At 38.0% G+C, this 144,179-nt stretch overlaps 1 protein-coding gene and 1 long non-coding RNA gene across 3 annotated transcripts; one reads left to right on the top strand and one right to left on the bottom strand.

The window, feature by feature from the left end:
* Positions 1-4,761: 4,761 nt before the first annotated feature.
* On the bottom strand, positions 4,762-91,446 carry LOC120870042 (CD2 associated protein). Of its 2 annotated transcripts, none has more exons than XM_040249504.1 (18): positions 90,978-91,446; positions 63,287-63,447; positions 46,382-46,535; positions 40,018-40,118; positions 38,673-38,793; positions 35,563-35,750; positions 32,708-32,786; positions 32,218-32,312; positions 31,721-31,825; positions 30,307-30,343; positions 29,150-29,212; positions 23,394-23,565; positions 22,862-23,004; positions 16,001-16,113; positions 15,214-15,315; positions 13,988-14,157; positions 12,222-12,285; positions 4,762-7,725 (listed from the first exon to the last, which is right to left on the bottom strand). In XM_040249504.1, the coding sequence occupies exons 1-18, from the start codon at positions 90,979-90,981 to the stop codon at positions 7,684-7,686; spliced, it is 1,914 nt and encodes a 637-aa protein (XP_040105438.1). In that variant the 5' UTR covers positions 90,982-91,446; the 3' UTR covers positions 4,762-7,683. The 2 variants fall into 2 exon arrangements, with proteins under 2 accessions (XP_040105438.1, XP_040105437.1); XM_040249503.1 differs by having other exon boundaries at positions 35,563-35,753.
* On the top strand, positions 91,285-91,970 carry LOC120870043. The gene is made up of 2 exons (XR_005722707.1): positions 91,285-91,631; positions 91,761-91,970. It is a non-coding gene; the product is annotated as an uncharacterized LOC120870043 (long non-coding RNA).
* Positions 91,971-144,179: the final 52,209 nt, after the last annotated feature.

A 144,179-nucleotide genomic window follows, 5' to 3' on the forward strand; every position in this document is an offset into this window, starting at 1 on the left:
TGAGATCACTAAAAATGGACTTTGTAAATTATTTTCTCTCTCTTACTGATAGGAAAATTTGATAGAGAAATATAAAAGGTTACAAAGAATGTTCTTTACACATTATGTAGAGCGAGCATATAATCAAGAGCACAGGCTTCGAAATTAGCTTGCCCAGTTTTAGCTCTATCCTTCTATGCCTTGGCCGAGTTGCATAACCTCTCTGAGCCTGTTTCCTCAGATGTAAAAGTGTAACAGAAAACAACAACCTCATATGTGAAAGTGCAACAGAAGAGGTGGCAAGAATACACAGAAGAGCTATATAAAAAAGATCTTAATGACCCGGATAACCATGATGGTGTGATATTCACCTACAGCCAGACATCCTGGAGTGCAAAGTCAACTGGGCCTTAGGAAGCATCACAGTGAACAAGGCTAGTGGAGGTGATGGAATTCCAGTTGAGCTATTTAAAATCCTAAAAGATGATGCTGTTAAAAGTGCCACACTCAATATGCCAGCAAATTTGGACAACTCAGCAGTGGCCACAGGACTGGAAAAGGTCACTTTTCATTCCAATCCCAAAGAAGGGCAATGCCAAAGAATGCTCAAACTACTGCACAATTGCACTCATCTCACACGCTAGCAAAGTAATCATCAAAACCCCTCAAGCCAGGCTTCAACAGTATGTGAACTGAGAACTTCCAAATGTACAAGCTGGATTTAGAAAAAGCAGAGGAACTAGAGATTAAACTGCCAACATCCTCTGGATCATAGAAAAAGCAAGAGAATTCCAGAAAAAACATTTTCTTCATTGGCTATGCTAAAGCCTTTGACCATGTGGATCACAACAAACTGGGTAAATTCTTAAAGAAATGGGAATACCAGACCACCTTACTTGCCTCCTGAGAAACCTGTATGCAGGTCAAGAAGCAACAGGTAGAAGCAGACATGAACAACAGACTGGTTCCAAATTGGGAAAGTATTTCAAGGCTGTATATTGTCACCCTGTTTATTTAACTTACATGCAGAGTACATCATGCGAAATGCTGGGCTGGATGAAGAAGCATAAGCTGGAACCAAGATTGCCAGAAGTATCAAATAACCTCAGATATGCAGATGACACTACCCTAATGGCAGAAAGCAAAGGGGAACTAAAGAGCCTCTTGATGAAAGTGAAAGAGGAGAGTGAAAAAGCTGGCTTAAAACTCAGCATTCAAAAAACTAAGATCATGGCATTTGATCCCATCACTTCACAGCAAATAAAGGGGAAGAAGTGGAAGCAGTGACAGACTTTATTTTCTTGGACTCCAAAATCACTGCAGATGGTGACTGCAGCCATGAAATTAAAAGACGTTGGCTCCTTGGAAGAAAAGCTTTGACAAACCTAGACAGCATATTAAAAAGCAGAGACATTATTTTGCTGACAAAGGTTCATATAGTTGAAGCTACGATTTTTCCATATCACATCCAGTTATGTATGGATGTGAGAGTTGGACCATGAAGAGGGCTAAGTGCTGAATTGATGCTTTTGAACTGTGGTGTTGGAGAAGACTCTTGAGAGTCCCTTGTAGTGCAAGATCAAGCCAGTCAATCCTAAAGGAAATCAACCCTGGATATTCATTGGAAGCACTAATTCTGAAGCTGAAGCTCCAATACTTTGGCCACCTGATGCAAAGAGCTGACTCATTGAAAAAGACCCTGATGCTGAAAGAGTGAAGGCAGAAGGGGACGAGAGAATGAGATGGTTGGATGGAATCACTGGACTCAATGGACACGAGTATGAGCAAACTCCAGGGGATACCTGGTGTGTTGTAGTCCATGGGGTTGCAGAGTCAGAAACTCCTCTAGCTCTAACCTTTGAACTCTGTTGCCTGTGCTTAATCATGTTGGCTTTGCACCTTTTCTAAGAGAATATTGCCTATAGCCTGAATATACAGGATAGCCTATTCTCAAGGCTCTGACCTTTACACTTTTCCATTAAAAATTGTAGAACAGAGAATAACACTTGTCTCAGAGGTTTATAGGCTGATTGCTCACCTTTGAATCGTCCTGTTATTAGCCGATTAGCACAGAGAAGAGCAGCAGGAGATAACTGTACTTTTATACGTTTTCTAAAACACTCCATGAGCAAACCTGCTGTCTTTTCTGGGAGCCCCTAGGTTTCCTGCCTTCGGTTAGTGGGGCTCACAGTGGTTGGCTTCTTTTTCAGTTTCACAGCCACTGCCATTTGGCCATAGAGGATTCGCATCTAAGACCATCTGATGGACATGTCCTTATTTTGTTCCAAATCTCAAAGCACTTGGGAGGTATTTTTACTATAAAATTGTTGTGGTTGTTTCTTTATTTGGGAAGGATGTTTTTACCTTAAGTCTCTTTCAATCTATTAAGTCAATTTTTCATTCTTTTATTGTTTTTGGTCGGTTTCAAAAAAGAGGATAAGAGTGAAAAATGTTTATTCGATATCAGACTATGTTTGCATCCTGTTAACATTTAGTAATATTTCTAAAAATACACATGAAATATTAACAAGTGATTTCCCTTATTAAAGAACTAAGTTACTCAATGCACTTAAAATAGTTTTACTTTTCCTAGCATTATTCACACAATTTTCTAGGAATTGACATATAGCTATTAAAAACCACTTATAAACTGATATGAAAGAATACCACCCAATAGCTGCAAAATGAAAAACCATACCTGTGATTAAAAAAAAAAATTATTGGCTCTATACAATATTGATACTTATTTCTAAATTTATTTTCCTTTTATGTAAGCATATTCACAATAAAGTTGTAAGTGGTAAAAATAAAGGCTATAATTGTTAGTGTTCAGAAAAAAAATTTCACACTCCAGCACCACCTAGTCTCTTAAACCTTAATTGGCAAATAAAGCCAAATAGACCCATTTGAGTTAAGCTGCTGCCAGCTTTTACTTCCTAAAATGGGGCTAAATTTGAAAACTTTTCCTTCAACCATCTGCACGGGTGTTAGACAATGCCTAATGTCCTTTCAAACATTGTAACTCTATAATCCAAAATTTTACCATCATTTGCACCTGCAGGGCTTAATTTAGTCCATGTTTATAAAGCCCAACAAAAAGCACAAATTATCAAACTAAAAATTTTAAAATGACTTGCTACCAATATTTTCTATATTGCTTCATAGTAGTGTCTTAATCCTTTTCTGATTCAGATCTTTCGGATTTCCACCAAGTCTGGAGTCACAGACGTGCTCAGCAAGAGTAAATGGGCCTTCATGTCTTCTGGACAGTAGTGCCCCCTTATCTGTGGCTTTGCTCTGTGCAGTTTTAGTTACCTGCAGTCAACTGCAGTCCAAAAACCATGACAATTTCCAGAAAGAATTCATAACCTTTAAAGTGCATGTTGTTCGGAATAGCATGACAAATCCTGCACCATCCTGGTCTGGACTAGTCACTTAGGAGACACAGGGATGCAGTGCTTACATTAACCAACTCTCTGCTTTATTTAATAACGTCCCCAGAGCGTAAGAGTAGCGATGCTGGCAATTTAGAAATGACAAACAGTGCTTCCTTTAAGTGAAACAATGACAGCTCTTGAGAACAAGGGGAAAAAAAAAATCATCTGCTGATGCTGCTAAGATCTATGGCAAAAAAGAATCTTCTATCCACAAAACTGTGAAGAAAGCAAGTTCCTGATAGTTTTGCTGTCCCACTTCAAGCTGCAAGTTAGGCCCAGCCACGATGCGTGGTAAGTTCTTAGTTAAGATGAAAAAGGCATTGCATTTGTAAAGTATCTTGAGAGAGAAACCATATTCATGTGACTTTCATTAGAGTATATTGTTATAATTGTTCCATTATTAGTTCTTAATCTCTTAACTGTGCCTCATTTATAAACTAAACTTTATCACAGGTGCATATGTATAGGAGAAAACATAGTATAATGTAAGGTTCAATAGAACGTACCTGCTATGGATAAGGACACACGACTATATTTTCTCTTATTTACCAGGACATCCAGTTGTGAGTTCAGAAACCCAAAAAGTTTATGTTCAAGTTTATACTTAAGCAACCAAGCTATGGGTGGGTAGTTGGGGCTTGGGAAAACTGTAGTCAGTTTTAAAATCCTTCTGTATTCTATTCTCATATCTTTATACTCTACTTTGCTCTTTCAAATCAGCTTTTTCCAGATGACAGAAAAATGTAACTGTGGAGATCTTCCATACTGAGACTAGCTCTTTGTTTCAAATGTTTAAAATCTCAATCTCTGAGTCAATAAAAGACTTCAATTTGGGCAAAGCACTCTCAGCTCCATTTTGAACAGAAGACAAATGAAGGAGTATTTCCTCCAAAGAAAGGGATGCTGCATTCAAAAACAAGGGAAGAGGATGTACTGTGCCTTTTTCATCTGCCTAATCCATATCATCTCCATCACTGCAAGATGTTTTTGAGAAGAGGAAATTAACCTCTCCCATTTTTAAAAACCTACCCCATGGCAAACACTCCATAAGGTACTTCATATAAATCATTTCAAATTCTCCCAGTACTATAAGGTAGGAATTATCTCACAGTTCCAACTGAAATAAAAGACTCACAAAGGTTCAGGAAACATCATACAAGTCTAGAACTTTTAATGCCTTTATATCTGCCTGTTTGCACTGTTGTATTTGGATTGCAAAGAGTTGGACACGACTGAGCAACTAAAACTGTTTTATTTGGAAAACTCAAAGTAATATAAAATAATCTTCGTCATACTCTGCAATAAGCATAAGCTGAAGTTAATGAAAAAATAATAACGACCGACACAACTGGCAACACTATTCTTTATTTTCTTTTTGAAGGAGAAGCATGCTTTTTACAGCACCTGTAAACAAGTCAGTGAAGTCTACTGTTCTGAGTTTCCCCATAAATATATATTATTATTTTTTTGGAATGTTAGAATACCACAACACCAACTGCATTACATAATAGATACTGAAGGCAAGTTAGGCTATAACAAGGGTAAAATTTTATGGCTAAAAATATTCATAGCAGCAACTTTTAAAAAGATGATTTTATTAAATCAAGTCATTGCACTTGGTCATCTTATTGCTACAGCAATACAAGGCCATTAAATTTTAACACTTCTCATTGCTGATTTGAACTGATTGTCTCATTCTATTCATACATTTCAAGTTTAAATGCAAGCATAAAATGTTTACCAATACATCTAGAGAGCACTTGGGTTGTTGTTGTTTTTTGTGATCACAGTAAGAAGCATAAAAAGAGAATCCTCTGTTACACCAGGCCCATTCTCTCTTCCTATCTTCAGACTTAGATTTTGTAGAGAGGTAATAGCTTTATAGAATGACCGAAGCCTAGTGGTCACATACATACACACTGTACATCTAATATTAAAATATAATTCCAAAAATTAGTAATATAACGTATTTCAAAGAACAGCAACCTGAACAACACATTCACTAACAATTTGGCAATGACAGATGCCAAGCAGTTCACCTCTACTCTGTCATTTATACTCACTCATTATTTTTAAAAAAGAGAAAAAGATTTATCCCCAAGTAAAAGCTATTACTATTACACAGCATCTTGTGATATGAACTTTACAGGAATTAATAAAATTCCTATATCAAGAGCAAATACTGGTGAATTGCTAGATTAAAGTAATCGTTTTTCCCTTTGAATTTGTTGGGTTTTCTTTACTATTTGGTCAAGGGCAGGAAAACAGATATGCTACTTTATTATTTTTCAATTCTAACTGAGGCAAACACTTTAAATGTCTTTCTGCACTCATGACCATCTTGATCTTATGCACTGGTGAGAAAATGATCAACAAAAACTTTAAGAACAGCCTCAAATCCTCTGGAAACTTCCCCTACCCTATTATTAGGGTGGGCAGGAGTCCCTTCATAAGACTTTATAGTCATCAAGCTGAAGGATGATTTCCAGAATACACTGTTTTTATTTCTACCTAAGGACTTTCATATTAAAAGAAAATTAGATGCAATTTATCTAAGAAGAAAGAAATCATTCATTTGACAAGTCATTTAAAAACATTAGATGAGGAATAAACAATTTTGTTCAGTAGTGGCCTCATCAGAAGAGCCCAAGGACTTTAAAAAGTTAAAATGTATTCACTCAGTACACAATCAGATTTCCCCCAAAGACGAAAGTTGTGGATCTAACATCAAGTAATTATGTATTGGAGTTTCTATTTCACTCTTCTTTTATTGGAGACAACATAACAAAATTTCATTAACACAAGATTTCAGTACTGTAAGACTAAAACTTACAGGAAAAATATTGGTTTGGGGGTTTAAACAATACCAAATAGAAGCATGATAGATGGTACTTAAAATCTGAAAGTCATTTGCTATAATAAAGCTTAAAGTCTAATCTTTTTGCAAAAAAAAAATCAAATTTTTACTTTTAATATAAACTCACATTATGTTGAGACACATTATCTGTAGATAACATTTTAAAATGCTCAAATGTTCATAAGTGACTGAAGAATCTGCTCTTCATCCATTTTGTGAAAATGCATTTTGAAAATGGACAACTATATTTGGTTTTAAATAAGCTTTATGATCTACTAGATACTCTTTTTAAAGTTGGTACCTAAATGATAGCCCAAAACATCTCCACCAGTTAGTTTAGTCTAGCAGGTAAATTACACAATGTAAAACCTGAGTATATACATAATGATAGCGCGTCAAAGTATGAAAATGCACACTGAAGTTCTAAAGTTTTGTTTTCTACATTTCCATTATTAAAAATCAGAAGCAGGGGCACGAAGAATTAAATCACAAGAACATGAAATGAGTTAATATTTGAGCCCGTAAAATAAGCAGAGAAGTACAGCAATAAGGCTGGTGTTTGCATATTATATGTGCTGTTGTTTGTAGGCACAAGTTAAGGGTTAAATTGACATTTTTAGTTCCTTAGACCTCATGTAAGCTTAAAATATAGCTCACATTTTCCCCAATATATTTAACAATCTGATACATTTTAACTAAATTCCTTTTATGAATCCTATAGTGCAAGCAATATAAAATGTTCCCAAAGTTGAAGAAGTTATTTTGATTATTTCATTAGTTATTACTATATGCATGGGTGAGTAATCTGGTTCGTAGCTAGGAAACTCCTATTTCATCACCCAGAGTACAAACAGCACTGCAAACAAACAGGCACAACAGTGTAATCCTGGGTTAAGAAGCTAAACATAAAAAATATATATATACAAAGTTTATATCCCTTATGTTTTATGGGAAAAGTAGTGGCTAGATTTACTATAAAGCTAAACTGTCCCTCTCAAATGATATATTTTACAGATTATTTGAAAAGATACCACCATATTTATAGTATAGATCTCTTTAAAAATAATACTACTATTTTGATTAAAAAAAAAAAAACTATTGTGAACTTTCTTTCCTTATTATACAGATTCAGTAGTATTTTAAAGCAAACTAAACAAAAAAAGTTTGCAATCCCAGCACATAAGAAATAAGGCCTCTTTTTTTTTTCCGTATTGGCAAAACAAAATATATAAAAAAAATTCACCCTCCCGCTTACAACTTTTCTATAGATATAATATACTATATTCATATAGTATATGAGTTCATATACTCATATTCTTTATCACAACATCAACATTTGTTATCTCAGTTGAAGTTCATAGTGTTGCTTCTGAATCCCTGGAACATTGAGAACACTGGGTGCCCGTCACCTCAGGAAGACAGGAATGCTTTTTTCAGCTTCTCTATTTCCACCTAAAATACAAGACATAAATTGAGCAACAGATAAAAATCTTTACTTTAGTAAGGTGTGTTTATTTTCATCCTAAGTCGAGAAGATCTGATCATAATTTCAAGCCTCCAGATTTTGGTTTCCAATCTAAAATCCAATTTCCAATGGTGTGATAAATACTTAGAAGGTTCAACAGAAGAAAATGTCACAATGCAAGTTCCTTAGTGGTAGGTAACAACAACAAAAAAAGTACCTACAGCTGCTTTTATAGAGAACAATGTTAAGTAATGTATTTGAAGATCTGTAAGAAAATCTTTAGCCCTGTAAAGAACAGAGCATCCTTGAAACCAAATTAAGAAATATACTCGTACCTGTAATTACACAAAGTGGGCAGTACAGAATTTTTTTTTCTCCAAAAAGCAGGACCAGTTTAGTTCTATGTTTTTCACTTACTGCTTAGATAATATTGGTAAATCACTTAACCTCACTTGGTCTCAACTTACTCAACTGTAAACAAGTATGTTCTAGATTAAGTTGCCTTTGAAGCTCAGGAATATAAATATTTCCACCATTAGGTAGAAGACATTCTTCACTTAACAGAAATTCATGACTTAAGACACTGAAAAGAAAGTTAGAAAAATTCACAAAATTTTCACAGTAACTCTAGAATTGTTTTTAATTTTGACATAATACAAATAACTAAGTTGAGGCTAAAAGAGATTCAATACCACACTTGTGATTCCATGTAGAACTTGTACTGGTAAAGTCTAAGGCTTTAAAAGCCACAGCTTTTGTACTCTCTTCCCAATTATATCCCCTTCATGGATCACAGCCTTGTTGTGGAGAAGGGACTTGTGTAACTCAATGAAGCTATGAGCCATGCCATGCAGGGCCACCTAGGACAGACAGGTCACAGTGGAGATATTTTGATCATCTTTGACCATTCACTGCATGCAGAAACATTTAGGGCTGACCTTCTCCTTACAGCATCATCCTTCTCTCCCATCATCCCTTTCCCCAATAAGGCATAAAAATAATGCATGTTATGGCTAACTTCTGACAAACAGTTCATTACCAAACAGTGAGCATTTTGCAACTGTCAGAATGTATAATTTCAATAAGCTCACCATCTCCTAAGGGATCCTAACCTTTCAAGAACGGTTTGTTTATTCCAGGATATTTCCTGGTATTATTCTTTGATTAAGACGATTATTAGCTAAACATGTTAGCAGCACTGGATTGAGACAAAATAGCCTCAGTCTTCGGCTAGAGTTTCTCTTTTAGCATGTTTAGGTTCATTGTTCATCACTAGATTTTTGTATAACTCCACAGTATAATTTAATACTGTCTGATGTTAATGTTAGCACTTCCCTGGTAGCTCAGTGGTAAAGAATCTGCCTGTCTATCTATGCAGGAGATGTGGGTTCAATCTTTGGGTCTGGAAGATCCCCTGGAGAAGGAAATGGCAACCCACTCCAGTATTCTTGCCTGGGAAATCCCACTAACAGAGGAGCCTGGCGGGCTACAGTCCATGGGGCCACAAAAGAATCGGACATAACTTAGCAACTGAACAACAACAAATGTTAATCCTATAGTAATTCAAAGTATTACTTTTAATTTGGAGGAAAACATAGTTTTCCTTTAAAACTATGATCCTAAAACTCTATTGCCTTTATTAAAGTACACTTTTGCAAATACAAGGGTCAAATTTTTCCCATTTAAAAAAATTTATAACACGGGTCAGTAAGAAGCTAAGTAACAGCTGATTTTGCTGGGAAACAAAAATTAGATGAAATTCTTCAAAATAAGAAACAAATAATTCATTTGACTTTTCATAATTTTTATGACAAATTAAGTCATATGTACAAATTTAGCATTATTAGTTCCTCTTGCTAACATTAATACCTTATTTCCATATATGAATATTGTTATGTATAAAAATATAAGGAACAACATTCAAGAAACATTAAAAAAAATTTTTTTCAATGTCTACCATGCTTTACACTGGGAATTTAACATACATTTAGAAGATATTATGTATCTCCTACCATTTATTAGTGTGACAAAAATTTGTCAGCAATCTAATATGTATACAGCACTGTACTAAGAGCTATGGGCAAAGATGAAACAGAAAAAGATCCCATCTTCAACAGTACAGAAGTGGGCAAAATAAGTATACAACATAAATAGCGATAAGATAGAAAATTATTACTTATTCATCTCCTATAAAACCAAACAACATGAGTTTAAAGTAAGAAAAACCGCTTTTAATCAGAGGACTGGTGGCCAACTCAATGAATGTCATTGTTTGGGCAGGGCCTTGAGAATTCTACAGAACTTGGGCATGAGAAGATGAGACAAAAGGGACACCCATGAAAATACAGTAGGAGCAAAAATTCAGACCAGGGACTTTCCTGGCAGTCCAGTGGTTAAGACTCTGCATTTCCACTGCACAGAAGCGAGGGTTCAATCCCTGGTCAGGGAACTAAGATCCCACACACTGCACAGCACAGCCAACAATGATAAATAATAATAATCCAGGCAAATCAACTGTAAGGGACAATTGGGGATAAGAAGCAAGTGAGCAAAGAAAGATAAACTAGGACTGGGACATAAAAGACTTCATATACCAAGTCAATAGGCTTGAACTTCATTCAGCAAGTAATAGTTCTCAAAAACACTGAGTGAAGAAAGACGAGATAAGAACGAGAGAAACAAACTAAACAGAAGGTAAGAGCATGAGAAATGGACAGAAATGGTGGGAATAACGGAGAGGTTTCGGGAGTAAAGCCAAGAGACCTGAAAAGTGAGTGGGATTAGAAAAGACAGAAGTCCCACGTCTGCATGACTAGAAGGGCAACAAACTTTCAACACAAACAGAAAATCAGAATCTGAATAGACGGTATCATGGGTAACAGGGGACACGCTAAGTGGAACATTCAGGAAGACTACTAGCTGGAAACACAAGAGAGAAACTGGGAAAAAAGAACTAGACTTCAGTGGAAGATGCAACACAGCTGATCGCCATACTCCTGGGCACAGGTGAGCACCATGGATACAGAGAGGAGGGCTGAGGATAGCCCTGCAGGAGCGCCTCACTTAGATTAGGAGGGACGAGAAGTCAGACAGAAGAACGCAGGGTCACAGAACCCAGAACACACTTTGAAAAGTAGAAACCCGAAGTGCTGGAGAAACTGAAGAGACACAGGAGCTGCCTTCAGAAACCCAACATGCAAAGAGTTAAGGACTGAATTAAAAGCGAAGAATCACTGACTACAAATATATGCTTTTCTTGTGCTTTTGCTGGTTTTGCAACAAATGAATCACGAATGAAAAGAGAAAACTACAGATCAAGAGGGCAGCAAGACCTAAAGGGGGGCTTTTTATTTTTAGAATAAAGAGGAAAATTGAGTATTTTCAGGCAAAGAAAGGAGAGTACCAATAAAGGGTACATGTCAGATAAAAAGAGCAAAATTGGAGTTTTGATAATCTGCCAAATACCTTCACATATAGTATCTCAGCAAGTAAAGCTAAACTAGGTAAGTGACTTCCTCATTCAAGCTGTGTAACTTAATACCTAAGAGCAAAGGTTCTGAAGTCTGGCTGCTTCTGTTAAAAAATGTTAGCTCCACTGCTGACTTAATCATTCTAAACCCTAGTTTCCTCACTCTTAAAATAGGAACAATGATGCTTACAAGTTGTTATGTGTCCAATGAGACAATGTTCAGGAAGTGCTAAGTCTGACATATCCGCAGTTCTGAACTGAAAGTCACAAGGCTACGTCAGAAGAGGAGCTCAATTTTTTTTTAACAAGTTCCATGGTTGCGGTTCCATAGTGAGAACAAAAAGAAACAGGCTAAATAAGAAGTTAAGGTAAAATAGGGAGGAGTATGCAAGACTTAAATACAAAATGGGAAGAGCCTCTTCAGAAAAGGAGGAAACACTGAGATATGCAGATAAACACTCAAACACAAAAAAAATACAAATGAAGACAGAAGTCAGTGAGGATGGAAAAAAGGGAAGATAAATAAGTGAAACTGTCAGTCATCAGCAGAGTGAAGATGATGACATTAGCTATAAAGTAAAATTAATTCAGTGAGGAAGCAAAGTCAGCAAATCTAAAACCATTTCATTGCCATTACCGCTACCCCTGCCCCCAAGCAAAAAAAGGAAAAAAAAAGTATAACTGTGAAGAAAACTACAGGTCAAGGGAGAAACAGAGTGCAAAAGATCTAGAACTAGACACTTTTAAGAGACAAGAATGTCTGCTTCATTCAAGAGTGCATCCCGTGTGCCTCATGCCTACAAGAGTGAATGCTCAAAAACACTGGCTGAATGAATGAATGGAATGTGGCAGGGAGTCAGCAAGAGATTAATTAAATGGTGACCCATGGTAGGGAGTGTCCAACCAAAGCAGGATAGCATAATTTGTGGTGGAACCAATTGCCCAGTTGGGTTGGAAAAAACATGTCTATAGTTTATGCTGACTACAATCTCAATGCTGGAAGAAATGAATTACCTCTAGATTACTTCTCATTTCCTTCTCTTCTTCCAAATCTTTTCGTAGTTTATCCAGTTCTTTCCTAAAAACAAAGTTATTTATTGCTGTTAAGTCTTTCAATTAATAAATGTATTTGACTAAGGCGAACAAATCTGTTGGCTGATATCCCAGAACATAGGAAAAATTTTGCAAAGGAAACAACCATGTTGATTAGAATAACTTCAAATTCTCTAGCTGAAACAATTCAAAATGACAGTTAAAAATAAAGCAAAAGCAGGGCAAATCTGAGAGAAGGAAATTTTTCAGTGAATACAGGTAATTTTCCATATTCAGTTATCATCCATTTTGAGGCAGGACACACAGCTCAAATAAGGTGGTAAAATCAATGTGAAAATATGTCACGAGGCAAAACAAGTTATAGTTTTTAATATAATAAACCTGAACTTTACATATGTCTTTCTCCCTCTTTTTTAAACTTAAATATTAAACTCCAAAATCCAAACCAATAACAAAAAACTTTAGCCAGCAATTCCTCTCCCTATAACTCATGTTTTCATTTTTCTAGGCTTCTATCTTTTTATTTAGTCATTTTGCCTTCTATTTAATTTTCCAAGAGGAATTCAAGACTTTTAAAATAGTCTTTGGAAAGACTTCTAAAAGATCTGATATATATGCTTTAAAATATAGGTCATCAATATTTTTATTCATTCTACAGCTTATTTAAGAGCATCTATGGGCCATCGGTACATGCATTTCTTAGTTCTTAGCAGCACACATGGCATCAAAAATGTAAGATGTCCCAACCCATTCATTTTATAAGCGACCAACTCAACCCTAGCAAAAAGGGATCCAAGTCCTCTGAGAAGAAAACCAAATATACATGCAGACATATACCAGATCCAAAATAAGATGAACCTTATTTGCTAGTACTTTTAAGACTAACCCCTATGTTTGACATTTCTAGCCTCAAATTACATTTTTCAGGCTTATCTGTGCTATAACATGTATTACCAGCTCACTTCTTCTTCTGGCTGTAGTTGGGCACTCCACCGTATGGATGGACCGCACCCTGTTTCTTCATTCCTCAACTGATGGACATTTAGGTTGTTTGCACTTTGGGGCTATTATGAATTAACACTATATATGGTTTTTGTTTGAACATCTGTCTTCAATTCTCTTGGACAGCATTATACCTTGGAGAGGAATTGCTGGATCATACGGGAACATGACAGTTAACTTTCTAAGTAACTGTCAGGCTGTTTTCCGGAGTGGCTGTACCATTTTACATGCCCACTCGCAATGCATGAGGATTCCAATTTCTCACATCCTTGCAAACACTTGTTATCGCTCATAGTTTTTATTACAGCCATCTGAGTGGGCACGAAATAGTATCTCTCTATGATTTTGACTTGCGTGTGCTAATATGACCAATGGTGTTGATCATCTTTTCATGTGCCTACTGGCCATTTTTCTATAATCAAATTGCTGGAACCTAGTCTATAGTCGAGCTACTATTTCCTGTTTTCACTGGTTTGCCTTTTTCATAATCAGGCTAGGTTTTCTTATTCAAGCTTTCCAATTCCTAATCGGAATAATTAGAATAACTGAGTTTCTAATTATTCTGTTTTCTAATTCCAGCTTTTTGCCAAGAGGAGAGAGACACTATTAAAAAATTTCTTTGAAAACAAACTTGCTCATACTAGAAACGTCTTTACTTGATATAATTTGGAAGAACTCTTTACACGTGTGTTAAGTAGTACTCAAAGAATACAAAGGCTACTTACCCATGGTCCTTTTTCAGTGCTTCCACAACATACAGCAATTCAACAATCTGAGCTTTAAGTTCATCCAAGGAATTTTCTGCTTCTACCTTAGCTTTCATTTCTAATGGAGTTAGAAAAGTAGCTGTATTTGGTTTAGAGGTACTTGAAGGTGCTGGAAGGTGCACAGGTGGCTGAAAACATAATAAACAGAAAATTTTTATTTTATTTGTATTTATATTTAATAAGTTCAAAAGATATTTTTTACTATAAGGAGATAAATAACTGAAGTAATACTTCCAAGATAAATGATAAACCTGAAAATCAAAAAAAGCAGCTTGATGTTCACAACTGGAAAAAACCACTAAATGACCAAAGAATAAACCTGTAATTACTAAGGGTTTTTCTGAGAAATGTCAAAGGTTTCATTTAAGAAAAAAATCCATTAGATTTATCTTATGGTTGCCGAGTGGAGCATCTAGAAGCAAGAATATAAAAGCATTATTAAGGTACTACTTTGATCCTTCATATTAGTTACTGTTTAGAATATCCACAGAGCTCCAATGCAAAGCAACTATAAAGAATGCAGTAAGTCCAAAGAGGCATTAAAATGAATCCATGGCCTGATACCCTCTTCCTAGTTCACTTGGGTAACAGCAGGTATTGATAAAATTTCAACAGACTGCTGTCAGCTGAGAGAATCAGATTAAGTGTATCTGATATTCTGAATGGCAGTCAGATGCCCTGCAGTGAATCTGAGGAGCAGGAATAATCTTCTCAAACATAAGATGTGTGTCAGTTGTTGCAATACTATCTTAAATTAAATGGCAAGGGACTAGAAAAGGCCCTCAACACCATGTAACAGATGGAAGAATCCAAGTCATTCCCGTGTTCATTCAGTGCTTATTATGGTGTCAAGCTCACTATGATGTAAGGAGTAAAGAACTGTTGGCTTCTGCCGAATAGCGTGGGTTTTAATGGGGAATGAAACAAATGTATAGATCCATGCCTTAAAAATTATGAAACATGTAGCATTTGTGCTACTCATTTAAAATAATGTAACCCTCCTAAAAAGAGATCTGCAGAGAATAATGCAACTTCAATTTAACAGTAATCATTTTACTTTTAGTAGGCATTATTTCTTGGCTTAAGAAAGAATCCTTCCTGACAGACACTTTTAAACCCCATAATTCTGATGTTCACAAAGAACGCTACAAATTATACAAATCTTAGACCACAATGCACCTCACCTTTGGAGAGTAGCATGAATCCTTCTTGTGTTCAGATGGCTTTAGGTTGGCACTGTCATCTTCTTTTGGTAACTTCAAGGTTTTTTCTGGGCTTTGAGTTGGCTAAATGATTTTATTTTTTAAATCAAGAAACAGAAAACACCAAAGAAAGAAAAGGTAGTAAGCATCTGGCTAATAAAGTAAGCAACTTTTATCACTGTTTTCAGCAGCTACTGTTCCAGATATCCCGTTGTCGTTAATAGGATGTTACATAATTTCATGCTGAATAACATAGTTGCATAACGTAAGCATGGAAAAACATCTTGTCTATTAGCAACAAAAATTTTCTCTACTTACATTAACTTAAAAGCATAATAGTGCTTAAGAAGTAATATATGAATACTTAAAGTACTACCAGTATCCCAGGTGATGTACAGAAAGCATAAAAAGAAGTTATAGGGGGTGGGGAATGCTCTTGTTTTTTCCTGAAGTGAACATGTACCACTCAATTCTAATTACTGTTGTTGGACAAGTAGATTACACAGGTCCCCTGTCTCCTTTCGACACTGTGCTCTATGGTTATGGTCTTAGGACAACTCCATTTCTGATTCTGTAATATTCCATTCCACATTCTGCGGAAATGAACAGGTCTCTTTCCCCATCTCTCTTAAATACAACCCTTGGCCACTTACGTATAGCTGTCTTTCTGATTTTTTAAACTTCACTCGAACTATAAATCCCCCCTATCTTCAGAAGGACTCTGGATTTGCTAAATGGTCTGTGCTTCACAACAGTAAATGTAACTCACAGAATGTCCACCATTGAAGCGGCCAGGCAGTCTTCTTCCAGGCATCTTCGGTCTATTTGCAGTGAGATGTAGTAAGTTCTCTGAGGAAGCTATGTCATCAAAATTTACAAGATCTGGAGAATAAAAGTAAACATATCTATTAAGAGAGAAATGCACATTTTAAAAGGTAAAAAAGAATATCTGTATTTTCAACAAACTATAAAATTAGAAAGAGTACCACTAAGACTCACAAGTTGACCTGTGCTTTTCATATGCATTTGGAAAACAACACTCACCCTCAAGTTACTAACATCCTCTTTACCTGATACATTTTATATATCAACAATACAAAGTTCATGTCTTCAGTAGAGCCTTAGACCTCAACAAAGTTCTTACTGAAGGATATAGATCTGTATCATAAGCTGTGTGTGTTAGTCGCTCAGTCATGTCCGACTCTTTGCAACCCTGTGGACTGCAGCCTGGCAGACTCCTCAGCCCACAGAATTTTCCAGGCAAGAATACTGGAGTGGATTGCCATTTCCTCCTCCAGGGGATCTTCCTGACCCAGGGGCTGAATCCAGATCTCCTGCATTGCCAGCAGGTTCTTTACCGTCTGAGCCACCAGGGAAGCCAGTAGAATGAAAAAGCCAATCTTCCTAAGTTCTTACTTACAAAAAAAAAAAAACCTACTTCAACGCAGAATTACAACATATCAAAAAATTAACTCATGGAATGTGTATTAAAGTTCAAGTAATATCCTAATATTAAAATTTTTAAAACTCAGTTTTATCTGGAACCCTGCTGCTTTCCAACTACATTTCTTAAGGTAAAGATAAAGTATAATTTAATGTCTTTATACATGTATGTGCATAGTATACTGTAGCTGGGCCTTGACCTGTTTATACTTCACTGCACTTCTGTTCAGATGGCATCCATGTGTAGGAATCAGACTACAGTCATAAATCTAAGGCAGATTCAGATAGCAAGGGAAAATGCTACATACATCACCCATGTGCCTTCCCATCACCAAAGGCTGGTTGACCTTTCCATTCAGTATCTTGAGTTTAAGGACAAATCTAGGTTAATTTGCATCTCTGAAACAATGGTATATAGTACCTTCCCTTTTGCTAGACGGTCCAGAAAACCTTGCTGAAGGAGCTGATCTTTAATTTTGAAGCCCAGATATCTATAAGTGGTATAAGAACCCTAAGGTTAATTCCAGACACTTCCACTATTATGAAAATCTCCCTCTGGCCCAGATTCCAAACGAAGAATATTAATCGCAGCCAATATGCCATCACTCATTTCGGCAGCGAGGCATCTTTCACCTTGTCTTCCAAGTATGGAATCATTTTTCATGCTGCCATTGCCTGGAAGTTTAAAATGCTTCCTGTCAAATATTTACATGCACAAATTCAAAGAACTGTTATTTCTTAAAAGAAGTCCAAAGACAGTTATCATTATTGCCCTTAAAACTTAATCAATTTTCATATTCTAAATAATTTAGAGAATTTTTTTTTAAAGGGATGGAAGACACAAAGGTAAAACAGGAAGAAGGTTATTACTACTTGGCAATATGCATTCTGTAACAATTGTATTTGCTGACCTCTGTTAACTCTTCCATCTTCATGTTCTGGGGTTGCTTTATATGTTCTATCTTGGATCTAGTTACTAGGCTAATATATCACAACAGGCAATCTAATATGCTTGGTTTGATTTCTGTCTTGAATTGTTCGGTAAGTGTCCACAAATAATTATAATATACACCAAAGCATAATAAGAAACACAGCGGCTTTAATGGAAAATGCATTATATAATGTGAGAGATCTTGAGTTTAAATATATATCTAAATAATTACTACATAAATGAAGAAAACAGTATTTTAAAAGGTGTTAAAAATATGCTATAGTTTGAAAGGTTAGAAATTGCTTTTTACACTGATACATACATACTGACAACCTACAAAAAAAAATCTTGAAAAGCACAATCCAGTAATTTTTGCCTATGGAGATTATTTTCAAATGCATATTTAAGCAACATGCAAAAAGAAAAAGAAATAAAAACACAAGAAGAGATGAAGCTAAATGAAATTAAAAAGGTAAATGAAAGGAAGATTTACAAAATTATAGACCATGCTCATGTAAAATGCCTTCTGTATGTCCAGTTTTGGGCCACAACACCAAGACAAGTAATTTTACTATTCTAATACTCTCTCAGGTCCTCCATTTAAGTCACTGGGTTAGTAAAATGAAACCGTGCACATTTCTGACTCATGATATGTTTGAATGTTTCTAAGTTTGCCTAAGAGTGGTATCAGTGAATCTGTATTTTACTCATGGCATAAAAGGCATGACAGTCACTTAACTCTTGCCATCACACGGCCACTCTGCAGTCCGTGTACACTTCTACACACTGCCAAAGACATGGAATTTTTAAAAATCAAAATGAAATATAAAATTTGGGGAGAAAATAAACTGACTTTTATGGTTGTCAATTAAAAAAAAACTTTTATCAAAAGAATATTTTAAACTAACTAATCAAGAAAAAATTTCCAATATAAATTTCATTTTATTTTAAAATGGAAAACCAAAAGGGTTAGAATAGACAGACAAACATGTACACTTTAGTAAAATCACAAAGAAAACTCAATGTGCGCCACCTATTTATAGTGAATATATTATTTTGATTTCTTTTATAAATTGTCATCTTACCAAAATGGAGAAAGGTAGGATAATTTCCTGACACGTAAGAAGGGAAACATGGCAAACAGGCTAGGAAACAAAATCTGGAAAGAAAAGTCAAGGATAGGAATGTCTAGAAAAAAGACTAAACCAAAAAAATTATTTTACAAAGCAGGAAAAAGGAACAGTCGTAAATGAATAGAACCATTTCATATTTAGCAGATATTGCAGTTTATCTAAACTTACATTAAGATGTGTATTAGATTTTAGATTTATTCTTTTGTGTTTCATAAAGAAAAACTATGATTAGTATTAATTTCAACATACATTAAACTAGAAAGAAGCCTTTTTAAAAATTACTCACTTAACACCACGACAATTTCTAAAAGGATGCTTTAGTACTGAAACTAGAGGTCAGAGTAATAAAATCAACATATTAACAACTCATTGATATATTTGCAACTGAAATTAAACCACCTTATAGTCAAGTTTTAGTCCTCAGCAGATGATAGTAGTTACAATAAGACAGGCAATTTTAATTCTGGTATAATAGGAAAAAAAAAAGCCAAATATTACTTTTAAATATCTCACCATAAAAATACAACTCAATATAACACTTAAAATCTCCCACTGAAACAAAGGAAAATTCAATTGTGCCTTATGTGAAACTCTCTATAATGATATTATCAAGGAAATTATTATTAGAAAATAAAAAATTTTAATTACCGCCCTTATTTCCCAGGTAAATTCTACATTTTGGGGTACAGTGTTTTCTTTTGGCTTGAATCCTAGCTTAGATGCAAGTTCACTTTTTAAAGCATCTACCGCTCAACAGGCAGACATCATATTTGAAAAATCTCACCATAAGTTGAACAAATATTGAGAAATTAATTTAAACAAAATATATCAATTAGCAATTAGAAGTGAAGAGAAAGAACACCATTCTACTTAACAATGATGACTTTCAGATCAAATAATGTATATATTTCTAATATTTCTTTTAATGCAAGAAGAATTTATCACAGAAAGATAATCAAACAGGATAAAATACTATACTCTAAGAATACTTCATCAATTGTCCTTTCTCAATGAAATAGCTGTTTCCACTAAATTTTCTATCTGGAAGTTTAAAACTATTTATAAACCAATTTTACTTTCTGGAAAACTTACTATTTTAGAAATATTTAGACTATGTGAACTTTATAATTAACCTGTAGAAGCAGTAAGGTTATCCTAAACCAATTTTTGATGAAGTGTTGGAAAAAGAGAAGAAAAAAAAAAGAAAACATGCTTTGACAGCTCTGTAATATACAGTGCTATCTTTTCTCATATGAGAATATTTATGAAGAAACTTTTTAACAAACTGAAACAAATTAAGTATTCTAGGAATGTTTTTCTTATATGAATAAAAGTCAGACAATATTTATATACATGAATATATATGTTTATATATGGCTTTATATATAAGGAAATCAAATCAGAGAGTAGGGAAAGGAATTTACATCCTTAACAGACAAGAGTAGGTACAGCACAGATATAAGGGATCATTCAATTGTTAGATAAGTGAGAAAACTGAAGAAACATGTCAATTACCTACCAACTAATAATTTAAAACCCACATTTTTTAACAGCAAATTCTACTATATCATTTCACCTCAAATTATTATTTTACAAAATAACTAAATTCTAAGGAGACTTTCACGTATGTTTTATACTTTCTGGAACTTATGTTAAAGGGCTAGTTTCATGTCATTTAAAAAATAAAACCTTACACTGACCCATGTATGTAAACTAAATCATACCTCAATGCAAGGCCAAATTTGAGACTGTATCTGGTAACAAGCACAGTTCTGTTTTTTTTTTAAGGTGCCAACATCTCGAAGAAGAGGTAAAACAAGTACCAGGTTCATTTTATACTACAACTACTACGAACACAATATTCTAATTTAAAAAAAAGGAAAGAAGAAGCCTCTGATCTGAGGCTTGAAACACAAGCTACTTGCTGTCAGCAGCAATGCCTTTTATCTTAGCATCCTACTTGTGCGAATACACACCTGCTCAGCAAATATTTGCTACTTAATATGAACTCAATTTCCAAACTTTATATTTTCTGAACTTCACAGTGTGTAAAGTGCAATACACCAAAGGCAGTGTGATAGTGGAAGATACAGACTGCAGCTTGGAAGTTAACTGTTAGTTTTTTTGACCACGTATAGTCTTCAGTTCAGTTCAGCTCAGTCGTGTCCGACTCTTTGCAAACCCATGAATAGCAGCACGCCAGGCCTCCCTGTCCATCACCAACTTTATTCATTTCAACAAAAAAGCTAACTAGAAATCAGAATATTTCAAACTCTGTTCCACAAAGCCTCTAATTTTTAATGAAGAATAAATAATGGTTATTAGATATAAGACAAGAAATAGGACCAAGAAACAAAGGGAAAAAACAGAACTTTCCAATCACCAGTAGGCACATATGTCAAGGAAATAAAGCTTGCTAGTAACCATATATAGATAAGGCTTGGGGAAAAAAGTGAAAAATTTGTTTTAACTTACAAAAAAACTTTTTGGTAATTTCCAAGACTATGAGGAAACTAAATAGAGCAAATGTTAAAGAATGATACAAAGTAACAAAAAATACAGGCAGAAAAAAAAAAAAGAAGCTCTAAATATTACACTTTCAGCTACCAAAGAGACTTTTTGATCAAAATCCAGAACTTCTATGATAAAAGACTGCCGAAAACTGCAGAAATTCAAAAGATTATACCAATGGATTTTTTAATATCCAGAGTTTGTGTTTAATTTTTTCTTTAGTGTTGAAAACATATTTCTAGCTACATTAAAATCAAACAGAAAATAGTAAGAACTAATAGAATTATATTTTTTACTACTAACCTCAATTTTTAAAAAATTAAAGGATTTTTTAAAAAACATAAAGATGATTTTTGTTTTTATTTTACTACCAGTAAATAACAATTTTTTTTTTTTACCAAAAACATACTGAATATATTTCAGTGAATGTCTCTAAAATACAATCAACATCTCAATTTCCAGAAATTATTGATAAATATGAATTCATCCAGATCCGGCAAGATCTAAATATATGCTGAAAGATCTATAAAACATTCTAATTTAAAAAAACTATAGGAGGCTATGCTAAAGTCAGAGCTTTTGTACTCCCAAACTAAAGAGAAGGAAGGAAAATACAATCACCTTAAAAATAAGAAAGGAAGCACATTTTACAATACAGTGATAAAAAAAGTTTAGTGTAACTGGCCTTCAAGTTTAAATGTAAAGAAATGGTAACTTGAAGCTAAAAAATACATAAGACATTTTTTTTAAAAATTAAGGAAATACCAGAGAACTTTAAGGGGGTTTAAAGAGTTCTCTTCTGTTTATATGATCTTGAACATTTGCTGTAACTGAAACTTACTTTGTTTAGATGCAAAATAGAGGAAAATGCCATCTGCCTCTTAAAGTCAGTGTTATGAGAAAATGTGTTTAAAGTGTGAAAAAACTAAAGAACAAATGCCAACTGCTACAAAACAACCATTACCACAACGTGATGACTGTGTGATGCTTTTAACAGTAAGACCTTTATCTAGACTTTATCTAGACTTCTCTGATGCAAAAAGAAAAAGGAAAATGACCTCTCAGTATTTCATTTTATAACTGAGAAGTATAAAAGACCAGGAGACAAAGAGGATTAATAGGCTAAAAAATCAGTGTTAAAACTGAAGGAATAATATTTAGCTAAAGAAGTAAACCTTGCTATATATATAGGTAGAGAGAGAGTCATGAAAAGTCTGTTTTTCAGAACTGGAAACAATAGTATTTGGAGATTTTAGTGGGAAAAGAAAAATACTCTTCTTAAATATAATCTAGCATGGCACTGAAACTCTAGTTCATTTATATCTGCCCAGGTTAGGTGGTATGGTCATTCCACTATGAAGGGATAGAACAACAAACGGCTGAGCTTTTAATATCCATCTCAGTTCTCTGACCAGTGACAAAGCTTATGTGAACCAGAAATATTTTGTCCATTTATATTCTTTCAGTTTCACTTTCTATTTTGGCTTGAGAGATTTTAAACAAATTTTAATTAACTTTCACTATATCCATACACAGATCTTATAGTCAGTAGCTTCTAAACTGTATTTGCACTTTTATTTTTTATGCACCATCTTTCCACATGTTAACTTACCTGTTTCTTTAGAGCTTCTAACTGTAAGTGAATCTAGGTCTACTGATTTTGGTCTAAGTGGTAACTGTTCAGAATCTAGCTTTGGTTTTGATACTGGCTCAGCTTCAAATTTTGATGAGCTGGTAGAAACATCTCCATTAATCCTGAAGTGAGAAAAATCAAACACATGTAAAAATCATTTGTATCTGAAGCATGACCATGTTTTTAACATTGTGATTTAACAACACTATAGATGTCATAGTGTAACACTGATTTTTCTTTTTCGTCTATAAAATTATTTCCATTAACATAAACCTCTACCCTAAGACCTATCATAATAAAATAAGAAATGTAAATAAAACAGTTTAACATAAGTATATCTGCCTACAGTGAACATAAGATTAATAACATTTAATACAGATTACAATCTATACGAAAAAGATGAAAAGCAAGGACTTTAAAAATAACTTTTGGGATTAAAAAGACAATAGAGCCAAAATTATGTCAAAAGCAAGTAAATCAAGAAACTAATTTAAAGTTAGATAAAACCTACTTGGCTACAGGAGGAGGTGGAAGAACCGGTTTCTCAGGGCGCTTTGGGTACACTGCTCCAGATCTCAATAAATTACTGGCTTTGGTGGGTGGAACAGGCTTCTTGGGCGGGACTAGTGGAGCAGCTGGTTTAGAAGGTTTCTGTTCCAGCATTGATTTTTCATCCGATTTTTCTATTATTTAAAAATATTTAGAAAGTTACTAACAATCAGAACTATTTTTAAAGCTATGTTACACTAGAAAGGTGTGAAACACAAAGAGACACTATTTGTGTATATGTACACTGTTTCATCTGTTTTAAAGCTATAATTTAACTTTAAATTATTTATGAAGTGTTAGTCGTTCAGTCATGTAGGACTCTTTGCGACCCCATGGACTGCAGTCCTCCAGGCTCCTCTGTCCATGGGATTCTCCAGGCAAGAACACATGAGTAGGGAGCCACTCCCTTCCCTTCTCCAGGGGATCTTCCCAATTCAAGGATCAAACCTGGGTAGCCTGCACTGCAGGCAGATTCTTTACTGTCTGAGCCACTTTAAACTTAACTATCATTTTAAAAAACTCTACCCTGGTAGGAAGGGGGACCACTGATAATCTTCTGATTAACAAATAACACCTGCTTCTTACTGTCTTCCCACCATCCTTTGCTCTTAGGGTTGGTATTCTACTCCAATATAATCATGTATAATTTACTCTAAGCAGAAAACAACATTATCTGGACTTAAATCCAGTCCACTTTCTAAAACTGAAGTATAGGGAACTAAAAATGAGTAGAAACTCTAGTGCTATTTATTTATTTAAAAATAATCATGAAGACAAAAAATTTTTTTGAAAAACTGAGGCTAGATTGATTAGTTGCAGATAAAATGACAGGCTTATATTTATAATTATTATCATTATAATAGGAATTTTATTAGTACCATTTCACTTAATAATTTTATGAGATAGTTAAGAAAATATGCTGGGGAAAAAAATTAAGAACAGTATCATGTCATGTTAATAAAAATTTTGTCACCAAAAAGGAATAGTTAATACATAATGACATACTTGTAAGTTCCTGTTCCATATTTTATCAGTGGTCACTTGGAAATGCTTTAGAGAAAAACACAGTACTCTGCAAAAAGTAGGAAGTATATCCTTAATTGATTCCACTTCCCTAACATTTTAGAAAAGTTTAGGACCAAAAAAAAAAAACAAACAAAACTACCCATATTTATCTCACTGAAGTGACTCGAACTGGAACGTGATGTATTTTCAGAAGTCTAAGTACAAAGTTCAAGGAGCTATCATCACAGGAACACATCTGAGTAACCACCGCTCCAGCCAAGAACTAAGCCTCAGCCACATTAAGTTCCTTCTCTTCATGCCTCTTTCCAATCACCACCTCAGTGCTCCAATCCAAAGATGTCTTCTAACACGACAGATCACTTCTGAATATTTTAAGTTTACACCAATGAGATCATAATATGCTACTGTGTGAAACTCTATTGTATTCATTTGTTGCTATGCTATATATTCTTGCCTGAAGAATCCCATGGACAGAGGAGCCTGGCAGGATACAGTCTAAGGGGTCGCAGAGTCAGACACGACTGAGTGACTAACACACACACATGCTATACTGTATCCTGGCACCTGAATGTACTTCAATTTATTTATCCATTCAACTACTGATAGACATTTTGTGCTCTTTCCAACTGAGGGTCAATGTAAACGATGCTATGATAAACTTTGAGTCTTTTGGTGTACATATGGAACACACATTTCTCATGAGTATGTAATTAGAAATAAAAGTCCTGGGCAACAGGGTCAACTTTAGTTCTCAAGGGTAGACGTAACAACTTACATTCCCACCTACAATGTGTGAGTGTTTCGATAATCTGGATCCTCACTAACATTTAGTATTGCTGCTGCTGCTAAGTTTTTTGCAAAAAATTTCACTCATGTTGGTGAGAATCTTACTTTGGTTTAAATAAAATTACATTTCCTTGCTGAGTAATGAATTTGAGTAACTTTGTCCTACTCTGGTAAGAATGGAGCAGGCTACTGAAAGGTATGTCCAGGAAAGTCGTCCCCCAAAGCAGGAGAAAAGCATGTGCTCCTAAGTGTTGGGATCACTACTATCCTGAGGGACATGTATGATGAGCACAGCACCTCTGAGAAAACAGTGAGAATGATGCTGCAAAGCAGGTTTGAGACAACCCATGCGGAGGCTTGGACAGGGAGGATTTAAACTCCATTCTTATGATCTGGAAAAGCGCCCCATGAGATAATAGGGAGTCACCTAAGAGTCCAAGGTAAGAGGTGATCTGTTTCATGTTTTCTGGTAGCTCCACTTCTATACTCATCAGTAAGGCAGGGTTTTTCAGAGGACATGCTCTGTGAAACTGAGATCAAGAAAGAGCTAAAAGGAAGGAATGCATGCTGGAGGAACACACTGCATCTCCTGTCAGAAGGCTAAGGTTCCTCCAAGGGGACCTAGCTATGGTTTGAAAAAGCTCTCTCTGTTGACTCTGGAACAAGAAAGAGAGAGAAACTTATGTTTGTTTTTTTAAAGAAATAATGTAATCTATGTCTATAATGGGCTTCCCTGGTGGCTCAGAGGTTAAAGCGTCTGCCTGCAATGCGGGAGACCTGGTTTGATCCTGGGTGGGGAAGATTCCCTGGAGAAGGAAATGGCAACCCATGCCAGCATTCTTGCCTGGAGAATCCCATGTCTATAATAGTCAGACCCTCTGAATTGATACTGGCTCTCCCTGAATGCTAGTTAATAGGGAAAGCACTGACATTCTTCTTATTTCTTGCACCAGATTAAAGTCATGCCAGGTTAAGGAGAACATTTTCAAAATATTAAGAATTGTTTTCCTCGTTGTATTTGTCTTATTTCACTTATTTAAAAATTTCTTACATTTGTACACCTAAACTTTGAAATCAACACTTCACAGTAAGCTTTAAAATTTTTTCAATGAAGAGTTTTGGTGGTTTTGGTAACATTTACAGATAAGGGGGGGGAAGGTCTTTTTTATTCATTCACATAATTACCACTTCTGGCATTCTTCATTACTCTGTGTACATCCAAATGCCAACACAGGATCATTTTCCTTCTGCCAAAAAGAAACTCTTTAAACCGTCTCTGTGCGGTACATACAGGTCTACTGGCAAAGCATTCTCTCAGATTTTATCTCCAAGTTTTAATTTTGCCTCCACTGCCTGAAAAGTAATTTTGCTAGGTAGAGAATTCAAGGTTGACAGTTATTTTCTTTCAAGCCTTATGTTTCTCTTTATCACTGCTTTTCACAGAACTTATTATGATGTGCCTTAAGGTGATATCCTTTCTGTTTCTTCTGCTTGGAGTTCACTGAGCAGCCTGGATTTGTGGGCTTCAAGTTTCTTCCAAATCTAAAGATTTTTCAACCATTATTTCTTCACATATTTTTTTCCTGTCCCTTCTCTCTCATTTCCTCAGGGACTCCACTGACACATAAGCAAATCCATTTTCTTTCTGCTGCCTGAAAACTGCTTCTAGACAATAAGCTGGGGGTAACTTTAGGGTTTGCCTCATTGGTTTCAGTGATAACTTCTGTCAGTGGTAACAGCCCTATGTTACCTTTTGTCCAATGTCTGAAACCACTGTTAAATATATTTTACCCAGCTTCTTAGTTTTCTAACTCAAGAGGGCAAATTCAGTCCCTGTCACTTCCTCATGACAAGCATTTTGAAAAAATAAATGTAATAAAAATGTGTTACCTCCCATTTTGTTTATAAGATCAACTGATTGATTTCAGGAAATATAGAAAGTCACTACCTTATTTTAACAAAACCCTTACCTACTTGATAAAGGGGACTACAAAAGAAATAACAATGAAAATAATTTAGTAACAAACTTCTTACATGTGTATGTATGTGTATATGTGTGTATATATACTCTATGATGGTTCTATATTATCTTTGTACGGTTTTTCATGTAGGACAAATATTATAACCAAGTACCAAAATAAACTGATCCAAGATGTAGACCTAACAATAGCTATATCACAAGACTAGTCAAGAAATATCTTTGCATCTAAATTTTAAAATCTCAAATGTAAAAAAAGGAGAGTTGAGGATATAAAAACTTTCCATGGTGAGCCCAGTGAGAAAGAGATAAAGCTATGAAGGTGTATGACATTCAGAGTCAAGAGTGTGCTACATTTAGTGAATAAAGTAGAAGATAATACCAAAAACGTAATCTGGGATCATTTCCTAACAACACTAAATGCGGACCAGGACGTGGAGCAACAGGAACTCTCATCCATTGCTGGTGGGAATGCAAAATGGTGCAGACACTACGAAAGACAATTTAACAATTTCTCACAAAACTAAGCATGCTCTTACCATATGAACAAGCAATTACACCCCGTGGTATTTACCCAAGTGAATTGAAAACTTATGGACACACAAAAAGATTGCATAAGTTTTACAGCAGCATTATTCATAATTGCTAAAACCTGAAACCAACTTTAGTAGGTGAATGGATAAACTGTGGTACATCCAGACACTGGAATATTAATCAACACTGAAAAGAAATGAGCTATTAAGCCATGAAAGGACATCGATAAACCCTAAATGAATATTACAGAGTGAAGACAATGTGAAAAAGCTACGTAGTATATGAGCCCCCAGTTATATGACATTCTGAAAACCATAAAACTAGGGAGAAAATTAATGGATGGGCAGCTTCAGGGGTTGAGGGAAGGGAGGGATGAAAAGCACAGAACACAGAGGAATTTTAAACAGGTGAGACTATCCTATATGACAGCACAGTTATACATTTGTCCAAACTCTTAAGATGCACAATGCCAGAGGTGACCCCCCAGTGACGATTCTGTGTCAGTGGAGGTGCACTGATTGTAACAGGGGAACCAGTGTGGGGTGCACTGATGGAGGGGAAGGCCGTGCATGCCTAGGGCAGGGAGGATACAGGAACTCTGTGCTTTCTGCTCAATTCTGCTGTGATTCTGAAACTTCTAAATAAATTAAAAAAAAAAAAACTTTAAAAAATTAATCTGGTAACAATGTGAAATAGAAGCCAGACTAGGGACTGAAATAAGAGAAATCATTACGTTAAGAGAATACATTAACACTTTAAGCAAGACAAGAACAGGAAGTAGACTCAACACTGGCAGTAGATACAAAAGTATTCTGCAACAGTGACAAGTTTTTGCAAGTGTATATAACCTACTCTACTAGACACAACCACTGCAGATCTTGTGTACAAAAAGCAGGTATTAACGGTAACAAAACGTGATGTTTTCAAACAAAATACATATCTTGGAATACCTTTCCAAGTTTACATGATAAATATACACAGTGAAAATCAAACAATACATAATAAATCACTTCCATGTTTTAGGTAAGACCTCACTCTTATACCCAAGAAAAAAATTTTTTGATATATTTCAACTGGGACACTATGAAAATAATAAGAGTATAACTGTTTAATGTGTGGTTTTCTCACACATTATTAGAAATAACTGATTAAATGCTAAATCCTTACTGAAGTGATGGTATAACTTTCTCATGAATGTAAACTGGTATCAGTTTGAGTAAAATCTTAATTTCCTATTGATCTGGACAAACTCCCTCCCAGAAAACCCCAAGAATTTCATAATACATAATGAACACCTGTTAAAAATCAGTGTCAGTGACTCAATGTGGAGATACATTTTTCTCTACACTGATAAAGAATAATTATTTTTCTGATACTGGAAGAAATCACCTCACCTTTTTCCTCAGGCTTTGTAGGAAAATACTTCTTCTCGGTACCTACCAGCTCAGGCTTTGAAACTAAAAGGGGGAATAAAGTTAATACTTTAAAAAAAAGATAGTTTTAGAGCACAAAGATAATTATACTACTAAAAAGCAAAAGTTGAAAAAATAACATAAGATGAACATATGTTTAACAGAATGAACAATAAACTGCAATCACTCTGTATCTAACCCTGAACCTGCCACTATCACCTTGAGTTAAGGGACAGCACTGTGGACTGAGTTCCTACTCGTTCAAGTGAAGGAGTTCACATCCTCTGCAACACCACTGCTCAGGAGAACTTCCTGTAATGATGGAAATACTCTGTTTTTGTATGGTCCAATACTGACCACTGAGACCTGAAATGCTGCTACTGCAACTAATTAACTTTATTTAAATTTTAATTAATTTTCAAAGCCCAGTTTATGACTAGTAGCTAAAAACTCTCCAATGCCAGCTTCTACGAAAATTACCTTTAAGGTAATCCTTGCTCTGAGATAAGGTTAGTAAACACAAAGCTGAAACTATGGAGAAGGGAAGGACTTGTGTTACTCAAAAAAAAAAAAAAAAAAAGCAAATCTTTCAAGGAAAAAAAATTGGACTGCACATTTAAAAATCAGAAATTATGGGTTAGAACTTAAGAGAAATAGAGTCAGATTATAAAACATTAACTCTAGAAAACACTTCTAGGTACTCATCCTTTATGCAACTGTTTAAAAAGGAAAAACAAAAACTCTTCCAGTCTGCTTAAGCATTATCATACTCTTTGAAGAATATATAAATAAATCAGTACTTGTTTGTGACTCTGAAAAATGGATCACATCTGAAAACTTATCAGCTAGGTAAATATTTAAGATTTAAGCTTAGTCAATTTTCTTAACTCAAAATGTCATAAAATATCCAAATTATTTTCAAAATTCCAATTTTATACAGTTTATACTTTTAAAAAATACTGATAGATACTAATACACATGAACACTCAATTTTCATGTATTTTAAAAAAATTTTATATAGTGTCATAGCATTTAATTTTTGCTAACAAAAATAAATGATTTACAGAAGACCCAATTTCATCATTTTAGAACTTAAAACTATAAAAAACAGAAAACTGAATAATCTGTTTCTTACTTACTTGGACCCTTAGCAGGTGGTGGTGGTTTCTTTGGTTTCTATTAAAATAATAATTGTGAAAACAGTAAAACACTTACATATCAAATATTTATAGTTAAACTCTGATCATAAATAATCTAAGTTACATAAATACCTCTCCTTATCCCATCCCTGCTAGAAATTATAAAATGATAAGATCCAAACAACTCCACAAAAGATCACAGACAAAACATTTATCCTATTAGAACAAATGCCTCTTTGATAAAAATTAAAATATTTCAAAAATTATCACTGACTTAGATAAACTTAAAAAAGCTTAATGATGAGCAGAAACATTCTTCCCTATCTCCCCTATTTTAAGATTCCTATGCACCATTTTTACCTGTCTTTACCTGGCAGGGAAAGAAAGATACTTTATTTTAAAAGAAGAAGAATACCTAATAAATATACAGAGCTTTCACTTTGATTATTCAGGACTCTCAAAAAGAACATAAAGGCAAAGGTCTATTTTTTAATTTATTAAAATTCTCTTAGGTTTACAAGCATTCATTTATTTTTGCCTTAAAAAACTTGAAACACATTTCTAAGTTTGTGAATTTGGTTTTTCCAAATTAAAAATAACTGATAATCAATACTCCATGAACATCGAATAAAAGCCAAAAAAAAAAAAAAAGAGTTCATTAACAAGAGTATAAAGTGTGTAAAAATAAAGTACACCTGAAGCCTGTTGAATTAATAATGAATGAATTTAGCAAAGGAAGATCTCAGACAGTGTAAGCCTTCATACATTATCCTTTTGTAATTTACTTTAAATAAAAGATTTCAAAGGTTAGAGATTTCTGCACTGGCTTAAATATGGCAAACTGCCTTGCTGGGGTTTGCCAGCTCTCTGTGTAAATCTTTTCCTCTTGTTTAAAAATTCATTAATCCCTCCATAGGTGAAAAAAGGGGATCAAACTGTAGAAAAGCAAAACATCACTGACTCAGTCTCACTTTATTCACTGTGAGAAGTGAGATCGATACATTAAATCCTATGAGGAGGCTAAATAAAGCCTTCTCACTGTCCCAAAAATGCAGTGACAGAGTAACAGTAACCAACAGTACCTTAAAATAAAAATTTTCAACAAAATTAAACATAATGACTTACAGTCAAGTGCTAATTTGTCTGAATAGTACAGCCAGTCTTTTTTCTTTTAATCATAATAAAGTAATAAAGTCTAAGTTAATTTTTAGTCAAAGGAAAAGAAAAACAGGAACAAAACACAGAAGTGATACACTGTTTTATTTTACCATAATTCAAATAATCTTTACCTGATTATATAAGTCTGAAATTCCTGGAAAATTTACTCAGTAACTATGTAAAAAACTTGTTTCTTTAAGAAATATTAGCAAAAGGTTTTTTAACTTATCATCATCACTGAAAAAGAAAAGCTTACAGGAAAGTCCTTGTCCAGTTCATTTATCTGAATAGCAAAATTGTCTGGAAATACTCCTTCTTTACCATTCAGTTCACCCTTCCACCAGCCAGTTTCTCCAGTCTCCTAAACCGCAAAATGAAGAATAAAGATAATAGTGGCTATATCTAAATAAGAAAAAAGGTAGCAACAAAATAAGAAAACACTGAATTCCATTTTTTCTATAAGGGAAAAATGCAGACTTTGAGATCCTACTAAAAATATATATTTCTCCACAACATGAGGGTAAAAATAATTTCCAAAACATCAATTATAACAATAATAGACAATAAACATTTGCTTTAAAAAAATCTTTCTGACCACTTACTACTATAGTCCAGGTTCTGAGGTCACAGCAACACGCATGACGAAGGCCAGGTCTTTCATAGCTTACCTTCCAGTGTGAATGCAAGACTACTGAAAGAATACTTCTATGAGTAAGTTAAGTTAGTCACTGAAAAGCCTGAGAAGTATCTTACCTTGCTTATCAACTGTATTATCTCCCCCTCTTTAAAAGTCAGTTCATCTTCATTAGTACCTTCATAGGCAAAGAGCGTTCTACAGTATTCCTTAGCTAAAATGAAAAATGTAAATAAAGTTTATATATAAATTACTTCTTTCAACAAATACTTATTAAGCCTCCATTTTGTCTAAAGAAATGAACACTAGAAGCTTTTAGAGATGATTTCAATAATTTAAGCCATTCATGCTGAAGTAAATAACGAGTTTCATTGATCATTCATTCATTCAAATAGTTACTATGTGCCTACCTGTTCCAGGCACAGTTCTAACTGTACTGGATACATCAAGGAACAAAAAACATCCAAAAATCTCTGACCTCATGGTGTTCACATCTAGGAGGATTTAATACTCTGATGAAGTAGTACAATGTAACAAATGTCTTCAACAAATCTAATAATATATTTGAGCATGCTTCACTCAACAGGAACCTTTCATTAAAAAACTTACCTTTAATTTTACCTTCAGTGTCTGTTTTTGTTATCTCCACACTCTGAGTTTTGGATCCTAGTGACTGTGTGATTAAAGGCTAGAATAGAAAGGATAGTATCATCTATTTTAAGTTGTAACAAAGCTAATAACGTTAAACAAAATTTCCGTTAACAATTATCTAGTTTTCCCTAACAGTACTTGTAGCCAGGTTAGTAATATAACTGAAAACTCTGCCATGAAATGATAAATATCCAAAAAGCTATTTAAATGATAGCCTAGAACTTCTAGTTTTAAAATGCTCTGTCTTAAGGCTAACAAACATACTCTGATACCCAAAATGCTGTGATTTATTTTAGAACCTCCAAAACAAATAAAAATAGCATTTGAAAATGTACCATGTATCAATCTCTGAGCTAATAAGCACTTTGCTGCTGCTGCTAAGTCACTTCAGTTGTGTCTGACTCTGTGCGTTGCGACCCCATAGACGGCAGCCCACCAGGCTCCCCCGTCCCTGGGATTCTCCAGGCAAGAACGCTGGAGTAGGTTGCCATTTCTTTCTCCAACTCGTGAAAGTGAAAAGTGAAAGGGAAGTCGCTCAGTCGTGTCCAACTCTTAGCGACCCCATGGACTGCAGCCCACCAGGCTCCTCCATCCATGGGATTTTCTAGGCAAGAGTACTGGAGTGGGGTGCCATTGCCTTCTCCAATAAGCGCTTTACATGCCGTGTAATTTAATCCTCAGAACAATCAGAATAAAGTAGGCACTATCAGTCACTCTTTTTATGTTAGAAAGCAGTTAAATAACTTGACCACAATAAAAATAATTTAGCAGTGCAGCCCAGACTTGAACCTTGAAAGTTTGACTCCAGAAGGTGGGCTCTTAAACAACAGAACTGAACTTCCTCACAATGAGACAGAGAAGAAAAGAAAGTTTTTATACTTACTTCAATACTGCTACCAGAATGAAAGCATTTAGGTAATGTTACAACCCTTGTAACTATATAGTCTAGTGGACAGTTTTCCATTGTGACCAACTACAGTAAGCCTTTCATCATGTCTTAGTGTTTCCTTAAGTTCTCTTCTCTGAAGTAACACTACATTTGACCTTAGATTTCATTAGTTAAAAATCTGAGCATACTGGCTAACTGGTAATATCATTGGGCATTCTACTTATCTTTTAAAATACTCACTTTAGTTTCTCCTAACTTTTCTCCATTATATCTTCCAATCTGGTGTTGCTTACAAACACAGCAAATGTGCTCCCAACTTTATCAATTCCTAGGTCAGTGATCAAATCAAGTCTTGGAAGGCCATCTTACATGGTAATCCTGAGAGTGCTCTCACTTACAACAACTCTTTACTGAACATTATCAATGGCAAAGGAGGGGCTTCCTTGGTGGTTCAGTGTTGAAGAATCCGCCTTCCAATGCAGGGGATACGGGTTCAATCCCTGGTCCAGGAAGATCCCACATGCCATGGAGCAACTAAGCCCCTGTGCCATAACTACTGAGCCCACATGTTGTAACTTATGAAGCCTGTACTCCTCAAGCCTGTGCTCCGCAACAAGAGAAGCCACTACAATGAGAAGCCCCTGTTCACCCCAAGTAGCGAAAAGCCCGCATCAATGAAAGCCTAGCACAGCCAGCCAGAAATTTTTTAAAAAATGGCAAAGGAAAGATTACCAGTGTAATCAATAATCAGATAAAGTTATTCAACATAACATAAGCTTTAGAGTTAGAAAGGGACCCCAGATCATCTAGCCTAATATCCCTCATAATGCAGACACTGCTTCTAGATATTCCTAGCTGTTACAGGACTATATAGCACCATCCCAACAAGAATTCTAATCTGTACCTTTAAAACTAAGAATGAATTAGGCCCATAATCCTAATTTCAGACAGTCACACAGCTAGGAGAGGGCAGGAGAAAGAGTAAGCTCTCTCTTTCCCGAACCTAACTTGTTATTATATAAGAAAATATGTGACAGGCTGGGAAAGGAAGGAAAAAAAAAAGTTGAAACTAACCATTTTAGGAGAAAATTTCAGAATATATTTCACCAACCAAAACAGTCTTAATAGTGAAATGTAACTAAAAAAGACAAGTAAATACTAAAACATTTTCAAATATTATGAGTTAAATAAGACATAACAAAGGAGAACCAGAAGGGAAACAATACTTTAAAAGTCAAGGGACAAGCCTCCTCAAGTAAGTACTCAAACTAATCTCCAAGGTGTTAACACCAGAAACAAGACCTGAAATAAACGTCCTAAAGACTGTAGCTATTTCCCCCCAAAGTAAAAATTTAATGATTTATTTTAAAATCTCTTATTAGATGGTACATTCTCTTTGATTTATTTCACAATGCCAGTGAAATGCTAGTAAAAAATAAAGTGTTCCATACACCTAGGGCTAATGATTGGTAGAGTTCACCACTACTAACAATCCAGAGAAAAATTAAGCAAGGCCTAATTTAACTTAATATCCCACTGTAAATTCATTTTAAAATGGCCCATTTTAGGGCTACTTCAAACTGAGAGGCAAAACATAATTTTAGCTTTAAAAGGAAAACAAAAATATATTTGCCTTTTATAGTTTTACACTATAATAAAACTTTAAAATTTCCACTAAGAAAAGTTTGTGTTAAATTTACTGGCCCCTCTCCATCCAATTTTATAAGAATCAAATGTAAACATTAAAGGAAGTCACTTAAGCTTAAAAACAGTTTCTCACAGTCTTCTCATTCATAACCCATCACTGGCAATCTCAAAAAAAAAAAAAAAAGAGGTAGCAGAGCTGCAAACTAATTGTGACATTTTAAAACTGCTTAATGAGAGAATGAAGGGGGTGAATCTAAGGAAAGCTCATCACTACTACCTTCTCTGGTTTTTTCTCCTCTGTTTCACTACTGGATGTTCTTGTCCTCAGTTTCACAGAGCCTTCTTTGAAAATATCTCCGAATCCAATTCCTCGGATTTTCTTTGGCTGGGTAACTGATCCAGGTGCATTTTCAGTCCCGTTCCCCAGAGAGAGGGGTAAAGGTGAGGTAGGCCCAGTCAGAACAGCTTCTGAAAGGATAATTGGTTTTTAAAGAATGACACCTGAAATCACAAAAACCTTGACATTCCACTTCCACAGTATTTATATCCTATAACTCCTAATAAAAAAATGGTAGAATAAAAATAAAATTGCTGAGTAGTAAAATATCCTAAGCACTTTACACTGATTTTTTTTCCCAATATTTAGAAACAATTTTAGGTATTTCTAATTCATAAAAGACCAATCAGAAATGCAGGAAATCATAGTATGTCAGTTTCTTAAGAAGAGTATGATGACATGGGACAGAAACAGCAAGCGTGCACAATATGCTCAATGAGCACTCAATGCACTGAGCGAACAAATATAGAAATGTTGACTTAATTAAATAACATTTATATTTAGAATTTCCCTTTACTCACTTCAATGTTTAAATTTCAGATTTGAGAATACATTGGATCCATGGGAAATGCCATCAAACTCATATATCACTGCTCATATTTCTCACAGGGGTGAAAGTACATGAAAAGACAGTTTTACAGGCAAGACAAAAGGACACTCTAAACAACAAAGGCTAAGAATATTTGACAAAATGAAAGGGTAGTCACTTCATTATAAAAACTGAAATATAACACTTCCCTAGAGAAGCAATGCTTTTCCTGAAATTGACTACTAAAAAGATATTAATCTTGAGATTTTTATATAGAAACCACTAAGTAATAGAACAGATTATAAATTTACCATATTCCTATTAAAAAATATAAACAGGGGCTTTCTTATAGCTTTTATTCCACAGTTCTTCAATGAAAATAGAGGGCATGAAAATAAATTACTCATAAAGGCTCAGGTAATACTGTCTACCTACTGTCTAGAGTCAGAATTATCTTCTTAGCAGTAATAGCCAGAGTTTAACTGGTCAAACCATGAACACATCCCATATATTTCATTCTATCTGTTAAAAGAAGGAGTGTAAGAAGAAACTATGTAAAATAAATGCAGTGGATATGGCATTCCAATACTATAAACAAAACAAAAAAAGAACACGTTTTATAATGAACAGCTGGTAATTCCTGTAACAGTTATCTGAAATAGATGCTATTTTACTGACTAAAGAAGACTGTCAAAACATCAGTTAACACAAAAGATGTTATATTTCATTCTCTAAGACCCAATGTGTAAGATATCAAATGCTTAAATTAAAACTCAAAGGACACCATGTCTTCACTAAAGTTCTAAAGACCTTATAAAGTGCTCACTTCTTGGCACTTACATCAATATGCAAAATCTTTCTGCCTGAAAATTCGAGTTTAAAAAAAAAGGGAAATTACAGTGTACTTCAACCACTGACTTCCCACCCCATAATCACAAAGCTCCACATTTAGAATGCACTGTTATTGTAAAGGGGTTAAGCAAGCAAGGAAGTACATTTTTAACAGATTATGATTCTGCAAGGTTACTAAAATTTAAATAAGGCTGAACAGTGCAAGGAAATGCCCAAAGTATTATAATTATGAAGTAATGAACTACATCCAAATTTAAATTCGATTTCTTTTGCTACTGATCCCTTATGGATTTTGAATTTCATATAATATTTTAAGGGCTCAGTTTATATGGCATCATAAAGACTATTTCACTATACACTTTAATTCACACAAAATTTTAACATTAAAAATAAACATCAGTAGATTCAGTATCTATGATACTTAATACCAATATGTGCCTGAAGTAATTCAGGGGACAGTGTGCAAAGTAGTAATCGTCCCTGCAACATTCCTATGTTGAAATCCTAGCTCCCCAAGTGAAGAGGTGGCCCTTCAGAGAGGTGATTAGGTCATGAGGGCAGAGCCCTCAGGAATGGGATTAGTGTCTTACAAAGAGGCTGCAGACAGCTCCCCGTGAGGATAAAGTGAGAAGTCAGCAACTATGCACCAGAAAGGAGCCTCGATCTTGGACTTCCCAGTTTGCAGAACTATGAAAAATAAATCTCTGTTGTTTTTATGCTACCTAGATTGTGGTAGTTTGTTACAGCAGCTCTAATGGACTAAAACAATAGTCTTCATATCTTGACTCTACACTGTCTTTGAAATAAAAAAGCAATATCAACAATCTTAAGGTTGTATGTCTATACCTCATTATCTATGAATCTATGTAACCATTATAAAACTACCAAATAACACAAGTGTACAAGTGTTACTCCCTGAACATTTTCACTACATACTTTTCCATAAAGAAAAATATCTACTTATCCCTATGCCACCACTTATGAATTTAATGTCTTTAAAAAAAAAAAAATCTCTCCTAAATCCCTCAGCAGTTCACAGATGTAATTCCAAGTTTGGGGATAAAGGTTTTTCAATTATACTTTTGAATGGTGAGCAAATTTAAGAATAATATATAGGTGAGTCTCTAAATGACAGAGATCACAAAATAGTTAAATTACATTCTGGCTACACACAGAAAACAAAATCTATTATGTGAATACAGAAACTCAGAGGAAGATTCTTTTGAACTTCTAATATTTCTTAAGTAGTCAGGCCATTTGCAAACTCTGATCACAACTGTATATAAGTAGAACTTAAGTGGGAAGAAATCAGGTAACATAAGCAGTATCATTTCATAATAAAGGTACTATAAGTTTATTTTGGGTTGAAGCAGACATCAGAAGGGAAAACAGTAAATTACCTAGAAGGGAATAGCTACCCACTCCAGTATTCTTGCCTGGAGAACCCCATGGACAGAGGAGCCTGGCGGGTACAGTCCATGGGGTTGCAGTCAGACACGACTGAGCAACTAACATTTTCACTTTAAGTCCTTGTCATAAGTTGCTTTTTTAAAAAGTAGATAAACTGAAGCTCATAGTTCAAAAAGACAAGAGACTGAAAGTATACAAAATGAACACTAGTCATATACAAAATTGGTTTAAATCTATTCAAAATTTTAAAATAGTCTACCTGAATCTTCCTGGGCTTCATGAGTTTCAGCATCATCTGTTACCTCTAATTCTTTCACAAAATTGGAGGGAAACAGTCCCAACTTGTTGTTCAGGGTTCCACTCCACCAGCCTTCTTCTACCTGAAAGAGTTCACAACTCAAAAATAATAATAGTTTCTCTTAAGTTTTCACTTCCCCAACAGAAAAACTGAGCTACAGAAATGAACAGGCACAAAGTTAGCGGTACAAAATAATCCCTTTAAATCTATAAGAAAAAACAAAGGGGGAAACAATTTTTAAGTAGATTAAATCTATGTGGATTGAATTAATCATACACAGATTAATCAATAGCACCTTGCAACCCTTCCACAATGAGATCTTATAATAAATCACAGAACAGATGAATTCTGGACACACGTAACTAACAAACCTAACAAAACAGTGTTCTCTGCCACAAAATTTGGAATGCTGTGTCCTGCAACAACAGGAGATAAGCCAATCCCTTAACTGCTGTGATTCCATCTAGTTTGTAAAATGGGGATAAAAATTCCTATCTCCTTAGGTTGTTCAGAAACTTAAATGAAATAATAAGTTTGAAACACTCAGAATGGTGCGTCAGGCATAATGTAAGCTTGATGAACACTGCTATTATTGCCACCTGGTAGACATAAACCAGAACTGCCTTTTATATAAACACACTGGAATTTAACAAAAACTAGCGATAAATTACATGTTATCAAACAAAATCAGTTACAGTGGCAATACTTGATATCAAAATACGTACTCTGAAAATGGCATCTTTAGCTGCTAAATAACACTTTGATATTCCTTTAATGATAAAAGTAGATATATGAAAAGCTATTTTTGAAATATTTTAAAATATTATTCTAAGATATTAAAATGAGGCAAAGTGTTTTGGGGTTAATATTTGAATGTGATCATTCAAACAAAACAAAGCTTTTACATTCTGCTTGCAAACATCTCTACTGTGCAAAAGGTAAAAATCTTTCTAGTTTTATGGCTTGTGTCTAAAGTGAATTCAGAATCAAAGAAAGGTTTATATGCTTAGCTATTTAGATTACATCAATTTTAGCTTAAAAAAAGAGCTTATTTTATTTTTAAAGTCAAAGATATAAATTCAGTACACAAATATTAGGCATTGCAAGGATGAATAAAGCTTTATTTCTACAATTAAATAACCTTCCTTTAGGTCATTAAAGATCCACTTTAAAATACATATCTTAAAATTTTTTTAAAAACTGGCAAAATAAATTTTAAAAATTAATATTCTTACAAAGCATTTTCCTAATACCCAGAGCATTAATTCTGATTGCTGCTTTATCTCTAACATGTGTTTTTACTTACCTCTTCACTAATATCAATAATATCTCCCACTTTAAGCTCCAGTTCATCCTCATTTTGTGGAATGTATTCAAAGAGAACTTTACACTGACGCTTCTTGGTCTCTAAAGAAAGTCACATAAAAAAATTAAGAAAGATCTTTAAAACAAACAGTAGCACCTTTATTTACATACCATGTTTATTGTCAAAGGATTTGTATGTATGAATAAAAACAGAACATGGAAGCATTCTGAACAGCTAACCATAATCTGTGCCGTCTGGCTTTCCACCTTGCCCCCGACCCTAGAAGCTCTTGTTTTATCCTAAAATAAATTCAAGCCAACTGCAAATAAGGTAGGCTCTCAGAAATGAAATCAGATCCAACTGATTATACAAAAGTAAAAATTCCACTGCCAATTTGGAAACTAGAAACACAGACTTAAGACACTATTGGCATAACAAATTTATCAGACAAGTCCTTCAAACCAGTGATTTTCAGACTGCTTCTTGATCAAAATCTAGGAATACTTTAAAGGCACTAAGTCAAGAGTATCTGTGCTTAAAAAAAGAGATAAAATGCACAAATCTAAAATGTATTTTATCTTATTTAATAATTTTTCTGACATAAAAACACAAGTGAAGACAAAAATAATTTCACTTTAGTGTTTTAAACAAGCTTCATTTATTCAGAAAAGTAATGATTATATAATGTAGGACTTCAAAAGATGTAACTTGATTCTTTTTAATGAATATCAGTATCTTTTTAAATAATTTAAAGTTAATAAAGAGTATTAATTAGTCCCTCTGCCCCTAAGCATATATGTCAATTAACTTCAAGCAACCTAGTGATATTTTAATCAAAAGCTTTGTTTCTATCTTGTCTTTCACACTAGCATATCTCCAATTTTTTTTTCTAAGAGAGTATGCAAAATTATTTGCAAAGGAACTTCTCATTTTTAAAAGGAAAATCCACATTGGATAAAAATATCTAAATAGCCCCTACCATTGCCACAAAATGTGAGTCATTTATTTTAAAAAGAAAAATTTTTGTATGATTCCATATTTTTATACAGCTTACTCTTATGTTAGAATGACTGCCTATACTGAACTTTTCTATTAGCTGGCAGCACAAGTTAAGAAATTTGGAGATTCTTCACATTTCAAATGGCACATACAATGTCTACCTATACATATTGGTCAATAAATATTTACTGAGTTTCTAAAATGTATCGGAACCTTTGCTAAGCACAAAAGAAAATGAAATTAAAGAGTAAAACTGTCAATAAAAGGATGTGTAGCATTCAGTCGATTTTTTAACTATAGTATTTTCTTAAGTAACTTCCATACAGCTTTTCAGAACTACAAAGAAATTAATGATAAAGTATTTCTTTAAATCAGTATTTTATAAGTAAAGCTATTAATAAGAAACCAAATAAAGAAGTGTAACAACAAAGGCAGTGACAAACTTTTATGTACCAGTATTACTCCAAGTCCTTCATAAACACTTCCCACACAAAAGAGGATAAAAACTTGCTAAGACATATTTTATCAAGGAGAAACAGGAACTACTTCCCACTGTATCAGGCTGCTTTCTTCACAGATTAGAGTGCTTTACCATAACTCATGTACCCTAGTCATGTTAGATCCTTATTCTCTGAAAATACCATGGACTTGCTTATCTTCATGGGTCTTTCAAAGGCTGCAATTCTAACTGCAACACCATTCTCTCCAATTTTTATGTGAATGATATGTCCTACCTAAAGAAGAGCTTAATGACACTTTACTTAATGACTCTGGTATAGAACTGCCCTTTCATTTGAATCTCAACTGCACATTTTGTATGTTTCTAGTCATCAAGCAAAGAGCCAACTCATTGGAAAAGATCCTGATGCTGGGAAAGATTGAAAGCAAAAGGAGAAAAGGGCAGAATAGGATGAGATGATTAGACAGCATCTCCAACTCAATGGACATGAATCTAAGCAAACTGGAAAATGCTGCAGTTCATGGGGTAGCAAAGAGTCAGACATGACTTAGTGACTGAACAACAACAAGAAGTATGGTTCTTAATAGGATCCTGCTGCTGCTAAGTCACTTCAGTCATGTCCAACTCTATGCGACCCCATAGACGGCAGCCCATCAGTCTCCCCTGTCACTGGGATTCTCCAGACAAGAACACTGGAGTCGGTTGCCATTTCCTTCTCCAATGCATGAAAGTGAAAAGTGAAAGCGAAGTCGCTCAGTCGTGGTCGACTCTTAGCGACCCCATGGACTGCAGCCTACCAGGCTCCTCTGTCCATGGCATTTTCCAGGCAAGAGTGCTAGACTGGGGTGCCATTGCCTTCTCCACTTAATAGTATAAAATACTGCAATAACAAGTACAGACATTTATAGAGCATTTCTTATAATATTTACTTAACATGTTAATACTTTGAAAACCCTATAAGGTAATTATTACTATCATCCTTGTGTTAGAGTAACTTGGTATTTTCCTCTGTTAAACTGTGAGTTTTGAATCATTATCCATATCCAGTTTTTATTTGGCAGATTTGACTGTCCACATTAACACTGCTCTTACGGTCTTCATACCCACAGGTATTACAGTATTCATCACATAAATGTCAAATAATTTCAGAAAAACCTTTTAAAAATATTTTGTATTTTCAAATGTAAGTCATCACAAATGGGAAGTATACCATGGTTCTTAAAAAAAGATCTAAATATTCAGGTCAAACAGAGTTCTTAAGTACTTCTTATATTATTTCTCATTTAAGAACACTGTTTTAATTTTTTCCATCAAATGCTAAAATGAAGAGCACATCATACTCAGAAGTTAGGAGGCTGAATTCCAAAATTTCAGACAGCAACAAAAAGATTCCTGATCTACTTTTAGTTCCATTTAGTTCTGGAAAGTAAATCATCAAACTTTATTACAGCATTTTCTAATGTAAAAAAAATTTTTTTTATCAATTTCTTTCTCTAGTAAGCAAAGGTAATCATCAAAAGTAAAGAAACATCAAGACTGAGCCATTTGCTACATGGCTGAATCTTTTAATTTTTTTTTCTTATCAGCAGCAATAAAAAAATCATATTAAGCCAGTAAGTGAAAAATTTAAGATATTCAAGATTCTAGCTATACTGCTGAGATACACACTTAAGATCATCAGAATCTTAGAAAACATCATCATCACCACTATCATGAAGAAAAAACCTCATGTACTTAGGGATGAAGTATCACGTCTAACCACATATTTTCAACAGATATATAAAGCCAATATAACAAAGAAGCTTAGACGAAGAATATACCACGTTTAGCAGACAATCATTATTTCAACTTCTAAGACTAAATTTTTCAAAATAAAATAAAAAATCAAAAAACCTTACCCCATTCATATGAGAGGTTGCAGCCAGGGAGCAGTCTTTGGAATGAGGCTTTATTCTCCTTCTTGGAGAAGGAAATGGCAACCCACTCCAGTATTCTTGCCTGGAGAATCCCATGGACGGAGGAGCCTGGTGGGCTACAGTCCACGGGGTCGCAAAGAGTCGGAAATGACTGAGCGACTTCACTTTCACTTTCACTTTATTCCCCTTCTAAGTCAGAATATTTCAATGTCAAAGAGCAGAGCCTGCACTACTAATATGCCCCTTCTTTTTCACATGTATGCTGCAAAGATGTATAATCAGTGACCATACTTTGATGAGATTCAGAAATTTATCTTCTTCCAGTACTGACTCAAAGTTGGGAGACGTTACCAAACGTTGTCTGAGAATGAAACACTATGTGGATTATATTCTAGTCAACCAAATTTTAATGTATCTTCATTTATTTCTGTACAACTACCAATGATTTATCAATATCAATCTCAATGCATCTTTTGCATTTCAAAATAACTAGATGGAAAATCACTTCTGTAGCATGAATTCCCACTAATATGCCATGAGTAGATTCATATCTGGTATCAAGGTTTTCCAAATACAAAGTGGAATATCCACTAATACCCCACACTGCACATTATATACAATTGTGATGCTGAAAGACGTCAATTCTTTACTCCAAGTAAAAATATTCTACACCATTATCTCTGTGCCGGATTTTACAAGGGTCTCAGGTGTCATGCCATTTGTACGTGTTTTTGCTATAAAAGTGTAAATTGGTTCTATTCAATAATTTTAGCAACTTTTTACAATCAACTTTGTCCTGGAAATTTTTCTGTGCTCAATCTAAAAAATAACTATCTTGCTTAATTTACATGCAATAGCAAAAGTTTCAATGGTTTCATGACCAGACTTTGCAAAAAAAAAAAAAAAAAAAAGCCAACTCTTTTTGGCTTTGGAGATAAAAACAGCTAACAATTCCAGTCTCCAGATATCTATCATATTAACTATGTGAACTTTTCCTTGTGGTTGCTTAGTCAAAATTCGGCACATATGCAGATTCGCTTGTCTTGGCAGAGATTTGAACTGAACCTTCACAATGCAGTGTTTACCATTATCAACCTTTACAATGGTTTGGGTTTTTTTTATATTAACAGTATTGATTAAAAGGGTATATACTACTATTTAACATTACAATGAACCACTTTTGAATAACTGATCTATTTCATTAACCAAGGAAATGATGCAAACTAACGGTAACAAAAAAAATCTGATTAAAAAAAATTAGCTGCTTTTCCTGGAAAAGTAATCTGAAAGCAAAAACAACCTGCATCCTGTTTTAAATGTTACTTAGCACACCAAGTGACTACTTTAGTCTTTGCAGCACACGCACTTAAAAACAAGTTATGGAGGAACCTTAGGAAAAAGCCTAAGCCTCTTAGCAACAACTATATAATGGTTTCTCTTTCTTACAAGAAAAATGATGGACAGTGTTCTCAAAGAAGGTAAAGTTTAGTGTCCTTTCCTATTAGGAGACAGAATAAACTTGAAGCCCTTTGTCTAGCCTCTACTTAAGAAGAAGTATGTTCCTTTATAGCTCACTAGAGCTAAAGAAAGTAGTACATATATCTTACAACAGACAGAGATCATAAATAACTATTTCATGGGTCTAAAATTCTCCTTGTGCACAGAAATTCTACATAAAGATTCACGTATAGGATGGGGAAATAACTCCGTTATCTATTCCCAAATCTCCAAAACAAACAGTTTCAGAATCCGGGACAACTAGAACTACTGAACAGTCCACCTTCGGGCAGAAGACTGAAGGCAATGTGGGTGACATCTAAACATTGTCTGTACACTGCAGTTACTGGGAGAAAAGAAGAACAAGTAGTACCTTGTAACTGGTCTGTCTCTGTGTCATGAAATCTGTTCATTTTTATGAAAACCTGTTTTTATTTTATGAAAATAATCAAGAGTGATATAATCTACAAAGTAGAGATTTCCCCTAACTTCACAGAGTGTAGCACAGAAAGTAACAGGTATGAGACTATAAAAATCAAAAATAATCTTACATTTATGAAACATATATAAACAAAATTTCTTTATATTATAGGCTACTTGGTACACAAGGTAGTAACCAGCATCAAATACAAGGGACCCCAACATCAAAGAGACTGATGTGGGGAGTGGCGAGGGAGGGAGGGGAGGTGGGTTTAAAAAAAAGAATGAGCGAAGATAATAGTGGATAAATATTCATTTATAACTTATCAAATCAAACTGAACATAGTATTCAACCTCTGATGGGGCCTCAGGTTTACTATGTTAAAACACTATCTGCTCCCAGACTTGAAGTACTTCTTTGAGTAGCACTCTTTCCAAAGACTAAGTTTTTGACAACAGCAATATTACTAGTCTTTTTATTTTTTAAACTGCTTTTCCACCAGCAGTAAAATAAAACTCAAGAGTCTAAATGATCTAAGGTCATAGGACAGATTCAAACTAATGTCTGATTTTAAATGTGGTACTCTCCCTCTGTATTAAACTCTTCTCTTAACATATTTACACCAAATACTTCAAAGGCACTCTGCTAGGCCAACCACCTTGGAAAACTGAACATTCATGTTCAGATGGCTAACCAGTAAAGAAAATGCATTATCAAATGCTTGCATCTATACTGCTTAACAATGAGCAGACATTTTAGCATCCCATTTAACATTTAATAAATAATATTCAAGTAAATTTAAGGCAAAGGATTACCTACCTAACAGAGCCTGTAAGACTAACAAGAAAACAAAGCCTTCTATCTTAATTTACAATTCCTATACACAGCTCAAGCTGGATTACCAAATGAAGACTGACAACATGGGCCCATAACTAGTAACTGAAGAATAAGTAGGAAGTTTCTGTAGTCTGCTACAAAAGGTTGATTTTTCTTAACACAACTTATGAACAGTTAGTTATAAAACAAACTTCTATTTTGATTTAAATGAAGAAGAAAAAATTATTTACATACTCTTCTTAATGTTTTTGGTTTGTGGAAGTGGCTGAATTCCTCCAGGCAGAAGGCCATAGGTGCTTATTCGTTGTACGAGATTTGCTACATTCCCGTGCCTTTCCCGCCTGATGGGCAAACTGTCATCCTTGGATTCTGTCTCTTTCTTAATTTCCTACAAAAGGGGAAATCAGCAAATAGGCAAATTAAGCTAGGTATTTCATTAAGTTAAATCCTCAAATGCAAAATACCAAAACCAGGTACACTGATTTCTGCCCACACGTATCTAAAGACTATCACACACACTTGGTTACAGCTCCAACAAAATTTTATTTATGGACACTAAAATTTCAATTTCATATAATTTTCACATGTCATTAAATCCCGCTCCTCATTTCACTTTTTCCAACTATTTCTATAACTCTTAGCTGGCATTCTCAGTTCAGTGACACTATAAAAACAGGTGGTATTTAGATTTGGCCCATGGGCTGTTGTCTGATAAACCCTGTTCTAAGTTACAAATCTAAGAGAAGATAGGTAAATCTTCACGAAAGGAAGTATGAAGTTTTACTGGAAGACATAAAAGAAGACACAGGAAAGAGAAGTCATGCAATGTTCAGATGTTCAAAACTCATTATCATAAAGATAGCATTTTTCCCCTAAAATTGATGCAATGCAATTGAATAAATATGTCACAGATTTGGGAGAGCAATTAAATTAGTTCTAAATTTGTAGAGAAGAACAAATGACCAAGTACAGCCAAAATACTTCAATGAAAAGAAAGTGAGGGGATTTTTTTTAACTAAGAAATAAAGAAAAACCATACGATACTACAAATCAGTGTGTATTGGCACAAAAATCCATAAACAGAAAAATGATTTACAACAGGTAAAAAGGGAGGGGAAAATATTTATTTTAAAATATATGGTGCATGCACTGTTTCACATTTAGGCAGCAGGGAATGAAACTGGATTCCTGCCTGACACATTTAATATTAAAATTAACAGTTTCTGTCATAGAAACTAACTAACCACAAGAAAACAGTAAATCCCTAACCAGAAGGTATTTTTCACATATAAAGTTAACAAAGAATCTATATCTCCAGGTGTTTATGTCTACTGCAATGTTAACTTGTTACTCTAGCTGGTAGGATTTCAGATTATTATGTTTGATGCTTGCTTTTTTGTGTTACTTTAACAAGCCATATCATTTTGCAAACAGAAAATTTTTTCATTTTGCAATAACTGTTAAAATGATGAGAAACCATGAAAACTATTAAAGTATAAATCATAGAAGACACACAAAATATTTCACACTGTAGTGACTGCTTCATTTTTACTGGTAATGTATGTAAGGAAAACTACTTCAATTTGCTACTAATAATAAATGACACACCATATGAAAACTTCAGTTTTCAGACCACATTAAGTATTTTTCAAACTAATAAAATCAACAACAGTATTAATTTTGGATTCTCCTGAACGTCTCATGAGCTACCTACATTTTAAAAAGATAAACATCATATCTCTGAAAGCTACTGTTGCCTCTCTGGCACAAGAGTCCAAGAACTTGGCTTGATATTCAAATCTTATTCCTCTAAGAAAATAATTCCAGGTTGACCCAATATGAGACAGGAGACAGATTCAGGAGACAGATATGCTGGGTGTAAATTTTCATTCTATCCTGTTCAAAGGCTAAATAGATATTTGTGTTACCTTTTAATAAAAATTAACCTTATAAACAGGTATGATATAGAAGACAATGTCTACCACTTCTAAAAATATAAATTTACAACATATTGCTCAAGATCTAGAAACATTTTGAGGACCTTCAATATTCACTGAGAAATCAAACCCATGAATATTAGATATAATACATCTTCTGAGAACAAAAGACACAAAAAGAGGAGGAAAACAAAAAATATATATATATACAATCTACACTGCCTAAGGAAAACTCAGGATTACAGCCTTCCACATACACAGTGCCAACTAAGCCATTATCAAAAGTATCAAGTGAGTTTAGGGTCTAAGCAAAATTACAGATAAGGTAAGGTCCACTTTAGGCTCCACCCCACTCCATCTCAGGAACCTCTTCCTGCTACAGTTTACTACCACCAGATATACAATCTCTCTCTCTCTCTCTCTCTCTCTCTCTCCAATCTCTTCTCTCTCCCTTCTCTCTCCCTCTCTCTCTCTACTCTAGTCCCCCATTCCTGGACATACAGTGCCTCCAAATTATTCTTCAGCTCTCATCTTAAACAGCAGTTTTACTGAGCACCTGTGAAGGGTTAGGAAGGCTTCTACTGTTTATTCCTTCTGCCCTTTATTTTGATGCTGCAAAGTGCTGCACTCAACATGCCAGGAAATTTGAAAAACTCAGCAGTAGCCACAAGACTGGAAAAGGTCAGTTTTCATTTCAATCCCAAAGAAAGGCAAAGCCAATGAATGCCCAAACTACTGTACAACTGCACTCATCTCAGACGCTAGCAAAATAATGCTCAAAATTCTCCAAGCCAGACTTCAACAGTATATGAACTGTGAACTTCCAGATGTTCAAGCTGGATTTAGAAAAGACAGAGGAACTAGAGATCAAATTGCCAACATCCACTGGATCATCGAAAAAGCAAGAGAGTTCCAGAAAAACATCTACTTCTGTTTTATTGACTATGCCAAAGCCTTTGACTGTGTGGATCACAATAAACTGTGGAAAATTCTGAAAGAGATGGGAATACCAGACCACCTGACCTGCCTTTTGAAAAATCTGTATGCAGGTCAGGAAGCAACAGTTAGAACTGGACATGGAACAACATACTGGTTCCAAATCAGGAAAGGAGTATGTCAAGGCTGTATATTGACACCCTGCTTATTTAACTTATATGCAGAGTACATCAGAGAAATGCTGGACTGGATGAAGCACAAGCTGGAATCAAGACTGCCAGGAGAAATATCAATAACCTCAGATATGCAGATGACACTACCCTTATGGCAGAAAGTGAAGAGGAGCTAAAGAGCCTCCTGATAAGCATGAAAGATGAGTGAAAAAGCTAACTTAAAACTCAACATTCAGAAAACTAAGATCATGGCCTCTGGTCCCATCACTTCATGGCAAATAGATGGGGAAACAGTGGAAACAGTCTCAGACTTTATCTTGGGGGCTCTAAAATCACTGCAGATGGTGACTGCAGCCATGAAATTACAAGACACTTGCTCCTTGAAAGAAAAGCTATGACAAACCTAGACAGCATATTAAAAAGCAGAGACATTACTTTGCCAACAAACGTCCGTCTAGTCAAAGCTATGGGTTTTTCCAGTAGTCACGTATGGATGTGAGAGTTGGACTATATAGAAAGCTGAGCAGAAGTGTTGGAGGAGACTGTGGATAGTCCTTTGAACTGCAAGGAGCTCCAACCAGTCAATCCTAAAGGAAACCAGTCCTGAATATTCACTGGAAGGACTGATGCTGAAGCTGAAACTCCCATACTTTGGCCACCTGATGTGAAGAACTGGCTCATTTGAAAAGATCCTGATGCTGGGAAAGACTGAAGGTGGGAGGAGAAGGGGATGACAGAGAATGAGATGGTTGGATGGCATCACTCACTCAATGGACATGAGTTTGAGTAAACTCCGGGAGTTGGTGATGGACAGGGAGGCCTGGTGTGCTGCGGTCCATGGGGGTCGCAAAGAGTCGGACACGACTGAGCTACTGAACTGAGACTGAGAATCAGCCAGTAAATAAAATATTGACATATTAACACTGTAACATCTCTTTCTTACAAATTTCACTTCCTTTACTGACTTTGAAAATGTCTCCAGAAGATGCAGTAAGAATGAGCCCTCACTTAAAACAGGATCATGTACTGACAAAGCAAAGTCAGAAAACTAGACCTCACAGTACAAATAAGGGAAGTCTCCTACACAACAGGTAATGTCAATACAAAACCAGTCAAGAAAAAAATACAGCGATGATTGCCATATAGATAAGAATGTACTACACATTGATTTGCTTGTTTTCATAAGGATAAGAAAGTAGGGTAAGGAGTAGGAAGTAGTAAATTAAAGGAAAAGATGAAAAATATAAGCCAAGTAAGAAGCAGCTTTAAAAAAGGTGGAAAGGATACAATTACTCTTGATCTGAGGTAAAGAAGAATACTTAATTCCAATCACATTAATTTTAAAAAGATAAATTAAAAGGCTCATCAATAAAATTCATGAACCACTCCATCATGTTGAAATATACCTATTTTATAATTTGATTATCTAATCATGGCCAGTGAACGACCATGATCTGAAAATAGAAAGCAATTACCTCTAGAATATAGAAGCAAAGGTCACAAAGAATAATAAAAACCAGATGAGATGGCAGGAGCATTCTTTTACTTCTTAGATGAAAGAGGCAGATAACTTAACCAACAAATCTTTAAACAGAGTTACAGTTCTGCTTATGCTAATTAAAATCTGAGGAATACTGTAGTCCCTCCTCATCCATAGGGTCTCAAGACCCCCAGTGGATGCTTGAAAATGCAGCGAACACTGAGTCTTACATATACTATATTTGTTTTCTCCTATGTACACATACCTAAGATAAAGTTTAATTTATAAATTCAATACAATAAGAAATTAACAACTGATAATAAAACAATTATAACAATATACTCTAATAAAAAGTTACGCGAATGTGGTTTCCATCTTTCAAAATAACTTACAGATATAATACCTTCTGCATCTTAACTATGCGCTTATCACATACTGTGGCAGTAACTTTTCCAATGTGAGGTAAGACAGCAGAACTAGTATGAATTCCTTTTCTCTTCTTCACAATTTCACAGACAGAAGATTCATTCCTACCATAGATCTTAGCAACCTCAGCATACGACTTTTTCTTGTTTATTAAGCTTTCACACCTTTTCACTCATATGATTTCTACTGGCATATCCAAGTGGTCAGCATCACTACTCTTGCACTTTGGGGCCATTATTAAATAAAATAAGGGTTACTCACCCACAAACACTGGGATACTGAGACAACTGATCTGATAATCAAGAGGGCTACTCCTAAGTGACTAATGGGTAGGAAACGCTGGACAAAGGGATGATTAACATCCCAGACAGAAGGGTGCACAATTTAAAACATGACTTATTTCTGGAATTTTCTGCTTAAGTATTTTCAGACCACACTTGACTGTGGGTAACTAAGGCTTCAGAAAGCAAAATCAAGGATAAAGAGGGGACTACACTTAATTACTTTTAACATTCAGGATTTCCCAAAGTGTTTCCTAAAACTAGTACCTTCAACTTTATAGAAGTATAAGTCAGAAGATATGAAGTGATATTACTAAAGAAAAGAAAAATAAGCAAGATTACATGTTTATTTGATACACATCCACTGTTAAAGGTCACATAAAATCAAACCGTCATTTATTTCATTCAAATAATAATTTTTCCTATGGAAATACTGGAATAAGATTTTAAAACTAAATCAAAATGTGATATTTAAAAAACAAACAAAAAAATCACTGAAACTCTTTCAAAGTATCCATCTCATCATCATATTTCCCATACTGCTACTTAACTTTTCTTTAAAAGCAGTTTTAAAAAGATGAGAATAAAGATTTAATGTCTACTTAGCCATTTAACTTATGAAATCTAGAAATAAAATGAAAACACACATTTTTGAAGGCAAGATAAGTTGTCACACTACATAATATTTAAGAAAAAAGCAGGTGCAGTGATTTGAATATTTTTTTCTAAACCAGAAAAAAAATTTGTTCAGAAATTTAAGTATAAACAAGAGTAAACAGCTGAATGATTCTTACTTACTTACCGGCTAAAGTATGAATAACTTCTGTTTCCTTGTTCCTTATTATACCAGAAAGTCTAAAATATATTATTATCAAGCTCTGAGAACTCTTCAAAAGGGACCAAAATCCCACTTTATATAAAAAATATAAAGAACAGCAATTCACTTACCAGCTCTAAAACATCTTCTGTGAACATACTCATTTATTTTTTAAAGCACTAAAGTAAAAACCGTATTACTAACAGATCTCAGAATAACCTGTAGCACCTCCACGGTACAAGTATAGTGCTCACAGGAAAGCTACTTCAAAGCTCGAGCATTAGCATCTCCTACCACAAATACTCTCCTGCTAATACGCAAGTCCAACTAATAAAAATAATTTCTTTTCACCTCTTTCATATCTTATTACATCGGTACTTCTCTGGTCCCTCCGTACTGCCCTGTGCTTCAACACTGGTCAAACTTTCAAGTGCACCTTGAATAGTGATGCACCTCCCACTCTCCTGCCCAGCCTCCTCTGACTCACTCTCAGTGAATCAGACCATGGCCTCTACCATACCCGACACTCCTCAGTGAACAGAGTCCACTAACGCTTAGTAAATGCATACAACTAGTCAGCTGCACTATTAGCTACTCTCATGGTTATCTTAACCTTCAGAAAAGTGAAAATCGCTCAGTCATGTCAACTCTTTGTGACCCCATGAACTATACAGTCCGTGGAATTCTCCAGGACAGAATTCTGGAGAGGGTAGCCACTGTTCCCTTCTCCAGGGGACCTTCCCAACCCAGGGATAGAACTCAGGTCTCCTGCATTGCAGGTGGATTCTTTACCAGCTGAGCCACCAGGGAAGCCCTAACCTTCAGAAGAAAGGTGTAACTTAAAGGGTATCAAATATGCTTATTACCTTTTACTGAACACTAATCTACTCTTATGTTAAAGGCAACTAACATTACATTTTTCTGAACACTAGCTTTATAACCACAGCTTAAGGGAAAAACAGCTATTCCAACACCACTTCTAAAAGGAGAAACGTCTATATTGTGCGAGTTTTTAGACTGTTAAAAACATGCATTATAATCTCTATTAAAATGCATCACCATCTAGATTATCTTGTGGAAAGATGGAATACATATACTTTTCCCTACTTCTCTCACTAACCACAGTTTAAATTTGGAACATTACATAGACATAGAATACAGAATAAAGAAGAAAATTTGATAACATCAAATGTTAATGAGAACATTAAAGAAAAACACTCATTACACCACTGGTAGGAGCTTAAATTAGCATATTTCTTTAGTGAGAAACCTGACAGTTGATGCAGCAAATTCTTAGCTATGCACATAATCTACAAAGGGATGTTCACTGCAGCACTGTTTTTAATAGCTAAAAATTAGAATATAGCTAAATATTCATAAAATATGCTAAAGACACAAAATGGAACACTATATGGCTATTACAAATTGAATCCTAAAGGAAATGAACCCTGAATAATCACTGGAAGGACCGATGCTAAAGCTGAAGTTTCAATATTTTGACCACATGCTGTGAAGAGCCAACTCATTGGAAAAGACCCTGATCCTGGGAAAGACTGAAGGCAAAAGGAGGTAACAGAGAAGGAGGTGGTCAGACAGCATCACCAATCCAATGGACATGCATCTGAGCGAACTCTAGGAGACAGTAGCAGTGTGCTGTAGTCCATGAGGTGGCAAAGAACTGGACACAACTTAGCGGCTGAGCAACAAAGGAACTTCTGCTATATGTGCTGCTGCTGCTGCTAAGTCGCTTCAGCCGTGTCCGACTCTGTGCGACCCCATAGACGGCAGCCCACCAGGCTCCCCCGTCCCTGGGATTCTCCAGGCAAGAACACTGGAGTGGGTTGCCATTTCCTTCTCCAATGCATGAAAGTGAAAAGTGAAAGTGAAGTCACTGAGTCGTGTCCAACTCTCAGCGACCCCATGGACTGCAGCCCACCAGGCTCCTCTGTCCATAGGATTTTCCAGGCAAGAGTACTGGAGTGGGGTGCCATTGCCTTCTCCGTATTTATGCACAAGTAAATACATATAAAACTATGTGTTAGAAGGATACACACAGCTTCAGAACACGGGCAACTGGGAGAAAGAGAAATGAGAAGAGGGTAATAAGAAAAAAACTCAGTGTTATCTGTCATGTTCTCTTTATTATAAAGTTAACGCTCTGAAGCAGAAAATAACAAAGTGACAACACTTACATTAAGTTCACAGATCCTTGTCCTATGGTTTTTGTAAAATATTTTCTAAATCATATATAAAGATGAACTAACATTTCAAAGAGACACTGAAAACAGACATGTTAGCCACACACAAAAAATTTACAGTATCTATTATGTTTCATAACAGGCTACAAACATGATGTGACCTTTCTATCCAATAATCTTCCAGCCCTATTTAAATGCTGCTTTTCAGTGCAGTTATTCAAAACAATAACAGCAGCATGAGTTTTCTTCAGGAAGCCTTGTTCTACCGTCGACACCACAGTTCTGTGTTTACAAAGCACCATACTACTGTCCCACTGAAAGCTTATTTTCCAGTAGACAAAAAAATTACAATTTCTCCTTGAAACTTCTAATATGCATCTGAAATGATAAAGCCAACTACCTTACTAAACTGTGGACACTCCACTGTTGTTCATCACCTATGGTTAACTTTTTGATAAAAATTCTGCTTACAGCCTCTTCAATAATTGGGGCTGGGAAAACTGGACAAGTACATGTAACAAATGAAATTAGAACACTTCTTAACACCATACACAAAGATAAACTCAAAATGGATTAAAGACCTAAATGTAAGACCAGAAACTATTAAACTCAGAGGAAAACAGGCAGAACGGTCGATGACATAAATTAAAGCAAGACCCTCTATGACCCACCTCCTAGAGTAATAAGAAATAAAAACAAAAGTAAACAAGTGGGACCTGATTAAACTTAAAAGCTTTTGCACAGCAAAGGAAACTATAAGCAAGGTAAAAGACAGCCCTCAGAATGGGAGAATATAATAGCAAACGAAACAACTGACAAAGGATTGATTTCCAAAATATACAAGCAAATCATACAACTCAATACCAGAGAAACAAACAACCCAACCAAAACATGGGGAAAAGACCTAAACAGACATTTCTCCAAAGAAGACATACAGATGGCTAACAAACACAGGAAAAGATGCTCTACATTGCTCATTATTAGAGAAACACAAATGCAAAACTACTGTGAGATATATCACCTCACACCAGTCAGAATGGCCATCATCAAAAAGTCTACAAACAATAAATGCTGGAGAGGGTGTGGAGAAAAGGGAATGCTCTTACACTGTTAGTGGAAATGTAAATTGATACTGCCAATTTGGAGGACAGTATAGAGATTCCTTAAGAAACTAGGAATAAAGTCATCATATGACCCAGCAATCCCACTCCTAGGCATATGCCCTGAGGAAACCAAAACTGAAAAAGACACAGGTATCCCACTGTTCACTGCAGCACTACTTACAATAGCTCTAACACGGAGGCAGCCTAGATGCCCATCAACAGATGAATGGATAAAGAAGTTATGGCACATATACACACTGGAATATTCCTCAGCCATAAAAGGAGCACATCTGAGTCAGTTCTAATGAGGTGGATGAACCTAGAATCTATTATACAGAGTGAAGTGAGTCAGAAAGAGAAAGATAAATATTGTATTCTAACGCATATATATGGAATCTAGAAAAATGGTACTGAAGAATTTATTTAGAGGGCAGTTAAGTGAAGAACTAAAGAGCCTCTTGATGAAAGTGAAAGAGGAGAGTGAAAAGGTTGGCTTACAGCTCAACATTCAGAAAACTAAGATCATGGCAACCAGTCCCATCACTTCATGGCAAACAGATGAGGAAACAATGGCTGACTTTTATTATTCTGAGCTCCAAAATCACTACAGATGGTGACTGCAGCCATGAAATTAAAAGACGCTTACTCCTTGGAAGAAAAGTTATGAGCAACCTAAATAGCATATTAAAAAGCAAAGACATTATTTTGCAAACAAAGGTCCGTCTAGTCAAGGCTATGGTTTTTCCAGGGGTCATGGATGGATGTGAGAGTTGGACTATAAACAAAGCTGAGCGCCAAAGAATTAATGCTTTTGAACTGTGGTGTTGGAGAAGACTCTTGAGAGTCCCTTGGACTGCAAGGAGATCCAACCAACCCATCCTGAAGGAGATCAGTCCTGGGTGTTCATTGAAAGGACTGATGTTGAAGCTGAAACTCCAATACTTTGGCCACCTGATGCAAAGAGCTAACTCATTTGAAAAGACCCTGATGCTGGGAAAGATTGAGGGCAGGAGGAGAAGGGGACAACAGAGGATGAGATGGTTGGATGGTATCAATGGACATGAGTTTAGGTAGACTCTGGGAGTTGGTGATGGACAGGGAGGCCTGGCATGCTGTGGTTCATGGGGTTGGGTTGCAAAGAGTTGGACATGACTGAGCGACTGAACTGAACTGAACTGAATGAAGAAACAGACAGAGAGAACAGACTTATAGACATGGGCTGGGGGGAGAAGGTGAGATGTATGGAAAGAATAACATGGAAACTTACATTACCATATGTAAAATAGATAGCCAATGGGAATTTGCTGTATGGCTCAGGAAACTCAGAGGCTCTGTATTAATCCACAGGGGTGGGATGGGGAGGGAGATGGGAGAGAGGTTCAAAGAGGACGTGATATATGCTGCTCGGGTACAGGAGGGCCTAGAGGAGCTATTCCACGTTCAAGGTCAGGAGGGGCAGCAGTGAGGAGATACCCCTCGTCCAAGGTAAGGAGCAGCAGCTGTGCTTTGCTGGAGCAGCCGTGAAGAGATACCCCACATCCAGGAAAAAGAAACCCAAGTAAGACGGTAGGTGTTGCAAGAGGGCATCAGAGGGCAGAAACACTGAAACCATAATCACAGAAAACTAGTCAATCTAATCACACTAGGACCACGGCCTGTTCTAACTCAATGAAACTAAGCCATGTCTGAGGGGCCACCCAAGATGGGCGGGTCATGGTGGCGAGGTCTGACAGAATGTGGTCCACTGGAGAAGGGAATGGCAAACCACTTCAGTATTCTTGCCTTGAGAACCCCATGAACAGTAGGAAAAGGCAAAATGATACTGAAAGAGGAACTCCCCAGGTCAGTAGGTGCCCAATATGCTACTGGAGATCAGTGGAGAAATTAACTTCAGAAAGAATGAAGGGATGAAGCCAAATCAAAAACAATACCCAGCTGTGGATGTGACTGGTGATAGAAGCAAGGTCTGATGCTGTAAAGAGCAATATTGCATAGGAACCTGGAATGTCAGGTCCATGAATCAAGGCAAATTGGAAGTGGTCAAACAAGAGATGGCAAGGGTGAACGTCGACATTCTAGGAATCAGCAAGCTAAAATGGACTGGAAAGGGTGAATTTAACTTAGTATATCTACTACTGCAGGCAGGAATCCCTCAGAAGAAATGGAGTAGCCATCATGGTCAACAAAAGAGTCTGAAATGCAGTACTTGGATGCAATCTCAAAAACGACAGAATGATCTCTGTTCGTCTCCAAGGCAAACCATTCAATTTCACAGTTATCCAACTCTGTGCCCCAACCAGTAATGCTGAAGAAGCTGAAGTTGAATGGTTCTATGAAGAACTACAAGACCTTTTAGAACTAACACCCAAAAAAGATGTCCTTTTCATTACAGGGGACTAGAATGCAAAAATACGAAGTCAAGAAACACCTGGAGTAACAGGCAAATTTGGCCTTGGAATGCGGAATGAAGCAGGGCAAAGACTAATACAGTTTTGCCAAGAAAATGCACTGGTCATAACAAACACCCTCTTCCAACAACACAAGAGAAGACTCTACACATGGACATCACCAGATGGTCAACACCAAAATCAGATTGATTCTATTCTTTGCAGCCAAAGATGGAGAAGCTCTAGACAGTCAACAAAAACAAGACCAGGAGCTGACTGTGGCTCAGATCATGAACTCCTTATTACCAAATTCAGACTGAAATTGAAGAAAGTAGGGAAAACCACTAGACCATTCAGGTATAACCTAAATCAAATCCCTTATGATTATACAGTGGAAATGAGAAATAGATTTAAGGGCCTAGATCTGATAGATAGAGTGCCTGATGAACTATGGAATGAGGTTCGTGACATTGTACAGGAGACAGGGATCAAGACCATCCCCATGGAAAAGAAATGCAAAAAAGCAAAATGGCTGTCTGGGGAGGCCTTACAAGTAGCTGTGAAAAGAAGAGAGGCGAAAAGAAAAGGAGAAAAGGAAAGATATAAGCATCTGAATGCAGAGTTCCAAAGAATAGCAAGAAGAGATAAGAAAGCCTTCCTCAGAGATCAATGCAAAGAAATAGAGGAAAACAACAGAATGGGAAAGACTAGCAGTCTCTTCAAGAAAATTAGAGATACCAAGGGAACATTTCATGCAAAGATGGGCTCAATAAAGGACAGAAATGGTATGGACCTAACAGAAGCAGAAGATACTAAGAAGAAGTGGCAAGAATACACAAAAGAAAAAAGATCTGTACAAAAAAGATCTTCAAGACCAAGATAATCACGATGGTATGATCGCTCACCTAAGAGCCAGACATCCTGGAATGTGAAATCAAGTGGGCCTTAGAAAGCATCACTACGAACAAAGCTAGTGGAGGTGATAGAATTCCAGTTGAGCTATTTCAAATCCTGAAAGATGATGCTATGAAAGTGCTGCACTCAATATGCCAGCAAATTTGGAAAACTCAGCAGTGGACACAGGACTGGAAAAGGTGTTTTCATTCCAATCCCAAAGCAAGGCAATGCCAAAGAATGCTCAAACTACTGCACAACTGCACTCATCTCACATGCTAGTAAAGTAATGCTTAAAATTCTCCAAGCCAGGCTTCAGCAATACATGAACCGTGAACTCCAGATGTTCAAGCTGGTTTGAGAAAAGACAGAGGAACCAGATATCAAATTGCCAACATCCACTGGATCATGGAAAAAGCAAGAGTTCCAGAAAAACATCTATTTCTGCTTTATTGACTATGCCAAAACCTTTGACTGTGTGGATCACAATAAACTGTGGAAAATTCTGAAAGAGATGGGAATATCGGACCACCTGACCTGCCTCTTGAGAAACCTGTATGCAGGTCAGGAAGCAACACTTAGAACTGAACATGGAACAACAGACTGGTTCCAAACAGGAAAAGGGGTATGTCAAGGCTGTATATTGTCACCCTGCTTATTTAACTTCTATGCAGAGTACATTCATGAGAAACACTGGGCTGGAAGGAGCACAAGCTGGAATCAAGATTGCCGGGAGAAATATCAATAACCTCAGATATGCAGATGACACCACCCTTATGGCAGAAAGTGAAGAGGAGCTAAAAAGCCTCTTGATGAAAGTGAAAGAGGAGAGTGAAAAAGTTTGCTTAAAGCTCAACATTCAGAAAACGAAGATCATGGCATCTGGTCCCATCACTTCATGGCAAATAGATGGGGAAACAGTGGAAACAGTGTCAGACTTTATTTTTGGGGGCTCCAAAATCACTGCAGATGGTGACTGCAGCCATGAAATTAAAAGACGCTTACTCCTTGGAAGAAAAGTTATGACCAACCTAGATAGCACACTGAAAAGCAGAGACATTACGTTGCCAACAAAGGTCCGTCTAGTCAAGGCTATGGTTTTTCCAGTGGTCCTGTATGGATGTGAGAGTTGGACTGTGAAGAAAGCTCAAGGCCAAAGAATTGATGCTTTTGAACTGTGGTGTTGGAGAAGACTCTTGAGAGTCCCTTGGACTGCAAGGAGATCCAACCAGTCCATTCTAAAGGAGATCAGCCCTGGGATTTCTTTGGAAGGAATGATGCTAAAGCTGAAGCTCCAGTACTTTGGCCACCTCATGCGAAGAGTTGACTCATTGGAAAAGACTCTGATGCTGGGAGGGATTGGGGCAGGAGGAGAAGGGGAAGACAGAGGATGAGATGGCTGGATGGCATCACTGACTTGATCGACGTGAGTCTGAGTGGACTCCAAGAGTTGGTGATGGACAGGGAGGCCTGGTGTGCTGCAATTCATGGAGCTGCAAAGAGTCGGACACGACTGAGCGACTGAACTAAACTGAACTGATGGCTGATTCATGTTAAGGTTTGACAGAAAACCACAAAATTTTGTAAAGCAATTATCCTTTAATAAAAAATAAATTAATTATAAATAAATAAATGGCTAAAAGAAAATTTAAAAAAATTCTGCTTTGTAATAATTTTATGTTTACAGTAGAGTTGCCAAGGTTCTGCCCAGAGTTCCCATATATCTCCCATATATATGCCACGTTGATACCTGGCCTAACTGTATTACACCTGTCAAAACTAAGAAATTAACACTAGTATATTACTACTAACAGAACCACTGACTATACAGATTTCACAGTTTTCCCCTAACATCCTGTTTCTATTCCAGCATCCGATCCAGGACACCACAACGCATGTGTCACTATGGTCCTCAGTCTCTGTCAGTCTCTTAGGCCTTCCTTGTTTTTTAATGACCTTGAAATTTTTGAAAAGTATTGATCAGATAGTTGTAAAATGTTCCTTAACTTGAGTCAGTCTGATTTTTTTTCTCACAAATGGACTGCAATGATAGGTTTGGGAGAAGAATAAACCAGAGGCTCAGCAAATACATGGTATCAGCATAATTTATTACTGACAATGTTAGCCTTGATCACTTGGTAAAGGCAGTATTTGCTGAGTTTCTCCACTGTAAAGTTGCTATTTTTCTCTTTCACCTATTCTTTAGTCCAACCTACACTTGAAGGATACTTGGGGGTGGGGACAGTATTTACAAATATTATTTGGAATAATTCTGTAAAATTTATCCTTTCTATTCCAATACTTACATAACAATCTATTTATATCAGCATTCATTTATTTAGACTTGTGCATACCTATCTGCTCTTCAAATACTAGGTTATTTTGCTGCTCAACCCGCTTTCCAGTTGGTACCTATGTTGCCTTGACATGGCCCATCATTTTGTTTTTTCCAAATTGTTCTCTTCGCATTACTAGCTTCTCCAGGCTCATCCTGTGAATACCGTGTTGCAGCCATAGGATCACTCCTCCCAGGAGCCTCCTTTTACTGGAAAATGATATTCTGAAACCAAGATCTGAGCACCGAGTATACTCACTGGTACTGGTGTGTCACTGCTTCCAGGCCCTCAGTGGAAGAAATGAGGAATATATATATGCATGTGTACTGACCAGCATATAAACACACACATATAGAATTATTTCTGTATGTATCTGTATATATTTTAAATTAAACATGAGTTCATGCTAATGTCTCCCAACTCTAGTCCACCCTGTGGTTCATTTTAATCCCAGATTAAGCTTCCCTCCATCTCCAAGCAAACACAAACAGCACCCTCTACTAGCAGGCAGTTCATCAAGTCCAAGTTCTACAATTAGGTGAACTGTAACAGGACAGGAAAATATATTTTAAGATGGGAGCCCCATGACAGGTCATCTCCACTACTGTGACCACATGTCAGCACAGGGACTACCTATCAGCACACAATTCAAGAGAACCATAGTAATACTTCTTACTAAGTTCCTTTTTTTTAAACCACTGTTGTATTACTTCAATATATTTTTCCTGAAAAGCCACTTTCCCCACTCACCCCAAAAAAGAGAGAGAGAGAGAGACAGAGATGAGAGGCCAATGTTGCAGCTTACTAAAGACAGGCCACTTTAAAAGGAAGAAAACAAAAACATTATGTGATTTTCCTTATATCATTCTACCAACAAAGGCAGATTTAATTGGACTGTGTTTAAATGCAGTTATTCTACTTCAGTTTTGACAGCATCTGCTTTACACTCCATTTTAGATTAGAAGAAAGTCAATTTGTAAAGTAAAAAATAAACAAAAGAGCTCAATTCCTACTACAGCTTTTCTCAGGTCTTTCGAGAGGTAAAAGTAGTTAGCTCACCTTCTCTAAAATCAATTAACGAAGTATGTGTTCATACTTAGTAAAACCACAGCTGAGCAAATATTTACGAAGCATTCACACTGCACAGACATTCTAACAACTACTCTGCAAGTTGGACAAACCAAATGAGAGGTAGACTCGAGCCTTCCCAGAAGAGTTCACAGCCACAGATTCATGAGAAGAAAAGAGGGATGTGGCTGAATGTAAGAAAACTAATCTAGAAAATAAAGACAACTATAGCAGTGCTAGTTGCTCAGTCGTGTCCATATCTTTGCAGTCCTACGACCTGACCACGGAATTCTTCTAGGCAAGAATATGGCGTGGGTTGCCATTCCCTTCTCCAGGGGATCTTCCCAACCCAAGAACTGAACCAGGGTCTCCTGCATTGCAGGCAGATTCTTTACTGTCTGAGCTACCAGGGAAGTTCTGGGTTAAGACTATTATAAATGGCGTGTAAATACACAGATATCTTTTACTTTTTTTTTCCTCCTCTAAACTTCTGAGAACTTTTTTAGTTTGTAATATATTTAAAAATCTTGATTGTTTTCTGGCCGAAGTGACTAGAACATTATTTAAAAAGGAATGACTGCTGCAATGCTGAAACTTAAAAGTAAGAATACAAGATTCTCAAAGGGGTTAGAAAAGCAACAAAACCCAGTAAGTGTTTTTACTCACACTTGAGTAAAGAGGCAACTATCTCAGATTTCAGTTCAGATTCTGTTTTATTAGCTAACCAACCTTGGGTAAACACCATTTAACCTCTCAACCTACATGTCATTGATTTAAAATGGGGCTATCATCTGCCCTACTTCCTCCAGAAGACGTTTAGGATTAAATGGAAATGTAGGTAGCAAAACTCTACAAATTACAAAGTGCTACCTAAATTACAGGTAGACAGGTACACGTGCACACACACACACACACAGTTTTATAATCCCCCAGGACACCAGGCAACAATAACATTCATTACAATGATACCTGAGTCTCCAGTTATTTTAATTCCTCAGATGAAAAATTTATCTAAAATATTTTCGTGTTAAAAATATGTGTCAGCATTTCTTCAAGATTAAATCCTATGGAGCAACAGCAAGGAATTAACTGAGAACGCTTACCTTAACAAAATTATCAGGAAACATTCCTCTCCTCCCATTCAGTTCCCCTTCCAGCCATCCTTCCTCCTGCAGCTTCCTCACGTTCCTGATGACTTCCCCAACTCGGATCGTTAACTCATCATCATGGATAGCATCGTAGTCATACTCCACAATATAGTCAACTAAAAAAAAAGAAACAAACATCTAATAACTTAACTCATGAAATACTACTAACCATATTAATAAACTTAAAACTAAGGAACCTATTTAGCAATGATTAATACTACAAAGATACCATCAAGGCTTACCTCATTGTTTAATATTTGGCTACATCCGCAAATTTCTTTTTTGCCTAAATATAATGCACAGTACCAGTGTTAAGGAGAAACCTCAACACAACGGACAATTTACCTCGTCAGTTATTCTGCCCATCAGCTATACATCCTTTGTGACAAACTCTAACGTGGTCCCCATGATACCCATCTCTTGATATTCACGCCCTTGTGTAATCCTCTCTCCTTCAGTGTGAACGTGATCTATGACTGACTTCTAATCAACAGACTATGACAAAGATGATGGACTGTATGTGATGACATAAGGCTGTAATATCCCCTCGCTAGGAAACTCTGTAACTTCCTGGCTTTGAAGTCGCAAGTTGTTTTGTTGAGCTGGCCTACGGAGAGGGCCACGTGCAAGTAACTGAGGAAGTCTCTGGATGAGAGCTCACAAACAACTGAGGCCCTCAGTCCAACTGCCCACAGGGAGCTGAATAATGCCAGCAGCCTCGTAAGCCTGGAAGCAGATCCTTCCCCAGCTGAGAAGCCGGCCATGAGCAATACACTGATTGCAGCCCTGCAGAGGACGTAGCCATGCCCGGACTGAAGAAACCACAAAAACTGTGAGATAAAAAATGTGTATTATTTTTATCTGCTAAGTTTGTGGCGATATTTTTCACAGAAGCGTAGAAAATGAATACACCCTGACATGAAAGCTGTTAAGGATTTTAAGGTTATAGGACAGCATATAAGCATACTATTAACATTTTAACTAGCTATACCACCATTACCTTTTCTTCCTCCTATAAGAATGATTAAGAAAAAAGAACACATATACACAACTACACCAAAAAAGAAAAAAAAAAAAAAGGAAAGGGAGTATAGGCAGACACTGTTGGCTACCAAACAAACAGCCATTCCCACACCGACTCCTCCTCTTCCTTCCTTTCTCACTGAACCCTGATTTTGTTCAGGTATTTTGGAACCCTGTACTTTTACAAGTGAAGCTTCTCTCAGACTCAGAGGGTAAACTATTGCAGATCAGCACTTCTCGAGTACTAGCGTACAGTCAGGTCACCTTGTTGACTTTGGGAATCTTGCTTAAGCGCAGACTGAGCAGGTCCCAGGACACCTAACACTTCTGGTCAAGGAGACAAAGGTCTGAAGAGAACCGATTTACAGCAGGTGCTCCCTAGTGGCTCAGTGGTAAAGGATCCACCTGCCAGTGCAGCAGATGCAGGGGACACAGAGGGTGCAGGTTCAGTCCCTGGGTCAGGAAGATCCCCTGGAGAAGGAACTAGCAACCCACTCCAGTATTCTTCCCTGGGAAATCCCAATGACAGAGGAGCCTGGCGGGCTAAAGTCCACTGGGTTGCAAAGTATCAGACACGACTGAGCATGCACACAGATTAGTCCTCCTACAGACTTTGGATATTCTTCATTGAGAATGTAATGGCCAAAACTGCTACAACTGGATTAGACAAGAAAAACAGCAAATAGGCTTAGAATACAAGAAAGGAAAGATGAAAATGGCTTGGATCTTTACTAGATTGATCCAACTGCTAAGCTAACCAGCCCTATAACTTTTAGATTTCTTGTTACAGAAGCAGTTTTTTTCTTAACTTTTAAGTAAATTCTAGACGAGATTTGTATTTGCAGCTGAAAACATACCAATCTGAGAAGGGAATTAGCAAGAAACTTTAAATTCCTGAAAATGGATCCATAACTGATAAAGCCAGAGCTCAGAAAACTTAAGGAAACTATAACTGAGACATCAAACTGCTCTGCAGAACCCCAGAAAGGCCAGAAATTAAGAAAAGGAGCGCTCATGGGAAACACAGAACTGAAAATAGGGAAATTAATATCTCATGGAAGAGCTGAGACCCATTAATAACCACAACAGTTCTGAGACAACAATGCTACACAGGCAGGTTATTTTTCTTCAAAGGTAAAATACTAAAGGGTTAATCTCAGAAACACGCACACGCGCGCGCGCGCGCACACACACACACACACACACACTAGTCTGGAGGAACTAGTAAAGCTACTATGGATGAGTGATGGTTTCCTAGAAAAATGACTTCTGATAACCCAGAATTTAGAGGTCTCCAGAGCAATGGGTGGTTTCCAACCTACTAACTCTAAAATAAAATTTAAAAGTCATATCCATATAAAGAGTTCCCAATTGGCTTTTTGCTTTTCATTTATTCATAAATACAAATAGTAGACAACAGTTAACCATGAAAGATGATAAACTGAAAAACCACGCTTGGATGAAGCACACACCAACCTCTCCCTTTCCAGAATAATTCAGTACTAAAGTCATTAGGTATAGAAAAGCATAGTAGGGGGAAGGGAGACAAGGAGGCAAAGGAGTCTGAGAAGGTGTGAGAAAACAGGGACCAAAAAGAGTAGAGAAGGTATCCAAAGCTAGGGTAGGGGTGGCAGTGACGCTATCAGAGCCAAAGTAGGGTGAGAAGGGTGTCCGTCTGTGGCGGTTCCCCAGGTGCAGCCTATCACAACTCGAAGGTAGGGTGAGGAAGGCATCCATGCAGAGGCGACATGATATGGTATGCCAGGTCCCAAGCACAGTGGTGAGGGCATCCAAGCTGATGGGCAGATGGGTGAGGAATATCAAGCCACACTGTATTGGGGGTAGGGCCAGATCACCATGCAGAGGAAAGGCAACCTAGATGGAGGGCGGAGGTCACCTAGAACGAGGTCGAACAGCCCATGCCAGAGAAGAGGGTGTCCATAAAGGGTGGGGAATGACTGGTTACCTCTAGGAGAGTTCATCAAATAAATTAAGGACAATGGAAGCCAAGTTTCTCTATGAAAGGAAGGGAGTTACACTATAATGGGAAAAGACTTCACTTAACCCTATGATACTAAATGGGAATGAGAAGTATCACCATGAACTCATGGTTTTCAATACATAGACATTCACATACACATAAAACACAAATGTACCACACAGGCATACAAGCTCTATCCACTGAAAGGGCCTGAAACCACAACCTCTCAATGAGCAAACCTAATACTGAGATCTTATAAAAACCACTTTCTACTGAAACAAACCAGGAATCCTTGGGAAGATATGCAATTCCAGGGCTTAGGCAGAAAAAGTACAAGATACACCCAGAACACAGTGTTGTGCCAGAAAGCAAGGAAGTTCTCAAAGAAAGATAAGCTAATGTCCAAGGACACGGAGAAGTAGTATCAGAACAGATCCTACTGGCCAAGTCAAGACAATCTGAGCATCAAAATAAATGATGAAAAAACTAAAATAAAATAAATGATAGTGTAACAATATACCCCACTGAATAAAGCAAAAAAACCCCATGAGTCCACACGTATATAAATAAATGTTTATTTCTTACATTTTATAATTGAACTGTGATTAAGTAAAAGATCCTGATCTGTAGAAAACACTAAAATACTCAGGAGAAAAGCATCAGTCAGGAAAAAACTCTCTGTATTGGACTTTAAACATTTCTACAACTTAATGTCTAAAAATTTTAAAAGATTTAAACTGTACAAATTTTCACCCTCAAGAGATGTAATAAAGTTCCTAAAATCAGAACAGAATGTTATTTAAAAAAAGAAATATGAAAATAAAAAGCATTTGGAAATATATCTTCCAACAAGTCGTATTAATTTTTTTTTGCAAAGGTAGAGACAAACAAACCCAAGAAAATTTTATCAAAACAGGTAAAGAGACATAAAGAAAATATAAAGGAACAGACAAGACACAGATAATCAATTCAACACCCAAATAACGGTTCTAGGGAAAAAAAAGAGAAAACAGAGAATAGGTAATGAAATAATAGAAGAAAATATTCCAAAGCTATATGAAACAAATCTTCAAATAGAAAGGGGTCTATGAGAGTCCAGTACAATAAAAAAATTAAAAAGTAACTTCTTGGAGGGGGGTGAACTCAGAGATTGGGACTGACATATACACACTACTGATACTATATATAAAATAGATAACTAATGAAAACCTACTGTATAGCTCAGGGAACCCTACTCAATGATCTCTGCTATGTTGTATTTAGTTGCTCAGTCATGTCCGACTCTTTGCAAACCCATGGACTGTAGCCCACCAGGTTCCTCTGTCCGTGGAATTCTGCAAGCAAGAATACTGCAGTGGGTTGCCATGCCCTCCTTCAGGGGATCTTCCCAACCCAGGGATCAACCCAATGCTCTATGGTAAAATAAATAGAAGGAAATCCAAAAAAAGAGGAGATGTGTGTGCATATACATACAGCTGATTCATTTTGCTATATGGTAGACACTAACACAACACTGTGAAGTAACTATATTCCAATTAAAAATTAATTTTAAAAACATATCCTAGAAATTTCTCTGAGAAGAAATAAAAGGTTCATATACGAAAGAATGAAAATCATATTCATTCTCACTGGCAACACCAGATTCCAAAAAAGAAAATAAAAAGGCAAAGCCACCTAAGTACTGAAGAAAACTGTATTCCATATTCAAGATATAACATTTTCAGACAGACAAGGACAAAGAAAATTAATTCCTACATATGCAATTTGGCCACCTGATGCAAAGAGCCACCAACTCAATGGAAAAGACCAATATTGGGAAAGACTGAAGGCAAAAGGAGAACAGGGCAGCAGAGGATGAGATGGCTAGATAGCATCACTGACTCAATGGACGTGAATCAGCAAACTCCAGGAGACAGTGGAGGACAGAGAAAACTGGCAGGCTCTAGACCACAGGGTCGAAGAGTCAGACACGACTCAGCAACTAAACAACACAATACATGGGCAATTACATGTATTATCCGACAAAATAAGAACCAAAAGAGAGGGTACAAAATTCAAGAACCAGTGAAGCCAGTCTCAGAGTAAGAAAAGTTCTAAGACAGTAATCATGCAACAGATCTAAGGAACAGTCTAGATTAAGCAGGAGACAGAAAGTTGAGGAAGTATTTGGGGGCAAAAAAAAAGCGAGAGCCAGACTGTGAAATTGTATACTATCCTTAAGAATCTGGAATTCAAAAAGACAATAAAACTATAAGCAGAAGAAAAACTAAAGAGACTAGAAACTTCTGAAAAGGCAAAGAGCTATACAGTGTTGAAAATATAATCATCATATACACTACTTGGCTGCAAAATTAAAAGTATTTACATGGTCATAATAACAGAGACTAGTTATAAATTTTACAGTGAAAACCAACCTATAACAAAACAGAAAGGCTATGTTACGGTTACAGAACAAAATGTAAATATTAACAAGACTTCACATTATAGGATAAAGTAAATATTGGGGAGGTTGATAAAGAGAAAGGTAAATCTTCATCATACAAACTTCTAAGTCCAGAAATAATGTGTTAGTTGCTGAAAAAGAAATAGAAGTATAACTATAAAACTCAGAATTCAGAAAGGTATCCAAGAGAGAAATAAAACCGTATCGGGATAAACAAAGAACAGAAGTGAGATTACAAGTAAGCCAAATCTTTACCTACCATATCAGAAGGTTAAAAAAACGCAAGTATCCAATCAGAGACAGCTAAATAAACTTGTTATTTAGAAATATAAAAGCCAAAAAAATCAAAACTGAAAGATTAGATAGTTCTAAGTTGTTTCCCTCTGGAGAATGAGAACAGAGGAAGAGAACAGTAATGCAAGGAAATATTGCTTTTCCATTGTTGTTGTTCAGTCGCTAAGTCATATCCAACTCTTGGTGATCCCATAAACTGTAGCATGCCAGGCTCCTCTGTTTTTATAGCATACGCAGGTATTACTTCTATAAGATTTTTTTTTTTTAAGAAAGCACTAAGTATTAAAGGTGGCTTGTCCAATATTATTGTCAAGATGTTTATAACTCATGATTCTATGTTTCATAATTTAAAAGTTTATTGAGTCAAAGATAATTTATTTCTCCTAAAGAAAACACCATATGGTAAATAAGGTTAAATTCTTGCCCTTTTATTTTAACGTCTGGCCACACCACGCAGCAACACGTGGGATCTCAGTTCCCCAACTAGGGGCTGAACCCATGGGTTCATTGGGAGCACAGAGTCTTAACCACTGGACTGCCAGGAAGTCCTTCTTGCCCTTTTAAACATCTTTAATTACGCTTGTAATATCATTCTAAATAATAAAGGTTATAAAACAAAGGTACTGTAACAACTTATTTTTGTAAAAAGGGAAGAAACAAACATATGCACAGAAAAATATAAAGAGTTACATTCTAAAATGTTAACAGATGCCTGAAGGGATCTAAGATGCTGTTTGTAATCTCTTTTTAATATAATATTTCACCTCTAGTAAAGAATTAAGAGTGGGGCGGCAGATTGGGATTTTGAGGTTGACACGTACTCATTGCTTTATTTAGAAGAGATGATCAATGAGGACCTACTACATAACAGCAGGGAACTCTGCTTGGTATTTATTCCGTAACAACTAAATGGGAAAAGAATCTGAAAAAGAATAGATACATGTAGATGTATAACTGAATCATTTTGCTGTTCACCTGAAACTAAAACAACATTGTTAATCAACTATACTCCAATTAAAAAAAAAATTAATCTCATCCGAAAGAGAGGATAGGACTTGGCCTCATCCTTATCTCTAAGAAGAGATTTTTTGTTTATTGAAGGATTCTGAAGTTCCTCAGGCACCTTTGTTACCTTAAGACTTTACCAAACAATGTCATTATGGTGGGGCTTCAAACCCTGTTGCAGCCGTTCTACCTCTGTAAGAGCTAGACACTAAAAAGGTCAGTTACCTGGGCAGTCAACTATATCTTTTCAATAAAACTATGGACACTAAGACTCAAGTGAGTTTCCCTAGTTGGCAATACTCTCCATGTTGTCACACATCCTCGCCAGGACTTAACGCCATCCAAGACGTTAGAGAGCGAGACTGACATCATGTCAGGTACCTTCATGAAATCTGCCCCAGGTTTCTGTCCCCTTGGCCAACCTTAATCTGTGTCCTTTTACAATAGAATACCATCCCCAAGAGTATAAGAGCTTTCAATGAGTTCTGCAAACCCTTCCAACCAACTGTCAAATGTCAGGGCAGTTGTGGGAATCCCTAAAGTCTGCAGCTATCATAAGTGAGAGCATTCTTAGAAACAGTAACCCACTGAAATATTGAAAAATCCTGAAATGATTTTTCTACAATAAACATACACCAGTTAGGTAAAAACAAGTTACTAGAAACACTGATGCTCATTAGACAGTATGTAACAATGATACTTGCAGAAAAGCTAAAACAGTTTAAATAAAACTTCATTTAATTCACAAGTCTGCTATACCAAGAATCAGTATCCTCCATATTGTGGAAACTCAAAAAATTCATTATTTTAAATTTCAAATTAAACAAAACTTTCACCACTTAAAACAATTGTATTTGATTGACTAAATTTATTTCTTCATTTAAATGGCTGCTTAAAGTGAAGAAATACATGTTGACTAAAAACATTTGGAAGGAAAAAAATAAAAGGAAGAGAACGTGCACATCCTGAAAAACACTCCAGGATTACAAAAGGTATACAGACCCTGTCTATCACTGATACTCTTCCCCCTGACCTACTCTCCCACAAAACCAATCATTTAAGATGACATTTTCTGGTTGTGGATTATTCATTGTTCATTTCAATTGTGACTGCCTCTGAAAGAGAATGTAAAATTTAAATTTGTCTATGTAACAGTTTCTTTTTAAAGTGTGAAGAAAGCTATCCAATTTAAGCAGATATGACATTTTAGCATTTATCTGATCAGTAGGGTAATAAAGATTTTAAAACATAGCAACAAAAGACTCAAAATAAAAGAACACTAGATAATCTGCACCAAATCTCACAGGATGAAATATAAAAACCCTGGATGAACTACAAAAATCACCTTCTTAGGAAGATTAAATGACTAAAAATGTAGCAATTTTATCAGATAAAATTGAAGTGAGCACTGGAAATCTACACGCACAGTTTGAGATAGGACCCAAATAAATGCACCCAAGCACTGTACCCCAGTTTAACGTTATGTGGGTGACTCAGGAAACCTCACACCAAGACAAAAGAGAAGAAACCAGAACCCTCTCTGGGAGATGCCATATTATGTCAAGAAATACTTTTTTAATTTACAACATCCAGAGACAAGGAAATATAAGCTGGCATATAAAGCGGAAAAAAAAAAAAGACTAAAATAAGTACCTAGGGAAACAAGAAATAACAGAAACATTTCAATGAATTCCAAATACTGAACTCATCACATACAAACTTTAAAATGATGGCATTTACCATGTTCAGAGATATAAATTACAGCTTGAAAAACTGACACAAAGCTGAATAGCACAGACAGGGAGAATATCAACTTGAACCACAAAAGTATTCTAGAATTGAGAAAGACAATAACCAAAAGTAGGAACTCAATGGATAAATTTTAAAGTATATTAGACAAGGCTGTAGAAAACTAGCTGAAAGGCAGACAGGTAAACAGAAACTAACCAAAATTAAGCCAAGGACAAAAATATAAAAAATAGAGATGAGAATGTAACAGAAACAGAAGATATAGTAAACCAGTCTAACATATTTAATTGGCGCCCCAGAGGAAGAAAAAAAGAACTATCTGAAAAGTTAATATCTATCAACTTACCAAACTGATAAAAGAGATCAAACCACAGAGTCAAGAAGTCTAAGCAATTCCAAATGGAATAAACAAAAAGAAACCTGCAACTCAACACAGTAAATCTGCCAAACAGCACAGAGGAAAAAGAAAAAAAATTCTCAGAAGAGACAAATTTTTAAAAGGTTACCAAGGAAGCAATACTTAAAATGGGCTTCTCAGGAGCAACAATGGAAGCCAGAAAGCAGCAGTTTCATATTTCCAAAATGCAGAAAGAAAATAGCTGCAAATCGTAAAATCTGAACCAGAGGGAAAAACCCAAGAACAGACAAGCAAAAACGGAGTTTGCCACCCTGAAATAAACTCTGAAGGTGTTCTCTGAGCACATCAGGAAAAGAGGAACACAGCCAATATCCAGAGAGAGATTCACTAAATGAAGGGAGAGTGGTGAACACATAGGCAGATGAACACCAAGTAAAATAACAACCTGACTCAAAATGGACTGAAGACTTAAAACCTGAAACCATGAAACTCCTCACAGAAAACACAGGCTGTAAGCTCCTTGTCATCAGTCCTGGGGATGATTTTCTGGATATGACATCAAAAAGCAAAGGCAACAAAAGGAGAACTAAACAAGTGGAACTGTATCAAACTAAAAGCTTCAGCACAGAAAGGAACTCATCAACAAAGTGAAAAGACACCTACAGAATAGGAGAAAATATTTGTAAATCATGTGTATTAAAAGGTATTAATAAGAACTCATACAACTTAATAGCAAAAACACAAAAAGAAAAAGCTAACAAAAAAAATCTGAGTTAAAAATGGACAGAGAATCAGAATAAACATTTTTCCAAAGAAGCCATACATATAGTCAACAGATACCAGAAAAGGTACTCAACATCAGTAATCATCAGAGAAATGAAAATAAAAACTTCCAACTATAAAATAAGTAAGTCCTGGGAATGTAATGCACAGCACAGTGACTTTAATAAAACTATACTGCATATTTCAAAGTTGCTAAGAGAGTAAACGTTTTACAAGTTCTCATCACAAGAAAAAAAATTTTGTAACTATGTATGGTGACAGATCTTAGCTAGACTTACTCTGGTGATCATTTCTCAAAACATATAAATATCAAATCATTATGTTGTACACCTGAAATACACTGTTATATGACAGTTATACCCCAACAAAAAGCCTAAATAAGAAGCAGAAAAAGGAGGAGGGAGGCTGATGAGGAAATTTAAAATACAGGAAGATTAAAATAATAACAGCTGTATAAATCAGGAGTTAAAGTAGCCTAAGACTCTTGCATGATACATAAAGGAGAGTAAAGACAATAATTAACATTACATATTTAAAAGATAAACATGCATGTGTTAATCACTAAAATAATACAGTATAAAATGCCAGATCCCCACCCCACCAAAACAAAACAAAAAAAAACTCAGCTTGCGATTTCAGTTCCAACATGAAAGAAGCTCAGAGACTGTCACACTCACCCTTATGAGAAAAAATTTAAACAAGCTAAACAATCAATGACTTTCCTTAAGTCCATCAGAGAAGTGAGGACAGGGGGCAAACCACCATCTCAAGATACAGAGACACAGGCACATCCAGAGTCACAGTTAAGATCGACTAGATCATTCCAAGCAGAAAACACTGGCGTCATCAACTGGTATGAATACTGTATTAGTTTCCCAGGGCCTAACATAGAAACTATCACAAACTAGGTGACTTCAAACAATAAAACTTTTAAAATTCTTTCATGGTTACATTTTTGATGGCCGGAATACAAAATCAAGGTATCATCAGCGTTGGATCTTTCTGAAGACTGATGAAGATTTGCTCCATGCTCCTCTCTTGGCTTTTAGGGGCTGCCAGCAATCTCTGGCATTTCTTGGCTGGCATAATTCCAATCTCCGTTTCCATGGCCCTCCCCTTCTGTGTCTCTGCCTCAAATCTGCTTCTCCTTACTCTTACTAAGGATACCAGTCACTGGATGTATGGCCAACCCTAACTCTAGGATATCATCTTAAGATCCATAGTTAGCAGAGCAGGACTTAGACATAACATTTCGGGGCCAAAAAGTCAATCTACTACAAAAATTTAAAACACAAACTTCAACGAATTTCTGGAGGCCAAGTGTGAAACAGCCTAAGAGCAGAAAACTCCTAGGGACCACAGTATCAGCAGGCCCCCACCTTTTGTGGGTTTTACTTCCAGGAACCCCATCGGGTTCTCACAGTGAAGAGTCTATAAAGATCTCCTTGTGGTTCTGGCAAGGAGGAAAGGAAAAGCAGTCACTGTGAAATAACCACTAACCCAAACAAAGACCTGCTCTCCAGGAAAAAGACTTCACAGGTCCTGACTCCACCATTGGAAAGGGTATTAACAGCACTTCTCTGATTCCTGTCCCCTCTTTCCTTTCTGTCTCACACGGAGAAGCGGGGAGATAAGACATCACAGACCCAGGACAAAGACCCACCAAAAGTTTCATTTTAAGATTATAGGATGCTTCCTCTCCCCAGCACCTTACAACCACACTGATGGGGCTCCATTAATACAAGAGTTAATCACCACTGAAAGCATTTACATGATGCAGAGTCTACCTGAGAAGGAGTGCTTAGGGAAACCCAAGAGGGGGGCAAAAACAAGGCCACGAAAGGAATCTGATGCCTCTGCCACCTACCAGGTGGAACGACATTAAAGAGTACACTCCTTGACAGTCTACTATAAAACCTCACACAAAAGACCTATTAACCTCAGCTCCTTTTATCTAATACAGCATGTCCAACTTTCAACAAAAAACTACACATCATTCACTCAGAAGGCAAGAAAAACACAAAGACAAAGCAAGAGTTAAGGCCAGACTCAAGTATAACAGATTTTTTGAAATCAGAGAATTTTAAATATGTTAAGGGTGAAAATGAAAAAAAAAAAAAAAGGAGGTAAGCAAAGATGAGTAAGGTAAGCAGATAAAGACCCTAATATTCAGTGAAATTATCTTTCAAAAGAAAAGGATAAAGACTTTCTCACACAAAAAGAATAACAGACCTGCCATGAAAATGTTAACAGAAGTTCTTCAAATAAAAGGAAAATTATACAGGTCAAAAACTTGAATCTATAAATAAAGAGTAAAGGCAAAGGAATAAGTGAAGTAAAATGAAATCTTTTACTTTTCTTATTCTTAATTTATCTAAAAGATTAGTTTAAATTGGTAACAGTAACAATGTACTGGGTGATTTTTAGCATATGGATAAATGAATGACGGCAATATCATAAAGGACACAGGAGAGGGGAATACTCTGGGATCTGCATTTGACATGAAGTGGGACAGTGCTATTTAAAGGTGAACTTAGATTAGTAATCAACATATACTGTAAACTCTAGGGCAACTACACTGAAAAAAAATTTTAAGTATAAAAGGACATAAATTTGAATAATATAAAATGTTCAACTGAAACCAGAGAAACAGAAAAATAGGGAAAAAACAATGAAATCAAAATTGGTTATTTGAAAAGGCCAATAAAACTGATAAATCTCTAAGAAGAATGATCAAGGGAAAAAAAGAGAGAGAAGACCCGGACTACCAATATTAAGAATTAAAAGGAGTATCACCAGAGACTTCACATTAATTTTTTAAATAATAAAAGAAAACTATAAACAAGACACTGCCGTCTGTGGGGTCGCACAGAGTCGGACACGACTGAAGCGACTTAGCAGCAGCAGCAGCATAAACAAGACACATATGAATACCGCAAAGTTTTAGTAGTTTGAGAGAGTCTGATTAACTATTTTTAAATTGAGTCTGTAGTTAAAAGCCTTCTAAAAAAAGAAATCCCGAGAGCCAGACGGCTTCCCTGGCAAAATTTAAAGAAGCAATCTCCCAATTCTACACAATGAGATACTGCTACACACCTATTAGAATGGCTAACATTAAAAAAAAAAACACAAAGACATGAAGCAATTGATACTCTAACATACTGTTGGTGCCAATACAATAACCAAAAAAAAGGTATATACGCTCAGGAAGAATTTGGAAGTTTCACATAAATAGACACTTACCATATGACTCCAAACTATACATACTCTGAAGAAGTAAAACTTATGTTGACATAAAAACCTATACACAAATGTTTATAACAGCTCTGTTCTTAACTGCCAAACTCGAAAAATCCCAAATGCTCTTCAATAGACAAATGGACTAAAAAAAAAAAAACTGGTACAGTCATCCAGTGAAATACCACTCTGTGATACAAAGTGCCTCTACTGATGCTGGAAATGATCCCAAGAAACACAGAAAAGTTGTGACGCAAAAAAAAGTTGAATTATTTGATATGCACCAGATTGAGATCTATAGCTACAATTGACCACCATTTCAAGATAAACAAATCCAGGGTAAGGACTATTATTATATTAAAAAAATAAAAGACAGGAAATTTGTGAAGCTGTCACTCACTGCAGCTGTCTCAGCACAGTGAAAACTTTGCACTTTTTACTCATATTGAAAATGCAACTTTTAATTCAGGATTGCTATAAGAAAGGCATACCGACAGATTCTAGCATGATTCAAGAAAAACAGCAAAATCATTGCCTGAAAACTTAAAGCAAGAGGAAGATGAAGAATGTGAAGTTGGGAGAATTTAATGCCAGCAAAGGATAGTTTGATAATTTTAGAAAGAGGTTTGGCTTTTAAAATGTCAAGATAATTGGAGAAACAGCTTCTGCTGACCAAGAGACAGCAGCAGAGTTCTCACATGCCACTAAGAAAAACACTGAGGAGAAATGGTATCTGTCTGAAAAGGTTTTTACTGCAGACAAAGGTGCCCTATTCGGGGGCGGGGGCGGGGGCGGGGGGCAGTCAAAAGAATATTTATTAGTGTAAAAAAAAAAGAGAGAGAGAGAGGAAGAGAAAGAAGCAAACACCAAGATTTAAGAGAGGAAGAGACTGCCTAACACTACTGTTTTGTGCAAATGCAGTTGACTTTATGGTCCGGACTGCCCTCCTCTATAAAGCTACTAATTCTTGAGCCTTGAGGGAAAAGATAAACATCAGCTGCCAATCTTTTGGTTATAAAACAAGGTCTGGATGAGAATCCAATGCAGAAAAAGGACTGGTTCCACTGACATATTCTCTAAGTCAGGAAGTATTTGGCCAGTGAAGAACTACTTTTTAAAGTTCTTCTGTTATTGGACAATGTCCCCTGGCCATTGTTATTGAACAAAGACCCCATGAGTTCAATAATGAAGGCGTTAGTTACCTATTTGCCCTCATACACAATGTCTCTAATTCAGCTTCTAGATCAGGGGGTCAAAGGACCTTTAAGGCTCATAGTACATTAGGCTACAGAATAGGTTGGCAATACTTAGAGAAGAGGACCCTGACAGAGAGATCATGAAGGTCTGGAAGGATTACACCACTCAAGATGCCACTGTTGTAATTTTGTTTAAAGCCATGAAAGCCATCAATCCTGAAACAAAAGATTCCCAGTGGGGAAAACTATGTCCAGATGTTGTACATGACTTAACAGCATTTACAACAGAGCCAGTCAAGGAAACCATGAAAGAGTATAGATATGGCAAAAAAAAAATAAGTAGAGGATGAAGAGTTTCAAGACAGGAATCTTGCAGAAATTCAAGAGCTAACAGACAATACACAACAGGAATTGACAGCAATGCTTCCAAAGCAGACAATGAGAAAGATGACATAGAAATAGCAGTGCCAGAAAACAGACTGACAGGAGATAATCTCGCAGAAGGGTGCTGATTATTCAAGACAGCTTTTGACTTCTTTTACGAGGTGGATCCTTCTATAATACAGGCAGTGAAACTAAACCAAGCTGTGAAAGAAGGATTGGTAACTACAGAAATGTTTTTAGAAAATGAAAAAGCAAAGAGAGTCAGACAAAAATTTTATCTCCGTAATGTTACACCAAGAAGGCCTGCCTCTCAGTACAACGAATTCCTCATTAAATTACTCTTTATTTTTGTCATCTTGCAGAATAACAGAGTTGACTTTCCTCTATTTTAGCCACTTAAAACCTTTATTCAAAAGTCCAACTTTCAACAATCCATGTTTTTTCCAGTAAAATTAACTTAATTCATTAAAAATCAGTTTGTCATATACATGTTAAAGTAGCATTCTATTTTTAATTTTTCTCAGATAATCAAACTATATTAAAAAAAACACTAGCATCTCATTTATTAGAGGTAAGTGAACCAGATCTTTCTGAAGTCAGTAAACTTCAAAATAAAGTCATCCTAGATATCTGGGTATATTTTTTTTTTTGCCAATATACGAACAGCCCTTCTAACATCTAATATTGAAAATATGTATATTTAACTGGTGCATTCCACCAAGTGATCTCAGACAGCACTAGCACTGTTCTGGTTAACCCATCCAACAATCCATTTCCAAAGCATCTCAAAAGATTGAATACCTCAAAGAAGCCTATCAGGATGAGCAATGAAAAATAAACCGGAGCCACAAGAGATTACAGAACACACAAAGAGATCTGCCAATTCAACACTCTAAAAAGAGATGCTGCAGAGTTGGGTCAGACTCAGCAGCCCAGTAGGATGTGAGAACTTAACGAAACTAGGCTTGTTCTTGGATATGCTATAAAGTTCCAAGCCTAAAAATCTCAATGAAATGGATAAATTTCTATTTTAAAGAAAAACTAGTTACTCAAGAAATTTTTAGAAATCAACAGATCAATCCAGGAATAAAATCAGAAAGTGGTCTTAAAAAATGACCTCAGAAAAAGTTACTAAAGAAAAAAAAAACTTGTTTTAAAGGCTTTTGCAAAACTTCTATAGAACACAAAGCATGTCTACAAATCTTCATTATTTAAAAATAATCAGTATTTGAAATAATTTGAATGTTATTCAGACCAAAGATTGCACCCAGAAATGTACTCTCTCAAATAGAAATGGTTCTAAATAAAATATCAACAAAGGGAATTCAAATGCGTAATTAGATAATTGGCTATTACAACTAAGCAAGGTCTATTATGGGATAGGTTTAATCTTGGAAAATCTAATTTGTCATATAAATAGATGTAATATGAAAAACCACATGATCTACAGATTCTAAAATAAGCATTCAATAAAAATTAGCCTTTGTGTATTAGTCTATGTGAACCTGATCCCCCCAACCCCAGTAAAAAGTCCATCGTGTGAGGTCTTAACCTCAAGCTTTGCCCCAGAAAACATAAGTTTGGGGCTAAAACAGCAAGTCAGTGTCTCTCAGGACAACTAGATTTAGAACATATAAATTCAGAACTAATTTATATTAGGGTAATGGTTCTCAACCAAGATAATTCTGCCCCATAGGGGACACTTTGGAATGTCTGAAGACATTTTTGGTGGTTAAAACTCAGGGAATTCTACTGGCATCTACTGGGTAGAGGTTAGGGATGCTGCTAAGCACCCATCAAAACACAGGATAGCCTCTCACCAAGTAGTTTCTGGCCCCAAATGTCAACACAAAACCGCCACAAAATTCTGTATAAGGGTAACACACTACATACAGATTTTCATCTCATACCATATCCCACAGTTCTAACTGAGTAAAAGAGAACTCTTCATACACACACACTCAAACTAAAGGAAGGAGACAGGCAGGAGAGAAGGAAATGGAAGCAAATATCAAAATTATAGAGAAAGAAGAAATGTCTAAACTAAAGCAAACAAACTGAAAACTGGGAAGACTAATAATTGGAAGTATTTGTAAGAACCAAAAAGACAACTATGAAAACCCAGAATGAAAATGAAGTATTTAAAAAGTACACTAAACCACTCTAAGAATTTAATCCTCAAAAAAAATTTTTTATAGAACAACTTGGTTGCAAGAAGAAATGAGGCGGGGGGTAGTTCTGGTGGAATATGTTTTAAACACTTAAGTTAAAAATATTGATATTTTTAAAACAAAAATATCTGAAAACTAAGCTTAAAACTTTTAAAAATCCCTGATTTTTTAAAAGATCATGCACAAAAATATTGAAGACAATAACACTATAAAAGTTGTGACTATTCTGCACTAATAATTCCATATTTTTTTGATAATGAAATACCATCTAATGAAGAAATAATGTAACAATTCACACAAATTCCAAATAGGTTTGAGTAGTACAAGCATTCACTAGGGAATGTTTACTTTGGTTTGGATAAATAAAATACAGATAAATAGCACAATGGCATCATCTAACTGGGTATGTCAAATTAACCTTATTTACATTATAACACCTATATAATTATAGGACCTAACTTTATTTATATTATAGCAACTATTACAGTAATAACCTTTATTATAGAAAAGTCAGAATATAGAAAGTTACACAAAAATGAACAGAAACATACTTCCCTATAAGCTTTATTGCCAAAGAAGTAGCTGTATGATAAAAAATACTTAAACGGTTCCAACTCTTATTTCCTATTTATTTTTAGTATTTTCAGTTATTTTCAGGGTTAATTTTTTTTTTTTAACCATACACCAAACATCTTTACCAGAAATTTATTTCCAGGACTATCTTGACCATAAATGGAGAAATGAAAAAACTACTGTCCTACTCTATGTGACATCATGAACTGCAGCGTAACAGGCTTCTCTGTCTTTCACTATCTCCCGGAGTTTGTTCAAACTCAAGTCCTTTGAATCAGTGATGCCATCCAACATCTCATCCTCTGTCGTCCCCTTCCCCTGTTGCCCTCAATCTTTCCCAGCATCAGAGTTTTATCCAGTGAGTCAGCTCTTCGCATCAGGTGGCCAAAGTACTAGAGCTTCAGCATTAGTCCTTCCAATGAATAGTCAGCGTTCATTTCCTTTAGGATTGACTGGCTTGATCTCCTTGCTATCCAAGGGACTCTCAAGAGTCTTCTCATCATCACAATTCAAAAGCATCAATTCCTCAGCATTCAGCCTTCTTTATGGTCCAACTCTCACATCTGTACATGACTACTGGAAAAACCATAGATTTGACTATATGGACATTTCTCAGCAAAATGATGTCTCTGCTTAGTAATGCTGTCTAGGTTTGTCTTAGCTTTTCTTCCAAGGAGCAAATGTCTTTTAATTCATGGCTGCAATCACTGTCCACAGTGATTCTGGAGCCCAAGAAAGTAAAGTCTGTCACTGTTTCCATTGTTTCCCCATCTATTTGCCATGAAGTGATGGGATTGGATGCCATGATCTTAGTTTTCTGAATGCTGAGTTTTAAGCCAGCTTTTTCACTCTCCTCTTTCACCCCTCATCAAGAGACTCTTAGTTCCTCTTCACTCTCCACCATCAGAGTGGTATCATCTGCATATCTGAGGTTGTTGATATTTCTCCTGGCAATCTACATTCCACCTTGTGATTCATTTAGTCTGGCATTTTGCAACCTTTTAGCTATATGCATAATACTAGAATTTCTATAATTTACTTCCTCAAGCTTGTTAAACACAGAACTGATAATCAGCATTTCTATAGCAGATAAATAAATACAGTCATTCTTAAGATAGCACACACAAAACCCATCTCTCCTTTCTGTATTTCACATAGAGTGTGAAAAGTATGCAAAGTATCATATACTTTTACCACACAGTAAAAGAGAAGAAAAGAAAATGTGGTATAAAGAAGCTTTTACATAGCACTGCATTCCTTCAAACATTACTAAATCAGATCAATAGGTGACAGACCCCAAAAAAACAACCTTAAGCAAAGTTTAAAAACAAAAAAGGATTTCCCTCTCACAAAAATTAAGAAGTCGCCCAAAACAAATCATCATGTGCGTGTGATGTCTCCTCCCAAAATAATAAATCCTGAAAACAAATCTACAAAATCTATCTAAAAAGCAAATAAGTTGGAAAATTCAATTAAATACTCTTCAGATTTTTCATCCACTATTAACTCTGAAAAAACACTAGAAATTAATTTTAAGCACATTTGAAGCCAGATTTTTAAAAATACCAATAAATTTTTGTCGAGAAATTTTATAGAACTCGCCCCCTCAAAAAAAATAAAATAAATCCTATGATTCCCTATTATTGACTGATAAATGAGTAAAAGACCAATGTGTAATACAGTTAAAATGTAAGTCTTTTGAGAGAAAATATTAACCCAAATACATGAACAATGTGTAAATTAATTCACAATTTTTAGGTAATAATATTTAAATTTGTTCATTTTTAAACCACATTAGGGGGTTTCCATGAGAATATTACTTGTTATTTAATCAAAAATAATTAAATATCTAATAAAAAACTAATTGGTAAAGGCCAAAAATGGTTTATTTACATAAACCCTACAATAGTTCAATTCCTTACATAACTATTTATAACTGCATAGTACTTATAAAATGTTTTCACATATACTCTCACTAGATTCACAAAAACCTTTAAGATTTACATTCTAAAACTGCATCACCTAGTCAGTAACCACTAGCCACAGGTAATATGAAGCACTTGAATCATGGCTAGTTCAAACTGAGATAAATGTGTGATACATACTAGATTCCAAAGACAAAAAAAAAGTATACAAATTAATAACTTTTATATTGAACATGTAGAAAAAAAAAATATCCAAAACATTTAATTTCACCTTTCCTGTATTTTCTAACATAGCGACTGGAAAAATTTTAATTATATATGTAATGTATCAATTTAGTATGCCTCAAAGAATGTATGTATAGCTGCTTCATAATACCCATTTAAGATGATATAATTTTATAGTTCAACAACATTGTTCAAGTTATTTTAAACAAACCTTTTGAAACAAATTAAGCCTTTATATCTAAATTTACTTAACAGGATAAATTGGAGAATCATAAAGAAATATCTCTCAACTGAAAAATAAGCAATTTCCCCTTTATTTAGTAGAAATATGTTACCTCATTGTAACATTCATGGAGTAGGCAAGCTGCAGACCCACCTGACAAGATGTTTAATATCCTTGATTACTGATTGCCTACTAAAGGGACTTAAGAGTCTCAGTGAGTCATACAGGAAAGATTAAAGAGTTCACAGTTGACCCCTGAACAACATAGGGGTTAGGAGTGCCAATCTTCCTCACAGTTGAAAATTTAAATATAATTTTTAGTCAGCTCTTTGGACCAGCAGTTCTGCAGTCACAAATTCAACCAACCGCAGATCCTATAGTACTGTGATATTTACTACTGAAAAAATCTACATATAAGCGGACCTGGGAAGTTCAAACCAACGGTCAACTGTTTTTTAAAAACAAAGTGAGACCTCATCCACTCCAATTACTCCAAATTAAACACTACTGAATCACAAACTTGGTGAACACACAGCAAGCTCCCAATTTTCTGCGAGTTACTAAGAGTATTAAGTTTTTTTAATAGTATAAAATAAGTTATGGGGTCTCTGGCATACATAAGCTCCAGGCAAGTAAGATTATTACATATGAAAGAGAGTAATAATATAGGAATTTTTATTTAGGCTTTAAACTGTGAGGTTCTAATCGTAAGTTCAGCTGGGTTGCATAGCTGTGAGGTTCTAATCATAAGTTCAGTTGGGTTGCATAGAATATAAGAAATTTAGGCAATTTTTGTGGGAAAGAGGTTACCTAGAAATTTAAAATATAGCCTTTACATTTCCATGACATTCATTCTGAAAATTCATCAATAGATTTGTTTTCATCATGTAAGGTAATTTTTTCAACTGCTTCAAAAAAGTGTGCTTGATAAAAAATGGTCTAATTAAGAGGTAAGGAGAAAATGGAGTCTTCATCTTAAATACCTCAAACACATGCACACGTGCACACACATGCACACTCCAAAGCAGCAAGGCGCAATACTCATCAGGCTACATTCTGTTGCAGCAGAGCAGGAGCTTTAATTAAAGTCTAATTTAAAAAAAAAAAAAACTGATAGTAAAACACATTCTAACTATTAAGTCTAACAACAATTAGGAAAAAAACGCAGAAGAGTATACATTTGAAAGTGGGTTAGTTGCTCAGTCGTGACCGACTCTTTGTGAACCCATGGACTATAGTCTGCCAGGCTCCTCTGCCCATGGAATTCTCCAGCCAAGAATACTGGAGTGGGCTGCCACGCCCTCCTCAAGGGGATCTTCCCGACCCAGGGATTGAATCTGGGTCTCCTGCATTGCAGGCAGATACTTTACCATCTGAGCCACTAGGGAAGCCCATACATTTGAAAGACCAACTTTAAATATGTTTCGTAAAATCATTACACGCTGCTACAAATATATGAAATTCGATACTTATAAACCAAACAACTTGGCATTTGATTATTTTAACAATCATGATAAATACATATACTGTAAGAACAGAACTCTGATAATTAACAAAGTCAGCCTAGACGTTAAGTAAATTCTGACCTCCTCAGTACCGGGGGCACTGATAGACACTAAGGTTAGTACAGTTTTAGTACTTCAGGTAAAAGGATCTTGAAGAAATCAGTTTGAATGAAGGTGTGCTTCACTCTAAAGGTTCAGTACCAGGAGGAGAGAAAAAATTATCCTGGCTATTGTCAAGGACTCACGACGTCATTGGTCAAATGAGGAGAAATGAACAAATCCTATTTGCCTTCCAATGCAGGAATCTATATCCTGATTTTCCTTATACTTCTATTATATTTTGACATTTCTGACACTGATACTTTCTTAATGTACTAAATTCCCTTTCTAAATGGATTTCTGGTGATCTGTGAGCTAAGTTTTATTCCTATTATGGTAAGTCTTATTCCTTTCACAACACTCAGCCATCCCAACCCACTGATAACACTCATCCTATCAACAACACTCAGCTATCCCAACCCACTGATGACACTCATCAATAACTGGAGGGAAGGAGACATGGGAGCATTTACATCAGAATCTCCTGTGTGAAATTTTTTTAATCCAAATGACTTCAATAATATGCCTAACCTCTAACACTGCTGTAAACCACTAGATGTTTATGTGTCCCAATATTCCTAGCATCGAACATGCCATTAATCACCTTCCTCTCATTAAGACAGATACTTCTGGATTTATCTCTCACTGAAAGCTCTTTTCTTTGACAAAATGTGGCCTTGGGACAGAACCTTTCTCTTAATGTTGGTGCTAACTGTTACTGTTACCACACTTAAAGTACTTTTCCACTGGAAACTCCTAGTGATCAGATGTCACAGTCACTCCCTAAGAATTACCTGGACACTGGATCATCAAAAAGAACCAGAGCTACGTGACACTAAAATAGTCACTGAAATTCAGGATCCTACGTTAGTCATCTCTGCTTTGAAACTTAGTTGAGAAATAAAATGTGATCATGAAGGCAAGTGGAATAAGTAAACAAAATTTTAAAGATTAAAAACACAAGTCTACCGGAGGCAATGGAAAGGAATGAGGTAGTATAACTAGATTCCAGGAAAGAGTCCATAAAACTGCCACATCTGACATTAGATCAACATTTTAAGCTAGATATCATTTTAGAATAATGAATACTTAAACAGTAGAGTTACTCATAAGAGTAAAAGCTCCTTTAAATACAAACAACCAGTAAACATGCTCTCAGTTGAAATAAAAGAATCAAAGAATAGAACATTCAGGCAACTGAGGTCTTCAGAAACTATCAAACAAAACCCAAGAAACAGAAAAGACGTAATGTCATTTAGTCCAAAAGAAGAAACATTTAGACCTAGAAAGAAAATACCTAACTCACCTGGGGCTAAAACCAAGTGATTATAACTGAAAAATGAAAGTATAGCACAGTCTTGGGTCAGAGAAGCCCTAGCAGGATTATGAAGGGAATTCTATGTGCTTACTAGTAGTGATAAAAGACTGTCAACTAGTCTGAGCATCTATCCAGTATAAGCAAACCTAAAAGAAAGCTGTGGATAATATGGAGTGGGGGAGTATGAGGGAGGGCTGAAAAGGGCAGATATACCCTACTAAAAAACAAAACCAAGAAAGGTCGTTCTAATAACCAACCTAATACCACTTCAGTGAAATTGTTCAAGAATAAACAATTAGTAGTACTTTCAAGTTTCTTATTGCTTACTCTATTATTTATTATTATATTGGCAGCTAAAACTACTTAAAACTGTTAAGCACTGTGCACTTGTTTCTCAAACAGAAGGGTATGCTTAAATTTTGTAATCTGCTTTGTCTTGGGTGAGAAAGGAGAGGAACGGGTGAAAAAAGCAGCCAAAAAAAAGAGCAGATGTATCAAATCCCTGAGACCAAGTAAACAGAGGAAGTGCTAAACTGTGGGCAAGAAATATCCTCAAGCACTGAGACAGAAAATCTCCTTTCATCCCAGTTACCCAGGACAACTTGTAACACACACAGATTCAGCTACTGATGCAGTGCCAAGCAGAAAATAAGTAAGATCAACAGTTTAAGAGTTCAGTTACCTTGTCAATATTACTGCCTGGCTCATCCTAAACAATCCAATAACCAAGCTCACTTTTGTTCCCAGGAACAAATACCTTATCTTGTATCTCTCATAAGAAATCTGGACCTTGACTGGTTTTGTTTCTCCCGTGCTAGCTCTCTAAAGCCTACTGCTAAAACCCATTTCCTCCCTTTTCCAAGATACCAGTCTGAACCTCTCCAGGCTGCCCGCTGCTCACCACCATGCCAAGCCAGCCACCTCCACTTGTCTGTGCACTGGCTTTTGCTACACTGTATCCCCCGTGCTGAGAGGCTAACTACAGGCATACATGGACCTTCATCCAGATTTCCCAGGCCAGTGTTCTGGCCTCTCCATTGAGAAAGAACTAATTCCGCTTAAGGTAAACCTGCCTAATAGTTGGGTATCAAATTTTACAGTTAACGAAGTCACAGATCCATCATAATGATTACCAATTTACCTAAATTTCAATCACATCATATTAGGTTTTATCTCCTTTCTTTCCTGAACACAAACTCCAAAAGCTGTTAGATCTTTCCCAACTTGCAGCAGTTTACAGCTTCTGTAGCCGTCCTGCTCCCACCCAAATCAAGACTCTTCACCTCTCTTTGCCTCTCTTCAACCTCTTAACATGACACCACTTTTAAACACACTAAAAATGGTATCATACTTAAAAGGTATCTCATAGAGGATATTCCAAGACACAGAAGAGGAGGGAAAAAAAAAAATCACAGACTGGATTACTTACAAATAAAAATTTGAAGGTATTTTCGATTGACAACATGGAATGAACCAAAAGCACTTCACGTTTTATCTTTATCTTAAATGTCCTAAAATTTAGATCATCTTATTTAGTAAGAGATCATCTTACTTGTCCAACCCCTCATTTAGAGAGATACATGGCAAACTTCAAGCTGGTTTTTAATGGAAAAATATAATATATTATCAATGTGTATTTTCATCCTAAATGTGCTTTTATGGAATTACATCTATCCAAATTTGAAGCACTTAAGACAAATCTGGTTACAAGTACTTACTAATTAAAGAATACAACTGATTATTTACTAGGATTCAACTTTGAAACAAAATTCCGTAATATTCCACTTTCATGTTCTGGATTAGTTTAATTGAAGTAAATCCTGAAATTAAAAGGTGAGCTACTAGCAGGCAATTTCTAGTTGCCCTTACTTATCTGGGTGAATCAAGATTTTCTTCAAACACTGAGCCAAAGAAATACATCACTGTATTATAGAAATGCACATACTATCTCTAAACCAACTGTGTATTTTTGTCCATTAACTGCCTCATAATTTAAACATATTGACTTGTTATATGTCATACGTGAAAAGTTCATAAATTTATTTAAAATTAAGAAATATCACGTCCTTAAAATCCACTTATTTTTTCAAAAATAAGAAGTTACATATAGTAACACTTTGTGCCAATTGCTTTCTGTCTTATTCCACTCCAAAATGCAGATCTGTACTTTTCCAATCAGAAATATAAGTACTGTCTTTCCATCTCACTAACACTCTCCCCAAATTCTTTCCCACAGAATGCCTCAAATTTCCTTATAAGCTTTCGTCCACATTTAACCAAATGCAGAAACTAAAAACTGCTTAAGTTTAAGATAAAATTCAAGTAAGTGTCTATGAGCACTCATCCCACTTAGTTTTCCCTACTCTACTAACCTTACTACCAACACTGGACTTTCTCGCAGTATATACTGAATGTTGAAGGTTACCTATTTCTGCATTGGTACAAAATCATTTCATCCCACTGATCTTTAAAGATAATAATATGCTTCAAAAAAGGTCAAACATTGAGCATTATTTTTTTCAAGTTGGTGCAAAAATTGGGAAAACTTATTTGAAATTTTTTATTTTATTCATTTATTTTATTTCATTATTTGAAAATGAAAATCACAGCAACCAACACTGGCACTGTTCTAAGCATTTTACAAGTATTAACTCATTCAATCCTCCTAATAACCTGAGGTTGATAGTTTTAGCCCATTTATAGATTAAGAAACTAAAGCTCAGTCACAACAGCTCGTAGACAGAAGAGCCAGGATTTGACTTTAAACTGTCCCAGTTCAGAGCCCATGCTTTTAACTCTAGCTGTACCACCTAAATGTCAAGAACCATCACTTAACAGGTGTCCAAGTTACTTCAAAGTGAAGAAATTACAGATTTTTCATTTCGTGATAAATTAGATAAAATACCATGTAAATATTTTAAGCTATCTTTTTTTTTTTTTCCTGGCCATGCTGCAGGGCTTGTGGGATTTTTATTTCCTGACCAGGGACTGAACCAGGGCCCTTGGCAAGTGAGGCTCAGATCCCTAACCACTGGACCAACAGGGAATCCCTTAAGCTGTCATCTTAAGCCATAAGAAATTAAGACTTATGACAGCAAAATCAAGCACCTTAGACTTACATTAAAGAAAAAACTCCTTAAATGATTTTGATAGTTTCATTATGAATATATGACCAATAAATTTAAAGTATACATTCATCTGACAATATCTGACAAACACCTTTCAAAAATTAACTGCACATGCCCCCAAGTAACCAAACTTTAAAATACATTCTGGACAGTCCAGTTGAGTACGCAAACATCACACTGTACTAAGATAATATGGCAGAACTCATCTAAGCAGAACACAGAAAAGTCACTGAGTGAAGGCCTCTGGACAACCAAAATAGACACTCCAATGTGCAAGGACAGACACTCACTATTCTCAAAAGATCTCACACACTAAATAAGGGTCAACTCATTTTTTCCCTTCGCAGAATTACAAATTTGATTTCCGTAGGAAAAAAATGGTGTAGAAAAACTGGTGATGAGATGGTGAAGGGGGACACTGATCACAGTAATAAGCACATCCAACAGCAAAGCACGAAAAATACTTACTAACTACAAAATGCAAAGAAATCTGATCAGGAGTCCTGTATACAATCCAACAGATAGATCCTCAACAAACCACAGTAACTGAAGGTCACAAATGATGACCGTAGGTCATGAAAAGATTTAATTATACTCGCATCCTATTTAAAACAGAAAAGAATTACACATTTAATTTTAGTATGATCTGCACTCAAAGTGGTTTTATAATTTGAAGCTTAAAGGATAAACTCTTAATTACCCAGTAAGCTCAACTAATCAATTAGAAATTCACTGGAAAGTCCCAAGTAACAAAGGTTTTACTGTTTCTAAGTTTAAGAGCACTTTGTGCACAAAAGTTACCTGAAAGCAAAAGGGAGACAGATTATAAAAGTATAAAGTCTAGGAAAACACAGAAGAGCTACTGCAACTGTCTATAAACACTATGCTTAAAGCATTTCCCACAAGACAATGTGTGGGCAGTAGGTGCCACATCAGCAGTCCTGTGTTTGTCCTGCTTCTAAATCATTTGTTAGTCTCATGAATTATTAATTTCAGTTAATAGTTTGTTGAGATGAAGCAGTACCAACTCCTTCCTGAACTGCAAAAAGTGAGAGAGTCCTTCTCACTACAGAACCAACGCTGGGACAGAGCATGCATATGCCTTATGGTGACACAGCTTGATTTTTTAAAAAGTTCTCTTTTAAACTATTTCATTTTCAAAGGATTGCGGAGATAGCGCCTAGCCCACATCGAACTTTTGTTATCAAAATAATTGTTACACTACCCAACAAAACTCCCTTTCAAACCAGACTGCAACACATCCCTTCTCTAGCTCCAAACAAAACTTTAAAGCACACTGTAAATAACATATAAGGCCTTGTACTTTTCTCGCCTTCTAGCGAGGAAGTCTAACTCCAAACAGGAAACTGCTTCTCAAAGGGTTCAACGCAGAATCCTACTAAACTCCAATCCAGTTCTCAGGAAGAGATTTAACATTTAAGTACCAACACACTTGCCTGGGTAGAAACGGAGCAAATACTCAAGCTTTCCTGCCCTTGAGATACCCCTTGAAAGTTTCAGGCTTGGGGTGGGGGGGAATGCCTTTTCTAACAAACCAAAAAAGTGCTTTAAAAGGCCAATCTCTAAAAAGGTTCGCAGAAGATAGAGAAGTTGAAAGTGCTACGCGGTCAAGTTTTTCGATCATCCTTCCCCCATCCCACCAGGATCTGGGACCAAAGGAGCTGGGTAAGGAGGGAAGTTCGGTGCTGAGTGGAGCTGGGCTGGGGGCGAAGTGATCGGACCGCCCCCGCCCATCCCCTCACCTTTCCCGACACCAGGAAAAGAGGTGGCGAGAAAAGTACGAGCCGGGAAAAGCACCCTGGGGCCCCGCAACCAGCTCCTCCGCGAGATGAGCCAGGTGGAAGGCAGAGCGAGAAGGGGACACAGGGAGCGGGCCGTCTGGCAGCGCAGGGACCGACGCCCACCCCCACCCCCGAACCCTCCCAGCCGAAATCGAGAAAGGGAGCCGCCTCCCCGAATCCGGAAGGTCGGAACGGATGGCGAGGAGCGCACTCGAGTCCCTTACCCATGCTGGGGGCTCCGGCGGGGAGCAGCCCGGCGCCCGCTGCTCCTCCTCCTCCCGCTGCTCGCGCGGCCGCTCCGGCGGCAGGAGGCGGGCCCTCCCCTCGGCTCTAGCCCGGCTGAGCTCAGGCAGGACAAGGAGGAGCCTCCATCCGCCCGCGGCGCTCCCCGGCCAGTCCGGTCCCCACGGCCCGCAAGGAACAGGCGGCGGCTGCGGCTCCTCACTCGTGGCGGTCGGAGGGCCCTCCCCCGCCCGCCCAGCCGGCGGTTTTCCCACCCCCGGTCGCTCCTGCCACGGGGCGGGACCTGCTGGTTCGTCCTGGCCGTCGGCTACAACGCAGAGCGCCAGCCCAGCCCCGGAGCCCGCCCCTGGCAGCTCCGTCGGCGCCCGCCGTCCTCGAACGCGACGCCAAAGAGTGAGGTGGAGACCGGGACAGAGGCCGGGAAGGTGCCGGGAGCAGGGCCGGGAGGAGGAAAATCTCGCGAGAATCCCCAGGCCGCCCTGCCCCGCCCCCGTGAGTTCCGACTCACCGCCGCGCTGGGGCTGCTGCCAGGTGTGGTGACGTCACGGCCGGGGCTCTCACGCCGCCCGCGTCCAGGTGCGCAGAGCGGATGAGGGAGACAGGCGGCGGAGCTGCGGTCACTTCTCTGCCTTGAGGTTCGAAGCAGCTGGGACGGGAGTTTTGTGTGGTTTGTCGCCTCCGATGGATTCAAAAAGTTTTTGCTGATAGGCAAAGTGAGCCTGGGCTGCCCCACTTTGCACTGTTTTTTTTTTTTTTTTTTGCAGTACGGCAGGCTTCGGGTGACCTGAAAGAGACCGCGAGAGAGACGTGCAAGAGTGCGGAGAAACAGAGAACCCACTTTCTTTCGACCTTTAGAGACCCAGCTGCAAACAGGACTTGCGGTTTACCTTGCAAAGTTCTGTATGAAATAGAAGCATTTCTTCATCGAAAAAAAAAAATCGTAGGCACAGAATAAATTCTTTTACAGGATTCAATTAGTGGATTCCTTTAGTTTCTGTTTGCTGAAGACAACTTTCTAAATACCCTTTTCTGTTTTGAAAATATAAATTGCTACCTGATGGGGAGTAGGACCGGATAGTCATAATTTGAAATATTGGCTGGTATTTTTTTTTTTTCTAGCCGCAATATGAAGAAGAGCATAGGACTTATTGTAATCAAACGTTAAAACGGAATACAACCCTATGGTCCTTGCCCCCCACCCCAAACCCCGGAAACCATGTCCTCTGCCTACCTGTTGTCTGGGGAAAATTTTAGTCAAATAATAAGTTTAATCAAAAAAGTGAGAAACGCAGAAACAAAACCGCCAAAGGAGACTAAATAATAATAATGTAGTCATTAGGCATAGTCAAGGACCTTTAATTCTTCCTCAAGAGCTATAGATAATATTTTGAGCTATATCCTGTGAGCCATGTTATAGATACTAGAACATCAGGCTGAGAAGTGAATTGCATGATGACCAGAATACAATCAGCCAACTTTTTTCTCCTACTGTTGAAGCAAACCCAATCCTCAGACAGCAACATTTGTTGAATGCCAACTCTTGTCTAGTGACTTTTAAAACAGTTGTGTTATTTTAAGTCTCACAATCATCCGGGCAAACCTGGATTTCTGAAACTCAGCACAACCATTCATTTTGTATAGGACTTTGGTTAAATTAACCTTGCTGGATTTCAGTTTCTTGAGTCTGTTGAAAGAAATCTTTACAGTGCAAAGCACAGTGTCTGGCTGATAGTGGCAACCTTGTAAATATCCATTTCCATTTATCCCCTATATGCCTGCATTTGACATCCTTTAATCTTTTACTTCTAAAAAGACTGCATAGCATGCCTTTAGATCAAAAAGTGTCAGTTACGGTCAGAGACCAACAAGGAAAAAGAAAAAAAATAATAAGCATGCCTAAAAAAGATGTACCATATTGGTTGTGTTGTATTGAAACCGTGAAACAGTGTGACTTTCTTCAATCAACAAATATTTATTGAGTATTGTGTTCACCCTCCCCTTGCAAGCAAACAAATAAATAAACCAAAAAACCTGAAGTCCAGCCCTTATCCTCAAAGATTTGCAGTGTAACCAGGAAGAGACATGAACAAATAGCTGACAGTATGAGGTGTGTGTGTGTAGCTATGGGCAAGGCAAGCTTCCCAGGTGGCTCAGGGGTAAAGAATCTGCCTGCAATGCGGGAGAGGTGGGTTCAGTTCCTGGGCTGGGAAGAGCCCCTGGAGAAGGAAATGGTAACCCAATCCAGTATTCTTGCCTGGGAAATCCCATTGACAGAGGAGCCTGGCAGGTTACAGATCATGGGGTCTCAAAAGAATCTAACACTAAGTAACAACAATAAAGGCGAGCTTCAGGAGGAGGGTATAAATTGAGCTAAGGCTTGGAGGATGGCAGTAACTACAACCTGAAGGAGTCCTAGAAGTAAGAGGTGAAAGTGGAAATGCAAGGGAAATATCCTGAAATCTGTCTGATTCCTGCAAGCCATAAGAAGTTCAGTTCAGTTCTGTCGCTCAGTCATGTCCGACTCTTTGCGACCCCACAGACTGTAGCACACCAGGCCTCCCTGTCCATCACCAACTCCTGGAGTTTACTCAGACTCATGTCCATTGAGTCGGTGATGCCATCCAACCATCTCATCCTCTGTCATCCCCTTCTCCTCCTGCCTTCAATCTTTCACAGCATCAAGGGCTTTTCCAATGAGTCATTTCTTCGCATCAGGAGGCCAGAGTATTGGAGTTTCAGTTTCAGCATCAGTCCATCCAATGAATATTCAGGACTGATTTCCTTTAGGATGGACTGGTTGGACCTCCTTGCAGTCCAAGGGACTCTCAAGAGTCTTCTCCAACACCACAGTTCAAAAGCATCAATTCTTCAGCATTCAGCTTTCTTTATAGTCCAACTCTCACATCCATACATGACTACTGGAAAAACCATAGCTTTAGACAAGATGGAACTTTTTTGGCAAAGCAATGTCTCAGTTTTTTAATATGCTATCTAGGTTGATCATAACTTTTCTTCCAAGGAGTAAGCGTCTTTTAATTTCATGGCTGTAATCACCATCTGCAGTGACTTTGGAGCCCCAAAAAATATAGTCTGTCACTGTTTCCACTGTTTCCCCATCTATTTGCCATGAAGTGATGAGACCAGATGCCATGATCTTAGATTTCTGAATGTTGAGTTTTATGCAACCTATAAGAAAACAATCCATTTAAACTTTGAATGAATGAGGCTGATGAGAGGCAAAAGAGGACTCATAGAAGGAAACAAAGAAAAATATAAGATATTATAGGAAGAGAACTAAATACCTTAGTCTCCAGGATCCTAGATATTTTAAGAAGAAAGACCGATGAATAGAAATGAAGAGAGGGTCAGGAAAACAAACAGAAGGAGCGGAAAAAAGAACACTGGATTTGACAATGTTTACCTTTGAAACTGTAACTTAAGAATATACATAACAGAATACGTAATATATCTAGCTGCATATATTCAGCACATATAGAACAGAAAAGCTAGAAGTCAGTTGAAGGTTTCAGTGACTAAATAAGTGAAAAACAAGTGAGGCCATAAGATGAACATATTTTCTTAACCAGAAGTCAGGTCGCATAATCTGATAAGGTAAAAAATCTGCGATCAGTTCTACCCTAGAAATCTCAAGATCTGTCGTGTTTTCATCGGAAACCACATATTTTAGAAGTTTGAAAATTGAAATAGGCAAAATCACTCTATAAATTCAGAAGGCAAAATCTGGTTGAGGTGATATTGACATACTGGATCATAAAAGAAATTGGAAGGATCAGGGAGTAGGACCATAGAGATGAGAAAACTGAAGTAAAGCAAAGAACCATCCCAGAGTTTAATAATATCTTGTTTTTCTCTGTTTGGCAGCTCTGGGTCTTTGCTGTGGCCTACAGGATCTTTAGTTGCAGCATTCGAACTCATAGTTGCAGCATGTGGGATCTAGTTTCCTGACCAGGGATTGAACCTGAGACCCCTGCATTGGGAGCTCAGGGTCTTAGCCACTGGACCATCAGGGAAGTCCCAGTGCTATCTTCAAGAGGAGAAGAAGCCAATGGAAATCCCAATAGAAGAACAAAATTAGAAATATATTTTTTAAATTTAGAAAATGGTATGTGAAACTATGTTCTCAAGTTGTGAGTACTAATAAGCAAATGTTAGCTGTTAATTACTGCATGGAGCTCTTTTCATCTTATAAGTCTTATCACCACCCCCCAGGCGACTTTCAGCCTGTGGTACTTTATTTTATACATTTTTATACAGCTAGCACATTGCTCAGCTCAAAACAATGCTTTCCTCAACAGTAACTATTAGTTGGATGATAGAAAATATGAGATGATAATCTCATCATATATTTAGATTTAACCTCAAATACCTTTCAGCTAAGAACAAATTACCTTTTCTTTTTGCCCTTATGTCCTTTAGCTTATTATGAGTTAGGTTTTGTCTGAACTTACCCTTTTTTGTATTCCCAGACAAATGAACTAATACCATTCTAGTTATTCCCCCCCTTTTTTTTTCTGCTGAATATTGACCTGGTATGAAAGAGAATATTACAATTTCTGTGAGAATGACAATTTCAACCAGTCTAATTCATGCCAAACTGCTATCATTTTTTCCCAGTGTTTTCTTAGGAATTTATCAGAAGATATCTGTATTGAAAAATCCATCTATCTCCTTTCCTTCTGGTGTAAACTATTCTAACCAGGAAGATTATTCTGAAAAAAATTAAATTCTAACTTGATTGTGTTATTTTTAAAACACTCGTTTAGCTCAGATCTTAAAGGCAACAAATTTTTGTTTCTTTATTCTTAGTTCCAAAGTACTAGATTTCCTGGCCAGGTTTCTTATTGTTATCTTGTTTTGCCTGAGCTAGTTTGTTGTATACTTGAGCACAAATTGCATCAATGTATAACCTCAATTTTAAAAAAATCATTCTTTAGAAAATAATGGTAGGAAATAATAATCTCAAACACAATGCCTATACTGTGAAGTCAGTGAAGCTGAAAAATGTCCCTGCTCAAACTGGTGGCCCATCAACTTCTGACAAATCCTGCTACTCTATTGGTACTTTGGGGGATGTACTCAAATATATGATGGCTCTAAGCACTTTTCGTTATTGCACATTAAGAAAAAGTTTAATTAAAAATGTGATGAACCCGTCCAAATGAATTATCACTTAGCAAGCTGAAAAGGGCCTTTTTAGTAATGTTATTTGAACTTTATTCAGATGGTGAAAGTGAAAGTGGGAAAGTGTTAATCCCTCAGCCCTGTCCGACTCTTTGCAACCCCATGGGCTGTAGCCCACCAGGCTCCTCTGGCCCTTGGATTTCCCAGGCAAGAATACTGGAGTGGGTTGCCATTCCCTTCTCCAGGGGATCTTCCTGACCCAGGGATCAAAGCTGGGTCTCTTTCATTGGGTCTCTTGCATTGTAGGCAGATTTTTCAACTGTCTGAGCCACAAGGAAAGAAACTCAAAATAGGCCCTTTTATCTCCTGACTGGGGAATTGAACCCCAGTCTCCTGTATGACGGTTGGGGATACTCACCACTATACTAATGAGGAGAGCCTTGTCATAGACCCCCTATAATAGTCTCTTTCAAGAAGCATTACTTTTTCAAAATGTTAAAACTAGTCTTTTTTGAAGGATCAGATATTTTAAACACTCCCAAATGACAAATATTATGCATTTCCATTTTTCAAATATCAGGCAATTCAATTATATACACAATATCCCGTGAAGAATTTCTGGCTATGAGTACAGATTCATTTAACTCAACAGACATTTTTAGGGATCACCCATTATAGATCAGCACCTGCTCTGTCTTAAATATAGAGGTAGAAAATATAGTCTCTGCTTTTAAAAGTGCAAATGCTGGGGAGCTTTGGGGGATACATTGGAGTTGCCCAATAAGGACAAGAAAGTGTATTTGGACAGCTAGAACAAGAAGTAGGTATACTATTGAAAGTCCGGGATAGCTTTTAGGGGGAGCCAGGCTGGGAGAAGGCAATGGCAACCCACTCCATTACTCTTGCCTGGAGAATCCCATGGATGGAGGAGCCTGGTGGGCTACAGTCAGCGGGGTTGCGAAGAGTCAGACACGACTGAGCGACTTCACTTTCACTTTTCACGTTCATGCACTGGAGAAGGAAATGGCAACCCACTCCAGTACTCTTGCCTGGAGAATCCCAGGGACAGAGGAGCCTGGTGGGCTGCCCTTTATGGCGTCACACAGAGTCAGACATGACTGACGCGACTTAGCAGCAGCAGCAGCAGCAGGCTGGAGGAACCATAGTCAAACACAGAGAGTTCATGTGTTATGGAGATGATCCTGAGGTCTTATCCTAGAAGTTACAGGTAGTTAATGATGAACTTGAAGTAGGTAATTGCTTTGCTCTTTCAGCCACAGAAAAAAATTTTCACATTTTAAAAAATCAAGTATAAAATATTTGGTTCTGTAAGCATTGATTACGCCCCACTACACTTGATCAGTTAATAATGTTTTTCACTTATACTAAAAAAACTAAATTAATTAAACTAACAAAATACACAAGGCACTGTGGATGCTGGGCACTGTGAAAGATGCAGTGTAGCAAACATCAACTCTGCCTTTAAGGATTGTGATTTCCATCAGACAGAGAAAGACAAATATCATCTGATATCACTTATATGTGGAATCTACAAAAAGGATACAAATGAACTTATCTATAAGTTACAAATGTAGAAAATAAACTTATGGTTACCCTGGGGGTAAGGAAAGTTAGGGAGGGATAAATTGGAAGACTGAGATTGACATATACACACTACTATATATAAAATAAATAATAAGGACCCACTGTATAGCAAAGGGAATGCTACTCAGTACTCTGTAATGGCCTATATGAGAAAAGAATATAAAAAAGAATGGGGATGTATAAATATGTATAACAGATTCACTATGCTGTACACCTGAAACTAACGCAACATTGTAAATCAACTATAACCCAATAAAAACTTTTAAAAAATGGAACATTGTAAAACAACTATACTCCAATAAAAATTAAAAAACAAACAAACAAAGGAATGTGATTTCCAGCTCAGACATCTATAAGATATGCTTAACTGCTGTGAACTTTACCTTTTTTCAGAGAATCTACGTTTAGAATCATCACGGCAAAAACCAATAGACTGGGTACCTTCTCGTTTTAGTCATGAATTTAGTAATGAATTAGTATTCTTATTTAGATCTCTTTGCAAATTCTAAGCAATAAATACAAGTGACCTGTTGACCCCCAACTCAGAAAATATCTATACATATCACAAGTTACTGTATCACAAGTTTCAAAAAAGAGTAGATTTTTTGAAAACAAAAATATGAGTGATCTGTACTTTCTCCACTTGTGAGCTTTTATAAATGACAAAGAAGGGATTTTTTTTTTTTTTAATAACCTAAGAGAATTCTCAGCAGAGGATTCCATCTGTAATCATCATCCCCTGGTCAATACCATTTCTGTGTCTGCCTAATGTGACACTAAAAGGCACTCATCAAATTATCAAAGTGTTATATTTCTATGCTTCTGCTCATCTAACCATGAATGGTTTCTAAAACAAGAAGTAGAAACCTTATTTCAAATCTCTACTTAACCTCCTTCATGGCATAGATGACAACAAGGTTATGTCCCATCTGAGACTGGAGCGTTTAAACTGCTTGCTCTGACATTATTCTGATGGCTGGGGTTAAATGCCTGCCAAAGCGAAAGAAGCTCATGAACCAAGACATTCCTCTCTGCCTAGTCCTGAGAATTCACATGCTGTTCTGCCGGTTTCTGAGCCACTCCCACAACTGTGGCAGATTCGATACGTGGTTCCTAAGCTGATCTCCATCTCCTGTGGTCAGCCCACATCACCTCACCCAGCGTTTGCCTTTCCTCACATCACATCAATCCCTCCAGTTCATAACCAGGGAACCTGAGTCATTCTAAACGATCTCCTGCACATCCTGACCACCTCCTTCACTCTAGAACGGATGCTTTAACAGGACCCTGTCCCCCTCTTTTCTCTCAACAGTCACATCACTGCTGGGCACTCTCATAATTTTATATTTGAGCTACTTTTTCTTCACCCTTAATTTCCTAGACTAAATACCCCTCCTTTTTTTCATTGTTCCTTCCCCCCTCTTTCTGTCTTACAACATATCTCTTCTAATTCCTTTTCCTCCGATTGCCAATCCAGTCTGTCCGGTCTAGTCAACTTTGCATAGGAAGCCTCCCTGATCTCCTAACCCTCTCTGGTCACCAAATATCTTTTCACAGAGCAATCTTAGACCTTACTGAGACTTATTGTTGCGGTTTTAAGGTAACAAAGTTTTTTATGCATTAATAGCATGTAATCTCTGGAGAAGGCAATGGCACCCCACTCCAGTACTCCTGCCTGGAAAATCCCATGGATGGAGGAGCCTGGTAGGCTGCAGTCCATGGGGTCGCTGAGGGTCAGACATGACTGAGTGACTTCACTTTCCCTTTTCACTTTCATGCATTGGAGAAGGAAATGGCAACCCACTCCAGTGTTCTTGCCTGGAGAATCCCAGGGACTGGGGACCCTGGTGGGCTGCCGTCTGTGGGGTCACACAGAGTCGGACACGACTGAAGTGACTTAGCAGCAATAGCAGCAGCATGTAATCTCAATGTATTTCTTAAAATAAATCAGTGAAATAATTTCTTGTTTTACGATATTAGTAACGAAGGCAACATTAATAACAACTGAGAGCGTCTCAGTTCAGTTCAGTCGCTCAGTCGTGTCCGACTCTTTGCGACCCCATGAATCGCAGCACGCCAGGCCTCCCTGTCCATCACCAACTCCCCCAGTCCACCCAAACCCATGTCCATTTAGTCGGTGATGCCATCAAACCATCTTATCCTCTGTCGTCCCATTCTCCTCCTGCCCTCAATCTTTCCCAGCTTCAGGGTCTTTTCCAATGAGTCAGCTCTTCACATCAGGTGGCCAAAGTATTGGAGTTTCAGCTTCAACGTCAGTCCTTCCAATGAACACTCAGGACTGATCTCCTTTAGGATGGACTGGTTGGATCTCCTTGCAGTCCAAGGGACTCTCAAGAGTCTTCTCCAACACCACAGTTCAAAAGCATCAATTCTTCGGTGCTCAGCTTTCTTTATAGTCCAACTCTCACATCCATACATGACCACTGGGAAAACCATAGCCTTAACTAGACAGACCTTTGTTGACAAAGAGTGTCTAACCATTTTTAAGTCTCGGGCACTGACCCATACACCTTATACCCCTCATCTGATACAGTCTTATTATAATGCTATGAATTATTGTATAATCATCCTCATTTTAAAGAGCTGGAAACTGAGACCAGTAATTCTGTTGCATAAGATCACATAACTATTAATAGCAGTGCCTGTGCTTGCACACAGAGCTAATTTCACAGCTAATGTTTCAGTTGATCTCAATTTGACCCCTAAGTCGTGATTTTTTGTGTGTTTGTTTAAAGAGAAGGAGAATAAATAAATAAATAAATAGGAGGAGGAAGAGAAAGAGAAAGGAATAGGACGAGGATCTTAAAGGAATCCTCCTTCCATACTTTTTTCTTTTAAATTGTAGTATAATTGCTTTACAATGTTGCATTAGTTTCTGCTGTACAAAAACATGAATCAGCTGTATGCATACATATATTAGGGCTTCCCTCATAGCTCAGTTGGTAAAGAATCCTCCTGCGATGCAGGTGACCTGGGTTCGGTCCCTGAGTCAGGAAGATCCCCTGGAGAAGGGAAAGGCCACCCACTCCAGTATTCTGAGCTGGAGAATTAAATGGACTGTATAGTCCATGGGGTCACAAAGAATCGGACACGACTAAACCAATTTCACTTTCAGTTCACTTTCATACCTATAATTGCCTCCCTTTTGAGCCTCTCTCCCACCCACCCCCAATCCCACTGCTCTAAATTATCAGGGAACTCAGAGCTGAGCTCCCTGTGCTGTATAGCTTCCCACTAGCTATCTAATTTATGCATGGCAGTGAGCTGCAGTCCATGGGGTCGCTAAGAGTCGGAACCGGCTAAGTGACTTCCCTATCACTTTTCACTTTCATGCATTGGAGAAGGAAATGGCAACCCACTCCAGTGTTCTTGCCTGGAGAATCCCAGGGACGGGGGATCCTGGTGGGCTGCCGTCTGTGGGGTCACACAGAGTCGGACACGACTGAAGTGACTTAGCAGCAGCAGCAGCAGCAGTGTATGTATGTCAACGCTTCCCTCTCAACTCGTCCTACCCTCTCCTTCCCTTGCTGTGTCCACAAGTCCATTCTCCACGTCTGCCCCTCTGTTCTTGCCTTGGAAACAGATCGAAAGTATTCCTCCTTCAGGAGTCTGTTATACAGATCAACCAAGAAAGGGCCTGGGACAGAGTAGGCACTTAATGCTAATTTCTCTTCCCACTTTTACACATTCTTTGAGGACCTACTCAGTGCCGGGAGGTGTACAAGGTACTTGAAAGATGGATGTAGATAAGTGATAACGGAGATGTGGACCCAACCCTCACGGAGCTTACGGTCTAGGGGAAGAAGCTGCAGTTCCCAAGTGCACGGTATAAATCATCTACACTGTTTCTCAAGTGCCACCTCCAACACCATCCCTGCTTTCTTAAAGTATTCTCTCCTTCCTCAGAAACAGTCTGCTTATGCCTCTCCTAGAACACTTGGCGTATTTCCTTTTGTATACAGCTATTATCCTTCAATTTGCATTTCCTGTTTGAGGGTAATGGTCTTGAGACTGGGTCTTTTTTCTTCCCATCTTTGCATTTTTGCCAGCCATTGAAAAAAAAAGGTTTTGCTGTGTGGCATGTGGGCATGTGGGATCTTTGTTCTCCCTACCAGGGCTTGAACCCGTTCCCCCAGCATTGGAAGTGTGGGGTCTTAACCACTGGATGGCCAACAAAGTACCCTTGCCTGCCATTAATGCAAAGAGGCCCTCAATAATTGTGTCCTAAATTCAACAACAGAAAGATACTGTAAAATTATGTCTTTACCTCTTGAATGTGTTAAATCAAGGCAGTATGACTTCACTGATTCGGTCACATTCTTCTTACAAATGCTATCTTATCAATGATTTATCTGCCACTCTGTGGCAAACTTTTCCTGGACATGATTAGTCAAGATGTCATTACTTAGGCACATGCGTGACCAAGTGATCCCTTATCTTTTGCAGTAAAGACAGTTCCTTTTAAACAATTGTCATAAATTTCAGTTAATTTTTACATACTAGAATTTTGGTAGAAGTAATACTTTTTAAAAATTTTGAAGAAATATATTCAGAATATAATGCATCTACTTATTACAAAATCATAGTTCTTTTTTCCTAAGAGTTATGGGGAGGGAGGAAGGAGTGAAATAAATGCTGGCTGTGTGAGATACATGCTAGAAAAATCTTAACTACCCTGTGGCATGCATCAGAGCAGCCACTCCTGCAGGTGAAGTCTCATTAGCCTCACCTTTTCACAGAAGTATATCTGTGTTTACATGCATGCGGTATTCACTTTTCAGCAGGGGACCATCACTTTCTTCTTCAAAGCTTACCTTTAACCTCTAAAAAGCATACAAAGAATGAAGAAATCCGAGCTATTACGTCACTACAAGATTGTGCTCGAAACGTTAGTCATGCCCTGCTGATTAAGAAATTAGTCACCTCCCCAGTGCAATGTCATCTCAGATCTGGAGGAAACGAGAACCCAGGAGTGGGAGATGTGCTCAGTGGTTTTGAATCTGATTAAACAACTCAGTAAACATTTTACAAAACAGAAAGATGTTGTGATCACCACACAGTAGAGTTTTGTTAAAAGACCATCAGTTCTCAAGGACCCAGGAAAATGATATTTTATGCCATGAGAAAGAGCTTTAGAGGAATTCCCAGTTCTGGTTAAGTTCACCTAAGGATCTCTCTTCCCAAATGAAAGTCTTAGAGGATCTATTTGAATATTACTTAAACTAAAATGAAACGGAAAGGAAATTCATGACAGACATCATGTAGAGATAAGAATTGAAAGCCCAAGAGGACATTTTCATTTGTAGGAAAAGGACCCTGAGAAAGAGGAACTCTCTAAACAAATTTATTGAGAGAGACAGACAGACAGAGACAGAAATATTGGGCAAAAAAAGCCTGAAGAGAAAATCTCTCTTAATTACTCATTCCTTCATTCATCTGTTCATTTTTAGAAGAGAATGCTTTAATCATGATTCATGATTTCATAATGTGATAAATTTAACGTGACAAAGTGAAGTCAAATTTATCCAGTGTAAATAAAAACTTGGCCTGTTCTTAAATCCATATATTAATTACTTCCACATTTTTATGCTTCTCTTCTGTTATGTAAAGAATGCTTGTTGTACAAAATTCAAAAATAAAAAGAAATATGTAAAGTAAAAGGTGAGGCCTGGCGTGCTGCAATTCATGGGGTCGCAAAGAATTGGACACAACTGAGCAACTGAACTGAAAAGGTAAAAGTCCCCCAAAATCCCATGTTTCAGAACAACCACTCTTAACAGTTTATATTAACCACATTTGTATTCATGTTCTAACATGCAAATTGCTTATAATTCTTACATGTAAATTGCTTACAATTTATTATAGTGTAGTATAGTATAATACATAGAGTAGGGTACTATACTGCACTATACTATAGTGTAGTGTGGTATAACACACTTCATACATTGCTTGCAACTGTAATTTTTCCACCTAATCTCACTGTGTTTATTTCCAAACCAAGTCATTGCTTCAAATGGTACATTCTATTGTTTTATTGAATCATGACCAATGTTACATTAATGATCATTTGAAGTGCTTCCAGAATTTTGTATTTGGGGATGCCATAAATCTGCCTCAGTGAACTTCTTTGTATGTAAATTGTTGCACACTAGTGTGAAATTTTTCATAGAAGTGCAGTTGCTAGATCAAAACTCATCCAAAAATATCGTGCCGTTGACATTTCTTCAACAATTTTTATGGTCACCAAAGCTGAGTATTTACCGATCTTTTGAGTTTAGTCCAAATGGTAGGAGAAATGTTAAAGCTCGTTGTTTGAATTTGCATTAAGGAGGCTGAGACTCTTTGTAGATTGACTACTTTTATTTCTTTGTTTAAAACTGCCCACCTCCAGCCCATATCTTTGACTCATCTTCCTATTTTTATTTATTATTTTCTCATGGCTTTCTAAGAACTCTTTATTCTAGAGATCTTTGTCACTTTTCTCAGTATCCAGGTATCCATTTGCCCTTAGATCTAGTTATCTTTCTCCCCTATGGGTGTGTGGGGGACGGGGAGGGTGCTGATCTCTGCATACCACTTCCCCAGTCAGCTGTTTTCCAGCTGAGGATAGAAGGTTGGAAGGTGTGGAAGGAAGAATAATACCCTTCAAAGATGTCTCAGTTCCCAAGACTTCCTTGGTACAATGGCTAAGATTCTGCACACTCAGTGCCAGGGGCCTGGATTTGATCCCTGGTCAGGGAGCTAGGGGTTTCCCTGGGGGCTCAGATGGTAAAGAATCTCTACAATACAGGAGACTGGGCTCCAACCCTGTGTTGGGGAGATCCCCTGAAGAGGGCATGGCAACCCACTCCGGTATTCTGGCCTGGAGAATCCCCACAGACAGGGGAACCTGGTGCGGCTAGAGTCCATGGTGTCACTAAGAGTCAGACACAATTGAGTGACTAAGCACACACAATGCAGGGAACTAGATCCACAGACCGCAACTTAACCAAGACCCAGTACAGCCAAATAAATACGTTTTTTTCCTAAAAAATAATTTGAAAAAAATGCCTAGGTCCTAACCCCTGGAAACTGTGAACCTGTTATGTTACTTCAATTCAGTTCAGTTGCTCAGTCATGTCCAACTCTTTGTGACCCCATGGACTGCAGCACGCTAGGCTTCCCTATCCATCGCCAACTGCCGGAGCTTTTTCAAACTCAAGTCCATTGAGTCGGTGATGCCATCATCCTCTGTTATCCCCTTCTCCTATGTTCAATCTTTCCCAGCATCAGTCTTTTCCAATGCGTCAGTTCTTCGCATCAGGTGGCCAAAGTATTGGAGTTTCAGCTTCAGCATCAGTCCTTCCAAAGAACACCCAGGACTGATCTCCTTTAGGATGGACTGGTTGGATCTCCTTGCAGTCCAAGGGACTCTCAAGAGTCTTCTCCAATACCACAGTTCAAAAGCATCAATTCTTCAGTGCCCAGATTTGTCTATAGTCCAACTCTCACATCCATACATGACTACTGGAAAAAACCATAGCCTTGACTAGACAGACCTTTGTTGACAAAGTAATGTCTCTTCTTTTTAATATGCTGTCTAGGTTGGTCATAACTTTTCTTCCAAGGAGCAAGCGTTTCTTAATTCCATGGCTGCAGTCACCATGTGACTTTGCAGCCCAAGAAAGTAAAGTCTGTCACTGTTTCCATTGTTTCCCCATCTATTTGCCATGAAGTGATAGGACCAACCAGATGCCATGATCTTAGTTTTCTGAATGTTGAGTTTTAAGCCTACTTTTTCACTCTCCTCTTTTCACTTTCATTAAGAGACTCTTTAGTTCTTCTTCACTTTCTGCCATAAGGGTGGTGTCATCTGCATATCTGAGGTTGTTGATATTTCTCCCAGCAATCTTGATCCCAGGTTGTGCTTGAAGTTATGTTACTTGGCAAAAGGCAATTGAGTTGCAGCATTATGTTTGGGAAATCAGTTGACCTTAAAAGAAGGAGAGCATGCCACATCAATCCAGGTGGGTTTAAGGATCCTGAAAAGTGGAAGAGTGAGTCAGGAGACCCGGACAGATGGTCATATTAAGAGGACATGAGCAGTCATTGCTGGCTTCAAAGATAGGGACAGGGCCATGACCCAAGGCTGGTAGCCTCTAGGAGCTGGAAAAGCCAAGGAAACACACTCTCCTCGAGAGCCTCCAGAAAAAGATGCAGCTTTGCTGAATCTTGTTTTTAGCTCACTGAGGCCTGTTTCAGACTTCTGAACACCAGAACTGTAAAATTAAGAGTGCATGAAAGGTACTCAGTTGTGTCCGACTCTTTGTGACCCCATGGACTGTAGCCTGCCAGGCTCCTCTGTCCATGGAATTCTCCAGGCCAGAATACTGGAGTGGGTAGCTGTTCCCTTCTCCAGAGGATCTTTCCAACCCAGGGATTGAACCCAGGTCTCCCACATCACAGGCTGATTCTTTACCATTTGAGTCAACAGGGAAGCCCTGTAAAAGTTTGTGTAATTTTAAAAAATATTTTTACTTTATTTATTTAGACTGTGCCGGGTCTTCATTGTGGTGTATAGGCTTCTCTAGTTGCAGTGTGAGGGCGGCATGTGGGATCTAGTTCCCTGACCAGGGATCGAATCTGGACCCCCTGCATTGGGAGCACAGAGTCTTAGCCAATGGACCACCAGGGAAGCCCCTAAGTTTGTGTAATTCTAAGCCACATAATTTGCAGTGTTGTGTTATAGTGGCAATAGGAAACTAATACAGAGGGCCAGGGAAAGAGATTAACCACCCCTATCCCCTACTTTAAACAGCATCTCCAGCACCCACTACTGTCCTCTGGAATGATTCTGACTTCAGCTAGCTTCAAGAACTCTGGTTATAACAGAGTCTGGAAGCTTTTATTTTTAGCTTTCTAGCCTCTGTAACACAGGAAGGATTTCTAGTAAGAGGCTGAGAATGGATATTAAAGAAATTAAGCAATCTATCTGCTAGAAACACAGACGGTATGTTTCTAGAAGGAAATAAAAGAAACTAGTGCCATGGTTGCAACTGGGGAGCTGAACTAAACAGCTAAAGGATGCGAAGGGAAGGAGAGTTTATTGTCATTGCATAATCTTTTGTAACTATTGTGTGTTTTGTTTGTTTGTTGTTGTTTTTGCTACACTAAGCAGCATGTGGGCTCTTAGTTCTCCAGTTATAGTGGAAGCATGGAGTCTTAACAAATGGACCACCTGCAAAGGCCCAGTTTGTAACTATTTAAATTGATACTTTGCACATGTAAAAATAAATATTTTTTTAAATAGAATAAGGCAAAACAAAACCAAGTAAACTAAAATCAATATAAAAAGATCTCCAATGATTCTGATAGAGCTGATCCACAGACCAAGATAACCACATCAATTAATACTCTGAAATAAATGTGTTTTCTATTTGGTCTAGCTGAGGAAGAACATAGGTGAAACAGTAGTTGATAATTGTTGGAATTTAGTTTTATACTACTTTTATTATTTTTGATATCACTTATGTGTTAAAAAATATTTCCTGTTACTTAGATATTGTCTTAATATTGCATTTTGCACTCATTTGCTACTTTCCCATTTCCCAGTGTGACTAGTTATATCTAATATATACACAGAATCGGAGAAGGCAATGGCACCCCACTCCAGTACTCTCACCTGGAAAATCCCATGGACGGCTGAGCCTGGTAGGCTGCAGTCCATGGGGTTGCTAAGAGTCGGACATGACTGAGCGACTTCTCTTTCACTTTTCACTTTCACACATTGGAGAAGGAAATGGAAACCCACTCAAGTGTTCTTGCCTGGAGAATCCCAGGGACGGGAGAGCCTGGTGGGCTGCCATCTATGGGGTCGCACAGAGTCGGACACGGATGAAGTGACTTAGCAGCAGCAGCAGCAGCAGCATACACAGAAGACTGACTTTCAATTATCCATCACTTGGGTCAGACTGGTCGGTTAGCCCCAATTCCATAGCCGGAACCACAATTCCCTGTTGGCACCTGCAAATTGCAAGCATGATTCCAAAAAGAGAACAGTTCTGTAGGGTTCAGTTCAGTTCAGTCACTCAGTTGTGTCCGACTCTTTGTGACCCCATGGACTGCAGCACGCTAGGCCTCCCTGTCCATCACCAACTCCCAGAGTTTACTCAAACTCATGTCCATTGAGTCGGTGATGCCATCCAACCATCTCATCCTCTGTCATTTCCACCTTCAATCTTTCCCAGCATCACAGTCTTTTCCAATGCGTCAGTTCTTCGCATCAGGTGGCCAAAGTATTGGAGTTTCAGCTTCAGCATCAGTCTTTCCAGTGAACACCCAGGACTGATCTCCTTTAGGATGGACTGATTGGATCTCCTTGCAGTCCAAGGGACTCTCAAGAGTCTTCTCCAACACCACAGTTCAAAAGCATCAATTCTTCAGCGCTCAGCTTTGTTTATAGTCCAACTCTCACAACCATACATGACTACTGGAAAAACCATAGCCTTGACTAGACAGACCTTTGTTGGCAAAGTAATGTCTCTTCTTTTTAATATGCTGTCTAGGTTGGTCATAACTTTTCTTCCAAGGAGCAAGCATCTTTTAATTTCATGGCTGCAATTACCATCTGCAGTGATTCTGAAGCCCCCCAAAATAAAGTCTGTCACTGTTTCCATTGTTTCTATAAGGTAGTCTTGCAAAAATCAAACCTATTAAGCTATGAAAATATTCTGATGAGTAAATTAAATATAATGCTGAGCTCGAGAGACCAGAAAAAGGAATTGTGTAAAGAAACGGGGACATAAATGGGGAATCCAGAGGAAGTGGTATATGACTGCGGAAGATAAGTCGGTTTACAAAGCATGTGGGTCATTAGTTGGACAAGTCCTTTCAAACAGCAGAAACTGAGCAATTAGTCGAAATGAGGAACCAAAATTTATGAGGAGGCAAGTCTGCTGAATATATGCATTTAAAAATCATCAAACATATAAAACCTTGATTATAAATACAGGTCTTGTTAAAGCCTGCTTTCGTTGGTTGGTTAGTTAGTCACTAAGTCGTGTCTGACTCTTCTGTGACCCCATTGACTGTAGCTCGCCAGTCTCCTCTGCCCAAGGGATTCTCCAGGCAAGAATACAGGAGTGGGTTGCCGTTTTTTTTACCACAGGCTTAAACCATAAAGTTTCCAATGTACATAGTGAATGAGTCTCAATCTTAGTAATATAAAAAGAAACCTACTAGCAGGAATTGAACAGAAGTGATAATCCAAGGCTTTCTCACTGAGAAATGTGTATACAGCTCTCAGTACAATCAGGCTGCTGATTTCTCTGGACATGTCACTGAACTGGCTTGTGGATTCCCAGAGGTTAAAGAACTTAAGTGGAAACGGTTTAGTCAACCATGAAGAAGTGAAGTGAAAGCTGTTCAGTCGTGTCTGACACTTTGTGACCCCCTGGACTATATAGTTTATGGACTTCTCCAGGCCAGAATTGTGGAGTGGGTAGCCATTCCCTTCTCCAGGGGATCTTCCCAACCCAGGGATCGAACCTAGGTCTCCCACTTTGCAGGCCGATTCTTTACCAGCTGAGCCACAAGGGAAGCCCCTAGTCAACCATAGGGGACCACAGTAGTGATCTGGGAGAAAGCAAGCTGATTTCCCTTCTATAGGAATTGAAAATTTTCTGAGAGTAAAGGACTTTATTCCCCACCCTTAGCCGCCCCCCCACACACACACAAGTTTAGGGAGATATAATTAGTGTACAAAAAACTGGACCATAACCTATGAATAATATTAGGTGATTTGGGGACTTATGTATAAAACCTTGTTACCATCTCTGTAGGTCAGGTAATAAAGATACCGATCACCTCACAAAGCTTCTTTACATACCCTCCAACCCTTTTTCTCCTGTGGTCACATGAGATTTACCTTCTCAACAGTTTTTTCTATTTAATTTTTAAATTAATTTTTATTGAAGTATAGTTGCTTTACAATGTTGGTGTTCGTTTCCGCTGTACAGCAAAGCAAATCAGCTATGTGTTTACAGATCTCCCCTCTTTCTTGGATTTTCTTCTCATTTAGGTCACTATCAACCAATTTTTAAGTATATAACCCACCTGCAATGCAAGGTTAGATCCTTGGGTTGGGAAGATCCCCTGGAAATGGAAGTGGAAACCCACTTCAGTATTCTTGCCTGAAGAATCCTATGGTCGGGGGAGCCTGATGGACTACAGGTCCTGGAGTCGCAAAGAGTTGGACACGACTGAAGCAACTGAGCAAATCTCTGGAACAGAGTCATATTAATCACAACAGACTCAACAAAAGTCACAACACTTTGGAATTGGGCCAGGGCTTGATCAGGAAAAGCGGCATGGAACTTGGTGTGGAATCACTTTAAACAGGTGCTCCATGTCCCTCACACACACTAGCTATAGAAGAATTGCCTTCAAAAGTTAATCACTAACTAGAACCAAGAAGAGCATTCCCGGATGCTCTCAATGCTAACAGGGGCCTGCAGAAATCGCCGTAAACCTGCATAATTCCCTGGGGAATTCACTGGGTGTGGAGGAAGAAACTGCTTCAAGCAGTGATCTGACCCATGACCAGAAATCTGACTTCGCTGAAGGACAACATTGACCGGCACTTGGTTAGAAGCAATCTCAGCCATTTAGCAGGAAGAACTGAGGGAGGCTGAAAAGCCAACTGCCTGGGGCCAAGGGAGGCGTCCAGACCCCCAGAGGTTTCAGGCCTTTGCTGAGGGGAACTGTAAGAAAGCTGCCTGGCTGGTCTCTTTCCTGTTCTGGTCATGCCGAGCAGAAATGGTCATGCCCATTCTTTGTCAAGAATGGTTGAGGCCAAGATACCGGGAAATGTGGCTGCTGGCACCAGGTATCTGGCGCAGTGGTAAAGAATCCGCCGGCCAATGCAGGAAACACCGGAGATGCGGGTTGGATCCCTGGATTGGGAAGATCCCTTGGAGGAGGAAATGGCAACCCGCTCCAGTATTCTTGCTTGGAGCATTCCATGGACAGAGGAGCCTGGCGGGCTACAGTCCATGGGATGGCAAAGAGTCGGACACGACTGAGCCTGCTCACACACATCAAATAGAATAATTCTGGGAATGCCCTGGTGGTCCAGTGGTTAGGACTTGGTGCTCTCACTACTGGGGCTGAGTTCAGGCTCTGGTTGGGGGAACTAAGATCCTGCGTGCTGTGTGGTGTGGCAATTAAAAAAATAAAAGAATAATCCTGTTGTCAAGACGTTCACCTCTGCAGTGTAATTTCACCTGCTCAAAATTACTATCTGGATCTCCTCTGGAAGTTCTTTGATCACAGAGGTGTTCTGCCCATTTTGTGAATCCCTAAGTGCTTTCTTATCCAGAAACAGGTGGATGGGATGTGTCCCATGGTGGGCAGGGGAGAGAAGGAAAGCCAGAAAGTGACTAGAGCAATGGGTCCATTTATTATTATTTTAAGTAACAGACTCTCCTTTATTTTCCCAAATGAAGTTTTATGCACAACCCTGACCTAGAAAAGGAGACTTTTGGGATTTAAGGCTAGATGGTTGGGATTTAGGTCCTTCCTGCTGGACACCCCCCAACCACCACCATTTGACCCTTCTAAATTTTGAAAATTATTAAAACTGAGATAAATTCCTTTAACATAGTGAGTGTTCTCTTTGGAGCTGTCAAAACCCATGTAGTGATGACTAGGTTAAGCCATAATCTGATTTAATAATCCTTGGTATAAGTTAGTTTAAATCAGATTTGTGTTTTTTTTTTTTTTCCTAGAAACTGGCTAAAACAAATACACCAGAGAATGCTAATTTTAATAAAACAGAGGGAAAATGAGTTTTCAAGCATTTGGCTAATATGAGGTGGGGTAGACATGATGGAATCCCTCAGGAGGGACTTGGCACTGGATTTGGTTAGAAGAGACACAAGGTAGGATATGGTGACTGGGGGGAGTGACCTACTGCCACCTTATCTGTCACTTAAGCCATTTACTGACTGTATGACCCTGGGCAAGTTACTTGACCTCTCCGTGCCCTGGGCTCTTCATTATAACCTAGCCATGAGAGTAGCACATATCTTACAGTGTTGTTTTGAGATCAAACGAGTTGATATTTTTTAAGCCTTAGAACACTGTCTGAAGCACAGAGAGCCCTCTTCCTATTTTTTTGGCCACACCACGTGGCTTGTGGGATCTTTGTTTCCTGACTGGGGTACTATGCCAGTGATTGAGAAATTGGTCTAAGACTTAGAGATACTGTGTAAACTCACTACTTCTGATTATCATGATTATGTCGGCTACTACTCCCGTTTTAACTCTCCCTGTGATTCTGTAGGAGAAATGTGGAAGTACAGCGTCATACTGCGAAATGAGGCCAGAAAAGGCATTGAGTCCAACCACTTGTCTGGTCCTGAGGGTATCCTTGCCAAATAGAATTCAGTCTATGATTCAACCCTACATTTTTTTTTGGGGGGGGGGCAATCTTTTTAAATTGAGGGATAATTGCTTTAGAATGTGTTGGTTCCTGCCATATAATAACATGAATCAGCCATAAGCATACAGTGAAATGACAAAAAGGTATGTTACAGAAAAAGGAACAAGGTAAAAACCTATAAGACCAAATAAATGAAGAGGAAATAGGTAACCTATCTGAAAAAGAATTTAGAGTAATGACACTGAAAAGCCTTACCTTTTCAACTGAGAGTCAGCTACTAAAAGGTAACTGACATAGTACACCAGAAAAAAGATGTAGTAAGCCTGTTCTGAATGTCAAGGTCTTGACTTTGTGTGTGTGCTAAGTTGCTTCAGTCATGTCAGACTCTGCAACCGTCTGAACCATAGCCTGCCAGACTTTTCTATTCATGGGATCCCCCAGGCAAAAATACTGACCCAGGGATCAAACCCTCATCTCTTGCACCTCCTGCATTGGCAGGCAAGTTCTTTAGCACTAATGCCACCTGGGAAGCCTTGAATACAGTCTCAATGAAACTAAAAGACACCATGGGACAGTCAGGTATCCCAGGCAACTGATGAGATTTAAATGTTCCCTAGGTCAGAGCTTCTCTAACTATGGCGTATACCCACATCATGTGGGGGTGTTACTGAAAATGCAGATTCCATAGTTGGGGAGGGGGCAGCTGAGATTCTAGACTTCTAATAAGTTTCCGGTGATACTGATGCTGCTGGTCCAGCCACAAGGGACCCCAATACCCTCTCCAGAGCTGGCAGGAGAATGCTAAATAACAATGTTACTAAACTTTGTTCAATGAGGTAAAGTATATGGGAAAACTAGCAAGCCCCAAACACAGGCCACATACTATATTAGTAGCATCTCTCTGGCTTCTTATCTCATTTCAATTTCTGGAGTGCGTATTTACCTAGCAAACATAAAATACCATCATCATCAACAACAAAGACTTGTGTTTATCCTTGATCCATCTGTCCCCTATCTAAAAACACACTCCCCACTGAAACATCTTTTGAACTTTGGAAAGCTGTGAAAGGTGTGGTTATATATAAACAAACACCAAAGAGGAAAGATCAGTACACAAATGGCAGGTGGTAAGGAAAACCTGGCAGAAAAGAACCAGAAACATTTGCTAACCAAAATAAACATCTATATAATAAATATTAATACTATTTGAGTTCAGACTGGGATACTCAGCTCAGAAAGTGATCATATATTTTCTACATTTGTAAATGAGAGATCATATATTTGTATGAAAAGATGATATGAATAAATGAATTAAATATACTATAAACTACCCCTTATGTCAGGGCAGGAATGGGGGTTGGAGTAGGTAATGGATATAAACATTAGTGAATACCTGCTTTATAAAAACTGCTTTAGGGACTTCCCTGGATGTCCAGAGGTTAATCTTTGCCTTCTAGTGCAGGGGGTGTGGGTTTAATCCCTGGTTGGGGAGTTAAGATACCACATGCTTTGTGGCCAAAAATCTACAACATAAAACAGAAGCAGTATTGTAAAAACTGCTTTACATGGATAGCATTTAGTTTTCACTCAGCCTCAAGAAACAGGTACAGGGTTAAGGTGCCCATTTCATGGTTGAAGAATCTGAGACTCGGAGAGTTTATACAACTCACCTAAATTTTTATACTCACCTAAAGTCTGGCAGAACCAGACTTTACAATCCATGTTTCTATCATAAAACTTCACAGTATCAGTCCAATACACTAAAAACCATAGATAGATTTCTGTTTTGATGGGGGTTTGGTATTTTGAGAACCTGGAAGAACTATAACCACTAGCAAGTGAGGAGCATATAGGAAAATCCGTATTAAAGGCAAGTGCTTTTCAAGTTAAATTTTTCTTTTTAGCTGCACTGTGTGGCCTGTCGGATCTTAGTTCCCCAGCCAGGGATTGAACCGTTGCCCCCTGCAGTGGAAGCTTGGGATCTTAACCAATGGAACATCAGGGAAGTCCCTCAAGTTAATTTTTAAAAATAAAAGATAATATAAACATAGAACATTCAAACAGGATACAAATTATATGAAGTAAAAAGTAAAATCTCTTTTGTTTCCCTTCTAGAAATGGAATTGTTGGGTCAATGATTCAGAATCTTTAAGGATGGACCCCCAGCCATAGGATGTTGTAAGGACCTTCCCAGTGAGTTGGAAGCACAAACAGCTTGACAACTCTACCTGAGATCCTCTAAAACTAAATCCTGCACACTGAAGCTGCTGCCACACAACCTATTTGATTTTAAGGTTCCTTTCATTTCCTTTTTCAAAGTGATCTTCAATCTACAAAGATTCATTGGAAAAAAAAAAAAAGCAAGTGGCACCATTTTCCACCAGCTCATGGGTGATATATCTGAAATCCCAGTACAGAGTTGGTGAATAGATCAGGAGTGTATCCACCTGTCTGTGTTCCTAGCAGAAGCATCATGTGTCTGTGAGTCATAAGACCTGGCTGGCTGCTTTTGGCATGTTCACTGAATCTCAAATCTGCAGCTGATAGGGAGGCTGCAAATGAAGCACTATGTTTTTTAAAATTTGTTTTCCTTTGTTTTGTTAATGTTTTATTTTATTTTTTTAATGATCCTGGATAGAAATTTTATTTGATGTGCTATTTCCTAGAATCTGTGGGCAAGTTTGTGCATTTTCAGGGATTTCTAAAGGCTTCCTGTTGGATGCCAAAATGACACTGAAACTGTTGTAGTCTTGGGTAACGTCTTAGTGGTCAGTGATTGGAAATGACAGTGGGGTTTTGAGCAGACAATGACACCCCAAGAAAACAAATGGAAATACAGAGCACTTTGTCAAAGTCTCCTTGATAGCCTAAAACTGAAGATAACCTCTTTACCACATAATTTAACATGACAATTATTCACTGACAATAGTCCTTAAAACAGCAAAGATCAGAGAGCTTTCTTCTGCAAGTCACAGTTAGTAAAACTTGGTTAAGAGGATTAAGTTCACCTTGTTATGTGAACACTGAGAGTGAAGGGGAAAAGTTATGGCTGCACTGGCTGCCAAGTGGCACACTTTTTAGTCCTTACTGGCAACACTTAAAAAGCAAGGACACATTCTTTTTACTCAGTCTTGTCTTCAAAACTCCATGAAAGAAGAAGTACTAGAATCACAAAATGAGGGAAACAAGCTGAACTGGGGTCAGTGGAGCATGAATATTGTTGAATGAAACTTAAATGCATTTTCCTTTTCCTTTTGAGCAAGTAGGTAACTTTTTTTTAAAGAATTTTTTTGTTTATGGTATAAAGAAAGAAGGCATGGAGTATATTAACGTACAAAATCAACTGGAGCATCAGGGAATAGTCTTGGCTAACTTCAAAGACTGGTGTTCTGACTACTGAATTTTTTTTTTTTTAATATTGGGGATTTTAAATCTAGGAGGCAGAAATTCTGGACTGCAATTTATATACTATTCATATCCAATTTCTAGACTATGGTTTCTAGAAAAAATATGAGTGGTCAATATAGTTGTCAAGTAGATTGACACTAAAAACATGATAACTTTCCCCTGATTATAATGAGGGGAATGTCATACATTTGGATATAATATCAATTGTAATTTAAGGTAATAAGCAGTTTAAACCCCCAAACAATTCAGAGTTTGAAATCATGAGAACAAAGACAATGACAAAAAAGAGCTAACTATGAGAAGAATGTGTGTGCATAGTCACAAAGTTGTGTCCAACTCTTTGCGACCCTGTGGACTGTAGCCCCCGCCAGGCTCCTCTGTCCATGGGGATTCTCCAGGCAAGAACACTGGAGTGAGTTGTCATGCCCTCCTTCAGGGGCTCTTCCCAACCCAGGGATCAAACCCAGGTCTCCCATATTACAGGCGGATTCTTTACCATCTGAGCCACCAGGGAAGCCCATGAGAAGAATATAGAAAGTTTTTTTTTTTTTAATAAATTACACATAGTCAAAATCCTTCTGCTGTTTTTGTTTTGATAGCTCATATTCTTCTCTAGTTGCGAGCTTCAGTAGTTGCAGCTCCCAGACTCTAGAGAACCGGCTCAGGAGTTGTGGCACACGGGTTTAGTTGCTTGGCAGCATGTGGGATCTTCCAGGCCAGGGATCAAATACGTGTCTCCTGCATTGGCAGATGGATTCTTTACCACTGAGCCACTTTGAAACTCATAAATAGGAAGACAATGAAAGAAAGAAACGGGAAGAAAGTTGAGTAGGGGGAGTCCCTTCTAAACAGACTAAAGATGAAGCTACAGGGAAGGACAAAAAACTGACTTACTGACACCAGAAAGCTAATTTTCAGGTCCTTTCTCTCCCTTTCTAATACTTCTAAGTCTCTATTTAGCCTTCCTGGATTTGTCAGAGAAAAGTGAATATTTTCTTCTTCATGTTTATAAAACCCTTTACTTTACTGGTACTTTTCTTAATGCTCCTACCAACTGTGTATGTATTCTCAATCTTTTTTTTTTTTTTATTTCTTTGGCTGAGCTTCATGGCATGCAGATTCTTAGTTCCCACCCAGGGATCGAACCTGTGCCTCCTGCATTGGAGTGTGGAGTCCCAACCGCTGGACCACCTGGGAATTCCCTCAATCTCTTTTTTTCTCTTAAGTTTTTGCTATTTTTTAAAAATTGAAACATAGTTGACATATAACATTGTGCTAATTTCAGCTGTACTGCATAGTGATTTGACATTTGCATACATTGTGAAATGATCACCATGGTCTAGTAACCATCTGTCCCCATAGAGAGTTATTATAATATTATTGACTGTACTTCTTGTGCTGTATATTATAGCCCTGTGACTTCTGTGTACCCTCTATCTTGAACCTAGAGTTACTAATCCAAGCTGGCTCAATCCAAGAGATGAGGTGTTGAGGCAAGGAATATGACTTTATTCGAAGAGCCCGATGACTGAGAAGATGGCAGATAGTGTCTCAAAATAACCATCTCATTGGGGTCTGGATGCTAGGTTCTTTTATACATCAGAGACATTGGGTGGGGGGAAGGTAAGGGAACAAATTAAGAAAGCCATTAATCCTGCAAATATCTTCTAGAAGGGCAAAGCTCAGACAGAGAATATGTTAATTTCTTCCTTCCTGCCATCTACAGGTTGACAGGGTTCTGAGCAAAAGCACTTAACAGTCAGGCAGAGGGGCAGGGTCTCTGAGGCAGACCATTATGTATGATTATATTAACAAAAGCAAGTCAAAGAAACATTCCCAACATGGAGTCAGAACTGACCTACCTGCAACACTAGAGGAAAGAGCATTATTGTGTTAAGGAAAGAGCATTATTTTGAGTTATTTAATCTACACTGTTGTACATCGGACGAGTCACTTAAATTTGAAGAGGCCTCCCTGGTAGCTCAGATGGTAAAGAATCCGCCTGTAATGGAAGAGACCCCAATTCTTGGGTTGGGAAGATCCCCTGGAGAAAGGATAGGCTACCCACTCCAGTATTCTTGGGCTTCCCTAGTGGCTCAGGGGGTAAAGAATCTGCCTGCAATGCAGGAGACTTGGGTTTGATCCCTGGGTTGGGAAGATCCCCTGAAGAAAGGAACATCTACCTACTCCAGTATTCTGGCCTGGAGAATTCCATAGACTGTGTAGTCCACGGGGTCTTAAAGAGTCGGACACTACTGAGCGACTTTCGTTTTCAGCCTCTCTCTGTGAAGTGAATGGATAGGTAGCAAACCAAATACACTAAAGACTGTAAGTAACAAAAGAGTTGGTCTGAGCTGGCTTAAACAGAGGTGTATTGGCTCACATAACTGGAAGTCCAGAGACTGAGCAGGTTTTGAGGTTGGTTTAATTAAGTAACTCCAGCTCGTTTCCTCATTTCCCCTGGCTATGATCATCTCTGAGTATTGCCTCACTGTCAGTCATAGTATCACTTTTGATGAAAAAACAATGGCAAGAATTTACAAGCGTCACATCCCTGTCTCACAATGTTGAGAAGAAGAAAGAGTGTGTCTTCAGGTAATCTCCTTTAAACAAGGGATGTTATTTTCCTCCCTCACTCGTGTCCAACCCTTTGTGACCCCATGGACTGTAGCCCACTAGGCTCCTTCTGTACTCGGGATTTCTCAGGCCAGAATACTGGAGTGGGTTGCCATTTCCTTCTCCAGGGGAACTTCCTGACCCAGGGATCAAACCTGGGTGTCCTGCGTGGCAGACAGATTCTTTACCAAGGTTTTATTTTCCTCAAGGTTTCTAAAAAACGTCTCTCCTTTTTGGCTCAAATTGGGTTCCATCCCAAAGCCCAATACCGTTGTATTAGTTTGTTATGGCTGCCATAACAAAATACCACAGGCTGGGTGGCTTAAACAATGGAAATTAATTTTCTCACAGTTCTGTAAACTAGTCTGAATCAAGCTGTCAGCAGGGTTGGTTTCTCCTGTGCTCTCCCCTTGGCTTGAAAATTGTCATCTCCCTGTGTCTTCACACTGTCATTGCTCTGTACATGTCTGTGTCTGAAGTCATAATGAATTAAGGCAACTCTAATAACCTGATTTAAATTTAAGGACCTCATTAAAGGCCCTATCTCCAAATACGGTCATGTTTTGAGTCACTGGCGTTAGGACTTCAATGTATGAATTTGGGAAGCTCACAATTCAGTCCATTAACACCCATCTAATAGCAGGGATCTGGGTGAGCAGATTGGCTTAGGCTGAGATTCCAAACCAGTGAGGTCATGCCCACCACTAAGTCAAGCCCGTGGCCAAAACACATTGGCAGCAGCTGAAAAGGTGAAAGACTGGGTGAAAATGGGGCTGACAAAGGGAATTGGAAATCAACAGAGTTAACTATGGGTTTCCCTGATGGCTCAGATAGTAAGGAACCTGCCTTTAATGCAAGGGACAGGGGTTCGATCCCTGGGTTGGATGGATCCCCTAGTGAAGGAAATGGCTACTCACTCCAGTATTCTTGCCTGGAAAATTCCATGGACAGAGGAGCCTGGTGGGCTACAGACCATGGGGTCACAAAGAGTCAGACAGGACTGAGCAACTAACACTTAAGTGTTAACTATAGGAAGGTTGGTGTAAAGGATTGCTGAAATCTCTTCTAGCTCTAAAACTCAACGACTTTTCATCATAATGTACTAAAAGCTAATACAAAGCAATAGGTGGTGATTTGATGACAGTAAACCAGAAAAATGGGGTCAAATGTTATACTGCCAGAGGAGCCAGCAGGGCAACGTGACATTCTCTTAGAGATGTGGCTCTCTTGTCTCTTGACTGTGGGAATGGAAAACAAGGCCATGATTCCAGGGGATGACTCCAGGGGCTGCATGTGTGGAGGGCAAGAGATGGCCCAGCATAGTCTATATTTCATCATGTAGGATATGGCAAGAAGTATACAAATATCAAAAGATGCTGGGACTTCCCTGGTGGTCCAGTGGTTAAGAATCTGCTTGCCAACGCAGGGGACCGGGATTTGATCCCTGGTCGGGAAGATCCTGCGAGCTGGGAGCAAGGAGAAGCTACCCTGCATCACAACGAGAGTAGCACCCTCCCCCACCCAACGAGAGAAAGCCCGTGCACAGCAACAAAGACCCAGCACAGCCATAAATAAATAGTAAACAGGCCAATTAATTTAAAAAAGGATGCTGATAAAAACGATTGACACAAAAATTTTTCAGCCTTGGACTCAATCTTTAATTATGTTAGTTTAAAGCAAGAGAAATGAATGTTTTGTAGATTAAAATAATTAAATATCAACAGCATCATGGTTCATCCTAATAAAAAACCTTTCCCATAGACCTTAAAGACACACATTCTAAGACAAAGCAACAAATACAAAGGATTTGTGAAAGAAAAGATATTTCAGAGCATGAATTCACTTTTGGTCTGATAGACCCCCGTAGACCCCATTTACCATATAATATAAAATGTGGATAATGGCAATCTTGACTGATAGAGAAAAGCTTAATTATATTTTATATGGTCTGTTTCCTTTATCTAAAAGCATATAAAAAACTAACAAAAACCATGGCTTTTTTTTTTTTTTTAGTCTTGGCTATTTTAGATATCTTTCCTTATACTAAATAACTGAATCCCCAGCTATAAATGGGAAAATATGATTTAGACATTTTTTAAAGAAGACTTTTTCTTTACTAAAGTTATTTCACTTTTAGAGAAATTTTAGGTTGAAGAAATTTCTATTTATTATTTAATATCCCTCTCCTTAAAATTATGTTTAAGGGATTTGCCTGGCCATCCAGTGGTTAAGAATCCATGCTTCCAAAACAGAGGGTACGGGTTTGATCCTTGGTAGGGGAACTAAGATCCTACATGCCCCATGGAGTGGCCTAAAAAAAAATTGTTTGATGTATGTAGGATTTACGTTGATTAGGAAAACTTGGAAAGTTCCCCAAAATATTTCCTATAAATTTCCATTAATAAAAAATCATTATGGCTCCTCAATGGAGAAGTTGCTCAGAAGAATCTCAGTAAAAGTTTTACATTCAGATTGCTTTGTTTATTTATTTGTTCTCCAAGAAAAACATAGTATTATTTGCACAGAATCTGAGAAACTTCCATTTCTGAGATTTTTTTTGCAATCAGTTCAGTCAGTTCAGTTCAGTTGCTCAGTCATGTCCAACTCTTTGCGACCCCATGAATCGCAGCACGCCAGGCCTCCCTGTCCATCACCAACTCCCGGAGTTCACTCAGACTCACGTCCATCGAGTCCGTGATGCCATCCAGCCATCTCATCCTGGGTCGTCCCCTTCTCCTCCTGCCCCCAATCCCTCCCAGCATCAGAGTCTTTTCCAATGAATCAACTCTTTGCAATACAGCAAGACTATTTGTTGCTAACCAAAGTTTGGGGCCAGTGCTATTGGTAGAACAACAGAGTGCTTAATTAAAACACAGAAGGATTCTTTCTATTTGAGAAATTAAAGAATGTCACATTTTTCTTTTTCTTTTTTTCATTTTTCTTAAGGTGATCTCTAAAGAATGTATTTCTGTTATTCAGTCACTAGGTTTGTTGAAGTTTAATTGCTTATGTGGCTCTGATTGACAGAACCAAAGTGCAAAAGTCATCTTTTTCCTCCACACAGACTCAAACGCTGGTCGTATTACAGCTCACCGTGGGAGGTATTTATTCTGCAATTAAATGAGAGTGAGAAGAATGTTTTGAAGTTATTGCTTTAGTGCCTCTTTCACCAACCTACCCCAACAACTTTTTAAAGATGATTAAAATCAAGGTTGAATGTGATTTTGGTAAAGTAAAATTCTAGCCTTTTATAAATTAGTTGAAAGTTAACAAAGATAAGAGCAAGTATTTGCATTTAGGTTCAACTGTGAAATGAACATGTGACCTGGAGGTAGGTTGTTCCAAACCTTCTGAAGATTTTAGTCAATCTACAGATTAAAAGTGGGGCTTCCCTGATGGTCCAGTGGCTAAGACTCAATACTCCTAGTTCAGAGGGTGTAGGTTCCATCTGTGGTCAGGGAACTAGATCCCGGGTACTACAACTAAGACCCAGCAAAAACAAATAGATATTTAATTTTTAAAAAGTTTCTGTTAACAACAAAAAATAAAGCTCAAAATTTTCCAAGCCAGGCTTTGGCAATACATGAACCATGAACGTCCAGATGTTCAAGCTGGTTTTAGAAAAGACAGAGGAACCAGAGATCAAATTGCTAACATCTGCTGGATCATGGAGAAAGCAAGAGAGTTCCAGAAAAACATCTATTTCTGCTTTATTGACTATGCCAAAGCCTTTGACTGTGTGGATCACAATAAACTGTGGAAAATTCTTCAAGAGATGGGAATACCAGACCACCTGACCTGCCTCTTGAGAAACCTATATGCAGGTCAGGAAGCAACACTTAGAACTGGACATGGAACAACAGACTGGTTCCAAATAGGAAAAGGAGTATGTCAAGGCTGTATATTGTCACCCTGTTTATTTAACTTCTATGCAGAGTACCTCATGAGAAACGCTGGGCTGGAAGAAGCACAAGCTGGAATCAAGATTGCCGGGAGAAATATCAGTCACCTCAGATATGCAGATGACACCACCCTTATGGCAGAAAGTGAAGAGGAACTAAAAAGCCTCTTGATGAAAGTGAAAGAGGAGAGTGAAAGGTTGGCCTAAAGCTCAACATTCAGAAAATGAAGATCATGGCATCCGGTCTCATCACTTCATGGGAAATAGATGGAGAATTAGTGGAAACAGTGTCAGACTTTATTTTGGGGGGCTCCAAAATCACTGCAGAGGGTGACTGCAGCCATGAAGTTAAAAGATGCTTACTCCTTGGAAGAAAAGTTATGACCAACCTAGATAGCATATTCAAAAGCAGAGACATTACTTTGCCAACAAAGGTCCATCTAGTCAAGGCTATGGTTTTTCCAGTGGTCATGCATGGATGTGAGAGTTGGACTGTGAAGAAGGCTGAGCGCCGAAGAATTGATGCTTTTGAACTGTAGTGTTGGAGAAGACTCTTGAGAGTCCCTTGGACTGCAAGGAAATCCAACAAGTCCATTCTGAAGGAGATCAGCCCTGGGATTTCTTTGGAAGGAATGATGCTAAAGCTGAAACTCCAATACTTTGGCCACCTCATGCGAAGAGTTGACTCATTGGAAAAGACTCTGATGCTGTGAGGGATTGGGGGTAGGAGGAGAAGGGGACGACCGAGGATGAGATGGCTGGATGGCCTCACTGACTCGATGGACATGAGTCTGGGTGAACTCCAGGAGATGGTGATGGACCAGGAGGCCTGGAGTGCTGCGATTCATGAGATCGCAGAGTCGGACAAGACTGAGCGACTGAACTGAACTAAAAATCGGTCTGAGTATGACATGACTATCTAGTACTGCAAAAATAGAAGTATACTGAGACAGTGACAAGTAAAATTCCCACTGTTCTGTGAACTAGTCAGGTTGCAATTGGGGCATCTTCATAATCAAATTTTAAGAGAAATATTGATGAAATGAAATGGGTGGGCAGACCAGAACACTGAGTTATGTGAGGAACAGTGTGTGAAATGAGAGATGCTGAGGCTGAAGAAGAGGAGACTAAGGGGAAGGAAACCACTAAGATCCAATTAGCATCCCTTTTGTGCCAGGGAACTGAATTAGATGCCTTCTAGAGAAGTGAAAGTCATTCAGTTGTGTCTGACTCTTCGCAATCCCATGGACTGTGCAGTCCATGGAATTCTCCAGGCCAGAATACTGGAGTGGGTTAGCCATTCTCTTCTCCAGGGGATCTTCCCAAACCAGGGATCAAGCCCAGGTCTCCCGCATTGCAGGTGGATTCTTTACCAACTGAGTTATCAGGGAAACCCAAGATGCCTTCTAGAACCTTGGTCAATTCTCAAAGTAATCCTTTGCCATAGGATTATCATCTCCATCTTACCAGTGGCTTCTTATGATTAGGCAACTTGTCCCAAAAGTCTTCATTAGACAGTGACAGAGTTGTGACTCCATCTCCTGCTTGTCTGATATCAAAACCTGCATTTTCCCTGTCATATGTTAGGCCACCATCACTGGTTCTGGGTTCTGGAGAAAATTATGCCTCAAAAGTTGCCTCCTTTGGCCCTTTGTTCAACATTACTTAGGGCCCCTGAGTATACGACGCAGCATGCCAAGAATTCTGCCAGAAGTCAGCCTCTGGCTTCTTAAATGAAAGAAAAATACGCGCCTCAATAAAAACAGTGATGGGTGGGTAAAGTAACATGAGCAGTACAGTTAATGTGCTTCAGGGGAAGAAATACTCCTGCTGAAGAAGAGATGTGGCATTTGAACTGGGCTTTCAAAGACAGAGGGATTTGGATGTGTTGAGATGGGGCGGGGAGGGCCTCCCAGGCAGAAAGCACACCGTGACCATGGGAAAAAGCAATGCATGTCTAGGGAACATTAAATGGTTTATATTGTGTCTCTAACACAGAGGATGAGAAGATTAATGAGGAATGAGTTGGAGAGATGGATTGATCTAGAGGACAGCAGGTCAGAAATGCCAAGCTAATGAGTTCTGTAATGTTCTGTAGGCAATGGGGAGCCGCGACTGATTTTTTTTTTTAATTAGGGCAATTACAATGGCATCTATGGGGGTTTTGTATAGAGAACATGCTGCCAAGCAGAAAAGAAAGTCAGAGGAAGTTGGAAGGCTTCAATTTCCCAACACAAACTAATGAAAGCCTGAGTGATTGTACTGTACAGGCTTCCTCCATTTCTTCCCTTTTTATTTTTAATGATATCTTAAAGATAAAACTTCCATTTTTTTTCACTTAGGTTATGGTGTTTATTTTTTACTAAAATTTTTATACAATTTAAAACATTTTCATTTTAAATTAATTTTATTGGCTTATAGTTAATTTACAATGTCATATTAGTTTCTCAGATGGTAAAGAATCTGCCTGCAATACAGGAGACCTGAGTTTGATCCGTGGGTGGGGAAGACCTCCTGGAGAAGGGAATGGCAACCTACTCCAGTATTCTTGCCAGGAGAATTCCATGGACAGAGGAGCCTGGTGGGCTACAGTCCATGGGGTCACAAAGAGTCAGACACAACTGAGACACTAACACACTGCATTAGTTTCTGCTGCACAGCAAAATGAATCATTTAAACATATATCTACTTTTTTTTAGAGTGAGTTCCCATATAGGCCATTCAGTTCAGTTTAGTTCAGTTCAGTCACTCAGTGGTGTCCGACTCTTTTTGACCCCATGAATCACAGCACGCCAGGCCTCCCCGTCTATCACCAACTCCTGGAGTTCACTCAAACTCACATCCATCGAGTCAGTGATGCCATACAGCCATCTCATCCTCTGTTGTCCCCTTTTTCTCCTGCTTCCAATCCCTCCCAGCATCAGAGTCTTTTCAAATGAGTCAACTCTTCGCATGAGGTGGCCAAAGTATTGGAGTTTCAGCTTTAGCATCATTCCTTCCAAAGAAATCCCAGGGCTGATCTCCTTTAGAATGGACTGGTTGGATCTTCTTGCAGTCCAAGGGACTCTCAAGAGTCTTCTCCAACACCACAGCTCAAAAGCATCAATTCTTCGGCGCTCAGCTTTCTTCACAGTCCAACTCTCACATCCATACATGACCACTGGAAAAACCATAGCCTTGACTAGACGGACCTTTGTTGGCAAAGTAGTGTCTCTCCTTTTGAATATGCTATCTAGGTTGGTCATAACTTTTCTTCCAAGGAGTAAGCGTCTTTTAACTTCATGGCTGCAGTCACCATCTGCAGTGATTTTGGAACCCCAAAAAATAAAGTCTGACACTGTTTCCCCATCTATTTCCCATGAAGTGATGGGACCAGATGCCATGATCTTCATTTTCTGAATGTTGAGCTTTAGGCCAACCTTTCACTCTCCTCTTTCACTTTCATCAAGAGGCTTTTTAGTTCCTCTTCACTTTCTGCCATAAGGGTGGTGTCATCTGCATATCTGAGGTTATTGATATTTCTCCCGGCAATCTTGATTTGAGTTTGTGCTTCTTCCAGCCCAGCATTTCTCATGAGGTACTCTGCATAGAAGTTAAATAAACAGGGTGACAATATACAGCCTTGACATACTCCTTTTCCTATTTGGAACCAGTCTGTTGTTCCATGTCCAGTTCTAACGGTTGTTTCCTGACCTGCATACAGATTTCTCAAGAGGCAGGTCAGGTGCTCCGGTATTCCCATCTCTTTCAGAATTTTCCACAGTTTATTGTGATCCACACAGTCAAAGGCTTTGGCATACTCAATAAAGCAGAAATAGATGTTTTTTCTGGAACTCTCTTGCTTTCTCCATGATCCAGCAGATGTTGGCAATTTGATCTCTGGTTCCTCTGTCTTTTCTAAAACCAGCTTGAATATCTGGAAGTTCACGGTTCACATATTGCTGAAGCCTGGCTTGGAGAATTTTGAGCATTACTTTACTAGTGTGTGAGATGAGTTGCAATTATGTGGTAGTTTGAGCATTCTTTGGCATTCCCTTTCTTTGGGATTGGAATGAAAAGTGACCTTTTCCAGTCCTGTGGCCACTGCTGAGTTTACAGAATATTGAATGGAGCTCCCTGTGCAGTAAAATTTTATATAATTTATAAAAGCTACTTTCCATTGACAGTTATTACAAAGTATCCCAATGTGTACAATACATCTTCAATCTACCTTACACTCAATAGTTTGTATCTCCTATTTCCCCACCACTCTACTTCCCCTACCCTCCTCCCTATATGTAACCATTAGTTGTCCTCTATATCTATGTCTGCCTCCATTTGTTTTTAAGCCCTTTTAAGCCCACGAAACCCTCATTCATATCATCCAACAGCTGTCCCATCAAATGGACTCGACCTGCCCTTTATTGCCTTTTGTTAATCTCCTTTGCCTTTCTCCCCTTCCACTGATCAAGATTTTCGGTTCCCTGACTTCTGCCTTCAAGCCTGGGCTCCTTGAGTTTGACCTTCATCCTTACTTTCCTGCTATGTGGACACCAGCTTTCTCCCTTGCACTATGCTTTGTTTCACTTTCATCCTTGGATCTTTCCATCATCTCTGACAAGTTCAGCCTTGCCTCAGCTTTGGCCTTAATCCTCCATTCTGTATTAGTCAGGATTCAAAACTGCAAACGGAAACTACTCTAGTGAGTTTATGACAAACATTTTTTAAAGTTTAATAAATGATGTTTGGTACCTCATGGAATTTCAAAGACTGCTGGCCTAGAGGCAGTGCAATCAGGATCCATGCCTGCATCATACTGTGAGGGCTGCTGAAGAGGAGAGGGCTTCACTGCTGCTGGGCACAGAGACCACAGCCCCAGTGACTCCAGGGACTCAGCACAAGTTTCACCAGTAGAGCTGAGACCTCTATTGTCATTGTTGTGAAATGGTAGATTACAAGGGCTCCTGCTTCCTAAGGTTGTTTGTTCACTTCTGGAGTGAAATCTTTATGACTGTGTCTAATGGGTGAAACCTAACCATCTGCAAAGATGGACGATGCCCCACAGAGCTAATGAAGCTGCAGCCTCAGGACCCCTTCCATGCACAGACCCCTTCCAAGGCCCTGGAAGAGTCCTAGGAATGGTATAGATTCTGCACAATGTACATAAGAAAGATACTGTAACTGCAACCCTGCTTCCTCTGCCCTGCTTACTAAATTTACACAATGTGATCAACTCTATGTTTTAAAGCTTAAAGATACTTCTCTAAACCATCGATCAAAAAAAAAAAAAAGCTTTGACCAACTTGGCTAAAGAACAGTCTCAAGTATCTTCCTATTCTTTTACAAAATATAAAGCCATTGCATACAAAAAGTCAATCAAGGACTATGCAGCTAAAATAATAATAAATAATCATAAAACTATAAAAGTAATGATTAGGCAATTCATTTAAATTACATTGTTTTTCTAGATTTGTGATATATATGATATTGGTCATTTTTAAATTAAAAAAATATTTTTTCTCATTCTAAAAAAGTATTTAATTTTTAAACCTAATTTTAAGTTCATAATTTTGCTGCCTTTTTTTCAATAAAAGAGATTTTCCCTTAACTGTACTAGCTTCAAGCCCTACAAAATCAAGATCTGCCCCTGGCAGAATCCCTGAACCCTAACTAAGCAGGCTAAGCAAATTATGGGGCATTCCCCAGACATAAGAAGCATGTTTAAACATGCCAAGGGGCCCTAAACATGATGAATGTCTTTTCCTTTGTGGTTGAGTGTGTGTCTGGCATCTGAGAAGAGCAGCTCTTTTGAGGAAAAGTACTTAGGTTTTGGAAAAGGCATGGAGTCAGGAACACATAATACAAATATTACATAGACATGATGAGAGATAAGATTGCGCAGGAGGCCAAAGGACCCTAAGGATTAGCAAAGATAGTGGTCAGGATAGGAATGCTAATAGCCAGGATAGAGATCTCAGAGCTGATTCCGTTTCAGGGAGGAATTGGGAAGACAGCCTTCGTTTTGAAACATTCTAGGACTCAAACTATGTAAGCCTTTAAAAAGACTACTTAGTAGGTCTGCTAGTATTAGCTCACCATCTCATAGCACTTAATGAAGGATAGCAATAATTAGAATTATAAACTGTAATTAAGCAGCCAAAGGAAAAGAAAATAACAGATTAGTTTAGAAAAATACCAACAAATGGAATTGAAGAGCAAGGATAACTAAAAGGCAGATCAGGAGCAAAATAAATCAGAGAGGAAAATAAATATCATATACTAACGTATATATATGGAATCTAGGAAAATGATGTTGATGAACTATTAGCAGGGCGAAAATAGAGGTGCAAGAGTGGAGAATGGGCTTGTGGACTTGGGGAAGAAGTGGGAGGCACGAACTGAGAGAGTAGCATTGGCATATAAACCCCACCATGTGTGAAATAGCAAGGGGAAGCTGCTGTACAGCACAGGGAGCTCTGCTCAGTGCTCCGTGATGACCTAGAGGACTGGGTGATGAGGGTGGGAGGGAGGCTCCAGAGGGAGCGGATATGTGTGTATACACGTGGCTGACTTTTCATGATGCTGTGCAGCAGAAGCGAACAAACATTGTAAAGCAGTTGCTACAGTTGTAAGTCACTTCACTCATATTGGTATCCGACTCTTTGCAACCCTATGGACTGTAGCCCTCCAGGCTCCTCTGTCCATGGAATTCTCTAGTCAAGAACACTGGAGCAGGTTGCCACGCCCTCCTCCAGGGGCTCTTCCCTACCCAGGGATCAAATCTCTGTCTCCTGCTTTGCAGGTGGATTCTTTACCACTGAGCCACTGGGGAGCCTGTAAAGCAATTATGTTCCCATTTTAAAAAATGCTACTCATGATTAAATTCTAGAGATCCTGCTTTGATGTTAAACAAATTTTAATCTTTTTATGGTAAAAAAAGAGAAAAATAGTAAAACTAAGTAGGATTACCAAAACTTGCTTGGCTTATGGAAACAGTTGTAACAGCAGCAGGTATTTATAGAGGGTTTTCTACATGCTATGTGTTATATTAAAAATTTATATATGTTACTTACGTTATTTCTTATAACAATCCACTATCACAGTATCATTATTCTCATTTTACATATGGATAAACTGAGTCTTAGAGTGGTTAAATTACCTGCCAGTTTACAGACCATGGTCTGGACTCTAAAACCTGAACCTGAGCACGTAACGAGTATTAAATTGCTCTATGCTGTTCGGCTACCTTGTCTTCATTATTTTGTTGAAACACACCTATGTGGAACGCATTATGCAAATATACATGCTTTGTTCCACCACGACCATGGGAAGTTAAATTCATCTTTGACAGTCTCACATTCATACTAAGGAATAATGGCCCATTCAGAGCTGCACAGAAATCAATGACCAAGTAGATTGGATTCCCGAATGGCTGGCTTTTGGCAGCCTTGCTGTTTGAGGTGTAAAGGTTGTTTAATGTAGGCAATATGACTAACGTGAGTCTATTTGAAAGAGAGAAGAGAGAGATTATCTGTACGTTGTGGATTACATTCAGCCTTTCTTTTTCCTTTTCAGTTTCCGATGGGAGATTTAAACACCAGGTTTCAGGGAAAATGGGACCAGGAGGCTCTGAGCATCCATACCCACGGCTCACACAGGGGTAACGAAAGAGTCCTTCATTCCCAGTCCAACTGAGGTAGAGAAGAAAGAAAAATAAGGAGAGGCTGTAGCTTGTTTTTTTTTTTTTTTCCATTCTTTCAGTCAGTGCAAGCAACTGGGTGTCAGTATCCAATGTAACACACCCCAGTTTTTAGTCCCTTTAATGCCCTTCATTTTATTCATCACAATTATTTTTCTCATTTGTTGTCTTATTTCTCTTTCTCTTATGGTATGCATTTTTCACAGGGAAATGCAATATCACCCGCAAAAGGGTAAAAACTGGTTCTTGGAGAGGCAAAAAAAAAAAAAAAAATTCCTCTACGTTTAAAGCAAACATATGCACAATACATAAACAGACTTACAATATAGCTATGGTATTAAACACAATACTTAAACAGAGATACAGTATATCTGTAGTATTAAAATTGCACAGTGGAGCCAGTTAGGAAAAAGACTTTTTTCTTTTCAAAATATATTTATTTATTTGGCTTTGTTGGGTCTTAGTTGCAGCAGGTGGCACCTTTGTTGTGTCATGTAGGATCTTTAGTTGTGGTGTGGGTTTAGTTGCTCTGTGACATGTGGGATCCTAGTTCTCTGACCAAGGATTGAACTTGCGTCCCCTGCATTGCAAGTCAGATTCTAAATCATTGGACTACCAGGGAAGTCCCAAGGGGGGAAAATTTTTTCTAATAAGTTTCCTTGGGTCGGGGGTAAGCATGAAAAAGCATAGAGAAAGACTATTCAAGGGGGTGAGTTTCAGAAGGGCAGGAACGACAGAATCCTTGTAGATTGTAGCCCCAAAGTTTAAAAGTGACTTGCACAGACTAAGGACATAATAAATTTTCTAATGGCAGAAAGTGAAGAGGAATTAAAGAGCCTCTTGATGAAGGTAAATGAGGGGAGTGAAAAAGCTGGCTTAAACTCACCACTCAAAAAACTAAGATCATGGCATCTGGTTCTATCACTTCATGGCAAATGGAGAAAACTGGAAACAGTGACAGATTTTATTTTCTTGGGTCCCCAAAGCACTGCAGATGGTAACTGCAGCCGGAAGAAAATCTATGACAAACTGAGACAGCATATTAAAAAGCAGAGACATCATTTTGCCAACAAAAGCCCGTATAGTCAAAGCTATGGTTTTTCCAGTGATCATGTACAGATGTGAGAGTTAGACCATAAAGAAGACTGAGTGCCAAAGAATTGATGCTGTGCAGCTGGAGAAGGCTCTTGAAAGTCTACTGGACAGCAAGGAGAACAAACTCGTCAATTGTAAAGGAAATCAACCCTGAATATTCACTGGAAGGACTGATGCTGAAGCTGAAACACCAATACTTTGGCCACCTGATGCAAAGAGCCGCCTTTTGGAAAAGACCCTGATGCAGGGAAAGATTGAGGGCAGGAGTAGAAGAGGGCAACAGAGGATAAGATAGTTGGATGGCATCACTAACTCAATGGACATGAGTCTGAGCAAACTCCAGGAGATAGTGAAGGACAGGGAAGCCTGGCGTGCTGCAGTCCACAGGGTTAAAAAAAGTCAGACATGACTTAGCAACTGAATAGATGTTAATGACAGATCAGGTTTTGTTATTTTTTTAAAGGAGCGGCAAAGAGAGTGGGGAAAAGAGGAAATTTTCTCCCTCTAGATGAAACAAGGCAGGTGGGGCAAGAGAATATAAATTATCAAGGTGTCAACTCAGAAGTGAAGTTACTTCTCTATTCTTTCAGAAAGCTACTTGTCACCATTAGCTAGTGTTGACTTTTAGATATCACCATGCAAAATACTTAATTAAAAAAATGGGCACACAGTGTTTCATTCAGAACTTTGTTGTCATTCTCATGCTTTGCCTAATGTCTTTGCTGCTGCTGCTAAGTCGCTTCAGTCGTGTCCGACTCTGTGCAACCCCATAGACGGCAGCCCACCAGGCTCCCCCGTCCCTGGGATTCTCCAGCCAAGAACACTGGAGTGGATTGCCATGTCCTTCTCCAATGTATGAAAGTGAAAAGTGAAAAGTGAAAGTGAGGACGCTCAGTCGTGCCCGACTCTTAGTGACCCCATGGACTGCAGCCCACTAGTATCATTATTATTTTCCACATGAGCCCAGACTTGAATTTGGTGAGCTCAAAGTCCAGACTGCCAAACAGTGCTGGTGGGTAAGTGTAAAGTGTATGGGAAGGGAGGACCAGTGGCTCCCAGCCATCACACAGTATCCATTCTTGGCCACAGAGACTCCATGCTCTGCCTCCTAACAGACTAATATTGGGTTCCTTTCAGCTCAGGGTTGGGACCACTAGAGATAATTGAGACAGTGGGCATTTCTTGTGATTTTTTTCCATTTCCTCAGTTCAAGACTTCTTCCTACAGCTTCCTCTCATGAAGTAAAAGTCACAACCTCAAAGTGTTCTGCAGAAACAGAAGAAATGCTACAGTCATGAACTGGTGCTAACTGATTTCTCCTCAACCCTACGCTTCAAATACCAAAGGCCATACAGGGAAACTTTAGACACAAGGATCTTCAAGGACATTCCATTCTATGGTCTTGGTTCTATACATCTCAAATGGCATGAGATTCCATACACTGACTTATCTAGACAGAAATACTCTTTATAACATATCATACTAAGATGAAATTTCTACATATTGATTAGAAAGCCTCTTGAGTAAAGAAATAATAGAAACAGGAAATAATAAAAACAGATAGGAAAAGATAAAAGTATTTGTTTCTTCTGAGCGAAGTAGCTGAAGAATGTTTTAACAAACAGACGAATCATGAAAATATGTCCCCACAGTTCTTTATCCATTTGAAAATGATCTACAGGTAACCAGAAATGATTACACAAGGATAAATGGTTTTGGAGCATATGACAATGGGTTCCATTGGGCAAGAGGAGATTTTTGACTTTGATAAGTTGCTAGAATTCAGAGCACACAGAGAATGGTTAACCTTTGAGAAGGGTCTACCCTTTGAGACTTTTGGAGAAGGAAAAGATGAAACAGGGAAATAAGAAGATGGAATTTTAGCCAGAGTTTTCATGGTGGGTGTCTCTTGATCTGACCCAGAAGGAACTTTCTCAGTAGAGGCCATATTCAACATTATTTTTCCAAGTAATGCTTCCATGCAAATAAATGGTCCCATGAAGCTCCTGATTCATTCCATCATCCATCGTGTGTTTTGTGAAATCAGTGAACTCTTGAAACATTGATAGTCAGAGCTGGCAGCTTTCTTCCAGTCAATGGAGATCTTAGCCATACTGCTGCTGCTGCTACTAAGTCACTTTAGTCGTGTCCGACTCTGTGCAGCCCCATAGACGGCAGCCCACCAGGCTCCACTGACCCTGGGATTCTCCAGGCAAGAACACTGAAGTGGGTTGCCATTTCCTTCTCCACTGCATGAAAGTGAAAAGTGAAAGTGAAGTCGCTCAGTCGTGTCTGACTCTTAGCGACCTCATGGACTGCAGCCTACCAGGCTCCTCCGTCCTTGGGATTTAGCCATACTAGCACTCGATAAGCTGTCCCCTGCCCCCTCTCCCCTGACAAGAGGGTAACAGAGGTCATTACCTTTAAGTGAGAACAGTGAGGAGGAACTGAAAACTTTGAATTGGGTCAGAGTTTGAAACAGCCCATGTGGGAAGTATATCTGTGAGCTCGTGTGCCCTGAAGAAGTGTTACTGATTTTCAGTAATTAAAGATAAAAGACAGTTATACAGAGATTTTTTTTTAATCTAGAGAATTAAAAAAAATCAGAATATATTTTTTGAAGAAAGGGTAAAGTTTTGGAACTACGGGAAGCTCTCTTAACAGACCTCCATTTAACCAAATCTTCAAATTATCCAATCTTCTCCCTTCTCTCTGTAATTCTGGCAGATACCCATGAGCCTTTTATTGTAATTATACATTTTTTTTCCTTTTCAAGTATAGACCATTAAAACTTACTTTTAGGGGGTACAGTTGTATGAATTTTGACATATTACATTGTATGTATAGATTAGTGTGCTGCAATAGGTCTACCAGAAAATTCCATTGCCCCCCATTCCAATTCCATTGTTGGTATTTTTAAAGCCATTCTAATAGATTTGGGGTATTATCCCATCATGGTTTTAATGTTCATTTCACTAATCACTAAAGATATTGAATATCTTTTCATCTGCTCATTTGCCATCTACAAAAACTTTTTTGATTAAGTGTCAGCCACCATTTCTTCAAATATATTTTCAGCACCACACTCATACCTCTTTCCTTCTTGGACTCCAGTGAGTCAAAGTTAAACCTTTTGTTAATAGTCCACATGTTCCCAAGGCCAAGTCCTTTTTTTCTCTCAATTCTTTTCCCTGTTGTTCAGACTGCATAATTTCTATTGATCTGTCTTTGAGTCCATTGGCTCCAGTTCTATTATCTCCATTCTGCTCTTGAGCCCAGCAAGCGAGTCTATTTATTTCAGTTGCTGTATTCTTCAGTTCTAAAATTCCCTTTTGGTTCCTCTTTATATCTTCTCTCTTCTTGCAGAGAACTTTCTATTTGATTCAAATGTGTTCGTGATTTCTTTTTAAAAACATTTAATAATAGCTGCTTTAAAGTCTTTACCAGGTAATTCTAACATCCGTGTTACTCACCTTTGGCATCTGCTACATGTGTGGATGTGAGAGTTGGACTACAAACAAAGCTGAGCACCGAAGAACTGTTGCTTTTAAACTGTGGTGTTGGAGAAGACTCTTGAGAGTCCCTTGGACTGCAAGGAGATCCAACCAAGTCCATCCTGAAAGAGATCAGTCCTGGGTGTTCTTTGGAAGGACTGATGCTGAAGCTGAAACTCCAATACTCTAGCCACCTCATGCGAGGAGTTGACTCATTGGAAAAGACCCTGATGCTGGGAGGGGTTGGGGGCAGGAGGAGAAGGGGACGACAGACGATGAGATGGCTGGATGGCATCACTGACTCGATGGACGTGGGTTTGGGTGAATTCCGGGAGTTGGTGATGGACAGGGAGGCCTGGTGTGCTGTGATTCACAGGGTCGCAAAGAGTCAGACACGACTGAGTGACTGAACTGAACTGAACTGAACTCTCTTTTCCTAAATTCAAAGTGAGATTTTCCTGATTCTTTGATAGCAAGTTATTTTTGATTGTATATTTAACCTTTTGAATATTATAAGATTCTGGATCTTGTTTAAGTTATATGGAGAGTGAAGGCTGCTATTTTTGTTTTAGTAGACAATCAGTCTGGTTAGGTTCAGGTCACAATCTCTAACTCACCTCCAGTGGGCTATGTTTTTAATGCCAGATCAGTTTCCATATTTTTGAAGTGCTCTTTGAGCCTGTTCCACATGTGCATTCTCCAGCAGCCAATCTGCGATGTGGGCAGGTAGCCTGTCTGTTAAATTTAAATGTTGACTTTAGACAGATCCAAGTATGTACTACTTTGGCATGAGCTCAGGATTCAGGAATAAATTTATGGGGTCACTTTCCTGAGCAGTCCTCTCTTTCAGATATCCCAGTACTTTCCAGTTTCCTGAACTCCCATTTTGGTTTTCACATCTGAACGGTGGGGCTCTCTTTAACCACTCTGCTGCCAACTTCTACAACTTTGCCTGCTTGTGGGTCTAAGCCTTGGGAAGACCAGAGAAAAAGATGTAGTAAATTTAACAATGCTTCAGTCAGTGATATTTCAAATTCTAGGCTTTTTCCTTCAAATGTTGCCATTATTTACTTTTTGGACAAGTAGCTGCTTTGTGTGTTCTGTTCAGAGACAGAAGCATGCTCATTCTTGTCTGGAAACAAACTTCATAGATTCTGATTAAACACAGTGTAAACCAATGTCATATGAGGACAGAAACAAAAGTGGTTGAAGTTTTTCATAGTTTATTGAATATTTCTGAGGGTCTACATAGAGATGAGTTGGTAACAAAACAATTTATCAAATCTGTAAACGATAGCAAAACACCAAGGGAAAGTCATTGAAATCTAGATGGGTTGTGTACTTGTTTCACAATGTATATAAGTTCTTTCTCCACTTGACGAAAATCATATCCAGGAAACCACAAATGATGCTTCATAAGTATGCCTATTCTAAAAAGAGAACTTAGAATGACAGTTAGCAGATCCATCTTCAATTTAAAGATCCTAGCTCTCTAAGACAGAACCCTCATACACTGTTGATAGGAATGTAAATTGCTATGGTCACTATGGAAAAGAGTGTGGAGGTTCCTTAGAAAATTAAAAAATAGATGATCCTGCTGGATCCCTATGATCCAGCAGGTCCTTTATCTAATGAAAACAAAAGCTTTGACTGCCTTCCATGTTCACTACAGCATTATTTACAATAATCAAGATATGGAAGTACCCATCAGTGGATGAATAGATAAATAAATTGTGGTTTCTACACATACAGCAGATTACTACTCAGCCATGAAAAAAGTAGGAAATCTTGCCATTTGTATCAGCGACCCTGAGGGCATTGCACTAAGTGAAATGTCAGACCAAGAAAGACAAATGCCATATAATCTCTCTTATATGAGAAACACATATAACTAAGCTCAAAAATGCAAGAGAACAGATTGGTGGTTGCCACAGGGAGGTGGTGAAGGGTGGGAGAAACAGATGAATTGCTTTTGAGTTTGTTTTTAGGTTTACATTTTAAAGAGAGAGCGATATCTTGGGCGTGCCTGCCACTGCACAGTAGCAAAGGGAATGGAAAGAAAAAGATAAAAGAGGCATTAGAAAGGAAGAACCAGCTAGACTGTAAACCTGTTGGTGGTAGGGAAGTATGTGATGGAGAAATTGCCAGCTTTGCAGACTGAGTGGCTGAATAGTGTGCCCATAACAACATTAGGAAAATTAAAGGAGGGAAATATTTGTGAGGGCAGAAAGATAAAAAGAATAAGGACTTATTCTTAAAGCAAGAATAAGGTAAGGACTTAAGATTTATACCTGCTGAATGGGATGATTATGGACCCAAATGAAAGTATTAAGCATGAAAGAGTGATTCTATTTCCAATCTCTTCCTCTTACCTAGTTTGACATCTCCTGAGACTAGATGGATAGAAAGTGACATTTTCCACTGTAGCTTCAGAGTGGAAAGGCAACACATGTTTTTCTTGTAGTATTAATAGATAATGGAAAAAGTACTAGAAAGAGGTACATCTTCAGAGGGAGAGTTTTGAGCATTTTTTACATGTTCTGTTCTGAAACTGATCACTTTGAGGCTTCTTTTCAAGCCTTGGTCAGAGCAGCCCTTACTGCCAAACACAGTGTAACTCAATCCATCCAACTGCAGTGACCGACGTGTCTAATAACAACTGACAACTCAAGCAGAGGAATAATAAAGGGCATGTAGGACTTTGGAGCTGGAGTCTGTGGCAGGGGCATACTTATCACCGACCCCAGCCCCCTCTTCCCTAGCCTTTCCTTTACTGAAGTCTTTGCCTTCTCAGATTCCCTGGTAATTAACACAGCCATGTGACTTAGTTTGGACAGTGAGACATAGACATCATCTCCTTCTTGCTTCTTTCTACTTGGAATGTGTAGAATGTTTGGGACCACAGCCATCAGTGCTAAGGAATAAAGAAGAAGGAGAATAAAAGATGCCTAGTTCCTTAGAGCAAGCCTTGGATTACTTACCTCTTGGATTCTTATTCCTTTGGGTAACCAAGCCCCAGTCAATTCTAATTGGGTTTTTGCTTTACACATGTGAGCACGTTCCCTATAAGTGCTAAAAGTTTAAAAAGAATGGAAAAGCTATGGGTGAGAGGGGAGAAATGGCGCAGGAGGAAAAGAAAGTTGAAAGGATGCTGTCTATTCAGATAGGGAATAGCCTTGGGGCACACGCTGAGTTCCTAGAACTCCACCTCACTCTTATGGACAAAACATGGGAGAATGATCAGAACACTATGCCGAAAAGCCACTCTCCAGGGTTACAACATGAGACCTGACTCTGAGGTGCTAACCGGCCATCCTCTGGGATTCTATGGGGAATGCCTGACCAGTTAACTGTTCTGTTGATTTCTGACAGAGTGAACTTAAAGACTTCCTTCCATGGTAAAGTGGAAGGATGCTCGGATCAAAACAATGGGTGATAAGAGAGGGTAAGAACGGATTTGGAAAGAGAGGGTATTTATTTGTAATTCATCATCATAGTAATGAAATTTTCAGTTAGTTAATAATATCAAGTCCAACGGATGTTACATAGTACACTTAGTATTTCCTATATGAGTAAATAAGTGAGAGTTAATATAGGTATCAAGGGACTTCCTTGGTGGTCCAGGGATTAAAACTCTGAACTCCCAATGCAGTGGGCAGGGGTTCCATTCCTGGTGCTCCATGGTTCCATGCATGCTGAAACTAAAGATCTCTCATGTCACAACAAGGATCCCATGTGTCACAACTAAGGACCAGTGCAGCCAAATAAAATCAATCAATGTTGGAAGGCAAGTCTATGATCCCTTCTAGATTGAATTACACATTCATTCTTGGCATTCTCCTATCTCAGAGCCATACCCACACAGTTCCTCTGCCTGAGAACTCCCATCTTCCTCTCACCTAACCATGTCCCTCCTTGCCTTTAAAACTCACTCTGTTAGAAAAGATTTTCTCTTTCTCATCCCCATACAGCTTCAGTCACCCCACCAACCACAGTCACATAATATTAACTTCCTACAGTGTCACTAACTACTATGCTTAGTTGTGAATTTCAGCATTTTAGATAAAACAAAATTCTTTACTTGTATTCTGTTTATGGAATGAAAGCTGCCCAGAAGAGATAGACGTTAAAAGCAAATTTTATTGAAGTATAATTGATTTACAGTGTGGTGTTAGTCCCTGGGCTTTCCAGATGGCATTAGTGATTAAGAACCCTCCTGCTAATGCAGGAGACTTAAGAGACCTGGGTTCGATCCCTGGGTTAGGAAGATCCCCAGGAGGAGGGCATGGCAACCCACTCCAGAATTCTTGCCTGGAGAATTCCATGAACAGAGGAGCCTGGTGGGTTATAGTCCATACTGTTGCAAAGTCAGACACAACTGAAGCAACTTAGCATGCACACATGCAGGTTAGTTTCTACCATAGAGCAAAATGATTGTTTTATATATATATAGATATATATCAAAGAAGGCAATGGCACCCCACTCTAGTATTCTCGCCTGGAAAATCCCATGGACTGAGGAGCCTGGTAGGCTGCAGTCCATGAGGTCGCTAAGAGTCAGACATGACTGAGCGACTTCACTTTCACTTCTCACTTTCATACATTGGAGAAGGAAATGGCAACCCACTCCAGTGTTCTTGCCTGGAGAATCCCAGGGACAGGCGAGCCTGGGATTCAGTCCCAGGCTGGTGGGCTGCCGTCTAGGGGGTCGCACAGAGTCGGACACGACTGAAGCGACTTAGCAGCAGCAGCAGTATATATATATCCGGGCTTCCTTGGTGGCTCAGATGGTAAAAGAATCTGCCTGCAATGCAGAAGACCTGGGTTCAATCCCTGGAAAGATCCCCTGGAGTATGGCATGGCAATCCACTCCAGTATTCTTGCCTGGAGAATCCCCATGGACAGAGGAGCCTGGCAGGCTTATAGTCCATGGGGTCACAAAGAGTCAGACACAACTAAGCGACTAAGCACAGCACACAGCACATACATATATCCACTCTTTCTTAGGTTCTTTTCCCATATAGGTCATTACAGAGTACTTAGAAGAGTTCTCTGTGCTATACAGAGTCCTTATTATCTATTTTTCACTATAGTAGTGTGTATATGTCAATCCCAATCTCCTAATTTATCCCCCCCAACTTTCCTCCCTAGTAACCACAAGTTTGTTTTCTATATTTGTGACTCTATTTCCATTCTGTAAATAAGTTCTTTTGTACCTTTTTTTTTTTTTAAAGATTCTACATGTAAGCAATACCACATGATATTTGCCTTTTCTGGGGGATATATATATTTTATTTCCATTATATTTCCTCATACTCCTCCTTTGGAAACTGTAGCTATTTTTCACTCGGTAAACATCATTAGACTGACTCATGCTGGGACAGGATTCTTGCATTTTCATTTAACAAGAAATATAAACAGTCAGCCAGATCTAGTTCTCTATTCACTAAATAAAGAAAGGAGAATGATCATATGTGCAGCATATCTCTAAATAAAAACATAATATTTAACATCAGACTTGGTGAGTGAAAGTCACTCAGTAGTGTCTGACCCTTTGCAACCCCATGGGCTATACAGTCCATGGAATTCTCCAGGCAAGAATACTGGAGTGGGTAAGCTGTTCCCTTCTCCAGTGAATCTTCCCAACCCAGAGATCAAACCCAGGTCTCCTGCATTGCAGGCAGATTCTTTACCAGTTGAACTACCAGGGAAGCCCTGGAACTCTTTGTAAATTTGGACTGTAACTCTGACTTCTTTAGAAACCCCCAAAAGACATTTAACTTCTGGGTTTGAGTTCTTGCTTTATTTTATAAGGTATGAGCCATTCTATGGATTATTTAATATATACAAAGCCATCTCTAAGTACCCTGGGTAAGGAAAGTTGGAACATGGAAAATTAGAAGCCTCTTCTGAAAGGGAGACATCCCATTAGGAGCAATTGTGTAAGTAAATTTCTAAAGATAGGCTCCATCTCTGTGGTTATAAGTTCTTAAAACATTACAGAAAGTAAAAATCAGCTTTCATGGAGCTCAAAATGGTTTGAGGCCATTGAGCCCAACTTCCTAATGTAACAGACAAGGGAACTTCAATATAGAGGAGTTTTGCTTTCCTTTGCATGATGTGGTTAGATGAAGTCTGGGGTAGTTCATATTCAGCTCTCAAAATGAGTTTACAGGTCATGCAGAGAGCTTCTCTTTCATACTGTATTTGAGCAAATGCTGAAGAAAGCGTTACTGGTAACACTGGGTTATGTATAGAGAACTTTCTACAGAACACAAGATGGACAGACTTACATCAGATTCAGATCCTCCTTGTGCTAAACTCAAGTATAGTTTAGCACCAGTAACAATAAGAATTTTCAGCATGCTGCCACCATGTGGAAGTGAAAAGAAGACCAACCTTGTGCAAAGCTAAGTAAAGTCAACTCTCAGCTGCAAAGAAATGCTGTATTATTGACAGAGGAAGATGTTGAGTTCTGGGAAAAAAAAAAATCAGCAGTGGGGAATAGTAAATGCTCTTTGCCTAGAGAGTTTGGTTTTATTTTACTCTGGGTAATGGGTTACTTTGATTACTTTTGTCTGTGTCAAGGAGCAGACTGAAGGAAGAATATGTACTCCAGTCCTGGTTCTACTATTGATTATCTATGTAATCTCATTGATCTGTTCAACCTCTGCCCACCCTCACCACACACACACACACACACACACACACATACACATACACTTTTGCCCTTCAAATAACTCTTAAGCCTGAGACATTAATGCTAAACTAAGGGTAAAAACCAATAAAAATGGTTGTTAAGTGTATATATATGTATATATATATTTACGTTAACAATCAACTCAGTGGAGGAAGCAATTTAATAATGATAGGTATGCAAACATTTTACTTTTAATGTTTTAACTATTAATGTAATTTTACTCATAGTAATATTATAATGCATTTGATTCCTTGAGCACAAGTGAAGTTATATTACAGGGAGTCAGGCCATAAATATAATGGTAGAAGGATGATATCACAAGAGCAAAGGGCTATGGGAAGTTCAGAGTTGATTTATGTGCATAAATAATGGAGCATTGTTTAGCTACCAGCACCAGCTGCCAGTATCTCAGTTCCTTACTGAGACATGTCTAAGGTGCTTCCCTGGTGGCTCACTGGTAAAGAATCCACTTGCCAATGTAGGAGACACAGGTTCAATCATGCCGTGGAGCAACTAAGTTCATTCGCCACAACTAGAGCTCGGGAGCCGCGACTCCTGATGCCTTTGCGCCCTAGATCCTGTGCTCCCCAAGTGAGGCCACCGCAATGAGAGACCAAGCACCATAGCTAGAGAGTAGCCCCTGCTCGCCCAACTAGAGGAAAAGCCCGTGCAGCGATGAAGACCAGGGCAGCCAAAAATAAACTAAACTAAAAAAAAAAAAAAAGTATATTTTTGCAATAGAGCTGGACGGTTGAAGAAGACTCTAAGATAGCCCTCAGCAAAAACTTTCATATGATAGAAAAACTTACAGAAACATGAACTGTTCTTTTATTTTTCATGCGTTTTTTTGGTTATTTAAATTTTTATCGGAGTATAGCTGCTTTACAATATTGTGTTAGTTTCTGCTGTACAGCAAAGAGAATCAGTTATACATAAACATGTATCTCCTCTTTTTTTGTATTTCCTTCCCATTTAGGTCACTCTAGAGCACTGAGTAGAGCTCTCTGCTTTACAGTAGGTTCTATTTTATACATAGTAGTGTACATATCAGAGAAGGCAATGGCCCCCCACTCTAGTACTCTTGCCTGGAAAATCCCACAGACGGAAGAGCCTGGTAGGCTGCAGTCCATGGGTTGCTAAGAGTAGGACATGACTGAGCGACTTCCCTTTCACTTTTCACTTTCATGCACTGGAGAAGGAAATGGCAACCCACTCCAGTGTACTTGCCTGGAGAAACCCAGGGACTGGGGAGCCTGGTGGGCTGCTGTCTATGGGGTCGCACAGAGTCGGACACGACTGAAGCGACTTAGCAGCAGCAGCAATGTACGTATGTCAATCCCAGTCTCCCAATTCATCCCACCTCCACTTCCTCGTATGAACTTTTCTTTAAAGTTTCCTGATGGTTCAGAGTTCTTGGCAAATATGTCAAATTCTTCCCACAGAGAGAGGTTTTTCCTCCAGGAGGGTAAGCCTGAGGGCCAATGCAATGAGATCCCTGCTCGGTTCAAGATAATTTCCAGAGGTTGAGACAAATTCAGTGGGTGTGAACATATTTATGCTGTATTCCATTCCACAGAGATGACTCAGAATTCAGAAGGTTGGTGCTTCAGCCACCCACAGCTGTTTTCTGGGCAATTCCAAATATTTTAATCCTGATGCTACTATTAATTAAGCATTTGATCCAATACCTGGAACTCATACTTCTTTCTAACTGCCCACCAACTAAAGAGCCAGTGAAGTTTGGAGAAGGAGCAGGTCAAGAATCCGGCCTGCTTGCTCTTTAAGCAGAGTATCATACAAAACGGAGAAGGAAATGGCAACCCACTCCAGTGTTCTTGCCTGAAGAATCCCAGGGATGGGGGAGCCTGGTGGCCTGCCGTCCATGGGGTCGCACAGAGTCGGACACGACTGAAGCGACTTAGCAGCAGCAACATACAAAACACAAAGGAGAAAGAGGAGAGCTGGAGGCTGCAGATGCTGTTGGTTTTCTCAGCATGCTGATAAAATATTTGCCAAGATCTAAAGCAGGAGATGAAAGTGAAAGAGGAGAGTGAAAAAGTTGACTTAAAGCTCAACATTCAGAAAACGAAGATCATGGCATCTTGTCCCATCACTTCATGGCAAATAGATGGGGAAACAGTGGAAACAGTGTCAGACTTTATTTTGGGGGGCTCCAAAATCACTGCAGATGGTGACTGCAGCCATGAAATTAAAAGATGCTTACTCCTTGGAAGAAAAATTATGACCAACCTAGATAGTATATTCAAAAGCAGAGACACTACTTTGCTGACTAAGGTCCGTCTAGTCAAGGCTATGGTTTTTCCAGTGGTCATGTATGGATGTGAGAGTTGGACTGTGAAGAAGGCTGAGCACCGAAGAATTGATGCTTTTGAACTGTGGTGTTGGAGAAGACTCTTGAGAGTCCCTTGGACTGCAAGGAGATCCAACCAGTCCATTCTGAAGGAGATCAGCCTGGGATTTCCTTGGAAGGAATGATGCTAAAGCTGAAACTCCAGTACTTTGGCCACCTCATGCGAAGAGTTGACTCATTGGAAAAGACTGTGATGCTGGGAGGGATTGGGGGCAGGAGGAGAAGGGGACGACAAAGGATGAGAAGGCTGGATGGCATCACTGACTCGATGGACGTGAATTTGAGTGAACTCCGGGAGTTGGTGATGGACAGGGAGGCCTGGCATGCTGCGATTCATGGGGTCGCAAAGAGTCGGACACGACTGAGCGACTGAACTGAACTGAAAGCAGGAGATATTGAAGTTGAATTTCTCTGTAGACAGTTTAGAGCCAAATTCAGCTAACAAAATATAAATTTTTGGCATCATTGCTGAACATATCGTAAGTACTGAATCTAAAAATGTGTATTGGCTTATTATTGACTTTTTGTTTCATTTTCCTGCCTTTCATCAATTTGTTATTAATTTGGGACATGAAAACTAATTGTATAATCATTTGGACTATTTCTTGGGAGAAATGAGGAAAGGAAGCCCAAATTGTCCAGTTATAGAAAATCAGAATAAATTAAATTTGCTTTTAACTTGTTCTGCCCTGTTTTTCTCCGGCTGTAGTTCTGGGAAGGGAAAGTCAAC

This window comes from Oryx dammah, unplaced genomic scaffold (assembly GCF_014754425.2).
Source record: "Oryx dammah isolate SB20612 unplaced genomic scaffold, SCBI_Odam_1.1 HiC_scaffold_11, whole genome shotgun sequence".
In the NCBI taxonomy this organism is placed as follows: Eukaryota; Metazoa; Chordata; class Mammalia; order Artiodactyla; family Bovidae; genus Oryx; species Oryx dammah.

Coding starts and splice junctions, on each gene's coding strand:
- LOC120870042 (XM_040249503.1), bottom strand. Junction 23,566..29,149: donor TACAAAGCCTGAGGAAAAAG/GTGAGGTGATTT, acceptor TTTAAATAATAG/AAAAATCGGATGAAAAATCA. Junction 23,005..23,393: donor CCACCTCCTCCTGTAGCCAA/GTAGGTTTTATC, acceptor TTCTCACTTCAG/GATTAATGGAGATGTTTCTA.